This window comes from Toxorhynchites rutilus, chromosome 1, assembly GCF_029784135.1.
Source record: "Toxorhynchites rutilus septentrionalis strain SRP chromosome 1, ASM2978413v1, whole genome shotgun sequence".
NCBI classification, from domain to species: Eukaryota; Metazoa; Arthropoda; class Insecta; order Diptera; family Culicidae; genus Toxorhynchites; species Toxorhynchites rutilus.
This window is the reverse complement of record NC_073744.1, coordinates 205,946,098-206,067,993: the sequence shown is the minus strand read 5'-3', so window position 1 is coordinate 206,067,993 and position 121,896 is coordinate 205,946,098. Positions and strand designations below refer to the sequence as shown.

The following is a 121,896-nucleotide window of genomic DNA, read 5'->3' as shown; positions in this document are numbered from 1 at the left end:
GAAAACGTTGTTCCTCCTTGTGAGGATGGCACCTTAATATTATACAAAAACATTTCCAAACCTGATTAACAGGTTTTTCAACCAAATCAAATTCGAAATCGGCAGTGAGTTTTGCATCACCGAGTTGATATCATCAATACGGAGGACAATGTCGGACGATTTGAACCGTGTTGATTCATATTCCTCGCATATTTTCCGTGCACTTTTGGGTCTAGCAATTGTAGGTCATAAAAATTGTATCAGTGATGAAACCTAGAAATAAATCGCAAATTAGAATATAATCTTATAAAGAAAATCATACTTACCTTCCTGCCATAATGCGAAATGTAGAACTAATGATTACTTTGGGCATGAATGCCAGGTGCACAGATTGATCTGTGTTGCTCTTTTTTTTATGTATATCAGGCCTAAAATGCATTAATTAATTTCGTTGGGGCTTGAACAATAAAACAGAGAAACGAATTTGAACAATCAGTATCAGGTTTGATGCGTATTAGTCTACGTTAGGTTTTTATGTCCAAAAAAAATGTACCGAGAATATAGATAACGAACATAAAAACAATTTCTATGGGAACTCGAAATAATTTCAATCAGGTATCAATTGTGGGTGGGAAGAAGTTGACCGGGTCAGCTAGTTGAGAATAAATTCGGTACTCACGTATTAGCGTCACTGGAGCCGAAATTCAATAGATACAAATTGCCATTTTCGCAAATGCACACAGTTATCTTTTATGTTATTGCTTCGTTGTTTGCACTGTTTTGTTATTTTTAGTGCTACTGAGATACAGTAATTTACATTTAATGTGACATTTAGCTAATTGGACAGACCTGTAATGCGACACGTTTAATTGGACATTTTTGTAAACATCGTGTTCGGGGCCCAAATTATGGCCCAGATGGAAAGTCGCCACCAGACGTCGACACTATACCACTCTCATCGCCAATGTTCAGTTACAGGTCAAAATCGCCTCCAATGCGACACTGAGTGGTGCCTCGGTATGTCGCATTAAATGTAAATTACTGTACTAACTTCCAGGAATTTTTCAGAAGCACATTCTGTGGATAATGCCGATGAAATCGATATCACATTGAGTTGGTTGATATCATTGATTATGAAGGGGGTTCTGTTTGGTCGATACGAGAAGGATCTGCACCCAGTAAACATCAAATCGTATGAATAGCCATAATTGGAGGCGATGTACATACATCCAAGACACATTTGGATGATATATGAAGCACACAACTGGCGTATACATGCATAAGTGGAGGCAATATACGTATATGCCATATTTTATACGCAATTTTCAGCGTAAAAAGCATCTAATATCGTTATATACGGCTTGATATGCGTATAATATATGGCATATACGTATATTGCCTCCACTTTTGCCTGTATATGCAGTTATATGCATCATATATCATCCAAATGTGTCTTAGATATATGTATAAAGTTACGCGAGACATATGTTCGCATATTATTAATATAGAGTAACGCGAAATTTTTGAAACTATTTCGCTAAAATAATTACTTAAACAAAGCTCAACCTTATCGATCCCCACAAATTAATGCTGTGATCACTTTTGCCTGTCCAACAGATTACTAATACATATGCACGCTGCAAACGCCCTATTACATTGCCAAACATACTACAAATGCAAACATGCAACATTTTCAAACACATTGTTCATCTCGTACGCAGTTTTTTATGTGAAACATCTACTGCAGATCTTCTGCCCAGCAAACATCAAATCGCATGAATAGCCATAATGTGATATGTGCGTATAAAATGCGTATAAAATATGGCATATACGTATATTGCCTCCCCTTTTGTCTGTATATGCCAATTATATGCATCATATATCATCCAAATGTGTCTTGGATATCCCAGCAAACATTAAATCGTATAATTTTGCACGTGCCAAGTCTTACAAGAAATCCGAATAAATCATAATCGCATATAATATCAATCAAAGTATGTATCGTGTATATTTGAAATCGCATAAAATGTAAAAACTCGATTTTATATACCATTATCAAATTAAGTCGCATATCGGTATAATAAACATCAATTTTATGATGTACATTGTCGTAAAATATATTTAATCCGCATCATATGCATATATTACGCTGATGCAGTTTGTGTGTCGTATAAGCGTATAATTTAAATCGATTCAGTACTGTAGTAAATCGTGTTGCATGCTGAAGAAAATCATGAAACAGTAAATCATATTAGATCCGAATAAAGGACATATTACATCATATTCAAATGTCAATGAAATGCTGATGCACTCGAAAGTTTTAACCGCTGTTGAATTAAATTGCAGATAGCCGCGCGAGATAGCTGGTGGATGATAATCCAGACGACCGGAGTTCGAACCCATATCGGAGCAGTTTTCACCAAACATCAATCTGTGTCATTTTAAACATTCATATTCCACTCCCAACACAAGTCAATCAAACAATTATTATTTCTACAAACATAAATACTCATATATAAAAATGGCGTTTCGTGAGGCTATAATAAACATTTCACGAAAATATTTTGCGCCATTTGTTTTTTCCTATGTCTGTAATAAATCGTATATGAGTATGGCAAAAGTCGTATTTGGTGATTTGACAATTCATGAATATATTCATATTAGATCGCAATTCAATTTCAATATAATCGCTATTATATCCGGTCAAAGTTGCATATTCATCCAAACAAATTCGGTAAGCATTTGCCATGTATGTATATGGCCTCCACTTTTGCATGCATATGCCAGTTAGGCGCATTATATGCCAACCAAATTTTAGGGCATATGATGTTATATATACGCTTGTTATGCGATTTAATGTTTGCTGGGATATGTATATCACCTCCAATGTGCAGGAACTCATAGCCTCTGAGGTCATGCAATACTGCAACGTTTCGTACATGATGTGCTTGAATGATAAAAAAAACTTTTTCGTTCATGATGTGAATAACGCGTGTCATCTCTATACGAGGGCAGTCCGATAAGTACCTAGTTTACAAAAAAACAAAATTTTTGGAAAAGTGGCGATTTATTTCACACCTTTTAGCTTGATACACTTGACCCAGCGATGCTCCAACTTCTTTAATCCATCTAAAAAATACGTTTTCTCAAAGTCTGCAAAGTAGGCTTCCGTGGCGGCGATGACTTCCTCATTCGACTCAAAAAAAAAGTAACACGGGGCCAAATCTGGAGAATACGGTGGATTGGGCAGCAGTTCGTAGTGCGATTCGACCAATTTGGTCGTGGTGACAGCGGAATTTCCATTTTTTCCATTTTTCTAAAACCCACGGGCACGCCCGCTTCCACACACGGTCAAAAGAAAACTACGAGTCCGATTTGGCTGAAATTTTGACAGTAGCCGTTTACGAGAATGTACTACACGATAAGCAATCTCTCTTGCAATACTGACACCATCGGGCGATGAGGCTAAGTACTTATCGGACCGCCCTCGTATGTTTATGTTTGTGTATCATTTGACGTTTTCGGAATGAACATTGTATACTAGTCAAAGCATGTTCGTGTAGAACAAAAAAATGAGTGGGTTACATCTATGATATAACCGCAAGGTTGACGTGGGACTATCTTAGCGTAGCAATCATTTGTTTGCATTAATTAAATTTTTGGTTGAATGAAACAATTCCCGAATTCAATTGAATTCAATATATTTGCTTTGTGAGAAAAAAGATTGTATAATTATATATAAGGTCAATTCATGCGTTGTTCTTCATGATTATGTTCTTCGTTACAAGTAAATTTAGTGACTCCTTTTACATTTCGTATGATGCCGAGGACAAAATATGTGAACGGAAGAATTATCAAATGATTATTTTATTTTACGTTTCCTTCTGATGTTTGCATCTCTAAAGTGTATGTACTTCTCGAATCGCGAATTTGCTTGATTTGATAAGCCTCAGGCACTCAGTTTCGATTTTGACATGTACGTCGAACGCATATTGTTCAATCAATAGGCGTCATCGCAGCTATTGGTTATCAATATCTTGCCTAATCATCAAATGGTATGCTTAGTAATTCAGAGAGCAGAAGATATGAAAGCATATCCTTCAATGCAAGCTTGAATAAGCGAGCCAAAGCGTGGTATTCGTACCCGCTTTTTTAATCCGTGTTAGGAAAACACTTTTCGGAGTGCAAAAAAAAACATACGAGTGCAGAAGTACCCCCGGAAGACCGTGTTAAGGAAACATATTCTAGTTTGCACAAAGGCAAGCGAGTACAAAAGTACTCGCAGTTTGCATTTATTTGCAGAGCCGATTTCCCCTGACATCTTGGTTTTGAAGTCTATGTTAGGCAAACACATTTCAGTCGGAACAAAAATGCCCCCGACTTGCATGAATTTGTAATGCCAATTTCCTCAGACACCTTGGTTCTAAAGTCTGTGTTAGGGAAACACATTTCAGTCGGAACAAAAATACCCCCGAATTTCATGTATTTGCAATGCCGATCTCTCCAACGCTGCTTGGTTTTGAAGTCTGTGTTAGGGAACATATTTCGGTGAGAACAAAAGCCCCCATACTTTCACGTATTTGCAATGTCGATTTCCCCGAGGCTGCTTGGTTTTGATGGCTGTGTTAGGGAAACCGTAGATCGGGCCAATCAAAATGAGGCAGTAAGGGCGTTTAGATAACGCTTAACATTTTACAGTTATTCAATTGTTTATCTTATGAAAAATAACATTTTTTTTTATCTGTGTTATAGTGATTTTCAACTCATTTGGCTGATTCGTCACTTTTACTTCCATTTTTGGAAGAATGTCGGGAGTGAGAATTGAACTCGTGACCTTCAGCGTGAGAGGCATGGATGTTACCACTACGCCAGATCGCCTCCACAAAAATAACATTTTATTAATTGCGATAGAAGCGTAGAAATATTCCCTATCAATTGATGCAAAAATCTTTCCGATCCAGTAAGAAATGTTCGAGTTATAAGCATTCGGAATCTTTCATTTTTTCCTGCATGTTCTGTGTTTAGGTTTTCATTTTACCCCCCATATACTCCGGTTAGACGTAGTCCCACGTCAAAAACATGGAATTGAAAATTTTGTACACATATGTAAGTGTTTTTCGGAAAACAACACTTATATTAAGTCATTTTTCAAATGTTGTGAATGGGACAATGTAAAATAATGACTTTCTAACCTTTTCAACGTAGAAAGAATACTTGAACGTTGAAGCGCGATTCACATATAACATCCACGTCACGTTCACGTTCCGGCACGTCACGTTGCGTCAATTATTCTTCCATGTAATTCCTATTGAAGCATTCACATACACCAGCAACGGCAAGTCGAAGTTGCCGTTGCCGGTGTATGTGAATGTTTGCATAAGAACTGCTTGGAAGAATAATTGACGCAACGTGACGGGACGGAACGTGAACGTGACGTGGATGTTGTATGTGAATCGCACTTAATTCGTCATATGATGAAAAAATATTTTAAAAAAAGTTCCAATGAAATGACGCCCTTTTTCAAAGGAGTATAAAATGTGTTGCACGTCCCTATTTCTTTCTCAACTTTTGTATTTGTTATGACAGTTCTGCAACGTGGGATCATTTTCACGATAGAAAATCGTCGATTTTTGCATTAGTTCGAGCCACTGGAAATGAATCAGTTGAAGAAAGAGGAAATTATTCAGGCGATTGTCATCGCCGATAATTTCAACGATTGCCTTGTGCCATTTACCGACCGTAATCCATTGGTAAAATCTTCGCTGCTTCCCACAGGCAGTATTCGCTTGTACTTTAATTGCATCAGCTATTGCTTTGTTTTTATTCTGTATTCCAGTCTCTGCTTCCAGTGGCCAATGTACCTTTGCTTGATTATGCACTCGAAACGCTCAATCGCTCCGGTGTGGAGGAAGTGTTCTTATTCTGTGGGAATCATTTGAACGTCGTCAAAGAGTATGTGAAGGCCCAGAAAGATGCCCATTGCAGTTGGTCAATCGGTATGACTGTCTCAATTGTGGGCTCCGAAGGATGTCGATGTTTGGGAGACGCCCTGCGGGATGTTGACGCCAAAGGTCTTGTAAGGGGAGACTTTATCCTCACCGGTGTGGACACAGTAACCAACGCCAATTTTGCTGCAATTTTGGAAGAGCACAAACGTGTCCAGAAGTCGGACAAGGGAGCTGTTATGACGGTGGTATTCAAGGAAGGTGCTGCTCATCAGAGAACCGAGAATGAAGTGATGATCGCCATGGATAGAACCACGAACCGGTTGTTGTTCCATCAACGACTGAAATCGCAGTCAAAGGAACGCAACTTTACGATTCCATTGGAAACCTTTCTACTAAATAAGCATGTATCTTTGAAGCACGGACTGATTGATCCTCAGATTGCAATTTGCAGTAATGCTGCACTTCCGCTGTTCTCTGACAATTTTGATTTTCTGACCCGAGACGATTTTGTGCGAGGGTTGCTTATCAATGAGGAAATTCTTGCGAGCACGATCTACGTTTCAATGCTGCCAAGGCAAGAGTACGCCATGAAAGTCAGCAATTGGCAGAGCTTTCAAATAACGAGTAAGGATGTCGCCAATCGATACGTTTATCCGTTAGTTCTCGACATGGGAGTTTGCGGAAATTCACAGATGTATTCGTTCTGCAGGAACAACATTTATAGACACAAAGATATCCGACTGGCAAGAGAAAGCTTTCTCGATTCAGACGTGGTCATAGGAAAGCTCAGTGAAATCGACGCAAACACATTCGTTTCTCATTCTGTGCTGGGAAAGGGTGTGAAGATTGGAAAAAACTGTCGGATCACAAATAGTTTTCTCATGGATGGTGTAGAGATCGGAGACAATTGTCAGTTGGATCTTTGTGTTCTAAGTGAACGTGTGAAAGTTGGTCTGGGAAGTAAATTGACGAATGGATGCATTTTAGGGCAGGATGTGATTTTGCCTAAGGGAACTGAGATTTCGAAGCTAACGCTGCAATCGATGAAACCGGACGATGATTGGTCGGAAGGTATCGAATGTATCAGCGAGTTTGCCTACACTGTTCCAGATTCCACAGAAAACCCGGATAATACGTTACTGGAGTCGGATGACGAGGGTGATACGAACGCATTTAATCACGCAATGCGACTCAGCAAACTTGAGAGAACACACGCTCCATCGGTGTATAGCAGTTCCTCCGAAGATGGCGATTCTCGAGCCATTTCCCCAATCCAAGAGGATGCACACATATTTTTCTCAGAAGTTCTTGAATCACTCAAACGAGGATACACGGAAAAATCCAATGCAGAATATCTCATTCTTGAAATAAATTCGTCACGTTACGCCTATAACATGGCTCTGGCGGAAGTAAATTTTTACGTAGTAAAGGCACTTTTGCAACTGCTTACAATGCAAGAAAACGCCGTAAACAACACGATTGCTACCCTGAACCAGCTGTTATCTTATTTTGGACCGGTGTTTAAAAATTACATCCGCGGTCGCGATGCCATGATGGATTGTTTGAAAGCTCTACAGGAAACTTGTTCCCAGGAGGAATTGATTCAGGCTAAAATGGCGCAACTTATTCATTGTTTGTACGAGAAAGACTACCTCACAGAGGATGTAATATTGGAATGGCATGCTGAACTCGACGAGACCGAAGAAGGTACACTGAAGAAGAGTCTTACGAAGTTGGTCGATTGGCTCATGCAGTCCAGCGAGGAAGATGATGATGATGACAGCGAATAGATTTACACAATGAAGCATCATTGATTATTTGGGGGTGTGCTGACGATCGATTAGCACGCAGATACAGAATAGAATGATCAGAAATGCTCGACCGGCAGACCAAGTGAATAGTGTTTACAAGCAACTGTAAGTGAGAGTGCAGTAGTCTACTACATCCCCCTTTCTTTCTGAAATAAATGAATAATTCTAGTATGTATAGTTATTATTATATCGAGTAATCATTTCAATTATAGACGAAAAATTACGTCTTTCAGAAACATATTGGGGGTACTAATTGAAAAACGAAAATCGATCGTATCGTGAAAAATGTCCAATTTCAAATGCTTATTTAACAGTTATTTCATGATGGATCGATGAGATTTTTGCATTAATCAATTTCGGCACCCCGTAACAATTTTTTAATTGAATGAAGCTAACTATTGAACAATTGGAAAATCTTAACCGTTATCCAAACAAAGGCGCCAGCATTGCAAATACATGAAAGTAGTCCACCGAAATGTGTTCCCTAAGAGAGATTTCAAAGCCCAGATGTCTGGGGGAAATCGCCATAGCTTGCGTTGGAATCGAAAATAGAAATGGGTTGAAAAACACTCAGAAAGTAAAAAGACGGGTGGGTAATGTCGGGGACATAACCGGAGTGACGTAGGACTATACAAAGGGGACAGCTTTTGTTAAATATATATTTTTTATATATTGTTTTATTTTCTTCTCCTACGCGAATACCTACCTATCTACCTGAAAAATGGATTAGTTTACTGTTTACTCTTTATGAACATGTTGATTTTTATTTTATTTTATTTCACCATCTTCGACAACGTCGTACAGACTGAAACCTTAAGATCTAAATTATTCTAAGTTTCTTATTCTAGTACTAAACACATTCTTGGACAGAGTAAAATCAAACACATCACTAACATTGTTAAAAGAACGTAAACACAAATCGAAACTATTGTTGAAACCATAATTCGTTCTATGGAATGGTATAAGAAATAACGATGAATTACGAAAACGACGGGGAGGAATATTCCACGGAACTTGACGTAACAGTTCGGGACAGTCCACATTGCCGGTTATTAAATTATAAATAAATATTCTTTGTAGTTTGGTACGCCTGGCTGATAGTGTTTCCAAGTCAATCAGTTTGCAACGATCAGCATAACTCGGAAGATTTATCGGATCATTCCAAGGGAGCTGTCGCAAAGCAAACCGCATGAAACTTCTCTGGATTCGCTCCAACGCAACGATTTGTGTAACGAGGAATGGGGACCAAACCGGTGCAGCATATTCCATGATGCTCCGAACTAGCGCGCAGTAACTTTTTGAGGCAATACACGTCAGAAAATCCAGAAGCATGGCGACGAATGAAACCGAGCACAGTGTATGCTTTAGCGGTTGTGATTACTATGTGCTCATTGAACTTCAGTTTAGAGTCGATCATTACTCCTAGATCACAGATCGAGTTTGCGCGTTCTATGGGCTCCAGCCCCATGCGGTATTGGTGGCGAATGACATTATTGCAGCGACTGTAGGATATGGCTTTACACTTTTTACTATTCACACGCATACCTTTATCATTGCACCAGATTAGCAAACAATTAATATCATCTTGAAGTTTGATGCAGTCAATGGATGATGCAATCTCACTGTAAATTTTGAGATCATCGGCGAACAAAAGCTTGGATGTGGAAAGTAGCTCACATAGGTCGTTAACATAAATAATAAACAGAAGCGGGCCGAGAACACTTCCTTGTGGCACACCAGATGGAATGGTGAATATTCTAGAGCGCACGGAATTAACAATAACGAAAGCTTTACGATCCGATAAGTACGAATATATCCATTTGGTAATCCATGAGGGAAAACCAATGTGATTCATTTTTTGAATGATGAGATTGTGCGGTACTGTATCAAATGCTTTCGCGAAGTCAACATAAACTGAATCCATTTGTCGCTTTGATTCAAAAGAACGTGATATTGCTGACACATAGCACATAAGGTTTGTTGTTGTTGAACGCCGTTGATGGTTCTGAAAAGAACCTTTGGTGTTGTGTTTTTGTTATCACTCGATATCCCCATCTTGTTCGGTTAAAGCTTCCTGTTTAGCTAATGCGTTTGCCACAGCTTTCACAGTTGGAAAATTTCTTCCCATCCAGCTTGTGACATGTTGTTCAGTAAATTACATTTAATGCGACGTGCCGGAGAAACACTCAGTGTCGTATTGGAGGCGATTTTAACCTGTAATTGAACATTTCCGATGACAGTGGTACAGTGTCGACTTTCAATGTGGGGTCATAATTTGGACCCCGAACTCTATGTTTACAAAAATGTCGCATTACAGGATAGTCCCCAACCATCAATAAGCTCAGAACAACTGCCAAATTCACATACTCATCATATCCTGGCAAACAAATTATGAAAACATCAATTTGTGTTTTATTATTATTTTGGATATTATTTTAGACAGCATTGAACTGTATTTCGTAAACTCTTTCTGAAAGGTTTAATGGCCCCGAAAAGCGCCATGTTTTATGGAATGGTTCCAATTTAGAAAACTTAGTACTCGTGGTTTTGAAAAAAAAACATTTCGAACGCCCTCGATGCCGCCTTTTCTGGATTTGCCACCAAAGCAGTTTGTATAAAGAACAAACTTTTTTCTTCTGCTACCTGATGCCGTTTTGCGATTGCGTTTGCCACTCGCCACTCGCTGCAACTGCCTGTTGTCTTGATGTCCACCGAACCGAATGTGTTCTGTTCCGAATGCGGGTTTTCTTATCGTCGCGAGCAGCTTTACCAGCTAACTCGATCACGGCGGCCGAAACCCTTCACTTTTCCTCCTTTGCCATGTCCAGACATGGCTGCTTGGGTTGGTTTTTGATGTGTTGTGATGCGAACCGATGTGGTGTACGGTTTGAATGAGAATGATCGTTACGGCAGCGGAGCGGGGATTTTAAGCTGACTGGCTGGCTCGAGAATTACGCATGTGTGAGACTGCGACCAATGTTCCGTTCATTTTTTTTTCTTTTTCCTTTCCAATCGTGCTTCATTATATGTCGCTGCTGCTCTGGTTGCCCGTTTTGGTCGGTACGATTTGAGGAGCACAGAATGGACCAATCAAAAATGGGCACATAGTGCATTTGGACAATGCTGGATATTTAACAATGAATCAGTTATTTATCTCAAGATAAATGAAATGTTATTCGTTATGATAGATGCGTAGATATATTTCCTATCAATTGATGCAACCATTTTTGCGATCTATTGAGAAATGCTCGAGTTATAAGCGTTCCAAATGCATTTATCCTACTTGTTCAGTGCCTGGATTTCCATTTCACCCCCTATATCTTCCGGTTAGACGTAGTCCTACGTCAAAATTATAAAAGAAAATTACCTTTTCCATTTCGAATATGTTTTCTCTATAATAAAGTAAGATTTCTGGCATTTCCATTTCGGCACCTTTTATCTTAATACGCACCATCCAACGACTAATTACCATCCTTCTGTCATCATCGCTCGGTTGTAAATACTGGTGTAGTGAACAAACAATACCCAACAACAAAAAAACGGCCCTTTTCAGGGCCACCAAATCTTTATCAACGATGCAATTCTTCGAACATATCAAAAATCAGCATGCAACAGATAGCCTAACGGAATTCTTCGTTAACTATGCGGTCGTGTCTATGACACAACCCTCCTGCGACTTTTTTAACTATCCACATAACAATCACTATGTTTAACAATTCCAGTCTATTGGCTGAATCGCGTGGCTTAAAAACACGTTCTGAGCATCGTTGAGCACAGGTGGCTTCTTGTGGTACCGGCTACAATGCTTGTTCGCTCTTTTCAGAGGAATCTGAAACCTTCTTCAAATGGGATACGTTACTACCCTAGTTTCTACCCGTTATCGTTCATTTGACCTTTACTTTTGAATTTTGTCGCTGCTCCACACAAGAAGTTTGTGGACCGCATCTTTGTTAGAATTAAATTACTAGTGTTATACTTATGACAGACATACAGATGTACTTGCGCTGTACTTCGAAAAATGTATGTCTGTCACCATGTACAGCGCTAGAACCATGCAAGCAACTCGGTACAATCGCTGTATCTGTACCGACCTGTTTCACCGTTGTACATGACTACAGTTGTACTGTGCGCAGCGCCACAAACGGTTAGTGGTGGGTAGCATGAACAAACTGAATCAAAACACTTGGTAAATATTATTTTCATTAGCTTTCTCTTGAGTTAATAACTCAGATTGGAAACTTGATTGTTGTGTTTGATAGTTCAGACGTTAAATAATAAACTTTTTCATTGAAACATGAGGTGAAAATTGGTCGAATTTCTGATTGTCAATTTGACATGCGGTGCAATGTACAACCATGCTACGATGGTACCTGTACAACGCTGTACACGTACAACGCAAGTACAGCTGTATGTCTGTCCCTGGTATTACAGAGTGTCCTTAGTGTGCGTGTGAGCTGCTTTCTGAATAGATCTGATCGCCTTCTCGATATCTTCGTCATAGTAGTCATCTACGGGTTCGTTGCTCAAGAAGGATAAGGACTCGTACGCCATCATACGTCTGATGTAAATATCCGACTCCACGTTCCACGATTCATCGTTAACATGTGATTTCAAGCGTGAAAACCCTTTTCGGTAGACTACAGTGAATCGAAAAGTCTGCAACCTAAATGTTCATCGTTCGATACGCGCAATAGGGCGAGATTCAGCTGTGAATAAAACCATCAACGGACGAGGGTCTGTTTCCAGAACAAAAGAAATTCCCAATAAGTAGACTTCTAAAAGTTGATCTACCCAAACGATGGCTAGAGCTTCAAGCTCTAACGGAAGATAACGTTTTTCCGTATCAGACAGGCTACGAGAAGCTTAACTTATTACTCGTGACACATCTCTCCTGTGCTGCTCCGAGTCCCGCTCCTGATGCGTCAGTCATTAGCACTGTACGATCTTTAGTGTCGTAATGGTGAACAGAGTCGATTCGTCGATTAGTGTATTTGAGCAATTCGATAAGCCTTTGTACATGAAAATTAATTAAAATTCAACTTGTAGATGTACTCTAGTTCCCCTATATCCTCTACGTTATCACAGAACAGTCACACGGAATACCATCCGGCTCAGGTGATTTCTTGGAGGCGCTGAATTTAGTTGCGGACCATATGTCTTGCTGTTGTGATCGCATTCATACATGCATCATTCGTCGCATCGTTTTCGGGAATGGGCACTGGGCACACTGGAAGTCGTCGTGTTGTTCTGTTTCTTCAATTCCTTCCGAATACAGATTGAAAAAATATTGAAGCACGCGGTTTTTAATATTTGCCGAATCTTGGATTATCCGTTTCTTCTCCTGTCTCCTGTCTCCGACACCGAAAGAGGTTTTCCTGCTACAATCTGCTCGTCGATGCGCACAAAAGCTTGTGCGAAGCGACGCTGCAGAGCGAGCATTTCGGCTTAAAGATAGTTGCAAGTATTCCCGGGTTCTGATTGTAGCTATCGTATGCCCGTCGTAGCTGCTGATACAATGTTTATTGCGCATTATGAAATTCCTCGTAAACTTGTTTCGATTACCATCGAAAAAAGCTTGTTATTTTTGGCTTGCCGCAATTTAGCCACTATTCCATCCAGCTACGGTCATTACGTTTTGGTGTGTCCAAAACTGCCACCGTGCCACCTGGAGCTCTGCTACGTTTTCGTCGGTTACACTTATGACAGACATACAAATGTACTGGCGTTGTACTTCGAAAATTGTATGTCTGTCACCATGTACAGCGCTAGAACCATGCAAGCATCTCGGTACAATTGCTGTATCTGTACCGACCTGTTTCACCGTTGTACATGGCTACAGTTGTACTGTGCGCCATTGCTGTATCTGTACCGACCTGTTTCACCGTTGTACATGGCTACAGTTGTACTGTGCGCAACGCCATAGGCGGTTAGTGGCGGGTAGCATGAACAAACTGACTCTTGGGACCTCTCCTTGAGTGATCAACATTTGCTATGACGTCGTAACCAGGAAACATGAGTTGCTCGTTTTCTAGTTCTTGAATGAACACGATGTCCAGATTTTGTTAGTGTTCGTGATTGTATTCATGTTTATAGTCGCAATGTTATAACTGGTGAAGATGTTTGCTATTTTTAGGGATCATTATCCGGCGAGTCGTCGTTTTCGTCACAGCGCATTCTTTTGCTACTACGTGTAGAACATCGACTACAACTTGATGAGTCAGTCTCGTTACCGGTTGTTCTCCTTTGTAGAAATGATCTTCTCTGAACTTTGGTCCATGACTCGTTTTCTTCTTGCTGTTAAACCGAAGTTATCGGGCTCGCTACGATGAGATAGATCAGCAGGGGAGGCATTATTTTGCTTGTAGATGTTTCTGTAGTTTCTGGTAATGATTTTTCGGTTCCCGCTGAGGGTACCATGGTCTTCGCAGCTTGTAATCGCGCGATTACAGGTTTTGTACGCGGGGGCTTCGAGTAGTTTTTCGTAACATCTGCATACGAGAAATTGTTTGTGGCCAGTTTTTGAACCAGCAGCTTTTTGTTTTTCACACATTGTGGATGAATTCGCCGGAATTGTCGGCAAGTTTGCTGTTGGCCGTAATTGGCGACCTGACGGTCAAATCTACACCTAGGCGGCGTTGCGGTGAAGTGATGATGGTTTTGAATATTGCAATGTGATTTTATGGGTGGTTTGTATTGCTTTCTATAAATTACAATATCATAATCATAAACGATTTTTGATTGCGGTGAGTTTGGAAGAAATTAAATTCTGCGCAATTTCATATATAACATGTTATTTTCTTACCTCTTTCTTTTGTGAAAACTGTATAAATATTGACAATGGTTGAATCAAAAAAGGAAATTCGAGAGCACAATCAAAAACAAGTTGAAAGTGCATGGTTCCTGCATGTGAGAACTACCTTGGAAAGCCCGGAAGTAAAATATATGTGATTTAATTTTGAGTTTTAGGTTACATACATTATCATCATTTTCTTAGTACAAAAACAAAATTCAGATGTCTCGCCGATCGTTTTCGTTTTGCGTTAGATCGCCAATGCGGCAGCAGTGTCGTTCCGCCATCAATCGTGACGTAGGATGCTATGTTTTTCTTTATTGTCATTTTCTTTATTGTCTGTATTATGCGGACACCGGTCGGTAGCCTAGGAAAGAAATGTTTCTCGTCCCAAAGCTGCTCTCGAATTGGCAGAAGCTCCCCGTATGCATTGAGGAATTTTTCGATTTTTAGATTCGTTACATCTTCGGAGAGATTGAAAATCTTTACTTCCACTGCTCCATCCTCCATCATTATTCGTAGCGCGAACGATTTTCCGTCCCTACTATCGCGTGCGTATTGTCATTGTCTTCGATCCATCATTTTCGCGTAAAATTCAAACTCTAGCAATTTTTACAGTCTTTACAGGAATCTCTACCGAGTCATTGTAGACATGCACTTCCTGACAGAACACAACACCTCTTCTATTAGCCAATTCTAGACGTTTCTGGTCAATAACAAGCTTCAAACGGTTCAGTTGTTGACAGTAGAGATCTGAATTTAGTGTTAGTGCACTAAAACCAAAAATAAATTGCACGCATTTTTCTGTTACAATATCGACACAATGAACACCATTCACAATTTCAGCGGTCTGACTTGCATTTTCCCCATATTAAAGAAAAAGTGTAAAATATACACCTAGTAACCCACAACTGAATGGATAATCAAAAAAAGCAAATATTTTTTAGCATGAAATGTCACCTTTACAACGAGCATAAACTTGAAATTGTATGATCGATATTATGCAAGATATCGATCACTACAGCCAACTGTCGACAAAATAATGGATTACTTTTCCCTCAACCTAATATAACCCACCCAGCCACGTTCGGATTGATTAGCTTCAGGTCATGCAAAAGGTCATGATGTACCTCACGGAAATTGTGATTTTAGAATGGTGTGAAAGAGCCTTCTGAAGTATATTAACTTATACAATCCCGCTAGGCAACAAGTAAATTTACACAATAAAGCTTCATGGACTATTAACTGTTACGTTTTTCAATTCAATGTATCTTTTATATAGAGAAAACTATTCAATAATTCGGAATACAAAATTCAGGAAAAATTCTCGATCAATCTCGCCAATCGATTTTAGAAATCTAGGTAAATGCACTCTCCCATTCGTGTTAGATCTGATTCGAAGCATTCCTGCTTTGATCATTCAGTTCATCTCCACTATTTTGTTTGTTTGCCGCTGTGAATCCCGCCATAATATGCCTCATATGTTGATGAACTCCTCGCTGGAACGATGCTATATTGTCAAAATCTAATCGCCCTTTCGTTTCTTCCATACATCCTTTGAGTACCTCCAAACAATGCTCGGTCTGATCGTTTGTCCCCAGATTAGACGCTACGTACATGATTGTGGTAAGATCTTTAATCAGCTTAACAATGCTGTCATTCATCAGCTGTCCATTGTTATTTTTGTCAAAGGTTTCTTCGGCCTGCTCACGGCACTGCTCTCTCAGATAACTGGGAGCTATCATCGCAATCACGCACTGGTCCTGGGTTAAGTTTTTACAACTCGTCAGCAATTGATTGAGCTGCTCGTGAATATCTCGGTTAAGTTTCTCTATCGCTACAACTAACGACGCATAACGCTTTTGAAATTCTTCTGGGAATGGATCGCCATAGGATTTGTAAATTTCCGCCTCCGAATTCATGTTTTGCAGGCGTAATAACTTCATCTGTTTAGCGGAAAGCGTCTTTTTGGTTCGAACAATCAATTCCAGCAGCTTAACCGAAAACCCACCGATATTGTCTTTCGGGAAAAGCATCTTGCTGTCCGACATTCCAGGTATCTTGGGGTAGCTGTCTCCTCCGAGCAACGGATCGCCTTTGATTCCGGTTATTGGATTTTTCAATGCAGGCGAGGCCACGTAGAACGATGCATTCTGATACTTCGGCCGAAAATCTTTTGTTATTGACTTGAGGGTAATTTTCTCCGGGCTATCGCTGGCAAAAACCTCAAAATCGGGAATAGTGTGTGATCCCAAACCGGGCCGATCAAAGCTGATCCGATATGAGCTCAGTATGACATCGATCGCCTCAACCGTCCCAGTGAACAGTCCATCCTGAGGTGCGCGAAGCCTAGCGGTCACCTTTGTGCCGACGGAAAGCGGCTGTGGAATTTCCTTCGGTAAATCACGCACGAAAGAAACATCTCCCGAGCGCTTGGCTTGCAGTAGACGAATTTTATGTCTTTTACGTTCCAACTCTTTCCTCTCCTCTTGAAAGAAAGCAGACGAACATCTTCTCGGTTTACCCATCGTTTTTCGAATTTTGTTCCATTCATTCCTAAAAATCGAAATTTTATTTCAATTGCCCGAAACACGAAGCAATATCACTCACCTTGTCAAAAATCGTGTTTTCAAATCTGGGTACATACTGTTGAGGCACACCTGGAAATCGTTTTCCCCTTCAAACAACGCCCGATCAATATTGCTGTAGAACCATTCGTAACTGACAAATTTGTGCGCCTTAGGCAGCTTCAGTAAATTCCGTAGTCTGAGGCCAATCTTCTGACTTGCTTTTTTATCCAACAACGCGATTGGGTTGATTACCCTCATCGAGCAATCCTCGTCGGGATCTTCCTTTCGCTTTTTCAAACTATCTTTCATTTTAACGTATCGTGAAGTCCTCATCTTCTTTGCTGAACGGGTTGAATTTTTTCCCGGCGTAACCATACCTTTCTGGGGGGAAGCAGGCATACTGTGATTCACTTTTTTCGGACTACCTTTGGTAGGAATTTTGTCGTTGACTAGGAGGTCATCATCGAAGAACAGCTTGTTTTTCTTCCTAATTCGGGCAGGCATCCCGCGAGCATTCAACACCTGTGTCGGTTTTGTTGGTGTAGCTTTAGCAGGGAATTTCATCCCCACCGGGTGTAAGCCAAGGGCTGCAGGTCCGAACGTTGGTAAGGGGGAACCTTCCATTTCTGTTATTTCGTCGATCGGTTCATCCTTGGTTCTGGAATCCGTTTCATCCTGCGAAAAACCTTCTTTGTCTTTCTCCTCGGATGAAGACATTTTCGCAATGAATTTCGAGTAAGTAACTGCTTTTAATCATGCACAACTAATCACTTTATCTGGATGCGAAATATTCAAATGATGCAAATGCAAATATTAGGAAATCGATTCTCAGTTCTTAAATGCTATGCAGCACTCACTCTGGTTCATATGTCATGGCAACTAGGAATGCGTTCATAGATTAAAATAAGGACAGCGTTATCAAAAGTATTTGAAATAACAGGTATGTTACGTCGCCCGTGTGGACATTAGATATGTGCCATCCGCTCATGAGCTGTTCATTGTTTCATCATAGTGAGCGGATCGGATCGGCTTGCAATAAAAAAAACTAGCTCTTCGGCTCACATTGGAGCTGAGTGGAAGGAAAAAAAATTCTCTCGGTAGTTTATTTTAAAGAAGTGTGTTTCCACATACGCGCGCAATGACGTGTCGCGTTGACCTACTAGAAACTGAAGTTTTAAAAGCGAAACATAAAAGCACATGACATGAATTAGCATTACGAATTCGATCACAAGATTCTGGGCTGTTTCGTTTTCTAAGTACGTTCTGAACCCAACGCCACAGTGAAGACACCTTAATTTGTGATTATTTTCTTAGCATGTTAGCAACAATGATTGGCAACATCGGGGTCCTGATCACGAACGTCACTTCACGGTGAAAACTAATAGCGAATTCGTTTTTGTTCAGTTCCAACCCCAGTGCCACACCAACTGCTGTCGAAAAGTTTTATTATTCACTCAGTTTCAACCCACTTTCGCACTAGATTCATCCCGAAAGCTGTTAGTTTCGCACTGAGATGTTTCAAGGGTTCGCACTCGGGGGTATTGAACGGGTTCACCAATGCTATATTAACTATATTGAATTGTTAAGTTCCGAGTATTATTTTGGAAAATCTAAAAAAAAAACTATGAAAATGGAAAACCTACTGCTTTTTTATTATTGGAATCATAATCCAATTCGGGCTCTGATTTCGAGGAGTATATTCGCGTAAACGGCATTAAGCTTCGTGTGCTTTCATTGGGAGGCGAACAGAATGATGGGTATTCAGGTGGAATAAACATTCTTTCAAAATCAAAATTATAAATGAAAATTTATTTCAACGTATCGAATATTTATTTTATGTGATGAAATGAGATTTTTTTCCGAAATTGCAAGAATATATTGAACGAAAACTGTGTCTGATGATTTTATATTATAATACTAATTATTTGTGGAACAAACAGAAATGCATCGACAAATGGTTAAGTGAGTGTCAGGACTACATGTGTTAGGTAATCAAACAATATGAAGAAGAAATTTTCATTCAAACTTTTATATTTTTACACTGCACTTGGCCCTTCCGATCTGATAGAGAATAATTTACCTCACAAGCACTAATATCGCCACCAGACAGCGACAATGTACATTTGTCATCGCAAATATAAACAAATCAGACTATATAACGCACACCAACAAACTACCGCATTCGTAAAACTGAAAACGTTTTTTTTTATTACAGAGTCAGTTTGGCACTAACTCAGTTTTAAAAACGAATTCGCTATAAATGAAGTGCATATAACCATATAACCTTGCATACAAATCGTTTCGTTTTCACCGCGAAGTGACGTTCGTGATCAGGCCCCGGAAATCAATTAAGACTTTCTTATTGCCATTTTGTTACTATCTTTTTTTAAATTCTTTATTAAAGAGACTTTCAGCCTCCTGGGCTGGTTCGTCTCTGAAAAGGGCCTAAAAGCACCGTAATATGTATAAAAGCATTGGACATATACATTACAATGTTTGGACAGTTTAAACAAGGAATTACAATTCAGATTTCACATGACAAAAAATGTAACATTTATAACACTGACAAAAATATGATTTCTGTTTTATTTTGTTGCTCGATGGCGTGTTTTCTTCAGATCTTTAGCGTGGATGCCCACCTGCCATGGCCTCTGGCCAGAGATGGGAAAACACGCGCCGTTTGAAGATGCCGAGGGTTCCTGTTCCTCTAATCTCGAAGGAAAAGGAACAATGATCTTCGCTTTGGATCCACTGCTTGTGGTATACTTTATAAATTTGAGGCCAGCATCTATTGGAAACAGTGGGTATCCTAGACAGTATTGTCAGAAATCCCCTCTGACCACAGAGGTAGGGTTTCGACGGCGCAACTGCACGATCGCTGGATTCCGGCGTAGTCCGTCGGGGAATGAGCGTTTCCACCCTTGTGCGTCCCGAGTTCTCGAAGGTTGCAGAGGTTGTCCAGCGGTTCGGGTGGGGGGATAACGTTCGCACCGCTGGGGCCCTGCATACCCGAGACATTGCGGCTTGTCTCATCTTCAGTTCGCGGCAAGGGATACCGGAGGTTGTCCGACGATACCGGTATTCCTTCCGGAATGCTGACTCGTGGTGTAGTGTTGAACGGAGTGAATAGAAATGTTTTGGTTTTTGCGAAACATATGGTGATATTTACTTCTTTTTGGTCGAAAGTCGAAGGCCAGAAGAAGAGCGCTGGGGAGCATCTGGTGGTAAGGTGGACTGGCGTTACGGAAGTGACTGCGTTGCTTCTTAGCTGGGAAGGGTGATGGGCGGCGAAGTATTGTTCTTGGCTTGTTTGTTTGTTCAGAATCTGAATCAAAATCGGTGTCTATGGTATAATTCATCGTGGGCGAAGAGGTTGGTTTGACAAGTTGTGCTGCTCCGGATACATTGATGAAACTGGTACAACGATCTATTTTTGTTGAGACTATCTTCTACTACCTTCTCAACGTTATTTGTTTCATTCTTTTTTTAATCAATCTATAATTGACCACCCTATGTTGTGTGGAAACACTTGAAAAAATATTTCGTACAAAAGTGAGCCTTGCTTTTTGGCTTTTTGGATATTTTTCCATTGGATAAATTTAAATAATAAAATGAATCCAAACAATTTGATTGGGGTGCAAACCGTCAAAGAAATTTTTTCCGAATTAAGTGGTCACGCGTATTCCCGAGCTCCAGAATACATTCAAGGCGTGTTATCCAGCACATAAATCTAAACTTAGTACTATTAATGAAAACAGTTTTTTATGGAAAAAACGGTTTCATGTGCATACACCTGATATTTATATCACAGTTCTTTTATTTGTGACCGGTGACTACACACTTTAAATGTGTACAATTTTAATTAAGGTAGTTGTACAGTGTTTGATCGGACGCCAAATAATTGACACTTTTTGACAGATAAAGTTTGGTTTAACTTTGGTACAAACACTATTGGGTTTGAGTTGTGTTGAGAGGAAAGCAATGTAAAACAATGTTAACATGAAAAAAATCGACTGAAATATACAACGTAACGTAACAATGTATTGACAGGGTTAATGAAAAGATTGAAAAAATAGGCATTCAATAACTGTATATTTGCTTGTCGTGTTTTGTGTCGAATATATTTGATTAATTCATCAAATTTTATCTTTCAAAAAGTGTCAAATATTTGGCTTCGGCCAAACAGTGTATGATCGCCCTTATTTTTCCAAAATATTTTGTTTATATATTGTATTTACACTTATTCAATCAGAATAAGTGTGAAGGCGGGAAAAGGTTTTTCTGTGTTTATACATTTTATTACATTTTTTTTTGTACTCAAATCTGAAAATAAACAAGGCACATGAAATTTTTTTTCATGCAAAATGCAATTGAAAAATAAATTTAATTGACTCCGCACGACTAGTTTAAAACCATCCTCAAAACATGTGAAGACGTTTATTGGTTGAAGATTTGAAAAAAATGGCAACCCTGCATGTCTCGTTCACTTCTCACTTTCGAGATGCCGCTGGGCCTTGCTCACTTGAAGTTTAGTTGACAGAACAGAACCCAAAACAAACCCCATTTTCGCTGTACCGCGCATTCATTCAATACGGGATCCTGTATTGCACATATTCAAAACCCGGTTTATTGTGTCTAGCTGAAAGTTTTCATTCGTCAAATTTGTAAAATCTAAGTGAGTTTACCTTTTTATTATTTTGTTACATAAATATATGACGTTTTGGATTAGTTGCTTCACTATAGGAAAAATGGCAAAACGCGGTGCACTGTCAGATTTAAACCACGACAACTGGAATGACGAGGAAGAATCCGAGGAAGCCGGAAAGTTTACCCAGGCTTCTGATCAGGAACTCAAAAAACGTGTCATTAAAACAGCCCGGCGTCGTATGGCTCCTGGAGCTGAATCAAGTAGTTCGTCAGGAAGTGGTTCGGTTTTTAGTGGATTCAAAGGGTTTTCTGCGGTCACATCCACGCCAGCGACTAAACCCCCTAATGCGGGGAGTCCATTCTCGTTTCTCAGTGGCATCAGCAAACCGACCAATGGAACCGCAAATGTACCATCGTCATCGGTCAGTGGATCTATTGGCAGTGCAACAACTTCTGCTTTAGGGGCCAGTATTTTTGCCACAACTGATCCAAGCAAAAAAATTTTCTCCGGTTTCGGTAGTCCACCGAAAGGAGTTGTCTCTCCTTCAACTGGGAAAATGGAAGACAAAGCTAAAACAGAGGATTATATAGCAAGCATAAAGGCCCTTAATCAATCGGTGGCCGCTTGGGTGTCTGAAAAGGTGAACGAAGATCCTATTTGTTTACTTACCCCAATATTCAAAGAATATGCAAAATATTTAGAGGAAATTGAAGCCATGAAGAAAAAGGATTCGCCTGAACCGGGTAAGTAAAATGTTTCATGGCAATTGTGAAATCGTTTGCTTAGTTTGATATTCCACCAGCTTCAGCGGCTCCTACCGGTTTTACTGTTGGAAACTCTACTCCAGTCGCTGCAAAAATTGAGACAGGATCTGCAACCGCGGCAAAGAAATTCAGTTTTGGTTTTGGAGCCACGTCATCTTCGAACCCGGGATCCAGTTTTTCGTTTGCGAATGTGGCAAAGCCAGCTGCTGAAACCAAGCCCAAGGAGGATGGCAAAGCCGAGGATGATGGTGAAGATGACGAGCCTCCGAAGGCCGAATTCACTCCTGTTGAGGAAAAGGATAGCATCTTTTCCAAGCGTTGCAAACTATTTGTAAAGGTGGAAGGAGACTACTCCGATCGTGGCGTTGGAACACTGCACTTGAAAAAGGTTGAAAGCAAAGTTCAGGTCATTGTTCGAGCTGACACCAATCTGGGAAATATTCTGCTGAATATTATTCTGAACGAGTCGGTTCCTCTGCAGCGTATGGGCAAAAACAATGTCATGATGATTTGTTTGCCAACGCCGGAATCAAAGCCACCGCCGTCGTCTGTGTTGCTTCGGGTCAAAACCGCCGAGGAAGCGGATGAGCTCTACGAAATATTGAATAAAAACAAGCCGAAATGAACGGATAGCTTTGTTACATACATTCGTATTAGTTAAATTTCTGCGATTCATTTTCGCAATTCTAAACAATATACTTTATACTGATAATCATATTTGGTTTTGTGTAAAATTCGAAAGACTTGTCTATTTGTATTTTTTGGCGATTTGTATCCACAATTACATTTACATATCAACACTATTGTATGATAGTGGGAATATACTTGTAATTAATCAAATGTAGCTGTAAGGAAAGAGGAATCATTCTCATTCAAAGCATCTGCTTTGGGAAGTTGTTAACTACAAAACATACGTAACACTGATTATTCCCCCAGTTTAATGTATTCCGTTGTAATAAAATTGCACAAAACTAAAATAAACCAGCATAGAAACATTACTCGTACCCAAAATCCCTCACATTCCAAATTTGGCTCCATTTGCTTGATTAATTCTCGAGTTATGCAGAAGTTTGTGTTTCATTTGTATGGCTCTTAGGAAGGGGGAGGAGTATCAAACCACCACAGAAACATTTATTGTCTCCTAAAACCTCCTAAAACCTTTTTGTTTGGACTCTCGAGTTGTAATGGAATGACAATGCATTGCAATTTGCCCCGGCAATAACAAAAACTGTGTCGGTGTTGCTCATGATAGCGCATTGAAAGTGACTGTATTCTTCCTAACGCCGCTTCTGCTGATTGCATCGTAGGAATCGCAGTCGTTTGTTATCTCTTTACGTATATTTCGATCATGAATTGTTGGCACAGCTCACAACATCGTTAAATAACATTGTTCTGAATGGCAAGAATCATCAAACGACACACATGAAAATCCATCCAGCGCCCTCTCTTGTTTGTATCGTCATTTCTAACTACATGTTCATAAATGTTACTTCGAAATTAGTAATTATGTTCATATTGAATGAAGTACATGTGACGGGATCTCGTTGTTTGATTTTTAGGCAATATCCATGTTGTCCCTTCCGGCCGAAGAATTTTTCATCTAAGAAATCTCTTCTGACATACACTGTGGTCGTACATATTGTAGAACTTGTCACTCAGAATACATTCAAGACGTATTTCTTGGCATGGAAATATCGGGCACTATTATAGAAATCGAGTCGATAAGAATTTTGCTCGTTAGCTCTATTTTATTATAAGTGAATTCGTGAATTCAACAAAAAATATATAGCTATCTCACCACAAATTGATAGTCTAGGGCTTTTTATGATAAATTTGTCTTTGAAGCGGAAATTTTGAAAAATGAATGTGTCCGGCATCTTTGAAAAAATAAGATTGAGTCGAGAAAGACGGACACTTGGCGGGAAAGATGGACACTAACTGAAAATTCAAGTTTGTATACTAGATAAGTTGTGGAAGTCTTCAAATATGCCTTAAAAATGATCAAACCAAAAGGCTAGACTAAAATCACCTAGAATGCCTAGTAATTTTTCTCATTTTTTCATGTCTAAAATAGCTACCGGCATTCGGAATGACAAATTCGGATTACGTTTTAAAAACCGCTCTGGGCATCTGTTAATAAAAGAAGGAGGAGATAATCAAATTGTTTTCAAAATTAAATACTTGTCTTTTGTCGGTGGAGTGTCCGTCTTACCCGACTTTATTAGTATTTTATTTTCATTTATATTTCTGGAGAGAGAAAATTTCACCGTTGATTCTATAAACTGGAAGAGAAGTGTTGGTAAAATATTCACGCAACACAAAAAAAAACTAAAAATATTAGGTCGAGATGACACTGGATCGGAGCACGCACGAAAACTTGATTGTGCGATAACTGACGAAGAGAAGCAAAAAATTCTGTTCGATAGAAGCTGGCGAATTCGAACGAAGCAAGTGGGAAGCAATGTAACCACACCAATACAATTCTATGTAGTTGTTTACTTCTCACGATTGCATGCATTTCGTGCAGCCTTATTTTCGTAAGAAGCTGCAGGCAGTGTCACCTTAGGCGGCGGTGACACTGGATGCAGAAAAGTGGTCGTACGAATTGTATGCAATAGTGAAGCTAAACAACCACATTGAGTTGTATTGGTGTGGTTACATTGCTTCCCCCTTGCTTCGTTCGTATTCGTCAGCTTCTATCGAACAAAATTGTTTGTTTCTATTCGTACAATCAAATTTTCGTGCGTACTACTATCCAAAGTAACCTTAGCCTTATTCTTACTCGATAACAATAAGAACCTTAGTTTCTGCAGACGAAAATTTACATCGAGCTGCTCTCAATTTTAACAGAAAGCCATCTAGGTGTACACAGCAAGTGTCAAAGCTATGCTTATGCAATACTAGTTTAGCCGTGAAACAATTTTTGAAGATAAAGGCGGAGCAGAAGAATTCCGATGCTTCAATCAACAAGGTGAACAAACACATCAAATAAACTAGACGATTCGACTGATTCATCGACGAGCGCGGCCAAACGGTCGTCGAGCCAGACGAGCTACTCGTCTGTTTTTTGTCGAGCTCGGCTTCTGGAATATGAAAACAAACGAGACGAGCGCGCGTCTGCTCGTCTCGTTTTCTGAGATAATTAGATAATTTTTCTAGAGATAATTAGTAAATAAATATAACGAATTTGTTGGTAAATGCTACCAATCTATAGTCATTTTCGACTGTACTAATAAACATATATGTCAAACAGAACCATGATTCGTAAGCCCAATATTGGCTACATTTTCCCAACGAGAATGCACGTATTAGAATTACATCCTTTTTATACCTCCGTATTGTTTTATGACAACAATATATATATTCATATATGACAACATTCAAGTTTACTAATGTTATCAAGAAAAATATACTAACCTCTGGTAGGGATGCAGGTTTGGGTTGACAATATGTACAAAAAATTTGTACATTCTACTATTGTTTGCAAATGTATTTGGTAGTTTTCGACCAAGGATTTTTCTAAGTGTAGCTATCTGTGCAGCTTTCAGAATGTTTCGAGTTGTTTGGTTTAGCTGTCGCATACCTTCAGAGAATTATTTTGTTTTGGTTTGCGTCCCTGATATTTTCTTTTGGGAAACATTTCGGAAACGCCTAAATATATGCATTCTCATGCATGCCAAGCTTTCGTGTATGATTTCATAAAAATCGGCCGAGTCGTTTTGGACAAGTTGGACCACAAACACCGTGACACGAGATCTGTATATACAGCCAGGTTTCATTTACGAGCGGGATTCGCACCTTAAAAAACTGCGTTAATTAGAAAATGCGCGTAAAAAACCTGAGTGTATGAAGATTTGGCACCGCAATGGCACGAGGCGGCCTCAAGCCACCTAGTCGGCCGCCTACTCACCATTGGAAGCGGAGGCCTTTCGCAAGCAAACCTGTTTTCCACTGATTGCCCGGTTAGTAAGAAGCAGTCGAGACGATCCTTTGGGGTGGAATACGTTCGCCTGATGCATTACGCTTACCCGGTTGATTATTGCTTAGAAATATAATATTCATATTTCAAAGCAAAAATTATCCGGACAAACGTAGTACACCAGGCAAACTTAATTAAAGGATCGCCTCCGATGTTTCAAACTAACCGGACAATCGGTGGAAAACAGGTCAGCGGAACACAAGTTTATTTCGAGAGACCGTCGATTCTGACAATTGCAAGCGCATCCTATATTTCCGCGCTCCTGCACATACATGAATGTCGTTATTCTAGGTCAAGTGATTTTTCTCAAAAATTCGAGCAACACATCAAGTTAATAAACCATGAAATGACTTATCCAGCGTTTATTTGATCAAATATCCTAGGCTTTCACGGCATATGTTCGTTTGGGGAACTTGGCGCGCTTCCGCTGTTCCTTCAATGTTAGCCGGGCGGCTTCACCGGGAGACAGAGCTTTACGCATGGCGCGAGTCTTCTTTGGGCGCAGATCCAGTGGGACGTATTTCTTGCCTTTGTACAATTTGCGTAAGTTCTCCTTCGTCTTTGTGTTCATCACAATGTACACTCGAGCGATGGCTTTGCGAACAACGCGGCTGTAAGAAACAAATTGAAAGTAATCATCTGTCCAGCTTACTGAACCCAAACAAAACTTACATTTTGGAGAGCTTTGAAGGAGCTCCTCCGGTGACTTTAGCCACACGGAGGTTGAGCAGCTCCGTCTTGAGCTCCTCGAGTTGCTTGGTCAGCTCCTTCTTGTCCTTCGTTCTGAGTTCCGAACATTTGACTTTAACCTGAAGAATACGTATGAATTATCAACATAACTCACATAACCAAACTTTTCCGAAATAATGTTTCAATAACAAAATCAAATATAATTTTTTATCCATTTATCGAACGGTAAGAGCATATAATATTAAATGCCGGTATTCGTATTCTTTTCCGTTTAACTAATATCCACATTGTAGAATAAAATCATTGAGATTATATATCAAACACAAACTAGTACACATGGGACAGAATCATCGCTAAAAACATTTCGCATGGACAAAGCTTTTGTTACTGTGGTCACATATTCGCGTAATAACCGGGTTCATTTAATATTTTTGCCTAGGCTTAACCATTTTACTAAATTTGACTAAAATATTAACCATTTTGTTTGCTGTTGGAATCCACTCGCTTCCACTTTTTTAGACAACTCGATTAGAAAAGAGCTGCAAGTTGGTTTGAAGTTTGTGACGTCACGTCCCGCCGTCGAAAAGCCACACTGACAGATGATGTCCGCTGAACTGTAATTTTATAGCACGTCGTAAATAGCTGGCTTGTGCGTGACTCTTTTTTTCCAACAATTTGGAATATGGGCCCTTTTGCTTTAGCTTTACTGGGCTGAGGTTTGGCAATTTTATAACTGATCCCACATACTATATTTTTAATATTAAAAAGTAACTCGGTTACTCGTGGTCGATTCGTTGTTAGTTTTACAATGATAGTCGGTTGTTTGTCATTTTAACTGACCTGAGATGCTAACAATTGGAATATATCTGGGCATTAATCAGCTCAAGAATTGTATCCTCAATACACCATCAAACTCTAATCTATAGCTCCCGCATGCCGAAGTTAATCTCGTGAATCAAAATAAATAATTCTAAAAGAGATGTATAATTTATTTTACTAGCGAATGTGTCAAACTCTGCAACTTTAACATCGTTGAAATAAATTGGATGATTCGTGCATAAATAAAAAAAAGGATGACGTGATGATTAATGCTTCTGGCTTCTTGTTGAAAATCTGATTGGATTTTGTATGCTATCCAAAGAATCTATTTTTTTCAACTCAAATGATAATACACTTGTTCGGGTCCAGGTGTGCGCGGTATTCATTGAAATTCATCGATAGGTTTTTCTGAAGTTCATATCGAAGAATACCTTTCCAAACCATGATGAATGGTGATGAACCAGCTTTTGGGGTAAATTTCTCAGTTCATCATTCGGTACATAGTGGGGAACTCATCCAGACGATCTCAAAACGCTTTATTAAACGAATATTCTGTCTATTCTAGAGTATGGCTCTGTCAGGAACTATTTCACTGGTAGAGCAAAATATTCAGACAATATTATATGCGATTACCAATGTTCCTTACTTTGAACTAAATTGAAGTTCATCTAACTAAATTTAACTAAATTGAAGTTCATGAAACCAAAACAAGAACAGAACATTTTGTTTTTGCATTATTTTCCATATTCATTCGTAAAAAAGTATCACTGAGAATGAACACCCATGATATTCACATTCTTCTTCGACCAACTGACAGTAAAAGGAAACAACAATTTATTCCGAAAAACACCATCTCATTAATCAGCGCGATCGTGTAAATGTGTTCCTGATTTATTTCGACTCCTGTCTCGTTTTGTACCGCGTTCCGTGCAGCAATAGTACAGGATACAGGCTGAACACCGGTCTCGATTTATGAGAATTTATCACTATTATATATTGTCAGGTGTTAGTCTTTAATTATTTACTCCACACCGTGCTCACTTCACCATCAGTAGTTTCTCAATTAAATATGATCTGTCAGATTGTTTTGGCTGTATCATACAGACTTTCAGAACTTGTGACTGGTTTGTCACTCGGATTACAGCTTCACTTGCGGAAGAGGAATGTCGAGAGTGAAAATTGAACTCGTGATCTTTAACGTTAGAGATGAAACAAGCAACTCTTTGGATTTCAGATCTGCTTCTGACTCATTTCATTATCCATATTTTAAATGAAAAGTACCAACAAGTCAATTACATGTAAAGATAGTTCACTGATGGGACGCATCTTAATGGATCCACTGGTTTCAGTGTCTTCAAAGGAAATTGTGTCTTCCGTAAACTTTTCAACAAGCCTGCAGAATCTCTTGTACAACAACGCATGTCGGTGATGAAACGGCTCGTTGACATGCATCACTAAGTTTAGCAATGTACGGAAAAGGTTCATACCGTTTATGTTGCGTTTATAAAACGAGTTGCAGATGGAGATACGATCTATTGAATGTTATTCGATCAAATGTTGTGAATCCATTACATCGTAACGGTTTACGTAACCAAGACTCACCAGATACTCATGAACTGTTGTTGTAGATATCTGTAATAAATGTTTAGATGTCGTATACATTGACCTACGTATCGATTTGTTCATGCAATCACTGATGATGAATCAGAGGTGGCACGGACATCATAATATAATGAATGATCGATATACTCTCGTAAACAATTTTTCATGAAAGGTTTTTCTTTTTCTCATACGCTTATTAAACCTAAACTTGAATGATATAACGTTGAGGCGGTGAAGACTTTCTAGCTACGTTAGCCCGTTCAAACAGAAAAAAATAGAATTATGTTATTATTACAATACTTTACCTTAACAGAATTAACGAAATAATCTACTTCCTGTTTTTGTTTGCTATAAATACTCAAAATTTGACATTTCGGCGTTCTCAGATTGTCATACAATTTGTTTTCCCCTGAGACTTTTTTCCTTTTCTCATCTGTTTGTACAGTAACTTCACGTGGCTGAGATGTTTTGTTTTCATTATCGCATGCTGGCTTAAAAAATAATTACGATGGCCAAATTTGCGCACCTGGTTGTGGATACCTCAGCGTTCATTAAGAACGTCCAATTGCAGGTTTGTAAATTTCGATGCTATTTGTATGGAAGTATTTAACTGTTATGATATTCAGGACTTCGCGGAATGCTGCTATACCGTCCAGGGTGTAGTCGATGAAATCAAGAATGATCGCCAGCTGAAGCGGTTGGTCGTGCTCCCGTACAGTTTAATCGTGAAGGAACCCGATGCGGATGTGCTGACAAAGATTGTGGCTGTAGCCAAGAAGACGGGTGATTTTGCGTCGCTTTCTTTGGTGGATTTGAAAGTTATGGCATTAACTTATCAGTTGGAGAAGCAACATGTCGGGACGGAGCATCTCATTGATGAGCCTAAAATTGCGCGGACCATATGTTCGAGTGGGAAGCCTCAGGAGTTGGTTGGTTCGACGCTGATTGCAGGATTTTACAACGGGAAGCAGGCGACTGTCAAGAAACAGCTGGAAAGTGAACCATGTTCGGGTCAACAGAAGGAATTAGAAGATGAGGTGCCGGATGTAGACACTGCCGTCAACGACAATGAATTAGAGCAGAATTTTGCAGAACTAAGTACTGTAGAGGTGGAAAGATTTGAAGCGCTTTTACAGCAGAATCTGGAAGCGAATAAAGAGGAATCTTCAGAGGTGGAAAACGGCCGGGAACAACAGAATCTGGAAACAGATTTTGAAAAACCTTATGAGGTAGAAATCCACGAGGAAGAGTATTCAGAAAATGAAGACAATCAAGAAGATGACTCCAACGATGAAGATTCTAATGATGATGAAGGTTGGATCACTCCCTCGAACATTAAAGAAGTTAAACGCGATTTTGGGTTGAATCTATTGGAGGACAACCCTTCTCCTGTCGCTTGTATGACAACAGATTTTGCTATGCAGAATGTTTTGAAGCAGATCGGACTAAACATTGCTGCCCTTGATGGGCGCGTAATCAAACATGCCCGAACATATATCTTAAGATGTTACGCTTGCTTCAAAACCACACCAGATTCAACTAAAGTGTTCTGCCCAAAGTGTGGCAATAAGACTCTTAAAAAGGTAGCCGTTAGCTTGGATGAGAATGGCCAGCAGATGATTCACATTAATTCCAGGCGACCATTGACTGCAAGACATAAAAATCGGCCGGTTTCCAAGTTTGATGGTGGTAAGCATTCAACAAATCCGATATTGTTCGAGGATCAACCGCTACCAATGCAAAGAATATCTGCCAAGGCAAAGGCTAAAACCAATGCTCTCGGGGACGATTATACTGCTGGATATTCGCCGTTCGTAATGAGAGATGTCGATTCGAGATCGGCCGTGCTCAGAGGTAACTCGAATTTGAAACAATGGATGAAGAACTATGATTACGACAACTATAGAAGAGGTTATAAAAAGTAACAATAAATATTTGTTTATATAATAAATCGCTAAATATATTCTATTTTACAATTTGTTATTATATCGAAAGAATGAAACATGAATTGGTTTTTAAGTTGAGTATTCGATGCAATTCAGCAATACGACTTACAGCCGCGTCATTAACTTGCTTTTTCATGTGATATATTAGGCTGGGGAAAAAGACATCATCATTTTCTCGGTAGATGGATGTAGTGATCGATATCTCGCGTAATATCAATCATACAATTTCAAGTATATGCTCGTTGTCAAGATTACATTTCACACTAAAAAATTCTTTTGCTGTTTGTTCCATTCAGTTTTGAGTTACAGTTTGTTAACAATTAGAGTCAACAAAGAGAAAATTCAATTTTCCCGGTAAACTGCGATGTGGTGATTGACGACGAGGCCTATATTACCCTGGATGGCAACGATTGGCAGGACACTTTGTATTTTACTTCCCCCACGAAGGAAGTGAGCTTCGAAGTGGAGTTTATTTTACACACCAAGTTCCCCAAGAAGGTGCTGCTGTGGCTGACAATCAGCGAGAAGGGGATGTCAAAGCCGCTCTTCTTTAGTTCCGGACTGGCCGTGAACGGGGAAATTTAAAGTACGAAGTGCCTGCCGGAAGTTCCGTCGTTCATCAAGAAATACCATAAAAGTGAAGACGCGGTGTTCTGGCCGGATCTGGCGTCGGCCAACTACTCGAAGCAATCGTTAGAGGAGATGGAGCGGCTGAATATCGATTTGGTACCCAAATTGACACACCCGCCCAACGTCCCCCAGTTGCGTCCCATCGAGAATTTCTGGGCAAACCTGAAGTATAAGATCTACTCTAACAATTTTGTCGTGAAAACTGAGAAGGAATTGATAAATAAAACGAAGGAAGAACTCAAAAACATGCTTACACACATGTTTTCGTCCGCCATGGCGAATGTTCCGATTAATTGCCGAAAGGCCGCTCACAAGAGCGTAGAATTTTGTTGCTAGTAAGCTAATATAATTACCTCCCATGGGAAATTAATCAAACTCAATTATCTGACTTAGTTTTTTTACCTCCATCTGAAAAAAAGTCCATTTTTTTAAATGCAAACGTTACTATTGATCAAATCTTCACCTTGCGCCAGATCCTCCAGAAATGCTTTATCTATTCATCGACTTTGATAAAGCATTTCTGGAGTCACTTTTTCGTGGGAAATTAATCAAACTCAATTATCTGACTTAGTTTTTTTACCTCCATCTGAAAAAAAGTCCATTTTTTTAAATGCAAACGTTACTATTGATCAAATCTTCACCTTGCGCCAGATCCTCCAGAAATGCTTTATCTATTCATCGACTTTGAAGCCGCATATGATTCAATAACACCAAAAGCGTGAAGTATACATAACTGATTAAGGCTACGATGAATAGCATACAGTGCTGTGTGTGAATATCGGGTTGATTATCTGATTCATTTGAGTATCGCATGGAACTTCGCCACTGTTCAACATTGCGCCAGTGGGTGGTATAAGACGAGCGGCGTCTAACTTATGTAGTACAATTTTTAATAGATCCAATCAATTCATCTACTTCGCTGATGAAGTAGACATTGTCGGCAGAACATTTGAGACGGTAGCTGAATATTACACCAGATCTAAGCACGAAGCAGAGAGAGTTGACTAGGCTTCAATGCGTATAAAACCAATACATGGTGGCTTCCGGATCCGAGCACGACAGGGCCCTATTAGGTAGTAGCGTAGTGATCGACGGCGATGAGTTCGAGGTAATGGACCAATTTTTCTACCTTGGCTCAATTGTAACGTCTGACGATGATACCAGCCGTGAGATCCGGAGACGAATTATCAAACAGACTTAGCATTCGTGCGAAATGTTCTCTATACAAAACGTTCGTAAGACCGGCTCTCTATGGGCACGAAACGTGGACAATACTCGAAGAGGACCTACGAGCACTCAGAGTCTTCGAACGATGGGTATTAGGAACCATCTTCAGCGGTGTACGAGAAGACGGCGTATGGAGGCGTAGGATGAACCACTAACTCACGCAACTCACCGGTGAACCCATTATCCAGAAAGAGATCAAAGCTGGAAAAATACGGTTGGTAGGACATGTTGCATGAATGTTGGATAACTATCCTGCATTATCGGGAATCCGGCTGGTACGAGACGACGAGGATCGCAACGAGCAAGGTGGTTAGACTAAGTGAAACAGGACAATGTGAGCGCATGTTGTAAAGACGTTAAACCAAAATAAATAACGTGCAATTTTATCTTTTCATTTATTTTTTTATCAGAGTTGTCACCCTTCTTGGCTAAGCGAACCTAGCCAGAATATTCACCTGCCCACGGGCTTCTTAGTACCAAAGCAGGACTAGGCTCTGCGGAATGCACGTATCTGCATGCTCGTGCTGTTTAGTCCTGACCGAGGAATTGTCGCACAAGTACTAAGGATGGTCGACTTTAGGATGCCGGCCAATTCCTTCTCAAAATTCAACACCTTTAGCGCTTCCAGAAGGGTATTAGGGGCAATTCCAATTCCAAAGAGAATGACTGGAACGATTTTTGGGACCACCATTAGCCAATGGTCGGTACTTGGAAATTTTGCGATCGTGGGACTTATCCAGATTTTGGTTCAGTCTATTCCACTGAACCTGAAAAACATCGACATCGATGATGGTGACTTGTCGATCGCTCTTGTCGTGTGCCATGATATGTGGACGCTTAGGTGGAACGAGAGATCGGTCAGAACAGTGTGATCCCATTACAATTTGAAACGGTCATTTTCCAGGACAGATGTCATCAACGTGCTACGACATACCGCTTGCAGTTTGTTGTCAGCAATATCCTATCCTGGATGGCTATCATTTGGGCTTCTACTACTGAAGAGAAATCACCACGCGTTAGATGGGGCCTTGTCTACGTGTGGCCGCTCCAATTGATGGGGAGCATTCCGACAGCGAACAGTGAAGTACTGCGAAGTACTCGCGCAGTTGTAGTACCTGAACAACAAACAAGGCCCGATTGTTTGCGGGGTAGTGCAACCCTCTCCAGAGCCGATTGAAGATCAAAGATCCGATGTTTTTGAAAGCTTTCCTCATTCTCCACTTCTAGGTCAGTTTTGTTCCATTTGACTACTCCAATACTGAAGGTTAGCAAGGAAACCGGGAATGTGTTGATCGTGCGTATCTTGTCCCTCGCGTTCAGGAAAGTCTGTCGGCATCCTAGATATTTACAAGATTCGCGAAGAACCATGTCCCCCAAAAAAAAAAGCGCCGTCATAGACCTCGTAGCCTCCGAATTCGGTGAGTTGTCCTTTTTGAAGATGGAAACAGCGGCACTTATCAAGGCCGAACTCCATGTCGATGTCCCTGCTCATTTCTTCGACAACCCGGAGAGCTACACCTAGACGAGTCATCGTAGACATTGAGATCGTCCATGTGGAAGATATTGGTCACTTTTTCGTGGGAGCTGTCCCCATACCATATACCATGGCCATGGCCGTTTCTATTGAGCGTCCTAATGAGGGGGTCCAGTACCAGACAAAACCAATCCCATGCCGCAGGAACCTAACGACCGCGGGATCCATTGTATAGAGCTCTATTACTCGGGCGAGAAATGAGTGAGGTGTGGTGTGCCTTCCTACAGTTGATATAGGCCATACTGAGGTTCTGCTGAACCGGACCGCTTGTCCGACTATGGTTGCGTAGATGATGGGCTGGTTTTTGCAGCCATGCTCATTTTTCTTGCGAGGCCTTTCGGCTCTTGTGCGAGGATGTGGTGTTGTTCGCGGTGAACAAAAACTTTGGCGGTTAGAATGTTGCTTAGTATTTTGTACAGACTCTATAGGTACGTTATCGGTCCGTAAATGTAGAAATGTAGATTCAATGTGTTGCTGTCTTTCGGGAGGAGGAGGGTGACGCCACGGGTGGCGATTTCAGGTAGGTTGTGTGGTTCACGTAGCACCTTGATGAAGCACTCAGCTATCTGTGGATGGACTATGGTCAGCTTCTTGTGGCAGAAGTTCTGCACACCATCGGGGCCCGGTGCTGCCCAGTTCCCCAGGTACCGCAAGGCTTGGTGGACATCGTTCTCTTCGACGATAATAGCTGATATCTCTCCAATTTCACTACAACTCCCCTCTTCTCGTCTTAACCTCATTTGCACGTCGCGATGTTGTAATGGGGTCTACCAAATGCCGACCCAGAAGTTCGTTACATCGCGGATATCTGGTAAACCTTTGCTGTAGTTCGGATTCTCGTCGCTAATGCGGTCGTAGAACGCTTTTTCGTTTTCTCTGAACATCCGATTTTGTTCTTAGCGCTTTGCAGAGTCAGAGTAACGTTTCAGCCGTTTTAATAGGACGCTCAATTGCTGAACTAATGTGTCGAGTTTATCCGTCAGTTGGTGAGATCCCAGCTTGCGTATTTGTTTAGTGAAATATACTAAATTTAGATCTCTACTGTTAATAACTGGATCGTTAGAAGCTAGCGATTGACCAGAATCGGCCAGAAATGAGCAACAGAAGGGGTGTTGTGTTCCATCAGGACAACGCACATCTGCAGTAACTCGCCAGAAACTCCGAGAGTTTGGTTGGAAAGTTTTAATGCATCCACCATATGGTTCGTACCTGGCACCAAGCGATTATCACATTTTCTCGCATTGCAAAACTCACTGAGTGATAAGAAATTGGGATCAAGAGAAGATTGTAAAAATCGATTATTAGAGTTTTTCGCCAATAAGGACCGAGACTTCTATGAGAAAGGCTTTATGAAAATACCTTCAGAATGCCAACAAAATTCACAATAAAACGTTGCATATTTGATCAAAATTTGACTATCCAAAGCATATTAAGTAAAGTTTTGAATTTCACGCAAAAATTATGAATTTGTTTTTCCCTAACCTAATATATAAATCTAACGCGCAGTGGCTGATCTCACAGTTCGCGGTGAGCTCTATTTGTGCGTTGTCATGCGTTAATGATGGACATAGATTTACGATGTTGACAACTTTGTTTTTCGCAGTAGTGTAGTCTCGTGTTTTGCGATACAGAGACCTGTTTGGCTTACCGTTGCCGATTTCTCGAGGTCACGTTCAAACTTTGCATACAAGTTGGATATGTTTTTGTAGTAAACCGGTTCAACGATTTCAGTTGAAATGAGCGCTTTTGTTCGCACATGCATGTATTTTGCGATAGTGTTGGGGAGTAGAAGAGGTGGTAAGCCACCATTAGAATATCGTATGTAGAATTTTACGTCAATAGCTTTGCTTTGCTCTTAGTGCCTGATCTAGTTATGGATTAATTTTACATAGTAATGATAGAATTTGTGCTCGAGTATAATCATCAATGATTGTTTGGTTTATAAGTTAAACCTTTCAGAGTTTTAAACATATAGACTTTAATTTGGTTGCTATTTTAAATCATTAATCATCTTCATCGGTTTTCCGACTATTTGACGTCGTGTTTAGAATTCTGACAGTAAAGTATACTAAACAGCCCATTGTCCATGATAGCCGAAATGAGCCGAACCTGAAGCTTCATTACTCACACATGTATCTACTTATTTCTTCCAGTTATCCTTGGATCGTTTGCTCGCTCTTAAATCGCCTCTTTTAACCAGACTGTGAACCGTATAACTAGTTCCTTGTGAAATTAATTCTGTCTATCATCGACTTTCCCTTCCTTTTCTGTTGTGAATGAACAATTCTGAAAACATAACGTCAGGGATTCGTAAAGTTTTGAGTAGTTTTTTTACACATCACATCATCAGAAACCATTCACAGTAAGATTATTGATGCGTCACATCACCCCACCTCCCAATTCCGTTTTCTTCGAAAAGGGTGGTAAAATCTGTGTTTTGAGTTTTTCTCACAAAACAAAAGGACAATTTCCCGGCACGGTTCCTCGATGTGTGAGGAGAGCGGACAGATCTCTCTCGCTGTACACGTATACGCATACCTACCGTTTGGTGGATTGTGTTCATTCCTTCACGAAGCAACAGCCTGCGTATGTTCGTGAGTTCGGCGTTTCGTAGTGTCACAGTTCGTCTCAGCCAGCCGTGCAGAGTGGGCGAAAGTGTGGCCATTTCCGCCGCAGACGGAGCCAGTAGTGCAAACACGTTTTTGTATCCCCCGAAGTAAACCAAGAACGCGAATCGGAGTGGTGGTATGCCAGTGGGATATTTATTTTGACGCACCCATACAGACGACTGAGTGCGGAGAGAGAAAGGAAATACTTTTGGCGACATCAAAACAAACCACGGCGCGAGCGAAAGGAAAGTCGTCATCCTCGACGCGTAGCGAGATTGTGTTGGTTGGCCTGAAAGGACAGCCTATTATGAGAAAGCAAGAAGAACGTTTCTTTTCCTAGTTGACGGTTTTGCGGGCTGTTTTTCTACGTGGCTGAGCTGTTGTATAATCAGTTTGATAGTTGGAACCGGGAGTATTTGGTCGGTTTATCCTGTCTATCCCGAATGAGAACTCTCCAGTGGAAATTGTGTGTGTGGAGCTAGTGGAAGATATTCAATAGTTGGTAGACACAGTTTGTGAAAACATCAGTGTAAAATGTATATATATTGTGAATGAAGGTGTGTCTTTTTCTCAAATCGGTTTTATCAGCTAAAGGCGATTACAATTCGTGAAACGTGTGGCGAGGAGTACACTTCGAGTACAGTTTCCTGTGGAACTGTTTGTACGCGTGGAAATCCAAAAGAGCCTTGACAACAATATTATGGAATTATGTTTGCCGAAAGGAGTTTCCTGAGCTGTTTATATAATACCCTGATTTTCATGCACCGTAAGTTTTGCTTCCTTGTATTAAAATAACTGATTTATTGAAATTTGAAGCAAATATATGTTCCTATTACCATAATCACTGACTATAGCTAAAGCTTTTGTCAAAGTAAAATGATTTTCATCATTGCTTACTGTCAGGCTAGGTGAAGTTTGTTTATGGTTTTTCCTGTATTCCGAGGTTCTCTCGGTCTCGGTTTGTTCTTTCGGTGTTAGTGTATGAGGGTTGAAGTTCTGTAGTGTAAGAAACAGTATCACATATTTACGTTACTTCTGACTAACTGAGTCATAGTGTTGATAGTGAATGTGTGTAATATTTTGAAAATAATTTGACCGAGAATCAGAACTCGTATAGTTAATGTTATGTATACATGTTTTTTTTTAAATTCTATTTGAATTTCTTTGGCCACTCAGGCTAAGTCCCAATAGATCGATTTTCGGCCAATTTTTTTTTTCCATATCACACTAGATCTCGACCTTTTATGCATTTTTAAGTCATTTGGAATCGAACACATTTTTTCGATAATTTCATGTACTTTCCTCTTGGAAGATTTATGAGGATTAAAGGTCGGTTTTTGGAATTTGACATGACCATTTTCGCTGCCACCCTGGTGTACATGTTACATGTTTAGGATTCTTACACAGTAATTGATAGCCATTTAGGTGTAACAGTTTTTTTTCTGTTCCATTATATTATGGTTAATTACACAGTAGTAGCTATTTAGGCGTAAGAGTATTATTTCTGTTCATCCATTGTTCAGCAGACCGGAAAGCGGAGACGGTTGATATTGATCATTGTTGGGTTTTTAACACTTTGACGTCCGCACGATTCGTAAAAAAATATGCGCTTGGCGCCGGCAGCGCTAACTCGGATTACTTGGCGTGTCGCCGCCCGTTCTTGACATTATCGGGAAATTAGAAATTGAAATTGAAATAGAAATAGATTTAGATCTAGATCTAGAAATAGAAATCTACTCTTATCGTTAGTTTTTATAAGTTCTCAACCCTATTCCTATAATTTTATGAAATTTCGAAGATATAGATACTTAAATATTACAAACATGTCCGTATTCCCCCCACTATATGTCAATGCGGATAATCATCGAATAAATGTTCTACTTTTCGGTCTGCTTTAATTTTATTAAAAACATTGAAAAACCTTCGACCGATTATTTCGAAAAACAGTACATTAAAATGCAAGAAACTGCATTTAAGTTTGGTAAAACACGAGTTTCGAAAGATATAGGGCCTGATTCCCGAATACACTTCACGGTGGAAACGAAATAAACGGCACGCCATTGAACTACGTTTTACGCGTTAGTGAAGTGTCGAAGATAATGATGAGTTTTCAGGCAGAATCATTAATGAAAATTAACTTCTTCGTATCAAACTGGTATTAAATGTGAGTGGAAACTTTGTTTTCTTCATGTGATATAATAATCTCACACAAAAATTTCATCTGAAGATAATTTGATATTATAATGATAAATTTAGTGGGAAACTAATCTCGCATCCGGATGTCGACACCGTACCGTTGTCATCGCGAATGCGTTTCATACCGTTTCCACCGTGAAGTGTATTCGTAGTGTATTCGAGAATCAGGCCCATAATAAAAGTTCTTCTTAATATGTCCGTTTTTCCCCACCTTCCCTACTTATAAAAACATTAAAATTGATAGTCTGTGTATGTTATTGTTACTTAAACCAAACCCCAACAGAATGCAAATGATACTCAAGTGCTATCGCCGGCCACTGAAATACTAAAGGGTGTGTCACATCAAATTGCATCACGGAAAAAACGCTGTAGAAATTTAATTTTTAGGAATTATATCTTCAGCTTTCGCTTATAATCAGATAAGAGTGTATAGATCACGTTGGCCATGCTTCACTGTCAATTTTTCGTAAATTTGGAAAAATGTCGTCGAACGAAAAAGAGCGTCGTGAATTAATCCAGCGCACTCATTTCGAGAATCCGGAGTTGTCACATCGGGACATCGGTAAGATGCTGGGAATTGTCCAATCCACGGTCAGCAGAGTACTAAAACGATACTTCGAGAACCTAACCATCGACCGGAAGGTGAAGAACGGCAAAAATGGATGCTCCGTCAGTGAAAAAGATCACAAGCGCGTAGTTAAGCAGTTTAGACGTGATCCGAGAAGTTCGGTCCGGGATGTCGCCAATAAGCTGAATTTGTCAAGTTCATTCGTCCAGCGGACCAAACAGCGGGAGGGCCTGCGTACATACAAGGTTCAGAAGGCTCCTAACCGCGACGAAAGGCAAAACATGGTGGGGAAGACGCGAGCCCGGAAGCTGTACACCGAAATGCTGACGAAGCCGCATTGCCTGGTAATGGACGACGAAATCTACGACAAAGCGGACTTTCGTCAGCTGCCGGGCCTGTTGTTCATCTCCGCAGAGGACAAATTCAGCGTTCCGGAGTAGATTCGCAAGCAGAAACTATCCAAGTTTGCCAAAAAGTACATGGTGTGGCAAGCGATCTGCTCTTGCGGAAAGCGGAGCGTCCCTTTCATGATGACCGGCACGGTAAACGGGCAGGTTTACCTTAAGGAGTGCCTACAGAAGCGCTTACTACCACTATTGAAGCAGCATGAGGGCCCGACCATCTTCTGGCCGAATCTCGCTTCGTGCCACTATTCAAAGGACGTGTTGGAGTGATACGAAGCCAACGGGGTCACCTTCGTGCCTAAGGAAATGAACCCGCTCAACGCGCCGGAGCTTCGCCCAATAGAGAAATATTGGGCGATTATGAAGCAGGCCCTCCGGAAGAACCCAAAAGTTGTCAAATCGGAGGCGGACTTCAAGAGAAAATGGATTTCTGTTAAAAAAAAACTACAACCTGACCTTGTACAGAACCTTATGGACGGGATAAAGAGGAAGGTGCGAGCATATGAATAGTATGAATAAAAAGAAAATGCCAAAAGTTGTTTAATAGTTTTTATTTTACTGTCTAAAATTTTCAAAAGGATCGGTCTACTGGGCGAATTTCTACAGCGTTTTTTCCGTGATGCAATTTGATGTGACACACCCTTTATGCGCACGTAACCACTGTGGTGTCGCCGGCAGTCAGGCGCTAGTTTGCGTGCGTAACCACTGTGGTGTCGCCGGACGCCAAAGTGTTAATAGCACAACAGCTCGATGTTTCTCGCAGAGCAGAGTACTGCCGTAATCTCGCAAAGTGACGCAAGCGCCAAAATTGACATTTTACTTTTTTGTTATAGATCGATGAAGAATTGCAAATGCTTTCAAACAACTGCGAAGTTTTACAGAAATCTGAAAAAATGACCCCGTAAAAGCCTAAAAACGGAGTGGCGCAAGCACCATTTCCACTGAGATGTGGCGCAAGCGCCATTTTCCCTATGGTGTGACGTGATTTAATTGTGATAGGAAGTGATTTTCTATCTGATCTGATAGCATAGAATGGATTAGCAGGGACAGCAAATTTCACATAAAAACATCTTCCGTAATGAACGTTTAGCATAATGGAAATCTCTTTTCCGAAAAGCTTGTCATATCAAATATTTTAATCCAAAACAGTCCATTCCCATGCAGTGCTACATTTATAATAGCAATTTGTTTCAGAACTACAAATCATGTACTATGCTCTGTTTATAAATCTCGTCAAATATTTAAATTCTTAAAATCAAACTCACCTCAAAGGAAAAAATTATCCTTGATCGATCACATGTTGCAAATAAAAATTGTAACTAATTAGTTTAAACTCATCAATTTTATTGTTGATTACCAGAATTGATGTCTTTTGATGGTAATGATGTCTTCTATCCTCAGGTATCAAGCGATAAAACTTCTTGACGCTGTTTACTTTCTCACATGCTCATTTCTCTTTCGGATGGATTGAAGCTGAGTGTTGATTGAAGGGTAAATGTCGGATTTGGTGAAAAGCTGTACTTTTCTAAATCCTCCATCGAAACGCATCTTGTAACAAAACTTAAAACATACTCGCATAAACTGTATCTGCTTTACATCGGATAATTCTGCACGGGATTATCTTATGTTTTCAATGTTTTCAATTGTATTTTGGATTGGAAAAAATGGTACTGTCCATAATTGTTACAATCGGGTTCTCAACTATGTTAGCCTGTTCAACGCATGTTACAAAGTCGGAAAATGTGTAGAACTTTACTCCCTGATGCTTTCTCATGCTCCGCTCAACGGCAGCATTTTGGATAAAATAATTGGAAACAGATTCTCGCATACTTTTATGGATGAACGCCAATCGGTTGTGGAAACAGCGATTAAAATTTGCTGTTTCCACAACAAATTGGCGTTGGTTAAATAGCTTAAATAAAACGGAATTTTTTCAAAAATCAAGTCGATGGCAATGTTTTTCCATCAAGTGTACACAATTTGAACAGATCAGATTTTCGTAATGTACGCGTAAGCTGATTATACATGCAATTTTACGAAAAGTCTCGTACTGAAAATTCTTCCCTCTGGCGCTTGCGTCACTTTGCAAGATTACGGCAGAGTAGTTGTATGGATGAATCGATCTTCATTCGACCGTGGATCGATCTCCATCGCTGATGATTGTTGCGTGGAGGTAGTTATTCTATAACAACACAAAGATGGTCATCAATTAAGCGCCTTGAGTTTGAACTCACGATCGATCACTTAGTAAGCGAACGCCAAACCAATTTGGGTACGAAGACCCCTTGGCTATACCTTGTCTCTGAGTATTCTCGCGAGATACACTGAATTCTGTTTTTACGCGATGGATGCGTGAGCGCTAAAAAAAAATGCGTTAAAAAGTCGGGTCGGTAAGGTCGGGGGCATAACCGGAATGACGGCGGACTACACAAAGGGGGCAGCCCTAGTTGTATATTCAGTAGAATCCGTTTATTATGACACCGCTTATATTAACCTACTGCCTATTATCACGTAATTACACAACGAATTTTGGTTTTCATATTTCATATATGCATATTCTTCACATGCATAAGTACATATTCACATAAAAAAAGTTTTTTTTAAACAAAAGCTTTGTGTGACTGACGTCTGCTTATTTTGACATCCCTTCGATGTCATTATAAACGGATTCAACTGAATTTTTAAATATATGGTTTTATTTTCATCTTCTGCTGCAGGTATCATTATCTCGTATATCACTTTAGAATGAATCGTATTGTAAGAACTCGTAATAACTACTAATAACTCTTTTGTGAAAGGTTTGGTGGCTCTGAAAAGCTCCAATGGATTCATTCTTGTTCTCGCGATGTAGAAATGATGATATTCGAGGAACAGTTTGTTATAGTCCGACTTCTTGATTGGTACGGAGAGGTACGCATACGCGCACAATGCATCAATCCAATTGGGTCGGTGTTTGCACTAGCCCAAACCGTACAAAAGTATCGGTGTATGGGCGCAACAAAATTAAAACTCTAAAATAATAAAAAAATACGTTGCCGCTGTTTCCGTTGCTGCTGCTGTCGCTTCTACCGCTGCTACATGCTAGAACGAAGGCCTTAGCATACCAGCGTCGCCGTTAAAAAATGAATGATGTTTTCGGAAAGCTACAGCCAAAATTATTTCACTCGACTGGCGGTAGAATCACAGGGGGAGTGGCTTACAATATAATTCTTTACTTGTATCCAAATTATATTCCGTCGAACCCATTAGAGGAGCACAAATTGGGCCAATAAAAACGAGGCACATAATGAGTTTGGGCAATGTTTGACATTTCAAAGTTATTCAATTGTTTATCTCAAGAAAAATAAAATGATAAAGGTTGAAGGATGTCTCGAGCACTCCAGGTACACATGTAAACGTTTTTTCTGAATTTCAAGTACGGGCCAATCAAGTTTATTATAAAATTTAGCTTCATGGGCTAAATATTTATGTATCAATGCGATTGCTTTGAGAATTATTTCTGCATATGTGATTATCCGGGAAGAAAAGGGGCTTAGGGTAAAAAACAAGTTTCCGATAAAAACGCGTTTAAGGTTTACACTACGAAAACATCTGCTTTCAAGATTTCGTGTTGGATGAAATCTTATCTGTGGTATGTTGTCGCACTAATGAACTAGTTTGAACACAAAATACGTTTCAATCTTGCTTGTTTTGTTACTTAGGGTGAATGTATCGACATTTCCATGGTGTATTATTCGATTGTTTGAAGACGAAACATTTCTTATCACTTCGCGGCTTTGTGTTACTCTTGTTTTGAATTTTGACATCGCAAAGACGTGATTTAATTCATTTTATTCAATTTAAAATAGTTTTCAGTCGTAATTTTGTTCTAAATAATTGTTACCGGTGTGCAAAGTGATGGATTCGTATGCGACGTTGAAAGAATTGCAAAGTAAATTCGATGAGCATGAAGTAATGTACAACGTTACGCGCAAATCCATTCAGTTATGAGTTACATGGTGTTAACATTGGAGGTCAACAAAGAAAAAAATTGGTACATTTTATTATTTTTTATGAAAGCGGAAATGCAAGCCAGGCCACTGAAATTGTGAATGGTGTTTATGGTGCCGATACTGCAACTGAAAGATACGTGCAATTTGATTTATTTTTAATTTTTATAAATTAAAAAAAATATATTTGGCCAAATTTTTTATAAGAATTTCTTTTTTTTAGTGCAATACACTAAATTCATATTTCTACTGTCAGAAAATAGACCGTTTGACGCTAGCTATTTACCAGTAACGCCCAGAATTGGCCAACAGAAGAGGTGTCTTGTTCCATCAGGACATCGCAAGGCCATACAATTCCGAGAGCTTGATTGGGATGTTTTAATGCATCCTCCATATAGTCCGGTCCTGGCACCAAGTGATTACTACCTTTTCTCGCATTGCAAAATTTCCAGAATGATAAGAAATTGGGATCAAGAGAAGCTTGTAAAAATCCATTGCTAGAGTTTTTCGCCAATAAGAACCAAAACTTCTATGATAGAGACATTAGGAAGCTACCTTCATGTGTTGCCATTCATCTTACAACAAAACGGTGTACATTTGATCCAAATCGGACAATCCGAAGCATATATGGACAACTTTTCCCCCAATCTAATACATTCTACCACCAATCTCCTTCGGCGTCTTCTGGGCGAGCAGCAATCTCGTAAACCGTTCCTTGGCGTGCATTTTCACAAATTTTCAATTGAACAATTCCAATGTTCTGATGCAGCACTTGAAAGTAAACGTAAACGAATACACTGTAAACAGAAATAAGTCTTTAGTTACACAAATTAACTCTATATTAAAGTTTAAACATTTTCGTATTTTTTCCTGCCCCAATATATATCATAAGTGATTCATAATATTAGAAGCATTGTCCACTTAGAACCCATTTAAAAAAATAATTTATGCCTCGGGATGGAATGATATACGAAAACCAATCGAAACAAAGATATTTTTGTGTTTTCATAAAGAAAATATCATTAAAATTATTATTTCTATTTCTGATATAATTGTGCACTTTCGTTGTGATACCCGCCAAGTATGGAAAAGTTCATTCGCTCATTTCTCCACACCTAATTATAAATCACTCTTGTATCTGCTTGGAATGATCATGGTGAAAAGAATGCAGCAAACAATCGTGAGATTGCACTTTGTTCCGGACTGAGAGTGAACATAACAAAACAAAGAGTGAAAAACAACATTCAATGAATGAATACTCCTTTGGAAGGATCGCACGAAACAAAATAACGAGTGAGTCCAAATAGGCTCAATCTGCGTGTATGTATGATTTTATTTTTCCTTGTACGCTTTTCCTTGTTAGCACATGAATCTACCTTCCCGCTCACCAATAACTTGCGTTAATATGCAAATGAGAGAATGCACAATTTTCTGAGAATAGATGAGCGCAATCGAGACAGTATTTTTCCGTTCTAATCGGGAATGAACTTTGCGAAGAGGATAGGTGAATGTTTTCTGTCTCAAATAAGGTGAGGCATAAACGGAGAGTAGAAGGGTGAGTTTTATCTGTGAATGAGTGATGTTGAACGAATTTTGACACGATTTTGCCCATACCCGATACCCGCCATCGAATATTGCGTACCTGTAGTATCAATAGTTTGATGATTTCTGTTTTGATAAAATATAGCTTCCATGCTGAAATATCTTTTTTTCGTGTTTCGGAGTCATTTTTGGTCCTTTATCGCGTTATCCGCGATTTTCGTTATTCGCGATAAGCTAGCCTGACTGTTCCGCGGATAATCGGGGTTCTACTGTAATAAATTTTTAAAAAAATGGACTGTTTTTGTCACAGACATAGAAATTTTATCAAATAAACAAATTGAAGCATTACGTGAGCGCGTTTCGTCCCATGGCATGTCGAGAGAATTTCCAACCCGAAAAAGAAACCTTGACGGATCGGGAATTGAACCCAATACCTATGTTCATATCAGCCGTGAATTTACAAGAGTCTTTACTAGATTTCCGATAACGGTCTGCTGGTACGATCGTTCTCGAGTCCAGACGGCTGAGCAAACCCTAGCCTAATTCTAGCAGACACTTCAGGTCCTTCATAATCGGGATGCAAACATGTCTACCGGAACTCGCAATCAGATCTGCTACAATCCAGAAAAAGGGCTATCCCTAGCTTTATCCCAGTTTCCACTTCCGTTCCCTCGAAATGAAATGAAAATATTCAATCTAGTTGAACATTGGTCACTAGACCAATCACTTTCCAAACTATGACGTTAAATCCACGATTGAAAGTAATGCGTCAAGTTTAAGTCTAACAAAGTTTTATCGTAATACTCTTTATATTAACATTCATTGCGACTAACTTTCGACAATCTTTTGCGACCGGTACTGAGCAACATTGCATCATCAATGAAGAAAATATTGAAAAAGAAATTGAATGAAATTATCCATACAGTATACGAACTACATCAATAATAATAATGATAGTGTTCATTGAGTTCATTTGTAATAATAAAATCACCTTAGACTCACATTGGATTATGTCTTTTATTTCCCTACTGTGGCTGCTCTCTCAGCATTAGGAAAATTTCCACTATTTTTAGGCTCGTGATGAGAACAGTGTGTATTCCCAGCGAAGTGGGAAGGAGGTTACGCGCCCTGCTAGATGTTCCTTCTGGTGCTTCACTATGGCTGAGTTCCCTTGCCATTTCCGGCAGAGCTTATGAAAAACCTAATTAACTGCTGGACTGGTTCTGTATTGGATCAGCATATTTATCATTATTATCACCCTCGTCATCGTTCCGTAGGATAGTGTGGAAAGCGTAGTTTCCTGGAAGGACGAATGCAAAAGAACCATTTTGTGTGAAGAAAAATTAAATTTTGCGGATGAATGTGAGCGGAACAAAGCTGATTACATTAGTACTAAACTAGGATTTTATACATATTGTGCTTTTACTGTTTAATTGCTCTCAAAGGATATTTGCAGGATTAATCTCGACTCATTTCTCACGTTGATTTATTTTACTATCGTGATAACAGAACCATCTTACAAAACAGAAAGAATGAACTCGAGCTTCTACCGAACCAGTCAAACTACATACGTGAAACCCAATGTTGTTTGTCTTGGAACAACAACCGTTTGAAAACAATTTTCTAATTCCAAGGCTAAGTCCAACAGCGATTTGCCATTTTCTTCTTGATTTGCGTCTATTCATCTTCTTTGCAAACCTGTTTTTAAAGTCCGGCGTTAAATTTCAAACACGTACAAAAAAGCGCGTATGGTATGCGGACCAAAGTAAAAAAAAAAAACAAGATCACAACACCGATGGCATCTTGAGCAGCAATGAGTCTCAGCACGGGGATACTATTTTTGCGTTTTTGATACTCCCGCTTCAACTTAAAAAGGCTTCTACGAGATGTCCCAAGTTTCGATTCGCGTTTTCGTTGGAACGGGAACTAAGCAGTTTTATTTTGCCGCCTTAGGCTGATACGTGATTTGTTTGTCATCATAAGCTATTTTTTGCTGTTTGTCTCTGATATTATCTTCGATGCGACGAACGTTGCTTTTGATTGAGCGGGCGTCATACTAATTATTTTTGTTGCATTCTAAAATAAAACATTTGTAAAGGATGGTTCAGATGTTTGTTTATGAAAATTATTCATTCCGTAAATTTAAACCAATGGATAACGTTCAATGAAATTTGTATACAGGGCAACTTCGATATAACGAACATTTCACTTTCAAATTTGTACGTTGTATCGAATTGTACGTTATATCGAAACATAATAAAGAACTCAGAAACATAGCTTATATTACTTGTGATGGGTAAAGTTAGCAAATAATAATGACAAAATCCATCTAGGAGATGAAGCCAACATTTCCCATGATGTTTCCCTTCACACTGTTGAGGTTTTTCCGGTGTATGGGAGTCTTGTTGGTAGTTGTATGGACTATTCATATAATTTTCGTTCAGAATTTAAAAACAAATACATTTTTTTGAGAGAAATGAAAATCAATTCTGAAAATAATTTTTTGCAGCATATTTTTTTATATTTTTTATGAAAGATTAAATTATTTTATATATTCCATTCTATGACTAAAATTTTGTAGATCTTACAGTTTTTAAGTTATTTTTTTTCCATAAAACATTGTCGAGCAAAAAAAAGGATACTTTTTCTTAATGACGCGTAAAACAAACCAAATGACAGGTTGTACTCAAAATTGACATCAACTTTAAAAAAATTGAAAAATGTTCAGCGGGAAGATTTAAAAGTATAATTTCCTGGTATATATTTGACAGAATGTACCTTTTGTTGATTTTCTTATATTGCAATTTTCCTCTAAAAAAAAGTCAAAAACTGGTTTAATAGCTTACAAGTAAACTATATAAATGTGTCGCGATCAAAACAAACACAGTTGATTAACAGGGTACGGCAGAAGCTACGTATCGGCTAGTATCGGGGTACACTCAAGTGTGTTTTTCACTTTCACGGTGACACCTTGTAAGCTTAGGTCTTTGTATTCCAATCTCCTTGCTATGCGAGACTATGCAGCCATTCTGAAATGGTTTCCACAAAAAAAGTTAGTAAACGGATGTAACACATGGTGATACGGATGTGATACAATGAATATCTATGGGCTATGGTGGTCTATTCACTCGCCATGTCCCAGTTTATATCCCAGCTGTATCCGCAAATCTAAATATTGGGCCCTATTATAGAAATCGAATCGAGGATTCGATCCAATCACTATCACTATCACACCGAGTAAAATCTGAAATTATAGAAATCGAGGAAAACAGCTCGATTCGTTACTCTGCTCGAATGTCAGTGGCAGTAATGAAATATTTTGAAACGAGTTTGAAATGTTTCACAAAGCACTATAGAAAGGATGCCAAATCTTTTGAATGAAAATAATAAATATCTGTATTTCCAAAAGTGTTAACCCATTAACGACCAAGCTGTAAACATTATTACGAGAGCCATTGGTGTAATTTTGATTATTGACGTTACAGAAACCCCAATCTTCAAGAATTATTTTTTTCCGTTGTTCCGTTTCCCGGAAAATGACAAAAAATAAAAAAAAGCGCCAAACAAAAACATTGGCCAATACCTACGTTTTTGTTCCTGTATGAGGTTCAATCCAATTATTTTATTCCTACAACACAATGTGTGTTCCGTCCAGCTCAACTCCCCAATCGGGATTTATAAAGTTGTCTGAACTTTTGGACCAAATCTTCAAGTGTTTTAATGTTTCCGACTCCATCAGAACCATTGTCATTTCAATGCTTCCAGTATTAAAGACAATTTTGCAACAATTGATGCAAACATGGCCCCTCCTTGCAATGATTATCTCTCTTGATGTCTAATTCAAATAGAGAGGTCGGAGATATCACTGTTTAACAGTGGAATTGTCGTAGTCTTATCCCTAAATTGGATACATTCAAATTTTTAATTCATAATTTCAATTGTGACGTTTTTGCTCTGTCCGAAACTTGGCTTTCTTCGCGAGATGATATCTCTTTCCACGATTTTAATATTATACGCTTGGACCGTGTTGACAGATACGGAGGGGTGCTATTGGGGATCAATAAGTGCCACTCATTTTTTAGAATTGACCTTCCACCTATTGGGGGGATCGAAGCTGTTGCTTGTCATGCAAACATCAGAGGCAAAGACCTTTGTATTGTCAGCTTGTATTGGCCTCCGAGAGCTGCGGTTAGCCGCAAGCAACTTGTTGACATGTGCTCACTCCTTCCTGAGTCACGATTGATCTTGGGAGACTTCAACTCTCACGGAACTGCCTGGGGGGAACAGTACGACGACAATCGTTCATCGATGATATATGACCTTTGTAACAGCTTCAATATGACCGTTTTGAATACTGGGGAAACAACACGTGTTCCTAAACCTCCTGCTAACCCAAGTGCTCTTGACCTCTCGCTTTGCTCGAATTCACTATCGTTAGATTGCAAGTGGAATGTAATCCAGGACCCCAACGGTAGTGATCACTTGCCAATCAAAATTTCCATCACCATTGGGTCGAATTCTTCTGAATCTATAAACATGGCATATGACCTCACAAGACACATTGACTGGAAAAAATATGCGGACGCAATTGCTCTAGCCATCAATTCCAGAGATGGTTTGCCTCCATTGGAGGAGTATAACTTCCTTTCTCGTTTGATATATGACAGCGCGGTTCGCGCTCAAACGAAACCCATCCCAGGCTCCACTTTTCGTCAAAGGCCTCCCAATCCATGGTGGGATAGCATATGTTCCAAGCTTTATGTAGAAAAATCGAATGCATTTAAAGCTTTTCGGAAACGTGGAACCCCTGAAAATTTTCAGACGTATTTGGACCTTGAAAATCAATTTAAAAACTTGATCAAAGGGAAAAAAACGTGCTTATTGGCGAAATTTCGTGGGAGGTTTGTCACGAGAAACGTCAATGAAAAAAATATGGAAAGTGGCTCGAAACATGAGAAATCGCTCTTCAACGAATGAAAGCGAAGAATATTCACATCGATGGATTTTGAATTTTGCACGGAAGGTTTGTCCTGATTCCGCTCCTGTGCAAAAAATTGTTCGAGATATACCACAAGATAGGTGCGATCTTGATTCCGAGTTTTCGATGGTAGAATTCTCTCTTGCTCTCCTTTCATGTAACAATTCTGCTCCGGGATCGGATAGAATTAAGTTCAACTTGCTGAAAAATCTCCCTGATGTGGCGAAACATCGCTTGTTGAACTTATTCAATTGGTTTCTGGAGCATAATATTGTTCCAGATGATTGGAGACAAGTACGAGTTATAGCTATTCAAAAACCCGGAAAACCCGCGTCCGACTTCAATTCGTACCGCCCAATAGCAATGCTGTCTTGTATACGGAAATTGTTGGAGAAAATGATCTTGTTTCGCCTTGATCGATGGGTTGAAACGAATGGCCTACTCTCAGATACACAATATGGGTTCCGCAGGGGCAAGGGGACGAATGATTGTCTTGCGTTGCTTTCTTCAGAAATTCAAATGGCTTACGCCGAAAAAAAACAAATGGCTTCAGTATTCTTGGACATAAAGGGGGCCTTTGATTCTGTTTCAATAGAGGTTTTGTCAGACAAATTACACTCTCGGGGTCTGCTGCCTCTGTTGAATAATATGTTATATAACTTGCTTTGTGAGAAACAGTTGAACTTTTCTCACGGAGATTCGGCAGTATTCGGGTCTCTTACATGGGCCTCCCAGGGCTCATGTTTAAGCCCCCTTTTGTACAACTTCTATGTAAGCGACATCGACAATTGTCTTACACAAAATTGCAGCCTAAGACAACTTGCAGATGACGGAGTGGTGTCTGTCGTAGGATCAAACGAATCCGACCTGCAAGGACCCTTACAAGATACTTTGAACAATTTTTCAACCTGGGCCATTGGGCTAGGGATCGAATTCTCCACGGAGAAAACAGAGATGGTGGTTTTTTCTAGGAAGCATAGACCAGCAAAACCAAAGCTTCAACTTTTGGGTAAACCGATCACTCATGCTATGTCATTCAAGTATCTTGGGGTCTGGTTCGACTCCAAATGTACTTGGGGGGCCCATATTAGGTATCTGAGTAAAAAATGCCAACAAAGAATAAACTTTCTCCGTACAATTACCGGCACCTGGTGGGGAGCCCATCCCGAAGATCTTATAATGTTGTATCGAACAACTATTCTCTCAGTGATGGAGTATGGCAGTTTCTGTTTTCAATCAGCTGCCAAAACACATCTCATTAAACTCGAGCGAATTCAGTATCTTTGTCTCCGTATTGCGTTGGGATGTATGCCCTCAACGCATACCATGAGTCTCGAGGTTTTGGCAGGCGTAATCCCACTAAAAGATCGCTTCAATTTATTATCTCTTCGGTTCCTCATCCGGTGTAAGGTTATGAACCCATCGGTGATCGGAAATTTTGAGCAGCTTATCGAGCTAAATTTTCATTCAGGATTCATGAGCTCATATCATGAATTCATCTCCATGCAGGTTGATCCTTCTTCGTATATTCCCAACCGTGTTTGTTTTCCTGACTACATCAATTCCTCTGTACATTTTGATCTGTTCATGAAGGAGAAAATCCATGGAATTCCAGATTATCATCGATCGGGGATCGTTCCTACGATCTTCAATGCAAAGTATGGACGTGTCAATTGTGATAATATGTACTTTACTGATGGGTCCTCTATGAATGAGTCCACAGGATTTGGAGTGTTCAACGAAATTTTTAGCACCTCCCACAGTCTTCAGAATCCTTGCTCTGTGTATATTGCTCAATTGGCAGCAATACATTGGGCGCTGGACAGCGTCGCCTCACGACCTGTTGAACACTATCACATTGTAACGGATAGTCTTAGCTCTGTCGAAGCTATCCGTTCAGTGAGGCCGGAAAAGCACTCGCCGTACTTCCTTGAGAGAATACGAGAAATTTTGAGTGCTTTATCCAGACGCTGTTATGTCATTACCTTTGTCTGGGTCCCTTCACATTGCTCAATTCCGGGTAAAGAGAGGGCTGACTCATTGGCAAAGGTAGGTGCAATTGAAGGCGATATTTATCAGCGTCAAATCGCTTTCAATGAATTTAATTCTTCAGTCCGTAAAAATACCATCGCTAACTGGCAACGTAAGTGGAACGAAGATGAATTGGGTCGGTGGCTTCACTCGATTATCCCTAAGGTTAGCCTCAAACCATGGTTCAAAAGTCTGGACTTAAGTCGGGACTTTATTCGCACCTTCTCTCGACTCATGTCCAATCACTGTTCGTTAGACGCGCTACTCTTTCGTTTTAATCTTGCCGATGGCAATATCTGTGCTTGTGGCCAAGGTTACCACGACATCGAACACGTTGTTTGGTCGTGCGAGGAGTATCTTGTTGCCAGATCGAATTTAGAAAACTCTCTTCGGGCTAGAGGAAGGCAGCCCAATGTGCCGGTGAGAGATGTGTTGGCTCGGTTAGACCTTGATTACATGTCCCAAATATATGTCTTCCTAAAAGCTATCGATCTTCGTGTGTGATTGTCCTTATATCCTTATATTCTCCTTTTCCTTTTCCTTCGCGAGAAATCAAATCCCTTCTTACTAACAATAGAATAAGGTGAAATGTAAATACATGTTAGATATAAGATAGGCTTAAGAATTGAGTATGATGAATGTGAGTGCGAATGTGAGTGTGAACATTGTCAACATATCCTTATATCCCATCCTTTTCCTGAAACAAAATGGCACCCTTCTAAACTCGAGCAAGCCGCGAGTAATCGGTTCTCTACCTCATTAACATTAGAATTAATAAAAAATGTTTATGTATACTTGTAACTATACAGATAGGAGTTTGGCTCCTTTAAACTTATGTAACTGAGCCTGTAAAAATAAACGATTTAATAAAAAAAAAAAAACACAATGTGTGATCTTTTATCAAAGTAATATTCTAGAAAAGTTTACATATTTTCATATTTGGTAAGGCTTTGTTTTCTGTTAGGTTCTGTGAGGTTATGTACTTTCCGTACATAGTTGCTTTGAATCGATTTTTATGCCCAATAAATTGATACAAATTTGAATGAAATTGATAGTAAGTGGTAGCTAACAGATTAAGCTATCATTTGATGCCAAAGCCTTACCATAGAGTTGCTTTCCAAAGCCATGAAAAATTATCGAAGTTACTGTTCGATTTTTCGAACGCTTGTCATAAAACGGGTTAATATGGTTATGTTTTGGAGAATACTGATATTCCCTCTACGAATGAAGCTTAATGGGTGTAATGCATGCATGGATGTGTAATAAAAACGACTTCATGGAACAATTCGCTTTACAAAAAATTTAATTATTAGAAAATGAAATTAATTCCGTAAGGAGTCACGCATGAATTCCACTTTTTTTAGCAAAACAATTTTTTTGCATGTAATTTTCTTTTAGCGTCGATTTCTCGTTGTAGCGGCGTCAATAGCTTTATTGTATTGGGCCACCACCTGTGGCCCTAAATTTTCGCTTGTTGTGTGCTAGTGTTTTCTTTACCTTTCACCTCATGTCAATCCAAATCTGTAATTTAAAAAAATATTAATAAAATTAATTATTTTTTGCAAGACATTTCAGCTTTAACATATGGTATAGAAAGTTTAATATAGTATAGCAATAAAAAAGAAAATTACTGACAAAAGTAACACGTACTAATGTACGCTAGCAGGAATAAGCAATTTTTAGGTAGGAAATACGGTTGATATTAATTCAAAGAATATGATAAAATCTACTTATGAAGTTATAAGTATCGTAGAAGAAATACTTACTTTCTGCCATTCTGAACCAACACATTGATGGTCTCAGTGCATCAATCTCCTCACTGTATTCCACCCACTTTTCCTTAACAGGGATTTTATTTGAACTGCCTCCAAAAAAAACTCGAGCAATGTTTACATTCGCTTTCATTGGTTCAACGAGTCGTACTGGTGGTGATTTGTCTGTCCACTCATTTTCAGCCACTGAAATATGCGCTGGAAGTAAATTCTGCATTGTAATTTACAACATGATTAATATAAATAATGATGGATTGAACACTTACCTTGTATAGACTATTCTGGCAGCACCGTAATACAAATACTGATCAAAACAAACGAATATGTGTTGAAAATTGCATATATTTAGGCGTTTCTGAAATGTTTCCCAAAGGAAAGTATCAGGGACGCAAACCAAAACAAAATAATTCTCTGAAGATATGCAAAAAGCGAACGAAACAACTCGAAAATTTCTGACACTTGCATCGATAGCTATCAATCGCTCGGTGTTATCGAATTACTCGATTTGTATAATAGTAAAATAGAGCTAACGAGCAAAATTCTTATCGCCTCGATTTCTATAATAGGGCCCATTGACATGCTGACAGCCGGCGAAAACATTCAATGATATGCCATTAACAATGCATAAGCATGTATGATTACAGGCCTGCGACCATTCCCTGATGTTAATATTTGACGAACAGATTACCTTCACAAGGGTTTGGAACTAACTGATTCCGTCATGTTCCCACGATTTCGCCACAACCATCTGTTGCATTTTGTTTCCGAATTATCTTCGCCGTCGGCATCCACCCAAAATAAATAATTCAAATAAATATTATCCTTTATTAGTAAAGGTTACGTTCGGTTTGCTTAATGTTTAGTCGTAACGAAGCGTGATTTGTTATGCTTCGTTTGTTGGGTTTAGTGATTGATATCAAACCCAGTAGACACCTACGCAGAGGGTCCCAAGTTTATTTTTACTTTCGCATCAAATCTCGTCCTGGTCCAAATCTGTGGTCGGAGAAGGGTAAATAAATTTGCAATACACAATACTCCTCAGGCAGCCCGAGTGTAATCATTGTAGATATAATATCATTCGCTTTTCAAAACCACACATGCTGAATGAACACTGATCCAATTTTTTGTTTAGTATTATCATTCTCAGCTGAGAATCAAAGGCCAATCGCCATTTGGAATGGGAATTGTTTTCGCTAGTTCATGAACAAAAGCAATTGGAGCGAACCTCTGCCAAATCGGAATTGACTTTTACTATCGCAAAAAAACCAAACGCGAATACGGAGGTGGAACTGGAACATAGATGTGTGCAAACTTGGGCTGCTCTGGGCGAAATGAAAAAAAAAATAACAAAAAAAATGCTGTCCGGTTATTATTCATGCAACAGGAGCAACTATTCGTGTCGTGTGCGGATGGATTGACCTTTGCGACTGGTTTCATTCGATAATCTGGCTCCCTCTGGCCGCACGTGTGCATATTATGGTCATGAATGGGCGAAAACGGCACTCAATTGAGTTAGTCGGGTTAGTTCAACCTGGGAACGTATGAATTTGCTGTTGCTGTTGATCGGTGGAGGCAGTTCCAAACAAAAGTATATAACCGGATCGATATTTGGTAATCGGGTTGGAAAAATTAAAGTACAAACGAGATTTCATGTACTTATTATCCCTATGTATAAACAAGGCTGTAATGAAACGTTATGTTATTGTTATTGAAACGGAAGGAAGAACTATGTGCGGTAATGGAAGGATAGTATTCCAACGGGATGTAGAGCAAACGAGGGAAAGCTGTTTTTTATATAGTTTTGTCTACATACTTGTTGAGTCGAACTGAGTGGAAATCTGAACTAAATAAGAGCGCTCCATATGGGTTGAGGCTGCCAAGAAGCACCACCATTTTCACAATTTTGAATGATACGTCCTTATTTTTCTCCCTCTCACACTCGCTCAATTTGATTCGATTTATGGTCGACTATATGCCAATTTTTTGTTTTTTTTTCTATTTTCCTCCATTGTCGATAACTCAGAAGAATCTTGAAGGCAAACGATACTTGAGACAATCCATTGCATAAAGAAATAATCTTTTGGGGTAACAGAAAAGCTCATCGTCCGATTACATTTCCGCAATGCAAAAAAAAAGCAATGTAAGTTGTCACCGAGCACATCATGGTTCCCATTGTGTGACTTCGGAAAGCTTTCTCCATCCGAGCACTTCATCGCACCGCTCATTACTGTGTGGCTTCAACTTGAGTGGGAAAAGTATTGTAAAACTGGATGTAAATATCCACATCGCAACTTTATTTTTAGCGGTGTTTGTAATGCGCGTTGTGGCGATTCAGAACAATATGAAGTGAATTCAAAGAACTTAATTGAAACTACCGTTAGGAGGGGGAGAAAAACGTACAAAACAACTTCTCCGATGAGTTGGAAATGTGTTCCTGGATGTGGAATGTGCCAGATATTTTTGATTTTGCGAAAGAAAGCTCATATTCAGTATGCATGCAGCACGCTGAAGCATTTCAAAATGTACGACCTAACTTGAAAAATAAAGAAAAAATGCTTTTACCTCGAGTTATTCATTTGATACGAAAGAAAACATTGCTCAGCAGTCCATTGTAGCTGCTGTTCTATAGCATGATGTTTGCCTCGCTTGCACCAGTCTTCCACTGATTTATAAGAATAGGTAGGGGAGGTCGGGTTAAGACGGCCACCCTAATCAAACATAATGTATACGAAACTGAAGCATTTAATTATGTCAGCATTAATCTTTAGGATATTTTCGCAATCGTTGATTTTCAGAAAGCTTGCTTCTTATTTCGGAATGTTATATGATAAATCAAAAAAGGTATGGTGGTACTAAAATCATGCAGGGTAAGGTAAGGTAAGGTAAGGTAAGTAAGGTAAGGTCTGAATAAAAAAATTACCATGATTGCGCCTTGAGGTATGTGATATTCGTCCAAATGTGATATTCTTATAATTAATCCTTTATGGCTTTTTTTTTATCCTTTATGACATCTTTAACAATAGTGGCCAACTTATCTCTTTTACTTACCCAAGCAAAAGTGTCTCAATAATTCAATAAAAAAACAAACACGGGATTTTTTATTGAATTATTGAGAGTCGAAGTTCTTTGAAAGGGTTCGACTGATTTTGATGAAATTATGCACAAAAAATTGGTAGGCATGAGTTAATCGTAAACTATATATAATAGGGTGGTAGCGAAAATGGTCATATCAAATTTCAAAAACCGACTATGTACATTTTGTTTATTGGCTTAAAAAAATGACCTGTGCAAAATTTCAGCTCAATCGGACATGATTTAGGGGTGCCTCAAAGCGCTCAAAGTTTTGATTTTTTTATCCTCGAAAATCTTCCAAGGGGGAAGTAAAGGAAATTTAGAAAATCGAAATTTTTTTCACGATGCCAAATGACGTAAAAATGCATAAAACGTCAAGATCTGGTGTTATTTCGATAGAAAATTTTTGGCCGAAAATTGACTTTTTGGGACAAAACTTTGAGTGCTTTGAGGCACCCCTAAATCGTGTCTGATTGAGCTGAATTTTGCACAGGTCATTTTTTGGGCCAATAAACAAATTGTACATGGTCGGTTCTTTCAATTCGATAATTTTTTTTTCATACCTTCCAGTCCCAAAAGGTCGATTTTCGGCCAAAATTTTTTTTTCGAGATGACACCAGATCTCGACGTTTCATGCATTCTTAAGTCATCTGGCATCGAAAAAAAAAGTTTCGATTTTCTAAATTTCCTCCCCCCTTGGCAGATTTTCGAGGATAAAAAATCAAAACTTTGAGTGCTTTGAGGCACCCCTAAATCATGTCCGATTGAGCTGAAATTTTGCATAAGTAATTTTTTGGGTCAATAAACAAAATGTACATTGTCGGTTTTTGAAATTCGATGATGAAATTTTTTCCATACATCCATTGCCACCCTAATATATGATACCGCTAGGATATCGATTATCATATCTTCAATACAGATTAGGATGGTCCCAATGAGTACATATAGAGGTGGAGCAGTAGGCGAGGTGTATCTGTATTGGCAAGCCAAATATCGTGTCGTCATTATTTGCATTCTATATTGAATGTATATGGAAGAAACAAAACAATGTTGAAAGTACTTACGGTTGCATGATAATTTGAGCCAAAATTCTCATGAAATCATTCAACTGGTTGTTTTTTAACAGATGACAATTATATCGTGGCTCATTTCGACTCCATTCTGTATTCCGTTCGAGTTGTTTTTGCATTTCGTTCGATCTGTTTCTCTTGAAACATTGGATGGGCAAAACGTTCGAAATAAAGAATGCGAAATTACAACTCGAACGAAATAAAGGTTTCGAACGAAATATAAATCCGTCGGAATACAGAATAGGGCTGATTATTACAGAGTGTCGGAAATATGAAGCTGTCTGAAATATGATTTAGAACGGTTTACGCCTACAAACGAATAAATTTACCCTGGTTCGGAAATATGGGACATGTTAATTGAAAATAGCCAGGCTTGCTATCAACCAAAATATAACAGTTGATTAACAATTATTGCAGTCAGAAGCCAGGCGAGCCAGGTGCAGGTTTACACAGTATATGTCCAATAAAACGGACAGAGTTCTTGTTCCAATAAGCAGAACAGCTTTCCACCGAATACAGAGCGGCAAGACAGGTAAAATCATCAGATATGAAGACGCACAAAGATCAACTGCAAAAACAAATGTCATGGTTAATTGGTCAAATGCAACCCATTCTAACATTCTTATTTGTCAAATACGACTTTGCTCCAACCATAAAACAAATAATATATGTGAAAAATGTCAAAAGTATGTTTACGGAAGATTTCCACTTTCCTTTGTATAAAAATGTACAAATAATAATGCATAATTTTTTCCCAAGGGAAATATTTTTAACATTTACTAAAACATTTCAGTTATAATATAAAACAATTAATTTTCAAACGAATTTCTTTACACATCAGTTCTTTGGTATGTACAACGTTTCAGTCTTTTAAGTGTTAACGTTCCATTTCTGTGAAGCGTTAAGCTAACATGAAATAGGGATCTTAAAAAAAAATTTCTATGCAAAATGTCTTCAAATTGCATGAAACGTTGAGATCTGCTGTCAATTTTTTTTCTGTTTCCCCCACCCTCCTTCTTCTCCCTAAGAGGTTTTCGAGGGTCAAAAAATCAAAACTTTGAGCACTTTGAAGCACCCCTCAATGATGTCCGATTGAACTGAAATTTTGCACAGGTTATTTTTTTTGGGCCAATAAACAAAATGTACATGGTCGGTTCTTTAAATTCGATGATGACTGTTTTTCCAAACATTCATTGTCTCCCCAATGTATATATTCACCGCTAAATACTGAATTTCTAGCAAGCAAAATAATAAATCGGTGCTCGTCACCATCTGAAAAGTTCATTTTTGTTGTTTATCATGACGTTCGCACGCTAAACATGCTAAACACGCACACGCTAAAATGGGTATACATAATTAAGGGTAATGCAATGCACTAAGATAAGTTAATATTATTGTCCAATAGTTTATTGTTTCAATAATTTAGATAGTTTCCCATATGGTCTAGTGGCTAGGATAATGCTGAGCCGTATTCCCCCACCATCCCCAATATAACTTTATTCCTATGTCTAGGCTGCTCAATTTTGTACATTTTGTCATAACCCGAGTGAATTTAATTGAGAAATACTCCTACACAATTGGACGGGCTGTCAACAGATGGAGGATGACACTGCTGCTGCCAAGAGAAAAAAATCCTTTCAGGATGCTTTCGAATGCCTTTTCGCCGGCAGCGGTCCAATTGAGAGTCCAGTCTTTCAACTGTTTCGAAGCGCCGAAGGAACTTGTTCAAATCAATTTCACATTTCTTTGGCACGCCGAATATGGCAACGTGAAAGAGAGCCAGTGCTCAAGAACGAGCTTTTCGAATGTTCACAATTTGTTTTCTTTTTTTTTCTGTATGTAGCGATGTTGGCCACTCGTCGTTACCATTATGATGATGTTGAATAGGTAGAAGCTTTTCCGTGGATAGAGTAAGCCTTTGCTCCTGAAGGGGGTGTATGGTTTTGTTTTCATCCGATGCTTCGGGGCCTCCTATACTATAATCGGCTGCACTTTCTGTGCAAGGTGTTCTGCGATTATTTTTCTTCTAGTAGGCGGTGTATGATTTTCTACGTTTTGCTGTGACATGCTGTTGCATTTTCTTGTAAAGAAAGGTTAGTTTTACAGGAAGCAATGGGGTGTAAAATGAATATATCTCAAAATTAAACATTTGACGGTTAATAAAAGATTTCGATCATTCTTTTCATTGTAGATCACAGAGATGGAAGTAAAAATAGACTTAATTTCCAATGTTTATATGTACATATATTTTTTATGTATTATATGTATTATATATTTATATACATATATCGTTTTAACCTATTGGACAATTTTTAAATTTCGAGTATTATTTTATAATAAGCCTACATTCTGATTAGTCAACCGGTAATTTCTGCTCCCAAACAAAAGAACGTCTAAAGCAAGAACGAGACACAATTTAGTTGTTGCTTTTCTGCTGTGCGTATCGGTCGTGTCACACATTGATTGTAATTTTTTATGTTTTTATAACAATATCCAATTCAAAATACGATAAATTCCATACAGCACACACATTTTTTGTGGTGTTAAAAATGGATGATTTTGTGTCTACGAACTACGATCTGCCGGATTCATCCTTTTTTTTCCTGTAAACTTTAATTTACAACGAGTATATTCTCGGCAAATCACAATTTTATGAGTGGTTCAAATAGTTCAAAACCGACAAAAAACATGAAATTTTGCTTGCCAGATGCAACAGAATGTCATTTCTGCGTCGGATTGTGATCGGGAATGGAAAGTAGTTATATGTAAAGAATCCCAAACGACCCTAATCGACCCAGACGCTTCGGAAAGAAGACATGGTGTGAGTTTTCTGCGATTAGCGAGGTGTAATCCCGAACAACCCTATCAAAACCGGCGAAACTGTTAATTGTCAACGTTACCGAAAACTGTTGGGGCAACACAAAATCAACGGGTAAGCTGGTTTGATTTCAAAAACAATGGTTTCTGGCGAGGTATTCATAAATAGTCTGAAAGATGGGAAAATTGTGAAGTCCGGTAACCTGGTAAAGAAATATCATTTGTGGTTCCTATTATATATTTCTATTATTCGTTCCAGTCATCGAGCAGTCAACAGGTTTGAAGATAACAGTTTACATTAAAATTTTCAGCAATTCGATCCAATGAAAAGTCCAAGAGAAAAATTGCTTCGAAAGATCAAGAATGTTCTTTGAACAAAAACGCCACACACCATGGTGTAATTTTGATGTCGATTTCGAGATTGAGCCTCAATAAAGTGATGTCCCACGGCAATGTCCACACTGTCTGGTGGAAAGTGTTCATGTGTTATTGCATTATACGTGCACAGTCGTTGTTGTTATTGTCAGGCGCAGATCGAAGTTGTTTATTGTAGAGTTTTTTCATCAGAAATGTGGAATAATGATAGACAAAATGTATGTGACCGTTTTATTTTTAGTTCGGAATGAATGCTCGGACATTCACGATGTATACTCAATGCAATGTGCAACAATTTGCGACATAATGTTAATTTTGATGGACGTATTTTATTGTAGTATAAGCTCCTAGAACCTGATGGAACAGTTAGATTTATTCATCTTCACTATGTTTGTACCAATGGTGGATTTATTTGTTCTCAATTAAAATGCCCCGCTTTGACGAGTATCCTCTTCAGATTTATACTGCTCGATTATATATAAATTTGTAGTTTATTCATAGGCAAATCCTTCTTCGGTGTCAATACCATGAAGAACTGAAAAATTCTCAGATCCAAGCTCCATGTAAATAGCTGGCCCAAAGACATTTCCAACGAACCTATTATCCATCCTGCTCGCATCCACATCCCCAAGAAACTTTCCCCTATTTTTTGCGAAAAACTTCTTGGTGTGAAAAAAAACAATTAGAAAAGGAAAGCACTCGCCAACCGAAAGAGAAAAGTAGTGAAAATGTGAGCAAAAAAAAGTATGACTCCCTTCGGAAGCTGCCTGTGGCAGACTGAATTGGAGGACTGCTTCAGAACTTTCACTCTTATATAACTCTCAAATTGGGTTAAATGGGTGAACCAACTTGAGCCGCCCATTGCTACTCGTAAATGTAATTTGTCCCTTCATATAGTTAGGACGAAAACGCGTTCTGATTGTATGAACAAATTGAAGTACGGCATTTCAAACCCAGCCAAAGTCAATAATCGCCGATAATCTTGTTATTTCAGGATCAGTGACTGCCGGTTTACACGAACAAACAAGCGTTTTTTTCCTCTGATAGAATTACTCCTGCCACGTAGAACTGGTTCAACCGTGCGGTTCTTAGCTAATCATCTCGTGCGAGATTCAATCGTTGTAAAATAACGTCAACAGTTTAGTACGTCTCGAGCGTCTTATTGTGTCCACTTGCTATGCACACACCAGTTGTTGCTGAAACAGGCCCCCGCACAGTATCTCGTGGCAAGTTATGATCCAGATTCTAACTCTAACAGAGCATCGTCTCTCTAACTGTGGAGCTTAGGATGCCGTTGGAATAAATTGTTTTGAGAGTCACTATAGCATTCCTCGCCCAATTGATTGCGTGCGATTAGAGTAAATTAGCGTCGGTGGAATACGAAGCTCCTCTGTATGGCTGGTTGCAAGATGAATGGAAACAACGTGATTGCAAGAGATGGTTTGATTCATTCATTTAACAACGTTTTCATCATCCATTGTGAATTTGATAATTTAAAAATGTGATATGTTTATTATTAAACTGAAAAAACCCACTGTTCGATGTGTTAGTTTCCTCCAGAAATTATCCTATATCATAATTCCGTTGAGTGTAGTATTCTGTAGTTCGATAGGCGAATAATAGAATAATAGAGCAAACAGTATGGATTTTTCGCTCTCTTCATCCATTCTGTTTTTTATTTTTGAGAAGAAACTACTTTGGCAGTGCAATAGCATTCTGCAAGTCACCCTTCGAATAATATCTTTCGTATTCCGCAAGTCATTAATGCAGTATTTTCGGTAACATCTTTCCGGAAATAGGATGAACATTCTTTTTTGTGTTGCCTATCGATAACAATAAGAACATATTACATACACAAAATTCATTTCAATCTGGCATTAGCGTATTGATCCCATTCCGGGACCATTTTTGGATGAGAAGGCCGTTCAATAAAACATTATCGTGCCATGCTTTTCACACTGCTGTGGTTTGCTGAACACTGGCCGAGTTGATGCCCAGCTCAGTGATATAGCCGCCTTCACTTCACAAGCTGTATCAATAATGTTTGTAATTTCCCCCGGAACGATTCATCAATAGCCAGATCCCAATTCAATAAGAGGCTTCCTACAGGGGTCATTATCGGCTAATAAATCGAATTACAGCCGCCGCATACCACAAGATTGATGTCTAGTGGTTCCTTTTTTCTATTAGCTATTGTGAGGACACGGAAGACGATGAACTAATTCCGAGTTCCCGTATGTGATACAAGTGTGAACGTTACAATGGTACGAGTCGGCTATGCTAGACAGGATAATATAACATTGATGAACTTGTTTGGTTGATCGTAACCCATCGTGTCGTCGTCACATATGAATAATCTAATAATCGTTCGCTTCGGCTGTGGCCACTATTTCTATTTTTGCTTAAAGCATTGCCCGCCAAGAACCTGTACGAAAAAAAAACAAAATCTTGGGGATGAAATGACGAAAACAATTAAGAAAAGATATTTGTTGGCAATTTCATAGGAAACATATCATTACAATTATTTCTTTTTAATTCTGATATATCTGCGCATTTTCCTTGTGATACTCACCATCAAACAGCTGTAGAACCAAACCCTTTGGCAAGTTTGTTCCAAAATCTATTCAACTGGGCAGAGTCCCGAGCCGCTTTACCGGAGTTTAGGTTCTTTTCGATGAATCCATCCCACTATCATGAAATCCTTGAGCAACCTCCCTGCTGTAGTGACAACTGGCCATATCAGTCTAAAACTTCACATGTTCCTTGTGTGCTCTTATGAAAGACAGCACGCGTTTTCTAAAGCATTCTTGTACCATTCTTGTACTTCCTTGCAGTGTTGCTACATTTTCATCTGTCCCAGAGGGGTTAAAAATCTTTCTCATCTGTATTTTTTCTTCCAAAAATCTGTACCGTCATAAATATTCGTTGTAGAGAAGTCTGTTTTATTAGCATGAAAAGAATACTCATTCATTTACTACAAATACTACATTTACATTAGCAAGTCATTCGTGTGTTTGATGATGCTCATACACAGTTTTTTTTTTAATCTAGACTGCATACTATCGTCCACGATGCCACCACGATGTTTAAACAAAATTATTGATTTCAAAATAGCGTTCATCACATCGTTGCTGTGCCGATTTCGAAGCTTATTTTTGTTCTGAGTATATTCAGGAAAAAATTCGCTCGACAGTTGCCGAGGAGTGAGGCGTAGTGAGAACGTAGCAAACAAGGCATCGAAGCGCCGAAAATGCGAGCATACCGTCAATTCTTTTAATCATCCAATTTTTGTCCATTTTTGTTCCTCAAATGCTTGTCTTTTGAAACCGTGAAAGAATTTTACCTCCAGATCTTGTATATTCCCATTGGAGAATAGAGATGGGCAAACCGTTCATGAACTGTTTAAAAGAATTAGTTCACCAAAAAGAGTGAACGAACGGTCGTTCTTTTTTACTGGGCAACAGTTCACATGAACTGCTTACCCAGTTCAGAACGAACTGTGTACGAAGACCGTTGGCTGAACTGTGTGTACAGTTCAGTTCAGAACGAACTGAACGGTGGACGATGAACTGTGTATGCAGTTCAGAACGAACTGTTTACGATGACCGCAAAAATAAGATGTCGGTATTGTCGTTTTCATAATAAAACGCAATATTTCAGGATACGATGGTTCTTAAATTGGATTGTTCGATTATTTATCAAATAAAGTTTTGATTTAAAAAAGTTGAGGGTAAATATTTCAGTAAGATATGCAATCACAAGAAAAAAAACAGGTGGAAGCGAAACGATTCAAACAGTATTTTTCAACAGTAAATAACAATTTTGATTTTCTATTCTGCTAAGATATTTTTAACAAAATTCGGACACAGAGTTATTGCTAACAAACAGCATTTTATGAATGAAAAGAACAGTCCTACATAACATTTCACACTTTTTTATACATGATTTGGCATATCCCTCTAATGTACGAAAGAGTGAGTGAACTGCTCAAAAGAACTAGTTCACTTAAGTGAATGGTTGGTCACTGAACGGTTCATTAAAGTGAACTGTTTTGCCCATCTTTATTGAAGAACTCTGGAAACGCCGCTAACACAACGCTTGTTAATTTGAAAGGGTTTCTGGGATTAACATTGTCGCAGCCATGAGCGTCGGATCATCAAAATCGAATCTTTTGCTCATTTGCTTGATCTGCTCCACGAAAAAAACTGCGACAAATATCTTTAGAAATGATCTAACTTTCGCTGTCCATTGTTCTGATAGTTTCTTCTACTGGCGTTCCAACATAAAAAATCTTGCTGCTTTTCAAATGATCTTCAAATTTAATAGCATTGAACATTGAAACAACGTAAGATTTCTCGCAAATATTAGTGCGAATAGTTAAATGGCTAGATAAAGATCTTCCTGCTTTTCATTTAGCATCGTGAATTCATGAGATTCAACCTGGAACAAACGATTCAATCTGTTGATCTGGAGCAAAACATACTTCAAAAAGGGCAACAGAGGTTGTGTCATTAAATCTTTGAGGGCAGTCAATACTCTGCAGGCAGTCTGATTTTTGTCACATTCATACTAAATGGTGCAAAACCAAAATTAACTTTGAAAATCGTAAAAATGCATCTCTTCATGACCGCTGCCAACGAAAGCCAACGGGTGGCCGAATGGTGTAGGGCCTTGTAAGGAATTCGGTCCTTATGAAACTGATCAGTTATTGTATTGTAAATGCTTTTATGATCAGCAGCAGAGCCTAACATCTTCGAAGGTGAAAAATGAAGACCGACTGTACTCTCAGTAGCTTCGCTTCGACTAGAACTGCGTCGGCAGTCGCCGTCAACAAAAAAATGAATTGACTAGAAAATCAATTGACTAGCGTTGACTAGCGAGGACGACTGTTGAACTTGTCCAGTCAGTGGTCATTCTAACTGACGCGACTCATGAATACAAATCTGCCTCTTCATTCAACTGACTTCAATCCACATTTGTACCCCTAGGAACGAAATTGTTACCCGCGTACGCAATATTATTTTTACGTCCATATAAAGAGGGACGTAAACTTGATTTCTGATGCAAAAAAGTAGTTACCCCATCAATAGACGGTTTATTGTCTACCCATCGTGACCTCAAACCAACGAACTTAGACATTTAACAGGTGTGCTATAAAGGTCCTCGCGTTAGTATTAGTAAATAGCGAGCAAAATTGCGCAAACACACTGCACGCTATTTTATACGTGTGAGTAATTTTCGTGTATGATACAAAAAAATCTAGCTCACCTGTAGCGTTTGTCAAACCACGTTGAACTAAAACATCGATGCGGGCAAACATGATACATGGGAGAGGGAGGAACGAATTAGTTTTGGGGGAAGTCACTTCAAAATGCAATGAAGACAACTTGACTGGGAAAAATGAAATGAGATAGTCGAGTCGTAGAGGAGGAAAGTGACTAAACGCCCGACTGACTGTTTAGTCGTTTTGGCGGAGAAACTGCGTGAAGAAGCCAAAAGTCATTTCCGACTGAATACGGATATAGTCAGTCAGATAGTCAGCTGACTATCCTCAGTTGACTATGACTATGCCGAGCCCTGATCAGCAGGACCAAGCGATACTGCGGCGTAAAAGTCGTAAAACTCTGTACCAATCTGTAATTTTTTACGAAAATCTGTACCGTACAGAATCTGTACCAGAAATAACGAAAAAATCTGTACCTTTCCAGATAAATCTGTAGTGTGGCAACACTACTTCCTTGATTTTCGCTCTACATGTGCAAGTTTATCATGCACTTCAAAGCAAATTCAGCCTTGAACACGAACTTAAATCTGCAAGGGATATGTCCTCATGCCGAGGCTAGGAAAAAATTTCAATCAGGAAGCTTTACAAAATCTTTTGTCATCGTCAATGAGCAGGAATTCTTGGTACCTCCTTAAAACCTGACAAAAACAACTTCGAGGACGATCATTTTAGTCACTAAACTTTGCTTCAACGTCCGTGCATGCTCGGTAAGAGCGAAGTAAAAAAAAATCATCAGATCGTAAATGAGGACATATAATAACATATTATGAAACTGTCACATCAAGATTGCTGATCTTTATTTCAAGATGGCACAAAGTGCGATCGTTTGGTAACTAAGTGTTTTAGGAGAGTGGTATATGAAAACCGTACGAAAGAAAGCGTTTACCTGGAGCGTGAAAGAGAAAGGGTAATCACAAGCGTTCGAAGCACTGTATTATTTCGATAAGTTTAGTGGTATTCAGCTGATACTAGTACAAGTTATTTTGTTTGAAAACAAAACACAATCGAGTTTCTTGTCGTATTGAACAGCTTGGTAGTATATTTCTAAGCGCCTTGGTTTCTTCGGCTTTGAAAGACTGCCAAGTTGGTTTACAAATAGTATCCAATCATGTACAACAACATTCTTAATTGATTATTTGAGAGATTGAGAGAAGAATTTGTTCTCATACAACTGAACAAAAATACATACTATTGAGATTGTTCCGATAAATTTCCTGCAGTAATCATTTTTAATAAACCAAACTAAATATTTGGGTTGCCTGATTGGGATGACTTTCTCTTTCTTGGGACACAGTTACATAAGTAAAATCGGCCACGAGGAATATCATATCCGATTACATTTCTTCCATATGATATGTACGAGTTTTACCTACTCTAGGATTATATTTCAGATAGCCATGCGAGACTAGTGACTACTTGAGAATTCAAACAACTGGAGTTATACGATTTAATGTTTGCTTGGTATTGATATGTGTTGATCGGAGAGCTGATACTTCCAACGTATTTTTCGGATCTGTTCGGACCCTTTTACTTAAAGATGTGGGCCGTGCATGGTTACTGCAAGATTGATGCCGAAAAAACAGATTTTGTTGCGTTGAATGAGTTGCTTATTCGTGTGGTTCATTCACTTGGAATCGACCCATTCACTTTTAATCCTTTTTAAAGTGTGAAGAATGGCTATACCGAGAATCGAGTTCTAGAAAGGCTTCGATGAGTGGATCGAATGTTGGTAAAAGTTCAAGTACAGCATTTTCATGAACATTTTCTGGTTATTTTCCGTTTAGTTGGAAAATCTTACTTTTTCACAGACGGTCTATCGTATCCGAGACGCATATCAGCGTATCCCTCGGGTGCAAATGGATATTGCCTGCCACTTACAAATAGCTATGAGCTGTGTTCATTCGGTGACACGGATTAGGTACTTATCCATGCTAACATGCTCGCTCATATGTCTCATTCGGCTCGTCCTGAGGCATTCCACATGAAGCTGCTCTATGTTGTGGCTAATTGCTTAGTGCGATAATATGAAAGAGTAATGTTGCTCGGAGAAGATTAAGGGCGACGATGATGTGCGCGGGAAAAAATACGTTATCAGCCCGTCTTGTCGAGGAATGCTTAATATGAAGTCATGATCTTGCATTCTCACCAGTAAAGTAATATTTTACCGCCACCATTAATAGCCCTTTCGTCCTTATCCGTTGTGTTATTAAAGTTAATAAAATTAAAGCCAATTGTCCTAATTTTTAGTTTCTAATCCAACTTCAGATCGAAACTAGATCGCTCAACGCATACCCAACCAACTGGAGCGAACTTGGCGTAACGTAGCCCCTAGCTGCTTTTCCCACTCGTATAGTAACAGCAAAGGAAAATTTCACAACACATTACTCTAATCCCATCAAGGGGGGGAAAAGGTCCGAAGGGCGCCGGAAACATGTGACGCGCTTTCAACCCATTTCCCCATCCAAGCACTATCGAGCACTCGAGCGTCCTCGAGGTGCTGCTGTTTCGTGTTCCGTTTTCCAACCCGTTACATACTCTCTATTCTATTCATTTGGTCCTTTCGGTATGATCTTCGTGACGTGTATCTAATATTCGCTCTCCAGCGGTTTTTCGAACAACATGATGTCTCTCACCCACCGAGGAGGTGATGGTTTCCAGAGGAAACCGGAGAACAATGTTGTCATATGGAATAATATACACATTCGAGCCTGGAAATAAACCATACAGAAAGGGGGTGATGGCGATTCTCTTCAAAAATCGAGAATAAAAGTGACGATGATTGGGAATAATAATGGTGCTTGAGAAAAGTGTGCTGTTGGGTGAAAATGTTTCTTTGTTGTGTTGTCTCCTTTTAGGTGAAGATGTCAAACAAGGCTTCTTGTGTCAAAGTGGTCTGATAAATGATCTGACATGTTTTCATTATTCAATCGGCTGGAGAGGGTTTTGTATCTCCTCTAGCTAAAGGGTAATGGAAGTGTGCTTCAGATGATGAACCAGACGATAATTGTATGTTGATTCGGAGGTTCTATTCTCTAAAATCATGTTATTCGTATATTTCATATAGTTGGTTTACTTTCTCTTTACTTTCTTCTATTCCTTTGCAGTGTTAAATGTAGCGTGTTCGTTCGGCGTAATTTACGACGAGTACGTTGTCGACCAGGGTAAAAATCTGACGCTGCAATGTAAGTCACCTTATTCGGTGATGTGGGTTCACGAAGGACGTCGAGACGATTTCCAGCAGTTTCAGGTAAGCAACTGGGATGTGTGTAGAAATTTTCTTTTTTTTTGCTGGGGAAAACCTGCCATATTCATGGTAGTCTTGAAGTAGTATGAGAAAAAAAATTAAAGCAATGTGAAGGTTACCCGGCTTAAGCATGATACCATTGTCAAAATCCGAAATTCCATAACAATGCTTCTGTATGTGAGCAGTTGGATTCCGATGGTTCTCATCGCTGACTGGTTAAAACATATTCGTGTACGATAATGAAAAGGGTCCATAAACACCTTACTGAAGGTTGATTGATTTCGAACGTTCTCTTTCTCGTCCTCGAGCAAGCTTTCTATGGCTACACCACCTTTCATTCCCACATTACTCACAACCCACATCAAACCAGGACAAAAATGTTACGAAAGCTATGTGGAAGGGCCGAACATATTTTCTCGATTGATTATTGCTTTTGTCGTTTGGTCCGCTTGTGGAACAAGAAGAAACGAGGAAATTTCAGAACATTTGACCGAGCGAACTTTGCTGTGATTCAATGACCAGTGATTGCGATGGATGGTGGGTTACTCCCTTGACTGTCCCTATTTTGTTTTGCTTTCTTCACCCTGCTGTGATTACACAATTTATGTTTTCATGGCACAAAAATTGTTTCACTATACGTTGAGAATGTGAGTAAACCTGCTTTCGATACCGATACAACGGCAAGCCACGCGGTCATGTTATTTTTCCTCCATAACACATCACTTGTTAACTCCATAGGTTAATATGTTATTCATCAAAAATATTAAGTTGTAAATGATGTGTAATAAATTGGGTTAGTAATCTATATCTCGCATTATATAAGTGGATCGTGTTCTGCTAAGAGACGCTAGAAAGATAGGAATTCATACAAAACACAGCTTTCAGACAGTTTTGTGATTGCTCGATTCAATATTGACAGCAGCATAGAGACAATTCACTATAATTAGTGGAAATCGTCGATTGCGACCGGTATGTAAGCTGTTTTACGATTGCACTGTATCTAAACATTGCACGAAAAGCCGTTCAATATCACCTGACTTCCAACCTTCAGAAGAGGAAGTTCAGTTCATGGGTGCCACGAAGGCCTTATAAAATCATTCTAATTGACAAATTGTCACCCAATAATTGAAATGCATGTAGTGCACTAGTCGGCTCAATATAACGTTTGCATTAAAAAAATGATCAAAAATTGCTGATTTTTCATGGGTTTACCCATGACGCACTGACGAAACTACCCATGTAGCATCAATCATAGTAACCCATGAGTCAGCAAAAAAATTTGACAGCACTATCAGTCGAGCTCTAACCGTGATGACGAAATCAGTATAGCTACTCCGTTCAGAGATGTGCGCGTTCAGAGAACGGTACCCCGCTGCGTCGAAAACGGACATCGTGCGGCACTTTTTGGACGCCGGATACGCCCGTTCCGGCATCTACAACATCTTGGCGCTATTGAAAACAATCAGAGCATCTAAAGAAAGCCCGGTTCCGGACGGCCGACGACCCTGAGCGACAAGAAGCTCCAAAGGATGCTAAAGAGGAAGATCGACGGAAAAGTTACTACATCGCTGCGTGTGCTTGGCCGGGAGGTCGGTGCAACCCGCCAAACAGTGAAAAAGTACCTGGCGAACATGGACATACATGCCGGGAAGCAGAAGTCGCGTCCACTGGTCTCGGAACTGCAGGCTATAACGCATCGGTAGCGGTTGAATAAGATGGTCAAGTCGTTTTTCCTGGCAAATTGCAACGTGGCGGTGGTGATGGACGACGAGACCTATTTCACCCTGGTACAGTAGAACCCCGTTTATCCGCTAAAGCGAGTTCCATAGTAAATATATAGGGCTTCCCGGAATATGTTAGTGAGTGAGAGGTTTATGCTTTTTTGGTTTAGTCATGGCTTTCACATTATCTGACATCTGGTGTACACTAGGGATTGCATTACCGTGTCAAAATGTCAATAACCGGTTATTCGGTAATGAAAAATTCATTACCGGTAAAACAACATACTTTAAAATTAACCATTTTGTTGAAGAATCGGCTTTTATCTATAATGATTAGTTCACAAAAAAAATATTTTGTAAGTTTTTGCACAGAGAATGTTGATTTTGTCGTTTTCTAATCTAGATTGGATCTCTTTAACAAAGGTTCCAGAAGAGGAAAACGCCCATTCAGAGTCCAATTATGTTAGGCGTACAGTACGAAGAGCATCGAATACCATTGTCATGTATTTGCCTCTGATGCCCTCTGTACGAAAACTCTTGTCCGAGGGTTTTCATCAATCCGTTTATAGACGTTGAGCTTAGGTCTTTGATTGTTGCAATCGTCCTTCAAGTTTTTCCTTGATACTCAACTGTTCTGTAGGTATCGCAGTGTTTTCCAGAGATATTTTTTCCTCCTGTTTTCTAGCTACTGAAGCAATATCATCATCGTCAAATATGATCAAGTCAGGAACAAAAAGTCATCATTAATTGTGTTACGACCACGAGCAGAATAATTATTCATATACTTGAACAAATCTGCATATACGAAACGTCTTTTTGCAATCCTTCCAATGAAGACTTCTTTTTTTTATTCTTTATTTTTGAGACTTTCAGCCTCCTGGGCTGGTTCGTCTCAGGAATGAGGACTTCAAGCAGCCGGTTCGAAATTTCTGATGGTTCCTCCGATAGCTGTTCTAGCATAAAATGCAATCTTATGTCAGCTTCAAAATGGGTGAATTTCTTCCGCAATAGCAGTTCAACAGCGACCAGAACTGGTTCGAGGGTATCAACCAATTCATTTATCGCTGTCAGTTCTTCATCGCTCAAGCTTATCTTGTGTTTCGTTTTCAGATCGAGCAACGGTTTTTGAACTGAAGTTCGGAGGTCGTAAAATCGGCGCATTACTGCTAACTGTTTTTTTCGATCTTATTTGAATCTCGAGTAATATTTCAAAGCGGCTTAAAGACAAATATTATTTATGGTGTAAACATAAAAATTACCGAAATTACCGGTTATTGATTGTAAAATTACCGGTAATCCGGTAACGGAAAATGATCCGGTTTTACCGGTAAAACCGGTTAACGATCCCTAGTGTACACGACCCTCTAGATCACCAGGGCCGCCGGCCGCATGTGGTCCAGCGCGCTCTGATTGTTGGCCCATCTGATGTTACTTCATTTCAAACCATTTTGTATGTGTAAAATTCTAGAAATCATTATCTTTTTTTTGTTTTTTGACGTAGGAGTACATCTCTCAGTAATGGTGCCAAGTCAGAAAACAGGATATGTTTAAATGAATTAGTAACTACAGTGTGCGTTCTAAGGACAATGAGGATAGAGAAAATAATGAAAATAATTTAACCTTTTTCAATGTATCGAGGTTGAATAAGCTATTTCCAATTTCACAGCATTCACGATTCATCAATCCTTCAGTTAGCGAGGATTTCCAAATGGCCTTTCTCAAGGCCGAGAGTTTTGTTTTCAAAATCGGCCTTTTTTAAGGAATGAACTGAGAATTTTTGAAGCTATGATCATCATTATTCAAGTCACAGTTTCGTTCCCGCTTGAACACTCTCTCAATGCTGATATCACACACCGCGGTTTTGTTTGATACAAAAAAAACGAATGGAAGAATAGATGATAGATAACGCACACAGTGGTGAAAATTATTCGGTGGAGGCACCGCGTCGATAGAGAGTGCATCTGTATTTTTACATCAAATTGTTTTCGCATCTGTTAGGGTATATGTTTAAAATTACGAAAACGAGAGTGTTACGTTTGGGGTGCAAGGGTTTTTGCGTTAACACATTGCGGACCGCTCACGAGTTTTCTCCTGTTTCGCGTTCCGTCTGTTACGGAGGGATCACGAAATAACCCGTGTTTTCTGCACTTGAAGGTTAAATTTTTGGTTTGCCAAGAATCTAACAAGGGCTACCGATGGCTCGCCTTCGTCTCATCCACATCGAAGGAAACGAAGGATGCGGTCCTTAATGTGTTAATATCTCTTTGCCGGCTGAAAAAATTGATTTGAAAATCACTTCATTCGGAAGATAAAATGTGTGTTGATGTTTATTATCCATAGACCCAACGTTTCCATAGGCCAAATGTTCTTTTGGCGTTTCCTTGGTTAAAAAAGTGCTTTGAAAGCAAGCTATCGATATCAAAAAATCAATAAATATGAGTACCTAATTGAATGTCCAAGTTCAAGTTGAGGTTGGTTAGCGATTGATGCATCTCGTCGACTGGCCTTGAAAGCGCTATAAAGATTATGGTCGCGCTGGTCAACCTCAACCTTGTTGAATGGACATGCAAAATAGTTCGCCTCAGAATATGCGCGAAGCAAGTATAGTGCAGAGCTTGCACTGATGGGCAGAAGCAAAATAGAAGAGAAACATAAAATAAACAAATTCCGTCGGTGTTCATACCGTTAGGCGGATATTGATTGTGTATGATTGTATCACGAATTGTTAATTTTATGCGTTATCAAATAGATCAAGGTGTTAAGAGACCTAGTATATATTCGATGCATACCGAGTGCACCACATGCATTGGTAATAAGGACACAAATCTCGTGTATTGTTCTCGCAAGAACAAAAATAAATCAGGAATCATCCATTTTCAAAATTTCGATGCATTCTAAAATAAAACGCGAAGTAATGTATAGCGAATTTTTCATATTTTTTGCTGGAAGAGAACTGGAATTTATTGGTGCAATGATGATCATGTCTTGTATTATAGAGTTCATTCGGCTTTTCGCATCAAAAAAGGCTAATTTGGAAAACTAAACTGAACAATCGGCTATGAGAATGGTCATTTAGAAAGCATCGCTGCTGCTGTCATTTGGTCGCTAGGCGGATGACTGATAAATATTGAACTCTTTTACTATCATAAACTATCATAAAATTTCCGTCAATTCGAGCATAGTTTCCGGGTTGAAAGTGGCTTCAAAGTACATTTCAAACCTGATGTGGAAAAAATGTATTTTTCAGTGGCGAGAGATGCTTCCTTCGGTGCAAAACTGAAGGTAAAACTATGTTTTGCAGCGGTTGCTGTCGCCGTCGCCACCCCAAAACACAATTAATTCGGTTCGGATTTTCTATTACCGTCCTGAGGATTTTTTGGAGCTTTAGAAATGTAATTTGGATATACTATATTTGTAATTTTAACATATTAAAAAACTACTTGAATATTCCATAAGTTGTTTGTTTCAGTATCGCTCTAGACAGCGATCAGTAGACCGTTGTCAGCGCTAAAGAGCGCTGAAAAAGTTTCATTCTCAAATTTCTTTAATGTTTGTTCTCATCGACTATAATTCCGTAGTCCTACGTTAATAATGAGGTCGTGTCTTGGACATCACTCTTATTTTTTTTACGGCCCGTGATACCATGAATCGCACGTGTTTGCGGCCCCCATGAGAATAAGAATCAGTACTGCTGCTCTAGAAGGATAGTTTATTGATTTCTATATTTCTGTATTGATAATAGTTTTTGTGCTAAAATATCTTTTTTTCGTTATTGCACCTCATTTTTGGTCCTTTATTGCGTGTTTTTTCCTTGTTGGGTGTGAACCACTGCGTCCATTATTTTGAACTATTGTGGTATACCCCTTTTTTTATACTTCACTTCAAGCTTATCTACTACTTATTGATGAAGGAGTAGACTGAAAGCTATAGCGTGATAGGTGCCAATCAGGAATAATCTGTTTGATAAAATTTATAATCCTGATCGGCGACGCAGACCAAATTTCCTTGGGCTCCAGAATAGCTTTATCAAGGTGTTGAAGTCTGCGTCTAGTTAGAGCTCCGCAGTTACAGAGCAAATGTTCCGAGGTTTCGCTTTCGGCATTACAAAAGCGACATATATCATCTTGTGCTAAACCTATGTTATTAAGATGGTATTTACTCGGGCAGTTTATTGCGTTATTCGCGATTTTCGTTGCCGAACTATTTCGCGGATAATCGGGGTTCTACTGTAGCTTAAATGCCTTCTTTTAGGCAAAAACATCAATAATATTTGTTTTATGTGGATATCGAACAAGATTTCGAACGAGAAGAAATGTGGAACATTCTTTTTATTTCTTTCCGGAAGATTCGACTTTTCTAACACTTTTTTGGTTTTTGAAATAGTTTTATTTAAAGGAAGTGGGTTCTATGTTTCGCTACAAAGCATCCATGCGTCTCCATAATTCAATTAAAACAATGAAGACGCGTGGGTTCGAAAAGTAATAAATGTACGTGGTTTGAGCAGTGTTGCCACAAGTTAAGACTTACCTGGAAAGAAGATACAGATTTTTTTCCTTGGTACAATTTCTGTACGGTATACATTACAGATTTTTGTCGGTAAATACAGCTATAGATTTTTTTTTTTTTATTTTTTTTTAATTTTTTTTTTTCGTGGTGCTATTATTTGAAATCCACAGAGAAGCGCCATTTGGCATGTAGGATAACGGAGCAAAACGAAAGACTTGAAACATTCAGAATCAGGAATCACTGTTCATTTTATAGCAGTGGTCATAGTAGGCGTCTCTGATATCTTTTGACAGCTGATTGTATGATGTTACGGTTGAAAACAACCGGAACAAAATAGAGCCATTGATTCAATAATAAGAATTGAATGACAGTTTAAATCGCGCAACCTAAAATAAATCCCACTCATACTTACCCAATCCACTTTGATACCTACCTGAAAGGCAATGCATGCTGTCAAAACAAAACGGAAACAATTGTAAAACTACTAACACAATATGTACAATGAGACCTAACATTCGGTTGGGAGATTTCCGGTCCCGAATGACGAAGGAATAGCTGGAAAGGAAGCAGTAGAGAAAGAGAGAGAGAGAGAGAGAGAGAAAGATGAAAATGAAGAGAAGAAAGAAGAATTCGAGCTTTGAAGGAAAGAAGGATGACTCGACTCCTTCTTAGCTCACGGACCGTCGAAGGAATCAAGTCGAGATTCGAGAAAAATTAAAGTTGGAATTACCTACCAAGAGTTCAAGTGAAAGTGCGGGAGTAAATAGGGGCAGGAGAAGTCACAGCTCCCAGGGACCGTCCACGCCGGGTGACATCCGCCCTCCTCGCAGAAGAAATCCGACGGTGGAGGTACCTCAGTGCCGGTGGTCAGCGAGCCCCCCTCGTAATCGTTGTTCCACACGCATACGGGTAAGTCGGTTGGACGCTTTTGAGGGCAGTACGGTGAGGTCTGGTAGAGCCTAGCCCCGCTCACCGATACTGGAACCGATGAGATCGACCCCCGTGTGCGGGCACCGTGCGTGAGTAGAAAATCCGCCAAAATCTCTCTCTCTATTCTTCGGACTTACCTGGTTCCCATCTGTTCCTGTTCGGCCGCATCAATATACTAACCTTTAAACCTGAAAAGAAATAAATATAGATATATAAAGATACTTACCTTTCTCTTCTTATTGAATAACGAATTCTCATGATATAGTGGTTCTACTTTATTCCGTAATCTTCCGTTGAAAAGTGAGTCCACGGCGCGTTATCGGTGAAGAGCCGACCCTGAGGCCATAATAACCTCTGAGCTAGCCGATACTTACAATGAGAAGCCTGTTTTGACGGTACGTTGATCCGTTTTGTTTGGAAAAAGTTTTTTTTCAATTCATTTATTTGTAAGGGTCAATCGCATAAGCATTCTGGAGCCGCTAATTCAAGATTTGTATATACAAAATTTCAACTTAAATCTATGTTTAGTAGGTTTTGACCGATTACTCGCGGTTTACTCGAGGTTAGAGGGGCAACAGTTTGGAAAAAGTTGTGCAGGATGCAAGCTGAGAGAAGAACCATTGAGGCAAAGCCGGAACTCTTGGACTATGGCATCGCTAGAGGCTATATGTCGCCAGCAAATTTAAGTTCGTTTTTGCTGATAAATTTCAGCAAAAATTTCAGCCAGGAAGCTCTTGACTTCGCAACTGATTTTCAGCTGTAGATAGAAAATCAAAGTTCTCGTCACAAGCAAGACACTGGACTCGAAAATATGTAGGGAAGAGTGCCTGTAGAAACGTCTCCTTCCGTTTAGTAAGGCTCATAAAGGTCCGGTGAAGTTTGGGCTAGATTTGACAAGCTGCCACTACAGTCGAACGGTGCTTCAGTATTACCGTGACAATGGGGTCAATCCTCCCAATTGAAAAATATTGGGCAACTGTCAAGTGAGAATCGAAGGAGGGAGCCAAAGTGACTAGAAACGCTGCAGACATGAAGAAATCGTGGAACAAAATGGCCGCTGAGGTTGACCAACAGAGAGTCCAAGCTTTGATGGAAGGTATCCGAAGAAAAGTACGAAAATTCATTGAAACTGTAGCGGAATATTTTTTTCAATATTTTTTTTTCCGAAAGGAACAATAAATTATCTGCATTTTGATATAAAAATTTTTTTGTACATTTAACCAACTTTAATACAATTGGATTTTCTAAATGTTTCAAGCTGTATCTGTTGTAAAAGCCTCTAGAATGTGATTATAGACCAGTTCTATTAGGACGAAAATTTGTGTCGAGCGTGTAGTATAATTGTGACAGTCAGACTACTTGCAGAATACTGACAATCCTTTTAGATTCAATTACTTATCCTTTGTAGCGCTTTTGGTACATTTTTTGTCCAGAATAAAAAAAAATGAATCGTTTGTACAGTATTAAATGGAAAGCTGAAAGACTTTCATATAACGATTCTTGCTAACATCTGCAAAGAATCTAAACAATCCAATTTTCAATACATTTTAAAGGAGGAATTTTTATTTAACACAGTAAACACATATTACCATTTAAAAGGTGGAAAGAATAATAATGTTAGGATAACAACAGGAGAAATGATCTAAACAATGGACGATGACGAGCCGATAATTTTGAAGGATTTCTATCGCATTTTTTTCCTGGAGGTTGCTCGTCCATCTCCAGAAAGAAACCGTGATAGATATCCTCGAATATTATCTTTGTTTGAATAAGGATTCGGGGAGATGCATCAAAGCGTTTGTCCGCGTTTAAAAAAAAGTAGATTTTATGGTTCCTGACATTATAAAACTAGACGCTTTACAGTTCAGTCGAAGAAATTTGGTTCATATTAAAGTTTAGCAAATGGAGCCAAATGAAAGGGCAGATCTCTCATATGCCGAACTCATTTTTCGCATTCATGCAAATATATTAGAATGATACCATGATTTTTTTTCACTCTAATCACCCAATTCTCACACATTGTGAATGTACACAATATCCCAACAGTTTCATAAATGTTTCTTCCGAAATCAGAAAGGGCCTCAAGCAATTCAAACGAATGAAATTGGCGTGGCTGTGGTAAAATTAGATTACTTTTTTGCCCACACTCACGGTCAATAAAAAATATAACCTATTTTCGACACCGAATGGCAATTGCATCAAAAAGGAGATGAAACCGACGGAAGTGGTTCTTCAAATGGACAATACGTTGCAGGGGGCATGAAATTGGTTTGGGAATGAAAAAAGTTGTGAAAAAATTTGAGTTGAAGTGTTGGTTGATAGCAGGGCACTCAAGTAAGGTAAAACGGTATGTTAAAATTGCTGTTCGATCATTGCTCACGCAATGGCCCTTTCCAAGCAACCCTGAGAGCATTCGATTTCTCCCACATTTGTGATGTAATATTTCGAAATGTTATTTGAAGGTAAAGATAATTTCGATCGATAATTGTAAAATATACTGCTTCCATGGATATTGCAACCCCAAGTGTATATCACCTAGATATAGTTTCAACAACTTCCGGTGGTGAGTGACAATTTCTTAGCAAACATTATGCTTCACCTCATCTTCTCATTGGAATGTACACAAGAGAAGCTAGAGAAGCAAAAAAAAAAGGCACGATGAAAAGGATTGATGGAGCAGTAAAGGTCAACTTTCAAGCAGCGAGTGTTTTCCCCATGGCGTGGGATTGACGGATTCAAGAGTAGTAACATGTTGAAGCTATCAGGAATTGATATGTTATCCAGCAAAACAAACACACTTGAAGCTGCCCTCCACAAACTCATTATTTGCCATCTCCCCAGCGCTAAGCGAAAAAATCAATTTCTTCGATGCTCTCATTCACCGTAAAGTACTGAGATCAACGAGCAGCGATCTGGGTCACGTACATCCCGAGTACGGTGCCGGCCATGGTTCAAGCGATGTCCCCTGAGATAATATTTGCATATTCAAAGTGATGAGGATATCATGGAAGAGCTTGAACGGATTTGCAATGCCGTTGTGCCAATATTTCTACTATTGACAGCAATCTGTATTTATTGTCCGAGATTTGTTTGTTCCAACTAGGATCAATCGAAATGGCTTAGAAAGGATGTTGTACGCGAACAGAATTCTATGTGAAAACTACAAATAATATTTCAAGCCGTGCTGCTCTTCATCAGACAGTGTATCGTCACAACCGCAGTTCCGGATGCGAAGTAAACGCACACACGCATAGTACAATTTCCGGATCCGGCTGCGACAAACATGTATCGGCATTATACGAACACCACTATTATACCAAAAACAGGAAAAAAGGAAAGAAGCCTCTTCGTCTGATTCATGAAAATTTGATTTGCACAGGAAATTGGATTTTCCGTATCGGAGCAACACGCCGACAGGACGAATACAACGGACAGTAGTAGTGCGCACGCAACAATCAATTGACTCCTGTACCACCAAGCCATGATGCAACTAATGACGGGGATTTCACACGTATTACTGACGCTGCGTTGCTAGAAAACGACGACAAAAACAACGTAAAAAAAGTTGGCGCCAGCAAAACTGCGTTTGAGGCCGATTTTATTGTTGCTTGAAAAGTTGTTTCTCGTGCCGTGTTAGGAATTCCGGGCACTGGAGGGGTACGGAGGAGATACTTCATGTTGTGATGCTAAATTTGGGAAATCCGCTGTGCTGAGAAGAAAACAGTCTCTGTAGCGCGTGACTGACTTGATGTTTCCATTACGCGCTTCCGTGCATTATTCGTCAAGGCATGGAAAAACGAAGACGCTTAAATTATTCATTTGAGATAAACAGATATCACAGGATATCTAGCAATATCATCCCGATTTACAGACAACTGAATTATTCTCGCCGACGGCATTGGAAGTATTGATATAAATAAGATAGAAATAAAATGCAAATAGCGAATGCCAAGTGATTATTTGAAATAATATTTGTGTGAAAAAAAGGCATTAACGTTACTAAATTCCAGATTGAGTCATTTAATATTTGGACGCAAAAAACGGATCTATCTCGGAACAATGTTAATAAATTAAAAATATTGAGTACTCAAAATGAAGGCCATTCATTGCACTTTTTTAAAAAAATGGCGAAAAAATTGTTCCGATTTGGTTCTCATGAAATCTCGAACTTTTTTCCGAATACCACTTATCATATTTTAGAATTTGAACTTACCAGATTTTTTTTCCGGGAAGCTGCCCATAATTCATCTTCACGTACGTTTTGTGGTCCATGAGGATTCATCCTTCGTACTTCGTAAGAACCTCATTGTCTCTAGAGTCTGCTTCAGTGTCCTGTTTGGTTACTTCCTTGCCCGAACAGATCGTAATCCTTCTCGCAGATCCTTCTGACGGTACTTTGGCTGGCATTGAATGTTTTGGTGATATCATAATCCGATAGTCCTAGATTTACCCTAATCGTTCTCAACACCTTCTAATGCAGCTTACAATGCTTAGTTTCACTATCATGCTTGCTATAATCCTGCCGATCGATAGTGTGCCTCTCATGGAAATGTTTGAGAACGCTGCATACGGTCGATTTATCCAGATTCGACGACATGGTGATTTTTGAACCCGACCATGAACTCGATTTTCGATTCGCGCATACCATAAAGAATAACTTCTTTACCTCCATACCTCTCACGCAGAGATCACGAGTTCAATTCTCACTCCCGACATTCTTCCAAAAATGGAAGGAAAAGGGATGAACCAGCCGAAATGTGTTGAAAGTCACTATAATGGAGAGAAAAAAAATCTTTGAAAAAAAATGAATCGTAGCTAGCTTTTCAGCACCTAAAGAGGAAACATTTTAATGCAAAATGCTGTCAAAACATTTCAATTTCGACCATTTTTTTAATTTAGAGTGATCCAGATATTAAATGACCCGTTCCTTCTACCTGTGTCCGATATTTCATTTTCTAGGAGCGTGACGGACGATGAAGGCTAGCGTCTTAATACATCGTTCTTTGTTAAAGAGTCTCATCGACAACATATGAAACAGTGTCTAGATGAATGTTGTGAGCATTTACGTCTTCCGTTTAATCGCTTCGTTGGACTGCTGCGCCTCTTCGAGGTGTTGGATGGGCCGGTGGTACATTCCCTCTTCTTTCCCATCGAGTCTTCCGCAACCTAACCTATACGTTCCGACAATCCCTCTTGATGGGCAAATGAAACCAGTTGCGCTTATCAACGATCTTGCCTCTACCTCTTTGTCAAATCGCAGCACTATTCTCCTTTTCGCATCGTAGTGTCAGTCAATCCAGCAGGTAGTTCAATGAACGCATGGTGTAAAACGACGGATAACGAAAAGCGTGTAATAGTTACGACTTTTTAAAATGGGAATCTCAAAGCTGAAAACACGGTCTATGGAAGGTACCAAATATGGTATATTCGATAGTTTACAACACATTATACGATTTATTTAACATTTGGACAGAGCAGCACCATTTTTCTCAAATCGTAAACTGTTTGCTACTATGTACCACTTGTCGTATTTCGATAACTATATAAGCTGATTATAATTTAAATTATTGAAGTTATTGGAAAGTTATTGACCCAAAAATGTGTATTTGGCAAGACAGGTTCTCTGAAGGTTCTGCAGTACATGGTGCTTGCTTATTCTTATGGGTTTTTCTTATGGGACTTCTACATTTGCTTCGTTTTACTAGCGGAAGCGTTTGCATTAACAATTAAAGCATTCTTCCCCGATCGTTAACTGAGGTTTGGGATTGTGGTTATTTACCAATTTGTAATCTGGTTAATATTATTTGTAACATAGAGCCTAATAGTATTGAGTACGAAATGGCAGGCATTCCAAGGCAGCAATATATACACTAAGCCATGGTGCGCGTTCCGATCCGTATATGCCTGTAAAATTGTCTCCAAAGTTATATGAATTCTAAAAAAGGTAGCCAATAGAAGCCGGGAATGATGAACAATTATCTAACAGATCATTCACATCAAGACCATCTCCATTCTTCCCTGGAAAATAATCTATGAATTCATACAGAATAACGATACTGTCAAAGCTGAGATCTTGTGGTGTCTGGAAACAGTTATTGGTCATAAAACACTTCACACTGCTGAAAAGAACATTGAGAAGAATGGTTCATGACAATCGGAGGTCTAACTGAGCCGCGATAAAATCAGCTTTACGATGTCAAACTCCGTATTTTTAATCTGAGCTCACTGAAACATTCGGTCTGATCACGAAAACCACTTCACGGTGAAAACGGAATAAAGTGTATATAACCTTGCATACAATTCATTTCGTTTTCACCGTGAAGAGGCGTTCGTGATCAGGCCCATTGCATAGTACAAGCTGCGTTGGCGTTGGTTTCGACGAGTCTTTTAACAAGATTAGAAAGAAACATCAAATGGATCTGAATGTCAGAGTTTTAATATATAGATAACTCGTTACATGACTTCAGTGTTCATGGAACGATCTTGAGCATCTGATCTACTTACAATTTCAAAAGAAGGCCTGGGCAATATCTCTTTGAACAGGATTCTTCAAGTGTCGATGGATTGGTCATTTTATGCGAGCTGAAATTGAACTCTCAAAATGGAGAAGAAAACCTCTTGGATTTAAGTGTAAACCGTAATATTTAACACGGTGCATTCAAAAAAACTCGCTAACGACTAACAACTCCTGCAACTTCGTCTGGAACTCAAAGCAATGTAATAAGCACTGTATTGAAGCTCTTGAAGCGATTGCCGTTGATGTATACTGTGACGAAAGCCGCATTCTCTCTTGACCCTTCCGTTGTTGATTTCCATCATAAATTGGTTCGAAAATTATACGACAGACATTTGGCTATATTGATGGGTTTTTGGGGTATCAGTGGAGCTCCTGTAGACACTGAAACAATATTCCGAATCAGATTCTAGCAACGGAAGCAACAAGTTTTTTTTTGAGAAAGGTGACAAATTTATGATGCCGAGTTTCGTGTTGGAGGGATAGCATCAATACATGTTTCGAACAAACTAATTCGACGAGTTCTGAATTCTCATTCTCTTTATCTAGAAAGCAAGAAAAGCTGTAAGAAAGAAATTCTAGCGTCAAATGAATCGAAGTTGATGAAACAAGTAGATGTGAAATCTCTGGTGGCGAAACGCAGAAAATTTTGGAAAACGCACAAAAGGAACCTGTTTTCAAGAAAGAATCGTTTTATTTATTTTATTATTCATATCCTCAGTTTTCGCGACAAAATTGTTGGAATAGATATTACGCTTCAGGTTTGTTCAGAAATTATCGATGGGACTCAGCTGGGGGACGTTTGGCGGGTTCGTCGACTTGGGTACCACATCGATATTCAGCCGCTCCATCTCGTTTCGAGTAGTGGGCGCCAAATCCGACCAGAACACCGCATCTTTGCCCTTATGGTATTTCTTGATGAACGACGCAACTTTCGGCAGACACTTCGTACTATAAATTTCCCCGTTAACGGTCAGTCCGGAGCTGAAGAAGAGCAGCTTTGACATCCTCTTCTCGCTGATTATCAGCCACAGCAGCACCTTCTTGGGATTAGCTTCACTGTTTCGCCATCACGGTTAGGGTTCGACTGATAGAGCTGACAATTTTTTCTGCTGACTCATGGCTTACTATGATTGATGCTGCATGGGTAGTTTCGTCAGTGCGTGTGAAGGTAAATCCATGAAAAATCGGCAATTTTTGTCCATTTTTTAATGCAAACGTTAACTTTGAACTCAATAAATCATGTTCCTTATCTTTTAGAACACATCTCAGTTGTCGTTTAACTCATTTATTGGAAGATGTCGACAGAGGCTTATAAATTTATTGCTACTATTTATTGTTCTGCGCAGTTCATTGTTCTAAGAACTACAACTACGAAATCAGTTGAAAATTTGATTACTTGTTTACATCTGCAATTATTCTGAGAAATTACTGCAAAATCAAGGAATATCGGGTATTTTTTCAGTCTTTGAACCGACAAGGATTGTTCTCAATTTAGTTTGTAAAACAAAAATATAAATTAGCCATTTATTAGTATTCTGATATACAGGTATAACCACTTATAAGCTTTATGAGATGATCCCATTGATCATTTCAGAGTGACGGCTCGCTGCATCTGTCCAATCTGAATGCTAAGGATGCCGGTTTGTACACCTGTTCGGAGCTGGTTGCAACGATCACCACAGTACATCTTGCTGCGAGCGAGACGTTAGATAGTTCCACCAACAATACTACGACCAGCGAAGAAAGCCTCTTGGCATATAACTCCCGTAACGAAACACACAATTCCACCATTAGCGAGGAGGATGAACAGCCACAGCTGCGCGGGACATCTCCCGAGTCCGGCAGTGTACCTGATCGTTATGAGGAAATCCGAAGGGTGAGGGTCAAGGTGCGGACACCCCCTCTGGCGGTATCCAGCTTCTACGTGCGTGCATCTACCATCATTGCCGTGCTTGTTTGGGAGGTGATGCCTAACCGGACGGGAGGTTACGTGATTCGTGATTTTACCGCCGAAATGCGTAGACTTCGCACGAGCGAAGAGGAACCCGAGGAGCGCTGGGAAGTGATTGACCCGAGGCATATTACCCCGAATGCGGTAAGTGGCGTTGGTCTGTCTAGCCTACTGGTTTCATTTGACGGAATATTTTTTCGTATCCTTCAGCGCCAGCTGGAGATCTATCACTTGATTCCAAACACCACCTACGAGTTCCGGATCTGGGCAAACAATGCCCTTGGGGCGGGTGAAATTGTGACTACCACGGCGACCACATCACCCGATATGGAGGAAAAAGGTAAGACGGTGAGCTTATGGAGTACACTCAAAAAAATATTATGTTTGTTTTATTTCAACATCACTCAACACCCTGTAGATTTGATTCGACGGATTATGATCGACGCGCAGAACTTTGATACTCGCGTTTGGATCGCTGCCGTTGGCGTTGTCATGGGTACGCTAGTCATCCTTTCACTGGGGACCTGCATTGTGCTGTACAAGGAGTGCCGCGAGCCAATCGGTACTACTAATTGAATGTTTTAATTTTTTCTTTGCTTCTGCTCAAGAGTTTGCCCATTTGCCTTTGTCCGTATTTTGATTACTGACTTATGTTTTTGTTTAAGTAGTAGTGTTTTCGTGCAAAAGACTAATCGAAGTCGTTTTATGAAAGAAAAAATGCGTGTGATACAAATTTTGGAAATATTTTTACAGTAGCGTAGTAGTTTTTTTTATCAGCACCGTGTATTGACAATCTTATTATTTGTTTTCAGTTAAGATGTAGATACTATTTACAACAGTTTTGCAGAATGTCCGCCAGGTAGTGCTACCCAAACCAAGTACAATGCGCTGGCACGGATTTAGCTAAACAAAACATTCACAAGTGTCTTATTTGCACGAAAAATCCAGTTTCAATCTATAGTAGGATTAAATATAGCTTATAGTCAATACAAAATATAACAACAAAAGACAATAAAAAGCATTATTTACATCGACTTGTAAAATAAACGAAAGGTGCTTCACTGTCTTATGAATCACCTTTCCCGGAAGTGGTGAACCATGGATAAATGAACGTAGTTTTAAGTGTCTGTATAGTTTTATTTTTGCTGTCGGGTTTGGAACGATAGTATTTTGTTTGAGCTTACAATACTTGTCCGCTGTAAAATTGATCGAATAATGCTATATTCTCCTTCTAATTGATTTTTTTTTCCTAAAACCTTCTTTATCACCATTTTTCTGCATTTCGCTTATGGGACCAATCAATGAAAAAAACCAAAACCAAAATAAAAAATCATTCGTCTATCTGCACTATTGCAAAAAAAAAATAAAACGTAATGTGAAACTGCGTTGTGTTCTCTTAAAAAAATGAAAACCAAACACCCGAAAAATGTAACGATTAAAAATCAAACAGCTAAAGATGAAGAACTCGACAGTCTGGAGCTGGTGCCAAATATCATCCTCAATCCTGGGTTTTGCGACTCGGATGACCAGGGTCAGAATCCTCTGTCACCGCCTATGCCCCGGGCATTCCCGCTACTGCCACTGAACAGTAACGGGCAACCACAGATTCCAACGTTCCCTCGTCCCAGCTATTACAACCACTCATCGGCATCGTACGGCAGCCGGTATCACTACGATAACGATGATAACGATGACTACGAGGAGGAACCGATGACCTTCAGTCGGCGCATGTCAATTTTCTTCACCGGAAACACGATCAAACGAATTTGAGTGAAGGTATTCCCGGAGGATTCCGCTAGGTTCTACTAGGATGCGTTGGTAAACCAAGACACGGAACACTGGTGTTTTCCGTTTTCGTACGACACCGCCTGGAATTTCCAGCAGCGGCGACAGTGAAGGAACACAACGACTTCTACCGATGGTCCGCCGGGAGGAATACATACAGCGCTTTTGAGTGATCATTCTCTGATAAGTTTGTTCTTGTTTTTTGGCGGCAGCACGCAAGAAAGCTTCCAACCCCCGTGTTATAAGTCATGCGACCGTTTTTCGCTGCTGTTATCGTCTAACTCGCTAGAAATATGTGAAATGAAATGTGATACATCGGACTAGGACTTAGGAGAACTGTAAATCGATTGGTACAATAAAAACAATATTCCGTAACACACATTAGAGCCAACCTGTACACAATGCACTGATGAACAAGGTAAAAAGTAGATTTTGTAAGGAAACGAAACAAACTGAAAAACAAATTGAATCACAGTTGTTATACAATGTAAAAAAATAATTCTATCGAGCGAATTCAGAGGAATGAAATGGGGTTACCTAACACACTCACCTGTTTACAAAACCAAGCAAAAAAAAATCATATTAGAAGACTGTAGAAGTTGACACATAAAATGTTAAATTTGGGCAACAGCCCGCTACTCTGTAGTTGATAAGGATGACTAGCTTATATTGAAGCCTTGTTGTGGAGTGAGTACGAACGAGATATGTTAAGATATTTATGAGAGAAAGATTGAATTCACGAAAAAAAACCATAAACATCCACTAAGACGGGACGTTTCTGCATCTTCCTCGCAATGTGATATTTTTCCGCTGCTACAACTGTTGTGTTTATTTTTTGGAGACAACGCAAAATGAATTGAGATGCGGAGAAAGTTTTGTTTTATTTTGGTATCATTACGTAGGCGCTGATTCAAATGATGTTTGAGATGGAAATCATTTTTGATTAGCCTTTTATAGAACTCATTCCACGAAACCACATGCGACACTGATCATCGAAATGATTCATTGTTTTTGCCAAGCAAAAGTATTATAAATATTGACTGGAAATATAAAATTTGCACGAAATTAGCAATCAGAAAGTAACTACATGGTTTGAGAAAACTACTGCATTTCATTATCAAAGATAAATAATACAGTGAAATCAATTTCCATTCGAACAAGAGGCATTTCAACTGATCCGACTACGGTATGAAAGCTCGATCAGTTTGGACACTCTGCTGGTCAATTTCTGCGGACATTTTATTGGATGATCTCTGATTGAGGTCTGTTTTAATGTAATCGACCCCATTGTCACGGTGCCACTGAAGTACCTCCTGACTGTAGTGGCAGCTAGCCAAATCTAGTCAAAACTTCACCGGACCTTTGTGGGCCTTAATAAACGGAAGAAGTTTCTGCAGGCTCTCTTGCCTATACAGTTTCGAGTCCATTGTCTTGTTTGTGAACCTTAATTTTCTGTCCACAGCTTTTCAGCTGCCCAGTCGATAGCTTCCTGGCAAATTTATTAGCGAAAATGAACTTAAATTTTCTGGGAACATCTTCTCTGGCAGTGTCTAAAGTGTCTAAAATCCATCATCACGTACGTTTCGTTATCCATCAGAATGCATCCCTCGCACTCCGTCAAAACCTTATTAAAACTGTTGAGCGCGTCTTTTGGCTACCATATTTTGTTTCAGTTTCGTGTTTGATTGCTTGCAGGCACGGAAATCACGAAAACCTTCTCGCATACGGATTTGCCGTCTGGTACTTTGGTTAGAGTTGTATTTTTGGCGGTGCTGTAATCCGAGAATCCAGGGTTTGCTGATATCTTCAACCTCAGCTTCCGATCGTAATTTCCACTACAACTGATCCATCCAAACAATAATTGTACGTCCACGGAATCGTTTCAGCACATCATACACGACCGATCTAGCCACTGTAATTAATTTCGCGATTTTAAAACAAAAACAATTTCTTTTCGTGGTTTCCATTCTGCACAACTTTTTTAAAGCAAACTGAAATTTTCAAATAACTCACTGTCAAATGATTTAAGATACGCCTACTATGACCGCCGCTATAAAATGAACAGTGATTCCGGATTCTGACTGAATTAAATCTTACTCAAATCAATAGACTATTTCCCATCCAAAACGAAAAAGCGAATATTCTTTTTTATGGTATTTAACCATTTCCAATCGTTGAATATCACGATCCCGATCTGCAACTATTCTCCCATTTACACGACCCGCGAGAATCTTTATGAACTCGCTTTGAATTTCTTAAGAGAGATATGATATTTTCTTTGGTCCGCAATGCTTTAACATTATCAAATGCTTCGTAAGAATTGGGATTGGAATAGTAGTTCTACTAACTCTGAAAAACATAACCTATGTGACGAAGATTCATCTTCCTTGTGTCTTCGGCAAGGAAGATTTTCATTAGCTAGGCACTACTTTATATCGTGTAATCGAAACAACAAACAAATCTCGCGTAACGTTTGAAAAGGTCCTATGTAACAAATGTAAACAAATCGAGTTAATGGATGCACACTATTAGTAGGCTGACCAAACCTACCGTTTTCAACGGGACAGAACCGTTTTTACGACCGATTTTGATTGTCCCGTCTTTTTATCAATTTGTACCGTATTTTGAGTGTATAGAAAATTCTTATTCCACTATCATTATTTTCAATCATTTTATTCAAATGAACATCTGATGAATGCATTGGAGTTTACATTGTAGTATTCGCAGAGATTTTACACAACTGTCTTCAACATGCGATCGCTATAGAAAGCTTTGTTGTCTAAATTATAAATATCTTCATATTTACAAGATTCGTGTAGAAAGATTTTTTTGTGTTTTTGTCGGTGAACTTGATGCTCAATTGCTTGAGCAGAGTAACACACGATTCTTTTCTCTTGAACCTTCTGTCGACGAGATTCTTAGTATTTTTGAAGAACTGCGTTCTTATTTTCTCTCACAAGAAAAGTGTCCTGTTGTACTACGGGATTTAACTGAAAACCGATGCTTATCCCTTTCACGCCCAAGGGAAATATTTTTCCCTTCTACAAAAATCGATATCGGTTGTTCAATTATTATTGAATCGATATTTTTTTACTGAATGTAAAAATAGAACGTATGTCCAAGGCAGCAAATGTGTTTCTGAACGAATAAAAAAAGAACTGTCAAACATGGTCCGGTCTGACTTAACAATGACCACATAATAAATGTGTGCAACGTCCACCTGTGCTTCACAAGTAAACGAAATTGTTCCGTAGAACACCATAACTAACTATTTATTTTACTTTTCTGATAATTTTCATTGTGTTTGTTGTATTACAAAGCAATAAATAAAATACCGATATAATAAACCGAGCTCTTTTATTTTTACGAGCTTTTTACTTTTATGGTCCATAGGGAAAAATATTTCCCATGAAATCATAGGAAACCTATACACCCTGCTATGTTTTATGGTGATATTCTCTTACTTTACACCCACAATAGCTAACATATTGTGTTGTATTGGCATATTTAGTCTTGGATATCTTATGGTCCTGAAAAGGTTCAAACTATGATTGCTTTCAACCAGAGACATTAGTTGGTGACCTTTCAAACATGTATTCGTTTTGTTGAAAGGTGCGATGTATCTGTCATTGATATCGCCGTTAATTTCGATGATTTCATTAGAATTCTTATCAGTGTCAAATCGTCTTCAACTCGATTATCCCCAAGGTTACCCTCAAACCATGGTTTAAAGGCCTGTACATCAGTCGGGACTTTATTCGTAATTTTTCCCGATTTATATCCAATCAATGTCAATGTTATCATGGAATTGAGCATGTTGTTTGGTCGTGCGAGGTGTATCTTGTAGCCAGATCAAATTTAGAAAACTCTCTTCGGGTCCGAGAGAAACAACCCATTGTGCCGGTGCAGGATGTGTTGGTTAGTCCAAATCTACCGTTTTTCTCGAGTTGACGTAAATGTTACATAGGACCTTTCCAGAAGTTACGCGAGAAATCAATAACAAAGCCATCAGCGTTCGTTTGAAGGAGGCCTCGACAAATGATAGCTCAAAGATTTTGGATTGGAATTCGAATCACTTTGCACTTTGCACTGATGGAATAAAGTAGGTGGAAATTTTCACTAAAACTAATGCTTTATTCTCGCGATGTAACCGCTCTCTCCTCACCCCCCTGCCCCCCGTACACTACACCACTGGTTTCAATGAGGATATGCAGATTGTTGTAAAAAAAACTGAATGATTAAAATTAAAAAGCAATCGTCTAAAAAAAACGACCGTAAACCCGTCCGGCATGATTTGAAAATAGCTAAAGATCAAAACAAAACTTCTGTTGACAGTTGCTTACTCACTGTACATTATTATTGTGTTTGTTTTCGGTCAGTTTATTCAAATTCTTATATTCCAGTCAATATACTTAGATGCCACCCTTGTAAAAGCTCCGGAAATCACGTGGTAACGTATTGTTTTTAGTTATTTCCTCCCAGTATTCGATGGAGTACAATAGCCGCATAAAACATTAAAAGAATCGATTGCGCATAGTATTGTTAGTGTGCTATAAATAAAATTAACTGCTAAAAGTAATTGAACGCCTTTCGTGAAAACAAAATAAAAATAAAACATCAGAGTGAGTAAATCTTTACAAAAAAAAAGAAAGTAAAAGCCATTTTTTATATTAAAAAATGATTGTATATTTAGTGGATATCTCATAAATTAACCAAGCGGTAGGAAATACTAAGCGTAAAACAATTGTTGATCATAACTGTATCAAAAAGCTAAACAACCCCTAGCTGTGTGTATAGGCCCGTATGTTATGACTATTAGATCGCGTTTAGACCTGCGATACATCGCGCGATATCAAGGTTTGTCCAGTTTTTTTTCTCGTGAGAAAGAGAGAGGGAGAATGATGTACTTTTCCAAACTCGTGTTTGTAAACAAACTGCGTAAACGTTCTGATCGTGCGTTATCTATCCTAGTGTAAACGCGCCACTATGAAGCGTTAAACCAAAACCCATGAAAATATGAGGAAAAAATCCGAGCCTGCTTATATCCATTTCGTGTAAGCCTGAATATACAGAATCTAAAATCGGCCACAACATTCCTCGTCGTGACAAACAACAAAAAAAAACTCACCGATTTATAACAATAGTAAGACTCAATTGTAAACACAGTAATCACTACCTAAGCTAAATACAAAGTTAAGCAAACACAATTCAAACTTCATATCAGCAACTATTATAATGAATGCACGACGGGAAGAAATGGAGAGACATCCATACATCTATTGAGCGAATTCTAAGGGAACGATTAGGTGGAGCTAATAACGATTTTGAGTTAAGATAAAGATTAGTCAACTACCAAAGGTCAAAGCTGTGTAAAGATTTCATATCTTATTTAGAATTGCAAAAAACAGGACAGAACATGTGAGTGATGCCTATGTTTGTAAGTAGGTATATTATCAATGATAAACGCTGACGCAAAAAAAGGTTTAGAAACAACATTGGCTCTCACTATTTACGCTCCAGTACACAGTTTTTCTCTTCCCTAATTTTCCATCAAATTGACACATTATTTATTCACACATATTACAAATTGGCACCCAATCGATACAACGACATCTATCGTGTGTGACGTGATTCCAGACAAAAGGGGGTAAGCCGTGCAGGTAGCTTACAGTGTTCACGTTCGCACTCGAAATAACTGAATTTATATCTAGTAACGTTGTACTTTTTTTTCATGTTCAATACCCTGCGACTTTGCTTATTCATTCAAGTGCAAATATGAAAACTTTTTCGCAACAATAGTATGAAATCGATAAGTATTACTTTCTGCATGGTTTTTGTTTATCTTGAACTTTTATTTCAAACTCCTTTTCTGATTCGAACACGGTTTAATATTTCTTAAGCAAACACGAATTTCTATAAAAGTTCATAGAATCACAATCCCACATATCCACAGTAAACAAAAAATCTCAATAACCACGAACCCACACATGAAAAGCAAGAATGTTTTTTTTTATTTTCTCTTCAAAGACTAATTTGGAAACCAAATGGAATGCATTGCATGATTGCGGCAATCGAGCAGATTTCAAATTCCTCAATTTTATTCTCTAAATTGAATTTTAGCTATGAATTTGTACGTAAGTTACTATGGCGAAGTCAGAGCAATCAGTATTCAGCTGAGCTTATTGTTTTCGATATCAATCAGCTATTTATTTTCTTTTCTCTTAATCTTATAAAAAATCCCATATTGTGCTAATGCAGTTGTTAATAATATCTCGATTTGTTCTTTCTTCAGGTCTTTCAGAAACGAACGATTTCTTTTGATCAAACCATTTTCTATCAACAAAAACGAATCCCATAGCAAAAGATTCGAAGTAAAAGAGAAACTGATAGCTTTATCTGAGATAAAACGAACAATTAATAAGTTTTTACTTTTCGATCTCTAATCCGGTGATCCAATATTTAACTGGCGGGAACACAAAAATACGTCGTAAGTTACATTTGTATAAGATTTATTCTAAACTAGTGACCTAAGAGCATTTTTCCCGATATACTAATTATTGTATTTCTTCACACTTGAAGTACCTTTCGATCTAATTATTCGTACTTTTCTGATGATTAAATAGCATAGGTTTAAGCACTACCAGTCTTTCAGGCATCGTTAACGAATATCGATCAGGATTGCTATTTACACCAACTGGTAGTTGATAACACACCAAAAACAGTAGATTACTGGGCAGTTTTTAGAGAAATCAATCGAGTAATTTGAAAAAAAAATATGGAAAACTGCGGCGAATTTTGCCGAGCAATTGTGGAAATGCATTTCATCTGCCGTTTGTATCTTTTAATCCTTAATTTTTTGATAGTTCATAAGGGTTGAAAAGTACATCGACTTTTAATTGAAACAGCTCATTCCACCTTCCCATCTTTGTCGACTAGGAAAAACGATCATAAAATAAAAGAAAATAAAATACGCTTAGGCATTGTTTTAGTAAATGGATCTATAAAATAACTGTAACCTTAAAAACCATCAGCGTTTAGTGATGTATCGAGAACATTCGATCCATCCAACTGGATTCGGAGAAATCGATCTTTGCAAACAAGAAAGTCTTTATCTCTTCAACACTATTCAACTTTTCACCGCAACAACCAATCTTGGAATCAAATAAGTAAACTAAACAAACACTCAACAATAGTAATAACATGCGAAGCAGTACACAGAATCAAACAGTTTATCGTACACACAGTGGAAGAAAGACATCATGTAAACGCCAGTGTCTTACATATTTTATTACATTTTCAAATAAAGGCTGTTAAGAAATGCGCTTATATTCCGATAATTGATCCGAAAGTTTCCTAGTGTCTCTTTGAGGCTGTTTAATTGTTTTTTAAACTTTGCTGTTGGGAAGTTGATCGTTGGTAGCGTAGGTGGCTCTTCTAATTGCTTCAGAGAAGAACTGGATGCCTTGAAGCAAGCACCAAATGCATTAGGGGAGGCGATCTGGCGTAGTGGTAACATCCATACCTCTCACGCGGAGATCGCGAGTTCAATTCTCACTCCCGACATTCTTCCCAAATTGGAAGTAAAAGTGACGGACCAGCCGAAATGTGTTGAAAGTCACTATAATAGAGAAAAAAAAGCGCCAAATGTGCCACAGTTTTTAAGTTGTCTGTTCGTTCTGTGAGGCGAATCATATACAGGGTTTTCCATTTCGGGCTTCCGAAAGTATACAGCCCTGCGCTGAAAGCCGTTTGACATAGCTGTCAACCAAAGCGTCATATCGTTAGTTGAATGTCTGCCATTTTACAATATGGATCGTTTTAGCATCGCACAACGTGTTAATTTTGTTAAATTATACTATAAAAATGATGAAAAACTGGCAAATGTTTTTCGAGCATTACGGACGGATTTTGGTCGTCATGGACGGCCTACAGAGCACACAATCGCAAATGTAGTGCGTAAACTCGAACAAACTGGATCCGTAGCGGATATTGTGAAACCTGTGCATCATCGTAATGTGCGTTCGGCCGAAAATATTGCTGCTGTTGCTGCCAGTGTGGAGGATGACCCGAATGTTTCGATTCCACGGCGTGCTCAGCATTTGGGCTTGTCAAACACATCATTGTGGCGAATTTTGCATTTGGACTTGCACCTACATCCATATTAAGTCCAACTGGTACAAAAATTAGAACTTGGTGACCATGGAATGCGTCGGGCATACGTCGATTGGGTGAACGAACAACAGCAGCAAAATGCTGAATTTTCGCATCAAATTTTCTTCAGCGATGAGGCACATTTCGAGCTCGGTGGCTATGTGAACACCCAAAATTTCCGTATATGGGGCTCAGAAAATCCACAAGTGATTGTTGAGAGGCCATTGCATCCGCCAAAAGTCACTGTTTGGTCCGCATTATGGTTTGGTGGAGTCATCGGGCCGTATTTCTTTGAAAATGAGGACGGCGAGACGGTAACAGTGAATGGTGAGCGCTATGGCCGCATGTTAACCGATTTTTTTTTTGCCACAAATTGAAGATATGGATACGGATGACATGTGGTTTCAGCAGGACGGCGCAACGTGCCACACAACACGACCGAACATGGCCATATTGCGAACGAAATTTGAGGGACGCATAATTTCGCGTTTTGGTGATGCCAATTGGCCGTCCAGATCATGCGATTTGAACCCGCTTTTTTTGTGGGGTTATGCAAAAGACCGTGTCTATGCCAACTCTCCGCAAACTCTTGAACATTTGAAAGACAACATTCGTGAAGTTATGACCGAGATACCGCCCCATATGTGCCGAAAAGTCATCGAAAATTACCTGTTCCGGATCAAGGTGTGCGAGGAAGCCCTAGGTGGACATTTGAATGATGTTGTATTTCACACATAATGGCATAAACCAAACTTTAATTTGAAATAAAAGTTTCATCGAAATTCGAATTCTAAGTGTGTTTTATTTCAATTTACTTTCGGAATTTAAAGTTGGAAAACCCTGTATAAGGTTTTACAATCGCTTATAGGGCATATAACTTCGTTGCTTGGCTTCATATATGCACAAAAACTAGCGTTGACATGAACATTTAATTTTCGGAAAAAAAGCGTTTTTAGAGTGTTGAAGGGTGGAATGAACAAATTAAAGCACCTTTTTCAAAAGCCATAAAAGATATTGTTTTTAAAAGATTGTAATCGCGCAGAAATAATCCAAATTCCTATTTAGCTTACGAAATATTGAGACCTCGCATAGGCTTCGGCTTTTGATGCTTGGGAAAATTTGGTTTTGATTTAAATTCCGCAAACTCAACTCTTTCCATACTCCAAATGGTGGCTCATTTTAGTGTTTTCACCCAAGTCAAAATAGTCTAGATCAGCTATATTCAACCTGTTTTCCGCGGGCCGTATGTGGCTCGACGGGCTCTTCTGATTGGTCCAACAGGTATTCCTTTTTTTTTTTTTGAAACATATTGTGTATATCTATTGTGTAGTAAGAACGAAAACCTAAAGAATTCATTCCTTTTTTTGGCGTAGGACTACGTCTTCCAGTTATGGTGCCAAATAAGAAAACAGGATATGTTTTCATGAAGTTGCAATAGTAAATGCAACCTTCGTTCTACGGACAGTGTGGATAGATAAATATTACAAGTTAAGATTCACCCGTTTTCAATGTATAGAGTAAAAACAAGCTTTTCACGATCCATCAGTTATCCAGCTAGCGATCGCACGATAGCGTGGCTTCACAAATGGATTTTCTCAAGGCCAAGAGTTTAGTTTAGATTTCTCAATTGGCCTTATTCAAGGCTACAGGTGAATGAAATGATAAATTTAAAAGCCTCATAATTCAAAACATGATCATCATTATTCAAATCACAGTCTCGCTCCTGCAGCATGCAAAGCATGAAACAAAGTCAGTTTTGATACCTTTATATGAAGATTGGTTATGTATGATTGAATACCTCGCACAAATTGTTTTTATTGTTTCTCTCTTACACTCTCTTTACTCTTGGGAGCTCGGGTGAGCGAAAACCTGCGTCCAGCATTGGAGCGCGCATTGGAACATTCTGCTACACTGAGTGCACTGAAGAGTAAACTGAATAGTGCAATCTCATTCGACATATAATATACGCGCATTTCTCACCTCGGTTTACTTTTTTGACGAAGGGTGCCAAATCAGAAAACAGGTCACGTTTTCTTGAAATAAAGTTAACGTTAATATCTGATACGAAATCTGATGATTTGCATACCAATCGAATCGGAAATTTTCTATGATTTGTTTGATATGCTATACATTATGATTCCCTATTCCCTAAACGGTTTAAATTAATGAAAACTGGAGGAATTCCCTTTTTTCCTTACATTTGTTCTGTCGATTTGTGTGCTGATCCTACCCGTACCATCAATAACGAGCAGCTAATACATTCGCTTCTGTCCGTTTTCAACATATTTGGTATAAATAAGCCATCCGCGATTTGAAACCACACCACTTCTCGTTTGGTGGTCATCAAGGCAACATCGTTGCCAGTGAGAATTGCGCAGGGGTGGATTGTCTTTCTCAAGAAGGAGAAGAATGGAATGAAATCACAGTTGCGAACGAACTAGCAAGCATTAAACAACGAGTGGACAGCATTCATGCCTAATGTTGATTTCACACACATATACACACAGCTCGATACAAGAATGGAGTGAATGGAAGATATTGCGAAACACATCCACACATCCTAGAAGAAGAGAAAGCCCTCTGTATCAAAGTGTGCTACGACCAAGGGGTTCCAGTAGCATACGGAAAATTTTTGTGCGGATATGGAAGAATATTCAGAATTTTGAAATACGGACATACACTGCATTTATATAGATACAACGTATCTTTCATGGAAGTATGCTTTCGAATTCCAGTACGAAAACCTTACTTTTGCATGTTCTGGGGTTCAATCACACTTCAAGCAGAATATATGAGTAAAAGTGTTTGAGGGGGTACCTCGGTCTGAAAGGTTTTTTTTGTTTTTTTTTTTGCATTTTTGGAAAACTTATGCCATCTGAAATGTTGTCCAAAAAGGATTTTTCGATATTTGATTTCGTTGGAAAGTTATAGCTAGAAATATGAAGTCATCTCAAGGGATATAGTATGGCTGCACGAATTTTTCGAATTTTTACGAATTTCTCGAAACCATGTTTGTTCACCTGGTGGTATCAACATCTCAGGATCTACTCGACCGTTTTGGCTGAATTTTTTATCGGCATATAAAAATGAATTATCTAAACATAGCGTTTACATAGCCGTTTTTTGGTATCTCATTTTTTCGATTTCTTATGAGCTTCTAAACGGCTATTTTTCATGAAAAATATCTCATTTTTATCAAAAATATGGCGGCCATTTGTAATTTTTTCGAATTTTCAAAAACCTCTATGTAACGCCTCAGGTATTGTCCTAAAGATTCGAAATATTCATTGGAATTCTCTTCATCAGTAATTTGTTGTTGAAGAACCCAAAGATGCTGACATACGAGGTCGACGCCGCCACTCCTATCCGATTCGGATTTTCTGATGCTGTTCTGAGTGTTTTTGGAACGTTGTATTTGGCTATGATTTTTTCCGCTAAGAAATACTGAAGAACTCCTTGAATATACAGTTAATTCAGTGTTTTAGTGTTGCTCTGGACAGCGAACAATCGACAGTACATGTTAGTTCTGAGAGTTAACTTAAAAATGTGCTCAAATTGGCATTTTATTGCTTCGTGAGATGTTTGCGCCCCCTACTTAGTCGAAGCATTTATTCATCGGTCCTTGTCGGTGCTACCATATATTTATACTGAAGGGTTTCATTTTTAAATTTATTATTTTGTAGTTCTACGTTAACAATGCGGTTGTATCTTGCATACCACCCTTCTTATTTTTTTCGGTCCACGATGCCGTGATGAACATGTGCTTGTGGCCCCTTTGGAAAAATAAGGGCTGGTTTAGACCTAAGACAAGACCAGACAATTTGCAACGAATGCATTTGTCACCGAAAGATACGATTCGTTTTGTAAACAAATTTGTTTTTATACGAGCAATGGCCGAACGACAATTTTGACATTGCGGTCCACCTATAGTACAACGCCTTGATAAAAATTAAAAACGTAATGCTACCTGAAAAACTCATACTTTTACTATTTCCTTTGAGTGTGTATCATTTATTTTTGTTAAAATATCGAAAATTATATCGATTCATTTGAGCATCCCTATCATTTTCACGAACAACTGTCAAACGACTCCAGCAGGTAAAACACTGAGACGTAAAACACAGAAACAAATAAAACGTGCTCGCGTGGATCGAACTGTTTTGTTCCGAGTTAATCCTGATTCGATTGATTCCTGCTTAACTGCGCGCTAATTATGGAGAAGTATGCTGTTCCGAATAAACTTCCATCGGTGGAGATCAGTATTTTGGCACAGCGCAAAGCTCGCATCAAGAGGGAAGCTACCCAATATGTACGGAAGCCGCTGCCAGCAAATAGAAAGACCAAGTTCTGCAAGCCGGAATTTTTCATCGCCGACTACCGCAAGGCCGAACGAGACGAGAAACGGATAAAGCGAAATTTTCTCAAGACGGGTGTCCAGTCCCAAAACCGGGAGATCCAGCATGGTCGATTAATTTTAGTGTTCCGCCATCGGGGTAAATTCATTGCCAACAAGGAGGTAATGCACATTCTTAACAAGCTGGGACTGCCGTATAAACGTCGAGCAGTTTTTCTGAAACTGACGGAGGAAGTGGACGCTATGCTCAAAATGGTGGAACCATGGACTGTTTGGGGCTATCCGAGCATTGGCACTGTACGTGAATTGGTGTACAAATACGGTCTGTTTAAACCGCAGAATGGCGAGAAAGGCCCGAAGAAAATCCCCATAACGTCCAATAAGCAGGTGGAGGAAAAGTTTGGACATTTGGGCATTATTTGTGTAGAGGATTTGCTGCACGAATTGCTAACAGTTGGTCCAAATTTCAACAAGGTGACGAAAATTCTGCACACCTTCGAGCTTCGATCGCCGGTTGATGGTTGGAAGGATGCCCGGAAAGGAAAGCTTAGGGCCATCGGAGGTGAGGCCGGCTTTCGAGGGGACGAAATAAATGAGTTTTTCAAGCGACTGTTGTGATGAGACATTCGCTCCTTTTGCAAATAGATGTGAACCTGTTTTTTATTCTCAATTGTAATTGATTAAAGTTAAGTTAATTATAGATATTAAATGAACGTGTCCTATTTTCATTATTGAGAAAAAAATATGTTCCTTGTTTTGGTTCGAATCCTCAATAAAAAGTGGAATCTTTAAACTCCAAAAAGCTTGGAAATCTTAGGTTTTCTGGAGCTAGTGGCGCTAAATTTATGTTTCTACACTAAGTCAAGACATCGGGCCCTATTATAGAAATCGAATCGAGGATTCGATACAATCACTATCACACCGAGTAAAATCTGGAATTATAGAAATCGAGGAAAACAGCTCGATTCGTTACTTTGCTCGAATGTCCGTGGCAGTAATGAAATATTCTGAAACGAGTTTGAAATGTTTCACAAAGCACTATAGAAAGGATGCCAAATCTTTTTTTGAGACATCGGCTATGAAAATTATAAATATCTGTATTTCCAAAAGTGTTAACCCATTAACGACCAAGCTGTAAACATTATTTTTTTAACGAGAGCCATTGGTGTAATTTTGATTATTGACGTTACAGAAACCCAAATCTTCAAGAATTGTTTTTTCCGTTCTTCCGTTTCCCGGAAAATGACAAAAAATCAAAAAAGCGCCAAACAAAAACATTGGCCAATACCTACGTTTTTGTTCCTGTATGAGGTTCAATCGAGTTATTTTATTCCTACAACACAATGTGTGATCTTTTATCAAAGTAATATTCTAGAAAAGTTTACATATTTTCATATTTGGTAAGGCTTTGTTTTCTGTTAGGTTCTGTGAGGTTATGTACTTTCCGTACATAGTTGCTTTGAATCGATTTTTATGCCCAATAAATTGATACAAATTTGAATGAAATTGATAGTAAGTGGTAGCTAACAGATTAAGCTATCATTTGATGCCAAAGCCTTACCATAGAGTTGCTTTCCAAAGCCATGAAAAATTATCGAAGTTACTGTTCGATTTTTCGAACGCTTGTCATAAAACGGGTTAATATGGTTATGTTTTGGAGAATACTGATATTCCCTCTACGAATGAAGCTTAATGGGTGTAATGCATGCATGGATGTGTAATAAAAACGACTTCATGGAACAATTCGCTTTACAAAAAATTTAATTATTAGAAAATGAAATTAATTCCGTAAGGAGTCACGCATGAATTCCACTTTTTTTAGCAAAACAATTTTTTTGCATGTAATTTTCTTTTAGCGTCGATTTCTCGTTGTAGCGGCGTCAATAGCTTTATTGTATTGGGCCACCACCTGTGGCCCTAAATTTTCGCTTGTTGTGTGCTAGTGTTTTCTTTACCTTTCACCTCATGTCAATCCAAATCTGTAATTTAAAAAAAAAAATTATTAATAAAATTAATTATTGTTTTGCAAGACATTTCAGCTTTAACATATGGTATAGAAAGTTTAATATAGTATAGCAATAAAAAAGAAAATTACTGACAAAAGTAACACGTACTAATGTACGCTAGCAGGAATAAGCAATTTTTAGGTAGGAAATGTTGGGAATATCAATTTTCTATCCCTTATATTAACCTCAACCTAATCGAAGGACCCCTCAACAGTTAGCTGTCATCACAGCGGAAGCTTATATAATTCTTTTCATTCTAGAACTGTACCTCAAAGAGAAAACATACGTTTTATTAAAACTCGTTTATTAAACTAAATAGTTGTTTTTCTTGTTCGATTCCGTTACCACTGCCCGAATTCCCATAAGGTTATGGGCCCAGTGAATTCGCGAGTGTCGGAATAGTTCGTTAATTGAATTGTCGCGTCGAAAAGAGTGTTTGTAGAAATGGAAAGAGAAGCTGAAAATGCGCGTGTTCCGCAATTCGACGGTACTAACTTTCCCTCGTGGAAGTTCCGTATGCAGGTGGTGCTGGAAGAGCACGAACTCACCGAATGCATACAGGCGGAGCTGGAGGAGTTAGATGAGTATGTCGTGAAGCAGGAAGACACAAATGTCGTGAAGGAGACAAAGGAGAAAGCTGCGGAAAAACGACGGAAGAAAGATCGTCGTTGCAAGTCCCTCCTGATTTCGCGGATTCATGACAGTCAGCTTGAGTACATTCAAGATAAACCGACACCGAGAGCGATCTGGCTTGCGCTGGGGCGAATTTTTGAGCGCAAAAGTATCGCGAGTCGACTGCATCTGAAAAAGAAATTGCTGTCGTTGCGACAAAATGGTGGTTCTCTTCAAGAACATTTTCTTATGTTTGATCGTGTTGTGCGAGATTACAAGGCAACGGGCGCAGTGCTCGAAGATATTGACATTGTTTGTCATTTGCTACTGACACTTGGGTCAGAATACGCGACGGTAGTGACGGCAATAGAAACAATGCCGGAAGAAAATTTATCTCTTGATTTTGTGCGGTGCCGCTTATTGGATGAAGAAATAAAGCGGAAGAGTACCGGTGTTGACATTTCTGTGTCTAAAAGTGACGAAGCAGCTTTTACCGGTTCGAGCGCCGGGAAGCAACAACAACAGCAAAAGAAGAAGTGGAAGTGTTTCGGCTGCCATAAAGAAGGCCATAAAATTTCCGACTGCCCCGAGAAGAAAAACAAGAAGAGCAGTGGTGCAGTGAAAAATAATGCACATTACGGAAATGGTGAAGATGGTGTTAGTTTCATGAGTGGATTGCGAGAAACTCCACCCGCGCAGAAAGTGAGCTGGATCATTGATTCGGGATCGTCCGAACACTTGACAAACGATCGGAGTTTGTTTGAGTGTTTATCGCCGATGGAAAAACCGATGTTGATAGCCGTGGCAAAGGAAGGAGAGTGCATTACCGCGAAGCACCACGGAAAGGTGAAATGTGTATCCATTGTAAATGGTGAATCTATTCCAATTACTCTTGAGAATGTTTTATACATCCCGGAGGCAAGAGTGAATTTGCTCTCTGTGCGTAAGATGGAAACAGCAGGGCTGAAGATAGTGTTTGCTGATGGAAAAGTGCGTGTCGAGAAAAGTTCGAGGTTGATCGCGGTTGGTTCACGACGCGGAAAATTGTATGAAATGAACTTTCGCCGAGAAAGTGAGAATACAGTGAAGTCGTATTTTTGCGGTCGCATTCCGAAGGAGCTCGAACTTTGGCACCGTCGGTACGGACACTTAAGTGCAAAGAATTTATCACTGCTTGTACGTAATGATATGGTCGTTGGAATGGATTTTGGAAAGAAAAAGAGTGATACTGCAACCGTATGTGAGTCGTGCATCGCCGGTAAACAGACTCGTGAACCGTTCTCCGCGCGCGAAGGTAGACATTCCAGGAGAATTTTGGAATTGGTTCATTCGGACGTCTGTGGACCAGTATCCCCAGTGGGAGTTTACGGTGAGAAGTATTTTGTTTCGTTTATTGACGACTGGAGCCGGTTTACTGTTATCTTTTTGATGCGTTCAAAAGATCAAGTCGTTGAAAAATTTCGAGAATACGAGGCAATCGCGAGTGCTAAGTTTGGAAGAGGCATCTCTCGGCTCCGTTGCGATAATGGAGGAGAGTATAAAAACCGTGCGTTCACTGATTTCTGTAAACAAAAGGGAGTTGTGATCGAGTGGACGGTGCCATACACGCCTGAACAAAACGGCACAAGTGAACGTATGAATAGAACGTTGGTCGAGAAAACGCGTTCAATGCTGGAAGACAGTGGTGTTGACAAAAGACTGTGGGGTGCAGCAATTCAAACTGCGGCGTTTTTAGCTAACCGTAGCCCAGCAAGTGCTATTGACTCGAAAAAGACTCCGTTTGAGATTTGGAACGGTGAAAAGCCGAATGTGAAGAGACTTCGTGTGTTCGGTGCGGATGTGTACGTTCACATTCCGAAAGAGTGTCGGAAGAAACTTGACGCGAAATCGTGGCGCGGAACGTTCGTCGGGTATACTGTTAACGGTTATCGGATTTGGAATCCTGTGCGAAAAGAAATCGTTTCGGCGCGTGACGTGATATTCGTGGAAGAAAGACACCATGGTGTCCAGCGAGTGAATGAAAATTCGGGAAGCGATCATTTTGGGATTCCGACAGATCGTATCGAAGAGCAGTTTGATGCAGACGATAAAAGTGTTAACGATGACCAAATAGAGGAGGATTCTGATGCTGAAAGATCTGAAGAAGATGATTTTGATAGTGCAGCTGAGCAGACAATGATTGATCCAGAAGATAGCGAGGAATTGGTTGATAATAGTCAACGGTCTCAGAGAAAACGCAGTACTCCGAGTTGGATGAATGATTATGAGCTAGACTACACCGGATTTGCTCTGAACGCTACGAGTTTCGTCGAAAATCTGCCAGGTTCATTAACTGAAATGAAGAAGCGAGAAGATTGGCCGATGTGGGAAGAAGCTGTTCGCGAGGAAATGGATTCGCTGATTAAGAATAACACTTGGACATTGGTAAAGTTACCAAAAGGTAGGAAACCGATTTCATGTAAGTGGGTATTTAAGATTAAAAGGTCTGATGATGGCCTAAGCGACCGTTATAAGGCGCGTTTAGTGGCGCGTGGTTTTTCGCAAAAGCATGGATTCGACTATTCAGAGACTTATTCACCGGTAGCCAAACTGGATACAATCCGAGCAGTTTTGGCGATAGCGAACCAGGAAAAATGGCAGGTTCATCAAATGGATGTACGAACTGCATTTTTAAACGGAAAGATTACCGAGGAGATCTTTATGGTACCACCAGAGGGATACGAACAAAGCGATGGTTTAGTATGTCGACTCCATCGTGCCCTGTATGGTTTGAAGCAGTCATCGAGAGCATGGAATTTGCGGTTCGATCGATTTATGCAGGAGTTAGGATTCAGGAGGAGTGTTAACGATCCATGTTTGTACATGAAGGGAGCGGCTACCTCATTTATTATTCTTATTCTGTACGTCGACGATATTCTGATTGCGTCTTCGAACGTAGTACTGGTGAAGAAATTGAAGAATCGCTTTGTCGATGAATTTGAAATGTCAGATGTTGGCGAAATAAAGAGTTTTCTTGGAATGAAGGTGGAGCGAGACATTGGTAAACGAGTCTTGAGAATCAGCCAGCGTGGATTCTTAGAAAGTCTTCTTTGTCGTTTTAATATGCAAGATTGCAAACCTGCTTCGACGCCGATGGAAGTGCGCCTTCAGCTAGAACGAGGAAAGCAAGCTGAACAGACGGACAAGCCCTATCGTGAATTGGTGGGATGCTTGATGTATGTAGCATTCACGTCGCGACCGGACCTTTGTGTGGCTGCAAATTATTTCAGCCAGTTTCAAAGTTGCCCAACTGAGGAACACTGGGTACACTTGAAAAGAGTTTTGCGATATGTTCGTGGAACACTCGATCTCGGATTGGTGTATAGAGGAAATGATGAAGCATCAATTCTCGAAGCATATGCAGACGCAGATTGGGCGAATGACTTGATAGACAGGAAGTCATTGTCCGGATACGTTTTCCGTATTTATGGCAGTACAGTTTGTTGGCTTACGCGGAAACAGTCTACGATATCCTTGTCTTCCACTGAGGCGGAACTAGTTTCGTTGAGTACAGCGGTATGCCATGGGACATGGTTAGTGCGTTTGTTGGGAGATTTGGGATTCAAAATCAATGATCCAATCATATATCACGAGGACAACCAATCGACGATCCGTGTAGCAGAGGATGAACGTGGCGTGGGACGATTGAAGCACGTTGACGTGAAACACATGTTCGTGCGGAACGAGATACAGCAGAAACGTGTTGTGCTGCAGTACGTGCCGACGACCGAGCAGTTGGCGGATGTGATGACCAAGGGTCTACCAACTGCGGTTTTTCAGAAACATCGAACGAATTTAGGGTTGATGGGTTCTGTAAATTGAGCGGGGGTGTTGGGAATATCAATTTTCTATCCCTTATATTAACCTCAACCTAATCGAAGGACCCCTCAACAGTTAGCTGTCATCACAGCGGAAGCTTATATAATTCTTTTCATTCTAGAACTGTACCTCAAAGAGAAAACATACGTTTTATTAAAACTCGTTTATTAAACTAAATAGTTGTTTTTCTTGTTCGATTCCGTTACCACTGCCCGAATTCCCATAAGGAAATACGGTTGATATTAATTCAAAGAATATGATAAAATTTACTTATGAAGTTATAAGTATCGTAGAAGAAATACTTACTTTCTGCCATTCTGAACCAAGACACATTGATGGTCTCAGTGCATCAATCTCCTCACTGTATTCCACCCACTTTTCCTTAACAGGGATTTTATTTGAACTGCCTCCAAAAAAAACTCGAGTAATGTTTACATTCGCTTTCATTGGTTCAACGAGTCGTACTGGTGGTGATTTGTCTGTCCACTCATTTTCAGCCACTGAAATATGCGCTGGAAGTAAATTCTGCATTGTAATTTACAACATGATTAATATAAATAATGATGGATTGAACACTTACCTTGTATAGACTATTCTGGCAGCACCGTAATACAAATACTGATCAAAACAAACGAACATGTGTTGAAATTTGCATATATTTAGGCGTTTCTGAAATGTTTCCCAAAGGAAAGTATCAGGGACGCAAACCAAAACAAAATAATTCTCTGAAGATATGCAAAAAGCGAACGAAACAACTCGAAAATTTCTGACACTTGCATCGATAGCTATCAATCGCTCGGTGTTATCGAATTGCTCGATTTCTATAATAGTAAAATAGAGCTAACGAGCAAAATTCTTATCGCCTCGATTTCTATAATAGGGCCCGATATTTGTCGCTTTTGTAATGCCGAGAGCGAAATCTCGGAACATTTGCTTTGCAATTGTGGAGCTCTAACAAGACGCAGACTTCGACACCACATACCACAATAGTTCAAAACAATGGACGCAGTGGTTTACACCCAACAGGGAAAAATTCATAAATAACAAAAAAAAATACATGTTTTATTCTATGAATAGTAGTAGTTTATTCTGTAGATACCCTTATTGATTATTGATTTTTTTTAACTTTTCGCTATACCATCTCTAAATGCCAGCGCTGTGATCGCCTTCATATGTGCATGGTATTCCCTTTCAATAGATTTGGTTTCGATTTTCCACAGTCGTGCCTTGCCATCGGATGAGGCTGGAATATAGTTTTCATCAAATTACGCTTTAAGTATATCGTGTATAGTCATTATCTTCAACCTACCAGTAAACAGATATTTCGAATCGTTACTAAAAACAGCATCCCACATCCAGTACTTGTCAATCTTCAACTCCACATGCAGTTGAAATGATTCGGTTCGGAAAATTTTGGCTGTTCCATCTCCGGAGCATGTTACCAGCATGCTTGAGTCAGGACTAAATCTACACCTCAAGCCGTATTTCTTGTGAGCTTCTACTCGTAGCTTAGGGTCTGTCTTGGTCAGCTGCATCTCGCTGTTGGTTGAATTCGATAAGCTCCAAATGTAGCAATTGCCCTTATTATTAATAGCGGCCATGAATGCCCCATTCGGGCTAATGGCTATATCTTGAATGGATGCTTCAACCTCGGGAACCAATTGATCGTGAACATCAGATTTCACATCCCACAGATAAACACTTCCTCCCTGGGTTCCGATTGCCAGTTCGACTTGGTTTGGATGCAAACAAACCGCATTTACCGGCGTGAGAGAGTCGAAAATTCGCTGGCATAAAGGAATTCGGGAATTTATATCCCAAATTCGAACCCGACAGTCCTCTCCACCTGTGAACATCCATTTACCGTCCTCTTGAAAGCCGACTCGTGTGACGTTTTTAAGCACACAATCGTAATCCACGATCGGGTGACAAACGTTGATATCATACAGCCGTATGTGCTGATAGCCGCCAGCGGCCAATAATGTACCATTTGGGATGATGTCAAGTGCATTAACTTGCTGCAAGGTTACGATAGTCAATTTAGTGTATACTGTTCTAGTTTGGAATCTTACCGATTCATTGTGCTGAAGTGTCCGGTAACAGAATCCAGAGTAGGGTTGCCATAGCTTGATGGCGTGATCATATCCACCGGTGGCGAGAATAGGCTCGCTGAATAAATCAAAGGACATACTGTTTGCGATAGTATGATTCTGTGAAAGTTACGGTAATATTATTTGATAATATTGACGTGCTGTATATTTTTTTTATATGCATATGAGCACTTGAATATCAACAATTGAAATTGGCAGCAAATCAATGTGATTTGTTTACCTCTATGTGACATTTTTCATTATGAATTGTTTGGTCGGTATTGCAGGTTTAGAGCAAGATAAACACATAGGTGAAGGTGTAGCTGTTGGGACATTACACTGAGAGAAATGATTAATACATATAACCAAGGCGCCTACACTGGAGAAATAGTTTAGTGAAAGCAGCTACCAAATCTTTAGTAACCAAAACATTGGTAAAATATACAAATGTTTTGTAAATATTACCAAAATTGCGTAAAAGCGATGTCAGACGCAATGAACGTTCCTACCAGAGATTCGTGGATTTTACTTCATACCATTAGTAACTTTGTTTTTTTGTTATTCCTAACATCTGTGATGTGCGCACTTTGCAATCGCCATTTCTATTTTGGAGATGAAGCGATTCGGAGGTAAGCATTTTGTTGATGTTACGTTTCATTACATATATACATATTTAATATTATTAACATATGTATTTCTTTTCTTCATAGAGACACGAGAGAACAAAATGCGGATGAAACGTGCTGGTGCTACCGACACTCCCTAAATAATGCAAACTAGAGCGATGCAGCAGGAAGAGTAACGGGAACTTTCCTCGTGTACGCTGCTCATAGAATAAGTTATATATGATTATTATTATGTATTCTAAGTATGTGAAGTTAAATGTAATCAAATAGAATTTTTAAAATTAAAAACAATTATTAAAAAACATTTTTACTATCCCTGATGATTATCTCTCCCAAATGAGAAGCAAAATTTTCACTGTTATTGCACCAATGTTGGACCAACAAATCGAAGTTTGTTTGACGTTTGTGCCTACCATTTTTCTTTCGTAATATGTACCAATGATTAGTAGGGTAGAAAATGACTAGAGAATTGGTAACATGTACCAAAAAATTCGTCGTATTTACTAACTATTCCTCTCAGTGTAGAAGTATATCCCAAGATGAATAGAAGTATTACTACTAGGTGAGTCAATCTGACAAAACCCCTCTGCAGCCATCTTGAAAGTCTACTGTGTTATGTTATGTTTATAAACAAAACACGTTGCTTATGAACAAGTTGCTATGCATTATAGACTTCTCTTTTCTTTCTTTCTTTGTGTTTAAGAGGCTTTAAACTTTGAAATTCATTCGCCTTTGAACGGACTTCTCTTTTGTGGAAGCAAGTATTATCTTGTGATCTTTATTTTATTTTATCTAGCTTATTTGGTGCGAAAAAGTACACAAAGACGTTCAGAGAAGCAGATTTGGCAGGAATTGGAGAATAATGCCGGTTGAAGTGAGTGTCTATTGGCGATTTCCGTTTAAGTTTATCATGTTTACATTTGTTTGCTCTCCAGATATTCTCATATTCTTCTTTTCTAAACCTGGCTCCACAACATTAGGCGCTAGAGCTTGTAAAAATATTGGAAACAATCTCCCGAGAGAGGGTCGAGTGAATACATTTACCAAGTAGCGGATACTTTTAACTATTGTTACATAATCAATGATACTCATCCCGTTCTGAGACCGGAGAACATTCAGACGATGACAAAGTGAAATTGGCCGCCTCACACCCACTCGAATCGACGGAAAACGATGTCCGGCGTGGTGGATTACTTGCCACCGGAGGTGTACATTGGGAAGAAAAACACTTCGAGATGTGATATTTGTTATGATGCGTTTTCCCCGGAGTTCCTTCCAACCATGAGTGCAGGAAGTGGGTGTCGTAGTTCACAAGTTAATTACAATGTCACTCGAATTGATCCTGTATCTTCCTGCGACATGAATAAAATAGTAACAAAACCATTCATCAAAACAGTGTTAGCGTTCTTGTTCTTGAGTCTCACTCGTACAACAATAGAAAATCGTGATTGAGCCTCACTACATTAAAACGTTGGATATGATTATGGGGAATACGAAGGTTACGATTGGATGGATCAACTCCTTTATTACCTAGAAGAAAAATTTTGTTCCAACTTCAACAGCCCCGCAACGAATAATTTTATCTTCCTATTGAGTGCGAAAGCTGGTGGAGTCGGCCTGAACTTGATCGGGCATTATGCTCCGGGCATTAGTTGTGGATCAAAAACAAAACCTCTGCAACCCGAAATTTGCCGAAAAGAAACTCAGATTTTTCTGCTGACTCGGACCGCAACGATTGTATCATACATCGAATGCAGCATTGTGAATGCCGAGGCGTGAGAGATATTCTTGACTAGAACAATTTCAATCTGCTGGAAAATCAAGATGAATCTCTGAAGCGCAGTAGGTTACAAATTATACTAACAAAACCTGGACTGAAGAAAAATAAACGATCCTTGAAAATGCAGGAACTAATGTGCTAGAAACATCATCGAACTTCTATCAATTCAGAGATTTTTTTTTTATCCCTTTTGTTTATTTTAGGCTCATTAGCATTTTAGCTGTAACAGAGCCGAATTTCAATCGTGTACATGTCACATGTTTATCATATCTATAATTAGCACATTACACAGTTGCCATGTTTTCGGCGTTAGAGTAAATATTCCCTTCTATACCAATGCATATGGTACACATTTACACAGTTGCCATATAGGCGTAAGAGTTTTCGTTCTGTTCTTCCATTATCCAGTTAGACCAGATAGCGGAGACAATTGATTGATCATTGTTGAGTTATTTATAGAACAGCAGCCCGATGTGTCTTGCAGAGCAGAGCAGTTGTATGGATGAATCGATCTTATTTCGACCGTGGATCGATCTCCATCGCTGATGATTGTTGCGTGGACGTAGCTTTTCTGTAACAACACAAAGATGGTCAATGAGGGCCCTGAGTTTTGAACCCACGATCGATCGCTTACTAAGCGAACGCGCAACCAATGTGGCTACGGAGACCCCCAATTCAGAGATGCTGGAGGTAATAATTTTGAATTTTCCTGAAGGTAAATAATTACCCGTTCATCTCTTTACAATTCTCAATTTCAGGATTGCACTGAGGATATTGTGCTCATGTTTGGCAATGCAGTAAACAATGGACGAATGAAACAACGCCGATATGAAATAATTACAATAATAACAATGCAACTGAAAGATAAATGAATAATAAATAGTGCTACTGAATCTTGCCATTCACTCTCTGAAAGTGACGCTAATGACAACGGATGAGACTGCATGTGTTATTACTGGGCATGGATGTTTAGCCGTTCAATGGCTCCTCCAGTGAAGGATAATCTTGTTTGGGCATTCTGTACTTCAAGTTTTCCACCGTTCGAGTCAGAAACGACCGAGGACAGATACCATAGATACGACAAGATTCGACGGCTGAAGGTTGACTATCAAGGTTTTCTGAGTGCGAGTGCTGGGGAATTCATGTCGAAGTTGCAGCGCGAACCGAGCAATTCTCGGATTGCCTTGGGGTGTGGGACGTGACGACGAATTTTTGAATCAAAGAGGATCAATGTGTTCGATGTTAATCTGTAATAAACAATGTACAGTAATATCGTTTTTGTGTTTTTGATCAATGAATGTTGTGTCATTACGTTATGCCGATATTTTATGCGAGAAAAATGTTTAGGATGTGCTATTTATTCTGAACTAATTTGAATTTGATCTGCATATTTAAACTAATTAAATAAGCAAACATCAGCATATCGGCACAGATCATTTGATGATTCTCAATCTGATTAATATTTAGCTGCCATCTGATACCGACGACAACTGAGTATAAATAGAGTAATAAAACGTGAGGAGCCAAGATCTTCCGGATTGAAAAATTAATTGCATGAGGAAAGATCCCATGAACAGACAGATAAAGCTCTCAAGGTGGCGGAATAATACCGTCACGCATACGATGATGACTTGTGATAGTGTGTGTATCAGTGTATCAGTGATCCCTCTCCCGCCTTTTTTTTGGTAAACAATCCCCTTTCACACTCTCCGCCACTTACCACTCCCCTCGCTAACTTACTGACAATACGGACTCACCTTAGTAATACTTCTATACATCTTGGTATATCCTAAGGTGAAGCCGTTTCGTCACTAAGTTGGTAAGGGGAGCGGTATATGAAAACAGTACGGAAGAAAGCAGAAGAGGAATTATTTGCTTGAAGCGTGAAAGAGACAGACTGATCAGGAGCGAGCTTCGACACTAGCGTATTGTGTTTTGTTTACAAACAAAACACAGTAGATTTCCAAGATGGCTGAAAGGTGGTTTTAGCAAGTTGGCCCACCTTAGGATATAGTTCTAGGCGCCTTGACATATCACCATTTTTAGGTAAGTACAACAAGTTACATCTAATTCGACATCTGGCTAATTGGACAGACCTGTATTGGATATTTTTCGAGTTCGGGGCTCAAATAATGGCCTCACATTGAAAGGCACCACCAGTCGTCGACACTGTACCACTGTTTTCGCGAATGTCCAATAACAGGTGAAAATCGCCTCCAATGCGACACTGAGGTCTTCAACACATTGGGCAACCGAAACCCGATCTATTTTTGCGATGTCAATCGGATATTCAACTCAGCTTTGCACATTGAGGCAACTCAAACGTGATGAAATTGTTAAGTTTTCATCCGTCATCATGCATTACACGTCATCACGCTGACTGAAATGTCATTTCTTCAATTACCGCGGGAAATCAAATGACGAGCGAAATATTCTAAAAAAAATCTCGCAAACTATTTTTTTCTTAATTCGAACGAAAAGGAATTAAATCCAAGGCACTCAATTTTCCAAATGACATTGAATTCAATATATGCGTAACTTTCCAACAGTTTTAATTTGTATCAAAACGAGCAGCTTTATAATGTTAGCTATAATAAAGTGGGGGCAATATTTATAGTAACGCCGCCACTACACCGCAATACTGGCAACATTACAGAGAGTGAAAAAAACGTGCAAGGAGCACTATTTAAATTACTTGTTATTCTGCACATTATACGCCACGAATAAAGACGCATTTAGTTTATTATCTCGCGAGTTAAAACGTTTTTTCATTTCCGTTTGACACAATCACGTAATCCGGAATTATACCGAAATTCCGCTGGCCTGTTGGGTTGTCTAGTGTGTTCTGACGGTCCACTCTGTTGTCCCACAGGTTATGGGCCCAGAGTTGTGTAAACGGCAAAGTGTTTAATCGGAGACAAGAAGTGCTTTGAGGAAGCCATTAGTGCGTGAAAAGTTTTTTTCGGCGTGGGTACGCTTTGGTACAGTTCTTTCGGCGGTTGCATTTGGCTCGAGCTGCGGGGCATCGTACGGCTGTGCTAGTGTGCGTGCATTCTTTGAGCAGTGTGAGCAGTCCATGTGAGGGAGGTTGTGTGCGAGGTTAGAAGAAATTGGTTAGGTTTTCGTTCTTGTCGCGTGTGTCGATCGGAGAAGAAAATGAGCGAGAAATTTCTATTCGTTCGCCTGAACAACCAGAACTTTCCTGTGTGGAAGTTGCGCATGGAAATGTGTTTGAAGCGCGAAGAACTGTGGAGCGTAATTAGTGATGCGAAGCCAGAGCCGGTCACTGATGTGTGGAAAAAGTGCGACGAAAAAGCGCTGGCGATGATTGTTCTCGGTGTGGAAGACAGTCAGCTTAATTTAGTGCGCGGTGTTGAGTCGGCTGTGGATGCGTGGAATAAATTGAAGCTTTTCCATGAAAAGACGTCGATGACGTCACGAGTTTCTTTGCTTCGTCGCATATGCAGTTTAAATATGGCGGAAGGTGATAATATTGAGAAACACCTGTATGAGCTGGAAGAACTTTTCGACAAGTTGGCCTGTGCTGGCCAAGAGATGGAAATTCAACTGAAAATCGCCATGATTTATCGGAGCTTGCCAGAGTCTTACGGTAGTTTGGTTACCGCTCTTGAGAGTAGACCGGACGCCGACCAAACAATGGAGTTGGTGAAGCAAAAGCTGATTGATGAGCATCAGCGTCGGCGGGAGCGTTCGGGTGATGATGGCGAGAAGGCGATGAAGCTTCAGAAGAAGAAGAAATATGAAAAAGTGTGTTTTCAGTGCGGTAAACCGGGTCATTTTCGGCGGGATTGTTCACAGAAGTCGAAAAGTGACACAAGCGGTAACGATGTGAAGCGCGATACGAAATCGAAATCCGGTGGTGCAAAAGCAAAACAGGCGGAAGAAAGTGATTCAGCGACCTGTTTCGTGGCCGGAAGAAAATGCAGTGGACCTTGGATCATCGATAGTGGATGTTCAAGTCACATGACAAACGATAGGTCATTCTTTGACAAACTTAACCCGAATGTGAGAGTGAAGGTAGTGCTGGCCGACGGGTCAGAAACGATGTCCGGTGGAATCGGAGAAGGTACAGTGAAATGCGTGAATGGTGAAAACCGTTTGATGGACATTCCGGTTAAAGACGTCCTGTACGTGCCTTCGCTGGACAGTGGACTCATATCCGTGAGAAAACTCGTGATGAGAGGACTGAAAGTGGAATTTAGTGGTTCGCGATGTGAAATATCGTCAGCACAGGGTAAAGTAGTGGCTTTAGCGGAGGCTCGCGGAAATCTGTTTGTTTTGAAAATAGCAGAGGAAGCTCGGCTGGGCAGTGAGGCTCGTCACTTGCAGAATTGTCAGCATACCTGGCATCGTCGGCTTGGTCATCGGGATCCGGCGGCGTTGGATGAGATCCAAAGAAAGGAGCTGTCTGCAGATTTCAAAATTCAAGATTGCGGGATCCGGCAGGTTTGTCAATTTTGCCTTGAGGGTAAATCATCTCGAATTCCATTTCCTAAATATACGAAAAATCGGACACAACGTGTTCTCGACGTTATCCACACTGACGTGTGCGGTCCAATGAAAAACGTTACGCCCGGAGGTGCCCGTTATTTAATGACAATCATTGATGATTATAGTAGATACACAGTCGTGTGTTTTCTGAAGCAGAAAAGTCATGTAGCTGATTGTATTAGGAAATATGTTGCGCACGTCAAGAACATGTTTGGTCGGGCTCCATGTGTTATAAGATCTGATGGCGGAGGTGAATATACCGGGAATGATCTGAAGCGATTTTATGAGCAGGAGGGCATCCAAGCTCAGTATACGGCACCTTACTCTCCTCAGCAGAATGGAATGGCAGAACGCAAAAATCGCTCACTACAAGAGATGGCCACCTGTATGCTTCTAGATGCAAGCATGGAGAAGAAGTATTGGGGAGAGGCGGTGGCAACTGCGGCATATTTGCAGAATAGATTGCCAACTCGCGCTGTTGATACGACACCTTATGAGAGGTGGTTTGGCAGGAAGCCGTCATTGTCTCACCTGAAGATATTCGGTTGTCCTGCATTTGTTCACATTCCAGATGTCAAACGTTCGAAGTTAGACAGCAAAGCTAGGAGGTTGCTGTTCGTTGGGTACTGTAGTGACAGAAAAGCCTACAGATTCCTGAACAAGGAAACAAACGAGATCACTATCAGTCGCGATGCTCGGTTTGTAGAGTTTCAGGAGGAGATACCTGTGGTTCGTGATGTGCCTTCTGCTGATGAGAATTTAGTTGAGATAGAGGTCGCTAGCAACAGAACTAAGAGGCGAGCAGAGGCGAGAAATAACGAACAGATGCGAACAGAGGACGAATCTGGAGAAGAAGACTTCTTTGATTGGGATAATGAGCAGGAGCAGCCCGACCAAACGGAAACGACGGAACAGGAGGAAAAACGGAGCACCCGAGGCGTGTTGCCGAAGCGATTGAGCGACTACGTCGTCAATGCGGCGATGCTGGCACAGGAAGAGCCAGTGACTTACGAAGAAGCAGTTTCTGGAGCCGAACAAGAGTTGTGGCAGAAAGCGATGGCGGAAGAATACCAGTCATTGATGGAGAACCGAACGTGGAAACTTGTTGAACTACCCGCTGGGCGTATACCAATCAGCTGTAAGTGGGTGTATAAGAAAAAGCATGATAGTGTTGGCAACATTTCGCGGTTCAAAGCGCGGCTTGTGGCGAGAGGATTCTCGCAGAGATATGGCGTTGATTATGACGCAGTTTTTGCACCTGTAGCGACTCAGACAACATTGCGGATTCTCCTGACGGTAGCTGGTCGAAGAAGAATGTCTGTTCATCATTTCGACGTGAAAAGCGCGTATCTCCATGGTAAACTGAAGGAAGAAGTGTACATGCAGCAACCAAAGGGTTTTATGGTGCCTGGTAAGGAGACGTTCGTGTGTCGGCTCGAACGTAGTTTGTACGGCTTGAAGCAAGCAGCACGTGTGTGGAACGAGACGATAAGTGCGATGTTGAAAGAATTCGGTTTTACACAAGCGGTGTCAGATCCATGTCTCTATACCAAGAGACGCAACAGTGATGTCGTCTACCTGTTAATATATGTCGACGACATGATCGTAGCAAGTACGGCTGAGGAGGAGATCAGGCTGATTGAGGAGAAGCTGAAAAAGAAAATTTCATTGACGTCTTTGGGTGATGTTAACCAGTTCCTTGGCGTGAGAGTGACACGAGATGGTGATGGTTGTTTCAATCTGGATCAAAGCGTGTTTGTCAAGGTATTTGCACAACGATTTGGTTTGCAGGATGCGAAGGGTTCAAGCATCCCACTTGACACAGGATACTACCGTAGCAGGGTAGACAGTCGGCTGCTGGATTCGAACGAAGACTATCACAGTCTGGTAGGTGCACTACTTTATGTTGCAATAAACACAAGGCCGGATATTGCTGCAAGTGTATCTATCTTAAGTAGGCAAGTCAGCAGGGCTACAGAGACTGATTGGGTTGAATTGAAACGCGTCGTTCGGTATTTGGTAAAGACGGCGGAATACAAGCTAAAGTTGTTGCCTACGGAGAGTGAACAATTGGTTCTCACAGGCTATTGTGACGCGGACTGGAGTGCTGATCCTTCGGACAGGAAGTCGAACTCCGGTTACTTGTTCCAACTGGGAAAGGCTACAATCTGTTGGGCTAGTCGGAAGCAGACCAGTGTCTCCTTGTCCAGTATGGAGGCCGAGTATATGGCTTTGTCGGAAGCGTGCCGTGAACTAGTTTGGCTTAGACAGATACTCGAAGAAATGGGAGAACACCAACGTAAACCTACTGTAGTCTTGGAGGATAATCGTAGCTGCATCGATTTCGTGGAGACAGACCGCAAATCTAGAAGATCCAAGCATATTGACACGAGGGTACACTATACCAAGGATCTCGTCGACAAAGGTGTGGTGACACTACAGTTTTGCTCGTCCGAGCAGATGACTGCGGACATTCTAACGAAGCCGCTAGGTGCAGTGAAACAGCAACGATTTGCATTAGCAATGGGGCTGGGCAGTGTTCCGGTTCCGTGACGTCGAGGAGGAGTGTTAGCTATAATAAAGTGGGGGCAATATTTATAGTAACGCCGCCACTACACCGCAATACTGGCAACATTACAGAGAGTGAAAAAAACGTGCAAGGAGCACTATTTAAATTACTTGTTATTCTGCACATTATACGCCACGAATAAAGACGCATTTAGTTTATTATCTCGCGAGTTAAAACGTTTTTTCATTTCCGTTTGACACAATCACGTAATCCGGAATTATACCGAAATTCCGCTGGCCTGTTGGGTTGTCTAGTGTGTTCTGACGGTCCACTCTGTTGTCCCACATATAACACAACATGATCTGTGTAGAAAAATGCTGATATTAAAATCAACTGCGTGAAACAGATAACCATCAACACTACACATTTTGTGATTGCATAAAAAAAGACGAGAAATATGACGTGTTGCCTTTGGGCAGGCCGCTTTAATAAGATTCCATATCAAACTGAAACAACTGAAAAAAATAATTCTAATATAATTGTTATTCTAATGTAATAATAAACATTCTATCGCTAGCGAGTTTGAAGCAGCGACTAGAACTGGTGTAAACTGGTTTGTCGCGAGGTAGCAGATTGCCAGATTCAGGGCTACCATCTCCGTATCATATTTCAACGTAGATGGGCTTCGCTAGTAAGAACACTGCTCCAGAGATACGGTTCATACACCCATGCTTTCATGGGTTTTTCATTTTTCAATATGTTGTTCGTGTTCCATTTTTCGCAAAACTTGGAAATTCTTAAAAATAGAAACGAAACGGCTTTTACATCAAGAGTGGAAGCTGAATCGAAACCCGTACCTATTAAAACATTGTCGTGTATTCTAAACATTACAATATACTTTGATGGCGTCTTAATTCTGCCGGAAAGCATGATTCTCTAAACGCAATGAAAATAAATCGATCGCTCTCAGTTCATGTGCGTAACTCTCAGAATACACATTTAGCAAAGAAGTTCTACGATATAAAAAAATATCGATGTGCACTATCAGACTGCTCAACGCTTTTATTGATCAATACAGCTTTTATTGGAAATGTGTAATAGATTTCACGTATTTTTGAATACAGAAGTGAGCCTTTTTTCAAAATATTTATTCAACGTATCCACGTTGGCATTATCTAAGCCATCTTCCCTCTCATCGTGGACAAGTGTGAAAGTTTTCGTAACCCCTATCCTTCCTGAAGTTGTTCAGGTGGTATGTGGAGAGCCCATTAGTAAATTGAATACACCAACTTTGAACAAGAGAGTTTAAGAACCGGTGACAGTTACTTTGACTCAGTAGCGTAGTGTGCGGGCGGAAAACCTGACATTTGCCGGGGGCGCTAACCTTTTCGGGCGCCAAATCAAAGAATTTTCAATTGCAAATTTTCCCCGTATTATATTTCATCTTTCAATTGGGTAAAAAAACATTCATCATGAGTAGAAGCAACTACTACCGTACATGAAACCAATAACCTCTCTTTGATTTTCGCAAAATTGGAACATCCAATTGCGTTGTTTTACAGTTATTGCTTAAGGCCCTTGTCTGGAAGGTAGAAAAATAATGAATTTTCGTGATATTTTTTCTGATCTTAGGAATAAAGTGAACCCGCTCTAAACTGTTTTCGAGCGGTTATCGGTCCGATGTCGACCGAGCGCCATAAAGTGCTACAAAAGTGCCGGAATCTAATCCCGCTTTGCCCCCCGCAAGCAGCACTGCCTATAGTTTCAGCTATAAATGAACTCGATACATCAACAGAGCGAAACGGCATCACTGCAAGTATTGTTTTTTTTCTTTCTCTCCGAACTTTCATTTAAAACAAAACAGAAAATGTATCGAGAATCAGACGTCGTAAGTACGAGAAGTTTTTCAATTAGGTTACGATTTATTGTTTTATATTATATTTTTGACGTAGGACTACGTCTTTCATTTCTATACCGGGGTGTAAAATCAAAGTTTCGAAAACGAAAGCGTTACGCCGGAGACCGAGATTTTGAGCGTTAATAGCTCCTAAACAACTGAACGAAATGGTATGATAAACACTTCATTCGAAAGATAAAATGTCTACGCGTTATATACTTGTTACTTTTTGATCCAAAAACTTGTTTCAATAGTCTTAAAATTGCTTTCAAAACAGGCTATTGAAATCACCAATCGGTATATAAGCGAGCGGCGCTCGGAAATCCACTCAGTTCTAATTGAACAGCGATTGGAGCATGTTGTTTTATTTATCATGAAAGCGCGGATGAACGGTGTCATCAAGAGCCTATTTGTGCACCCTAGGCCAGTAGGGAATCTATCAGGAGGAGAGTGATGCCACAAACAGTTCCCTTGGAAGACATCGCTACACACACATACACGCGCGGCTATTAACAGGTGGTTATCGAGTTGGCATTAACCACTGGTGGGCTTCCAGTATCGAGGAAAATGTGGAAATATCTAATCGTTACTGAAAATAATCTGCCAGTTCCTTTGGGAATTTTCAAAATATATTCATGTGAAAGAGTTTAATTGAATGTTTTCTATCCATAAAATATCCATATAATACATTTGGGTTTGTGATTTGTCAATCAAGTACAGTTAGCAGGTTAGCTTCTGAATCGTATTTCGTATCCTATATTGGATGCATAAAACCTTGTGCCTCCAACGTAACGCTCTCGTTTTCGAAGTCTCCCAAATATTCATTTATTCATTCATTCAGAATGGATTTAGATTCAACTTCAAACAAATGATCTCTAAATCAACGATAGTCCTACGTCACCCTTGCGGTTATACCATAGATATAACCCACTTCCTGTTTTTTTTTTCAGTTTGTTCACATGGTTTCACCAGATTGGGCCGTCTACATGATGCAGAATTCATTTGCCGTGCAGCAAATAAGACAGCAACACCAAGCAATTGGTCGGTATACATGCCTCCTCCGATTTAGAATCCTGATGGAGCTTTTTTTTTTTTTTTTTTATTTATCTGTATTATAGTGATTTTCAACTCATTTGGCTGGTTCGTCACTTGTACTTCCATTTTTGGAAGAATGTCGGGAGTGAGAATTGAACTCGTGACCTT

At 39.5% G+C, this 121,896-nt stretch overlaps 8 protein-coding genes across 8 annotated transcripts; 5 read left to right on the top strand and 3 right to left on the bottom strand.

The window, feature by feature from the left end:
• The first annotated feature begins 5,552 nt into the window (after positions 1–5,552).
• On the top strand, positions 5,553–7,919 carry LOC129761835 (translation initiation factor eIF-2B subunit epsilon). The gene is made up of 2 exons (XM_055759625.1): positions 5,553–5,729; positions 5,816–7,919. The coding sequence occupies exons 1-2, from the start codon at positions 5,634–5,636 to the stop codon at positions 7,715–7,717; spliced, it is 1,998 nt and encodes a 665-aa protein (XP_055615600.1). The 5' UTR covers positions 5,553–5,633; the 3' UTR covers positions 7,718–7,919.
• A 7,850-nt stretch (positions 7,920–15,769) lies between these two features.
• On the bottom strand, positions 15,770–17,966 carry LOC129761837 (protein lin-9 homolog). Its single transcript, XM_055759626.1, has 2 exons — positions 17,139–17,966; positions 15,770–17,084 (listed from the first exon to the last, which is right to left on the bottom strand). The coding sequence occupies exons 1-2, from the start codon at positions 17,813–17,815 to the stop codon at positions 15,914–15,916; spliced, it is 1,848 nt and encodes a 615-aa protein (XP_055615601.1). The 5' UTR covers positions 17,816–17,966; the 3' UTR covers positions 15,770–15,913.
• Positions 17,967–21,639: 3,673 nt separating this feature from the next.
• Positions 21,640–23,227, top strand: LOC129777085 (nuclear pore complex protein Nup50). The gene is made up of 3 exons (XM_055783151.1): positions 21,640–21,773; positions 21,828–22,489; positions 22,549–23,227. The coding sequence occupies exons 2-3, from the start codon at positions 21,847–21,849 to the stop codon at positions 23,133–23,135; spliced, it is 1,230 nt and encodes a 409-aa protein (XP_055639126.1). The 5' UTR covers positions 21,640–21,773; positions 21,828–21,846; the 3' UTR covers positions 23,136–23,227.
• Positions 23,228–26,820: 3,593 nt separating this feature from the next.
• On the bottom strand, positions 26,821–27,769 carry LOC129761770 (60S ribosomal protein L35). The gene is made up of 3 exons (XM_055759529.1): positions 27,656–27,769; positions 27,162–27,298; positions 26,821–27,100 (listed from the first exon to the last, which is right to left on the bottom strand). The coding sequence occupies exons 1-3, from the start codon at positions 27,656–27,658 to the stop codon at positions 26,869–26,871; spliced, it is 372 nt and encodes a 123-aa protein (XP_055615504.1). The 5' UTR covers positions 27,659–27,769; the 3' UTR covers positions 26,821–26,868.
• Positions 27,770–29,981: 2,212 nt separating this feature from the next.
• On the top strand, positions 29,982–31,558 carry LOC129776576 (RNA-binding protein NOB1). Its single transcript, XM_055782302.1, has 2 exons — positions 29,982–30,171; positions 30,227–31,558. The coding sequence occupies exons 1-2, from the start codon at positions 30,109–30,111 to the stop codon at positions 31,523–31,525; spliced, it is 1,362 nt and encodes a 453-aa protein (XP_055638277.1). The 5' UTR covers positions 29,982–30,108; the 3' UTR covers positions 31,526–31,558.
• Positions 31,559–37,119: 5,561 nt separating this feature from the next.
• LOC129772199 (uncharacterized) lies at positions 37,120–95,602 on the top strand. The gene is made up of 6 exons (XM_055776190.1): positions 37,120–38,312; positions 70,749–70,891; positions 86,157–86,657; positions 86,724–86,853; positions 86,932–87,075; positions 87,964–95,602. The coding sequence occupies exons 1-6, from the start codon at positions 38,255–38,257 to the stop codon at positions 88,281–88,283; spliced, it is 1,296 nt and encodes a 431-aa protein (XP_055632165.1). The 5' UTR covers positions 37,120–38,254; the 3' UTR covers positions 88,284–95,602.
• A 4,931-nt stretch (positions 95,603–100,533) lies between these two features.
• Positions 100,534–101,516, top strand: LOC129761898 (uncharacterized). The gene has a single exon (XM_055759735.1). The coding sequence runs from the start codon at positions 100,663–100,665 to the stop codon at positions 101,419–101,421; it is 759 nt and encodes a 252-aa protein (XP_055615710.1). The 5' UTR covers positions 100,534–100,662; the 3' UTR covers positions 101,422–101,516.
• Positions 101,517–108,361: 6,845 nt separating this feature from the next.
• LOC129763171 (protein LST8 homolog) lies at positions 108,362–109,621 on the bottom strand. Its single transcript, XM_055761983.1, has 3 exons — positions 109,352–109,621; positions 108,589–109,297; positions 108,362–108,522 (listed from the first exon to the last, which is right to left on the bottom strand). The coding sequence occupies exons 1-3, from the start codon at positions 109,466–109,468 to the stop codon at positions 108,401–108,403; spliced, it is 948 nt and encodes a 315-aa protein (XP_055617958.1). The 5' UTR covers positions 109,469–109,621; the 3' UTR covers positions 108,362–108,400.
• Positions 109,622–121,896: the final 12,275 nt, after the last annotated feature.

Bases quoted from the DNA above. Each gene is read 5' to 3' on its own strand.
- LOC129777085 (XM_055783151.1), top strand. From the start codon at position 21,847: ATGGCAAAACGCGGTGCACTGTCAGATTTAAACCACGACAACTGGAAT. The intron at 22,490-22,548 runs GTAAGTAAAATG...ATATTCCACCAG, and splicing joins AAAGGATTCGCCTGAACCGG to CTTCAGCGGCTCCTACCGGT.
- LOC129772199 (XM_055776190.1), top strand. From the start codon at position 38,255: ATGTTTGCCGAAAGGAGTTTCCTGAGCTGTTTATATAATACCCTGATT. The intron at 86,658-86,723 runs GTAAGTGGCGTT...CGTATCCTTCAG, and splicing joins GGCATATTACCCCGAATGCG to CGCCAGCTGGAGATCTATCA. The intron at 87,076-87,963 runs GTACTACTAATT...AAAATCAAACAG, and splicing joins GGAGTGCCGCGAGCCAATCG to CTAAAGATGAAGAACTCGAC.
- LOC129761837 (XM_055759626.1), bottom strand. From the start codon at position 17,815: ATGTCTTCATCCGAGGAGAAAGACAAAGAAGGTTTTTCGCAGGATGAA. The intron at 17,085-17,138 runs GTGAGTGATATT...TTCGATTTTTAG, and splicing joins AAAACACGATTTTTGACAAG to GAATGAATGGAACAAAATTC.
- LOC129761898 (XM_055759735.1), top strand. From the start codon at position 100,663: ATGGAGAAGTATGCTGTTCCGAATAAACTTCCATCGGTGGAGATCAGT.
- LOC129763171 (XM_055761983.1), bottom strand. From the start codon at position 109,468: ATGTCCTTTGATTTATTCAGCGAGCCTATTCTCGCCACCGGTGGATAT. The intron at 109,298-109,351 runs GTAAGATTCCAA...GTAACCTTGCAG, and splicing joins CACTTCAGCACAATGAATCG to CAAGTTAATGCACTTGACAT. The intron at 108,523-108,588 runs GTAGGTTGAAGA...ACTATATTCCAG, and splicing joins TTCGAAATATCTGTTTACTG to CCTCATCCGATGGCAAGGCA.
- LOC129761770 (XM_055759529.1), bottom strand. The intron at 27,101-27,161 runs GTAAGTTTTGTT...TGTTTCTTACAG, and splicing joins CCTTCAAAGCTCTCCAAAAT to CCGCGTTGTTCGCAAAGCCA.
- LOC129761835 (XM_055759625.1), top strand. From the start codon at position 5,634: ATGAATCAGTTGAAGAAAGAGGAAATTATTCAGGCGATTGTCATCGCC. The intron at 5,730-5,815 runs GTAAAATCTTCG...TCTGTATTCCAG, and splicing joins TTACCGACCGTAATCCATTG to TCTCTGCTTCCAGTGGCCAA.
- LOC129776576 (XM_055782302.1), top strand. From the start codon at position 30,109: ATGGCCAAATTTGCGCACCTGGTTGTGGATACCTCAGCGTTCATTAAG. The intron at 30,172-30,226 runs GTTTGTAAATTT...TATGATATTCAG, and splicing joins TTAAGAACGTCCAATTGCAG to GACTTCGCGGAATGCTGCTA.